This window comes from Mixophyes fleayi, chromosome 6, assembly GCF_038048845.1.
Source record: "Mixophyes fleayi isolate aMixFle1 chromosome 6, aMixFle1.hap1, whole genome shotgun sequence".
Taxonomy (NCBI): domain Eukaryota; kingdom Metazoa; phylum Chordata; class Amphibia; order Anura; family Limnodynastidae; genus Mixophyes; species Mixophyes fleayi.
The window spans coordinates 87,243,607-87,387,785 of record NC_134407.1 but is presented as its reverse complement, the minus strand read 5'-3'; the positions used below and the strand labels follow the sequence as shown (position 1 = coordinate 87,387,785).

At 39.2% G+C, this 144,179-nt stretch overlaps 1 protein-coding gene across 2 annotated transcripts; it reads left to right on the top strand.

Moving 5' to 3' along the window:
* Positions 1 to 63,722: 63,722 nt before the first annotated feature.
* Positions 63,723 to 141,921, top strand: OPN4 (opsin 4). 2 transcript variants are annotated; one of them, XM_075217022.1, is made up of 11 exons: positions 63,723 to 63,985; positions 98,697 to 98,839; positions 100,209 to 100,342; positions 107,748 to 107,951; positions 115,074 to 115,245; positions 117,274 to 117,435; positions 120,772 to 120,879; positions 127,904 to 128,093; positions 129,218 to 129,370; positions 129,702 to 129,770; positions 140,270 to 141,921. In XM_075217022.1, exons 1-11 carry the CDS (start codon positions 63,842 to 63,844, stop codon positions 140,570 to 140,572), a joined length of 1,782 nt encoding a protein of 593 aa, XP_075073123.1. In that variant the 5' UTR covers positions 63,723 to 63,841; the 3' UTR covers positions 140,573 to 141,921. The 2 variants fall into 2 exon arrangements, with proteins under 2 accessions (XP_075073123.1, XP_075073125.1); XM_075217024.1 differs by lacking the exon at positions 129,218 to 129,370.
* The last annotated feature ends 2,258 nt before the right edge of the window (positions 141,922 to 144,179 follow it).

Genomic DNA, 144,179 nt, shown 5'->3' with positions numbered 1-144,179 from the left:
CATATATCACACAAGGCTGTAGGATAAGTGACTTTAGATAGGCCGCAGAAATCTGAGGTTAGTATCCATAATAATTTATATCAGGGCTTCATTATATTAGACGAGTATTTCTAATTAACACTCATGTGCTAACATCAGAACTCACTGTTTATACAAATATTATTTACAGGAGTTTATACATATATTAGGATCACTTCTGTATTAGTACATTAGAACACTTATTGATATTTCGTATTGAGATATTGCATTGAAAATTTATTTTGAAATAATAGTTTTGTAGATCTATGATAACTAAAACCATGGTAGCCTGTTATAGATTTTAAAATATGATGCAAGTAAATAGTCTATATTTGTTATGATCATTTTGGTAATAAGGGGAATTATTTCATAGTAGTATCCATATGATACTTATACATCACTTATACGGATACCAGTAGTCGATGATGTGGGTTGATTGGATGACAGGTGTAGTGTTTACCACGAGTAGTGGAACAGGTCTGCAGAGATGAAGGAAATCCAATACACAGCAGAAATGAATAACATTTCACCACGGATTACGGAACAGGTATGCAGAGCTGAGGGAAATCCAATATACAGCAGCGATGAATACACAGCAGAGATGAATAGCAGTTTACCACGGATTGTGGCACAGGTATGCATAGAAGAGAGAAATCCAATATACAGCAGCGATGAATACACAGCAGAGATGAGTAGCAGTTTACCACAGATAGTGGCACAGGTATGCAGAGATGAGAGGAATCCAATATACAACAGTGATAAACTCACAGCAGAGATGAGTAGCACTTTACCACGGATAGTGGCACAGGTATGCAGAGATGAGAGGAATCCAATATACAGCAATGATAAACTCACAGCAGAGATGAGTAGCAGTTTACCACAGATAGTGGCACAGGTATGCAGAGATGAGAGGAATCCAATATACAGCAGTGATAAATTCACAGCAGAGATGAGTAGCAGTTTACCACAAATTATGGCACAGGTATGCAGAGATGAGAGGAATCCAGCAAACAGCAGCAATGGACACAAAGCTGAGATGAATAACCAGGAATCAAGGATAGCTTCTTATCAGATAGAGTGATCTGATGATTTGGCAAAGGTTGCTTGAAACAGACAGGCTTATATAGGCCAGAAGCAGGTGTAAAGCTCCCAGCAATAATAAGGCAGGTAAGAGCAGTCCAAGTAGCACAGTGGCCCCTTTAGTGGGCAGTGGTACTATAGGCAGGACAAATAGTCCAAGTAGAACAGTGACCCCTTTGGTGGGCAGTGGTACTACAGGCAGGACAAATATATGCAAAAGATCCAACAAGGTACCTGCAGACAGGAGCTGCAGAATGCAAGTCGTGACACTATGGATGGGACAAACATGGGGTGAATGGGTTGGACAGTGGAGGAGAAGATAAGCTACTCATAGTCAATAGAGGAAGCCAGGGAGAAGAGGAAGAGAATAGAGGTCATGCACATGTGCACATCTAGAAACTACGCTGCCTGAGCAAATGGCAGCACACTGACTCTCTGAGGCATCAAGCTGCAAACAGCCCAGCTTTGAGATGTCAGCCCAAATCATTCAATTTTGTACCAGACCAGCCTGCTCCCAAGCGGCCCCATGACGTCATGGGGTGGTGGGGCATTGGCCTACAGGGAAAACTTTTGGTAAGGCCTACTGCCAATCTGCCCCAGCAACATACTAGTAATAATTATTATTATTTTAAAATTGATCGTTTTTATAAAAATACTTCTTGGTACAGCTTCATTTATGGCTTAAATTAATCATGATTGTGAGGTGACATAGAGATTGTATATGTTACATGTTGCACTTTTGTATTAATCAAAGCGCACCTATAAATGCACATCCTGAAAAAGTGCAACCAGAAGGTGAAAAAACGTGTCCTATTAAAAACATAGCCCAAGATTAAATTTAAGTCATTTTACAGGAAGAAAGGCTGTGCACCCTCCCACAAAACAGAAATTCAAAAATATTTCAGACAGGATGCTGTAACTGCACCCCTGACTCCATGATGATACCATTGTGGCAAAAAAAATACGCAAAATTAGGTATGTGACATCACAAAACAGCATTTGAGCTGCAGTTTTGCACCTTTGCGCTTTGTCCTTGACCCTTAGCGAGTATATTAATCAATAATATCTATTTCATGTCAGTTCAAACTGCATTAGCCATGGGACATAGCTTAATTATTTAAGTACCTAAAGAGTACAATCCAAACAAGTATTATGTCACGTATTCAGTCATTTGGAATCTTCATTATCTGGCCAACTTATCAGCTTTACTTTTAGTCCTCCATTGAACAGTTTGGATTTGTTTTATCGTCATGTATTGACTCATTTGTTCTTGCAGCTGAAGGTAGTGCAGTTCCCACACTATCACAATTCAAAGGCATTCAGTCTTTCTAATATACCAAGTTTCACAGCCATGTGTTATGGCTTTGAAAATGTCCTAATAGTTTTTTGTGTTTTGGTTTTGTTACAGGTTTTGTCCCAAAAACCTGAAAGGTTTTTGTTTTTGTTTTGGATCTGGATTGAATTAAAAATTGTGAAAAATAGTTAAAATGAAGTCATTTTGAACTATTTTTGCTCCTACATTACTATTTATAGTATTAACATTTATTAACAGTCATTTACAGTCTATTATCTAATGATTATTTCACAACTGTCAAAATTTTCACTAATTTTGGCAAAAGTCTGCAGCGAGCTGCCTGGCTAAAATTAGAAACAGAGTAGCGATAAAAATACATTGCAGTTTACTAAAAGATACAATCACTATATCTGCTTTCATTTTCTTTTAATACAATTCCATATCTCACATAATAAGTTGACTTTCGGTCCTATGTTTGGACCTTTGTCAATGCAGCCACATAGAACAACAGGATAGAACAAATATTACAAAAAACATGTAGTTACCTGACTTCTTATGTAATTACAGATTGTCTTCAGTTGCAGCTCATGATTCATCCAAAGGTGATGCATATAATTTCAAAATATGTGAGGCAATGGCTCCCTTACAATCTCTTTGAGGTCCACCAAACAATACGCATTCCAACCTGGAATGCATAGACCGGAAGTGCAACAACTGGAAGTACACAGACAGGGCTTCACTATAACAACTCAAAACATAGTGATTCCACGGTAAGTCACTGGGACACCAGCCGAGCAGGTGTGTGTTTCCCATGAGTCTCTAAGACATGTGCCAAGGTGGTGCAATAACGCATCTCCACTATCAAATGCACACTCTGGCGTTATGCATTCCAGCTTGGACCACATTAACCAGACGTGCAATGAAGTGCAATGATGCACTTCTTATATAACAAGCATTTTGGTTCTATATTTTTTGGAAATTACATTTTGCCTCGTTTTCAGATCCGATGTTGGCTTAAAGAATGGAGTCGTGTTTTATATCTACTCAGAACCCCGAATCTCGAATCTGTCGGACATACCATCAGTAAGCTTTGCACTGTACTTGTACATTCTTTTACAGGCTGTGACTACAAGTTCTACAAAGGAGAAAAAAAGGAAGGCGGAGCTGCAGCAAGACAGGGGAAGAATCTGGAATGATCCCTCTACCGCATGCATTCTTGGCAAATTAAGGGCCTTTAGTAAGGAAAAGCAGCCGCTAATGCCATTCTCAGAGGATGTTAGCTATAGAGTGCAAGCTACGAAAAGTTATGCTTTTCGGTTGTTGATAAATTTGACAGGAGCGCCTTACTCATAGAGGACTATAGGAATGGTGGAATTGGGTGGCACTGTACTTATCTGCTATTTCTCCTGCATTAGACCTCTATTAAATGCCCCCGTACTTAACTGTGTGATATTCATGCAGAAACATCCTTTGAAACACAATTTCCCATAAATAGAAGGTTGATAAACAAGCATGTAAGAGTCCCTCATAGGAAGGATTGTTGCAAAGCAATTATTGAGGTATTCCAAGTAATTTTTTCACAATGTGACAGATTAGATAAAAATTAAAAGAAAATCTAGCAGATTGTTGGCAATCTAACAAGAGCACTACTAACTGACAGATGACAGATAGATATTCTCGAACATCAGGGTAACACCAAAGGATCTAGAGACACCTCTTACCACAATCAATGCCAATGTGCAAGAAACAACTGTCAGAAAGAACCCTTTTGTTGCCATAGTTCTGTGCCAAATTTGCACTTCGCAAGGCCACTACCACTCAACATGTTGGCTTAATTGGGAATCACTTGTTTTTTATACTACTCTAATAAATTGTAATTTAGTTTATTTAGGGAACAGATGGGCCTTTGTTGTTATGCTTGGTTGAGTAAATATCTTGTTCATTTATGGTCAATAGCAAAAAAACACTTTCTATGAATTTCTTTCTTTCAGGTTCTATTCCTAAAAATGGATTTAACCCACAATAGTTACCCTTGTATGATTCAAGAACTCATAATCTAGGGTTAAAAGGAAAATAATGCATGACTGAAGCTTGCAAGACATCATCTGGGTATAGATCAATTCTTTTTGAAAACTGTACTTTGACAGATGAGTCAAAGCTGCAGTTATCTGACTACAATCTGCACAAAAATTGCCTTTGAACAGAAGAAACTCTTCCTTTATAGCATGATGGTGGTAACATTTGATCAGGCACTGCTCTGTTTCTTCAGAGTTTAGCCAGCTTCCTATCATCATCAACCATAAATTCCTCAGTGTACCAGACAATATTTTAGTGGAATATATGGCTATCTGTCAAAAATGGATATTTCAACACAACAATGACCCAAAAACACCACAACAAATACACTACAATACAAAGTGGCTAAAAGTGTAATAGAATTTGCAGTGGCCAGGTTAAAGCCCAGATAAAATGCTGTGGGGGTAACTCAACATTAGTAGGTACGACCATCTTTATAGTCAGGGTTAATAAATCATTATTATTCTACAATATTGCATACGCTTTGATATTTGGATTATGGATTAATGCAAAGTGCAAGTTTTCTGTGTGGGCTGAACAGCCGCATCTCATACATTTTAACCTGAATAAAATGTAAAAATGTGACTGTGCGTACATGCAAAAATGCATCTGTACACTTATGTTTCTATGACTATATATTTTGAGTTACACATATCTTATGATAATTTCTTAGGGTATACATACAACTGGCACAAAAATGCGGCCACCATCATCATGACTCCAAAAATTGCATCAAGCCTTTTGGCAACACAAAGATATGCCTCCCAAAAGGAGTATATTGAGATATGTGAACTTCCATAACCCACCTCTCCAAGCGTAAGCGTATGCAAGCATAATATATGGTCAACTGAAAATATGGCATATTCTGTGCATGCACAGTATGACAAATTTTACACAAGTAGCATTGTTGTAAGGAACTTTAACTCAAAATCAGGTCCTATACTGTATGTGTTGCAAATTGGACATGTCATTCAATACCCACATTAATTGGTAGAATCAGCCCGTAAGTCTCCAGCTTAAATTATATTTTCTTGTTTGTTTTTAATACTGTGTAGCAAGTCATCTTATCAAGCCTCCACTCACCTGTAATAAAAGATGTTTTCATTCTTCTTGTTATTGCCTGGTCTCTTGTCATTTCTAATACCAGCTCCTGTTTCTAGCGTTTGCATATTGTCCTCTGCATAGGAAAGCTTGCTGCACTCCTCTCAATTTTGAAACAGTTACTCCACTCCACTCCACTTTATATTTTTGTTTTGCATACACATTCTACAGTAAAAGTATAAGATAAACTTGTACTCCCATTGTTTTAGGGGTAGCTTGTGATCTACAGAGTCAAATGTCTTTTTGTACTCAATTAAGCAGGTACAAATATATATATATATTTTTTAATTCTTTGATTTTTTTTAATTACCTGGTAAGGTAGTGGTTTGAACTCTGCCTCAACTGAACATTTGTCAATTTTTGGTGCCTTTATTGCTGTAGTCTACTTCATACTTGTCTACTTTCAGGCAGTGCAGTCCGGGAGAGGGGCATGACTAGGACGGGAGGGGGCGATTTACCATGAATCGCGTTATTTTGGCCAGGGAATTGTGAGATGCAGGAGAATTGCCTGCTCTCCCGGGAGTCCGGGAGACCGACCCAGATTTCGTGAGTCTCCCGGACATTCCGGGAGAGTCTGCAAGTATGGTCTACTTTTATGTCACTTTATAGTTTTGTAACATAGTTGATGAGGTTGAAAAAAGACACAAGTTTTGACAACTGTTAGTAGGGAACTCTGCGCTCTGTCTCCTGTAATCCCAGGTAGTCTAGTGGGACAGGAAGTGGGCTATGATGCCACCGTCCACATGGCGCTTATGTGCAAGCGCAAACTTGAAGTGACGTTCCTTCCGTGTTCTATATTAAATAAGAAGCAATAGAAGTAGCTTTGTAAAAGTTACTGAATGGAAGTGCAGTGTCCCAAAAGCTTACAATCTGCATATGTATAAATAATACTGCTAAGTACCTGACCTGCATAGGACTGTTGTACTACCTCATTTCTGCTGCAGCCATTAACCCTGTGAGTACCTGCATTACTGTTACAAGTGTTTAGATAAATCAACAACTTAATTAAGTTTAAAATGTGTATGGACTGACGTCAATATCCAACACTGCTGATACTTTACAGACACCACAGGTTCTGGCAATAAAAACAATACAATCAATGTATATGTATCAAGGCAATTTAACATAAGTAAATATTAAAAGTGTGTGTTTTGCCAGTAGATTTTTAAAAGATTGTTAAAGCAACATAGTAAACAATGCTCTTCCAGGTTTGCTTTCAAAATGATTAGCTCCTATTTTCCACTCAGTAAGTCCAGGGTATTGTGCAGAAGTTTTGCTGTAAACATGCAAAAGTTGATGCAACTTCTTTACCTGCCAATATACCTGTATATACATACGAAGAGACCACGTATGAAGCAGCATACAATAGAAAGGAGTGAACATATAACAGTAGATGGAAAATACAACACCAGAGTTGAGTAAAATTACATAAATCGAGTTTTAAGGCAGAACAGGCTGTTTTGTAGAGGCGCGAAGTTTAGCTGATACGATCTTTGAGTTCCACTTTTGCTTTGCAATTCCATGGAATGCCATTCTGCACTGTATTTGTAAATTAGCATTTTGCAGAATTTTTATTCTATGAGGGAAATTCAATTACCTGAGATAAGACTCCACAGGACGTTAGGGTGCTAAAACTTCTCAGATTTTTGCCTGCACCTCATAGATGTGCGAGCACAAATTAGTGCTTTTTATCTTACCATAGTAGCCGGAAATGTGCACATATCACGCAAGGCTTCTATGAAACTTTGCAGGTAGTTGACTGTATAGAGCTGGGACAATGACAAGCAATTCATCCTGCTGCATGGTGTAGTTACTGTAGGACTGGGAACACTTAAGGCCAATCTCCTACCAGTAAAATGTGGAACATTTTGTGGCCTAATGCGGAATGAGACAAATATTTCATGGAACAGTATGGAAGATTTTGATCATCATATAAATAAATGATGATGATGATCTCACTAATAGACAATACTTGGTATTCAGAAAGAAAATATAATGCCACAACTAAGTGCTTTCAAATATGAGATACTCAAACATAAGATATTTTTGTGCACGTAGACACCATCTGACCGAGTGACACTCATCTTGCAACATATAGATATTTTTTCCTCTTGTGCGTAAAATTAGATTTTTGTTTAACTCATGCATGAAGTTCAATACCTTCCAAGAAAATGACATAGTCAGACAAGGGGAATGAATGTAAATATATGTCTCATGGTGATGCAATAATTGGTGCGTTAAAGCTTAAGCATAACTGACAGATGCTTTTCTAATATAATGACAAGACTCACATTTTAAGCTAAAGGAGACTGAACAATGAAGATGACAGAGATGAAGCGATGGGTATACTGTAGAAGAGCAGAATATATGCACATTGGGGCATTGCCTGTGAAGATCAAGGCAGGAATAATTTTGTAAACATTTTCTATTGGAATGCTGGGAAGTATGAATTGTAGATATAAAAGAACACTTTATACATAATTACCTATAAAACCCAACTAAATTTAAATTCAATTTTGTTTTTCAAAAAGGTGAAAGGTAATCAGCCCTATATGAATCTGGACCTTAAAAATTCCCCTGAATAGACTAATGAGAATGATGCAAGAGTGTTGTGCCAGCTGTAAGTGGCAAAACCAAGTTCTGATCAACAACGGCACAAAGACTTGTTAAAACAAAGACAACAGTTTGCATGTCTACGCAGTGCTGAGGTGGAGGTTTGTACTGTGTACTATACTATATTGAACCATATTTTTGGGTTGGGTTACCTGCTTTGCAGTATTGAGTTCAAAAAAGTTTCAGGAATACAAGACATATAAAGAAATGCAACATTTAAGTGATTGGCTAATGAAAATCTCATGATCTTGTTGGTTTACAGTAAAGCATTTATGTGGATAAAAAACGGGGGAAACTATAGCACCAGAATGACCTTTATTCAAAATAGGTCTTGCCAGATCAACTCCCTTAATTTTGTTGTATCAGTAACATATTTTTTTTTTTTTTTTTTTTAAACATTTCTATTAATGGGAGGTGCTACCGTAATACAGTGGACTTACATAGAAGAAAAAGAAGAAAAGATTACATGAATTGGTGCACTAATCTGGATCATTTGTATATAATATACAAATATACAAATAGCTGCCAACGTCTCTATCAAGTACTAGCCTGCACAAACTCTGATCCATTTATTTATTCACAATACCTTTGTACCAGATTGTTCGAACTAGATACTTTGTTATTACACATTCAACATACAACACTGATGTTCATATCCTGTTACTTTATCACTGATTAGAAAATGCAGTCAGCGCTCTTATGCAGCTATTGATTAGCAAGATATATATAATACAGAAGTGGAAGTTGCTCAATCAATATATAGGTTCATAGCAGATGCTTGAAAGGGTGGGGTTATCCTAAAAGGAACAAACAGAGAGAAAAATTCCCCAACACACTACTATAACCAGCAAGGGAGCTGCCATTTCTACTTGTACATAAAAATGCAAAAATCTCAGTTATACACATTTGTAAATGTATGGAAAGCCACCCGCCACTCCACGTCACTTTTGCTAATAGGGTGGTCCTAACTCTAAACAGTGAGAGTTCCATATATTTGGGCAATACATATGTGTTTTTAAATTGAGAGCTAACTTACCAAGAGGTACCCCAGAAGCCTCCAAATGGCAATACAGCACCAGCACTCCCCATCAGCTGCTGATACCAACATGCCTCTCAAACAAACAATACAGAAGTGGGTGGTCCTAACTCTAAACAGTGGCAATGAACGCTATAATTACTATAATATAGACTGACAGCGCAGTTTATCGCTAGAGTGATGGAAATTTATACTAGCTCAGTGTTTGTTAATCTGCCGATTTAAAATTATATAATTAAACCATTTTATAAACCTTATGGAAGTAACTTGATTTCAACTAGAAACTAGACAGTAAAGGATCAGAGATCTGCTATTCTAATTCTGCTCGCGATGCAGTATCATCATCATCAGCAGCCTGAACACATTGTCTACGCTGACAGTTAATCTTTTAACAGATAGCAGGATTTGGAATGATAATAGATTAGGATCATAGCTAAAATATCTTGAAGCGATCCCAATGAAACAAACTATCAGCATATTTGAATTATCAACATTGACAGCTAATTCATATTATTGTGCTGCCAATATGAGAAGATAGACAACTGTTTTATGCAGTATTGGTTTGCAAAATGTAGCTATTTATTATAATATTTCTAGATTGTTCATATTGGATATATTATCATCACATTTAGCCATACTGATAACCTCTATACTGCGTCATTGTGTCATTGATTGTATCATTAATGGTATCCTAGGCAGGGTAAAAGTTTTGAGGCCCTCATCTCTAAACACCTCAATACTCTCCTGCACACTATGGATTTGATTTAGAGTTAGACATAAGTTCATTTGTTAGTCACAAGAACGGACTGCATATCAGGATACAGCTCTTATGAGGCATATCTGTTATGGATTCTGAAGGGCTGCTGTGAAGATATGTGATGATGATAATGTTGATTAGCATGTATCTGAAAAGTGCATAAATAAATAATTAAAAATATGTCCACTACTTAAAACAATTAGCCAGTTGGGAAGAATACACGGAAGAGTACTCATCTGACCAGCGGCTTTGGAACTGTAAGTATTCAGTGCCCCTGGTATCTGGGTTTCTTCCAGGGGCATTTGAATTGGCACTGCCACGAGCCAATCCAGACTTGCCGCATTATTGCCTCACTCCCTTACAGTGGTTATATATTTGGTCTCTCAGTGTAGAGAAGTCAGTCTGAACAGCCACAGTGTGAAGTGTGAAGCTAAAAAAATTCTGGAGGGAACAGGGGACACTATTCTAGACTTAGAGTAGTGTACCTCACTTAGCTGGTTAGTGTAAGAAGTTGTGCACATAGCTAGTTACAAAGGCTGTTTTTAGGACTGGCATGCCTGTTTTGTTACCATGTCAAACTACTACTTAGAGATAAGCATTGTGGGAGAGGTTGTCTCATTCTTCTCTCCTGCAGAAATTTCTTGGTGAAGTGGACAGAAGAGTTTTGTGATGAGTTCCTTTACACCCTTCCTAGTACCAATTGATTGTTCACTACTGTCTCTTTACCCCTTAGGAGTGAAATATCATGCTCTGTTGCTAAGTGTTTTCAGATGGATCCCTCACAAGATAAATAGTCTTTTTCCTCCCAGGGCTGGCTTACATCAAGAACGGGGAGGCCCCCTTACACCAGCACCAGTGCTATAACCTGGGAGTGAGATCCCTCTGCATAAACCAGCCCTATAACAGGGTCTCCATGCCATAATGTGAATACCCAGTCTAGTCAATTTGCCATGGTATTGGGCCCACAAAAATGGAACCCACCCCTATCAGAAGGTGCCTCCAAATCTTATTCTTCAATTACATTAGAGTCATAGGACCTGAGTCAATAAGGAGAGCAAAGCATAGAAAAGAAGTAATTTTGCACCTGGGCAAAACTATGTTGCATTTGAGGGGGGCGATAAATTAAATTTGGGGAGAGATTTGTAGTTGGAGAAGGACATATCCTAGATCAACTTTAAATTTCAGTGTAAAGCTATGAAGTATTTGTGTGCTAGATGAAAAAACAGCCAGTATTTAACCTATGTGAAAAAAAATAAACTCGTTTGCACCCCTTGCATTGTAACATGTTTGTCCCGGAGAACATTTGCTCCTTTTTTTGGTGTACTTTCCTTAATGACTCAGGCCCATAATGTGAATCATCCTCAGTCTGGTCAATTTGCCATGATATTGGGCCCATTAAAAATGTGCAACCCACCCCTTTCAGAAGGGCCTCCAAATCTTCGTCTTCATTTACATTAGAGTACGTTCCTATATGTTGGTTACTACAATTGATTGATATCAAGTAAACTGCATTACAAGAAGCACAATTTATATATTATTAATTAAATATCAACTGATAAGAGAACTGAAAGTCTTTTTCTGTAAGATTCAAAACTCTGTCAATATCTTTAGAATCCTGAACCTTTTTGATTGTATCTAATGTTTACTAATCAGTATCTGTTGGTACACATCTTGAACGTCCATGTAATTTCAGAGGCTTTTATTAAATCAGAGCCTGTTTAATCTGTGTAATCAAATACAAATGAACAATTCCTTCATAAACATATACATTATAGAAACCTATCTGAACTTTTGATATTGGTGCATTTCAGATGTGATGAATTACTTTTCAAAACTGTTTCCAAAATTAGGTTCCTAGTTTATGGTAAACACAACCTGCAATGATATTATCAAAAACTTAATATTAGATTAAATGACTACTGTTTGAAACCCTTGAAATAATGTTTGCAAATTGCTCCAAATTTCGCAAAATGCAGTTTCTATCAATTGTTTTCTTTAATTCACTGATCTTAAATGGTGAATCATGATTCACCTCACCCAGGGTTCAAAATGCACTTGTTTGTGTGCAGTGAAAATGGATGTGCACCCTTCTGCAAAGCAAGGAAGACACCTAAAAATATACAAGTAGATATTTTTGCCCAATATTCCCAACTCTTCCCATTTTCTTGGAAAAACTAGATGCACTAGCGCAAACCAAGGTACTTGACATCTCCAAAGCGGATTTTGCTCTATGCCAAAGCAATTTTGCGGATCATAAATCAAAACCTCAAGTCAACATATCTCAAAACTTGCAGTTTTATACCCACTTGTCACAGAATAGTTCCTTGTTGCAAATAAATATATTATTACACCTATATTGGTACAGTAATATATTTTGGGGGAGTAACTGACAATTCGGCCAGCAGCCTTGAACAAATGCTAAGACATTATACTAGAAGATGTGCAAAAAAGTATTTCAATGGTGAATTTGGATATTTCTGGCCAGTATTGCAGTGGATTACAATCAGGTGTAAGTACCAGAATGAGGTATAAATTAAGCTGTACATTAATGTAAAATTCCAAAATTAATATTAAACATCTTTACATAAATCTAGCCATTTTTCTAAATTAATACTACTCTAATTAATATTAATCTTCCCCCCCACCAAATAAAATAAGAAATATCTTTAAATTAGCATTATAGTTACTCACCCAGCGCTTCACATTACTTTCAACAGCCAAGAAACAGCAGAGGGGTGATATGACACTCAAGAAAGGGTAGGGTAATCTGATAGAGTTCGTGGCTGTGTCATGTTAGGGTTGTGTCCATGTCAATATGGCATTGTCACACTCTCTGGCCTTTTATCACTACAATGAGAAGAACTAGGATGACAAGAGCTTTTATTTGCCCGATAATGGCCAACTTTGCATTTATTACCAGATATATTGCTCAATTTAGTTAAGTGGCGCAGAATGTCCTGAAGAGGCGGTTTGTGACATCTGGTCATGTAGGGTATTTACGCTATAACATCTCTTATGGTTCGGTTTTTGGTTTAATTGAATTCTGTCTACTGTACATTGGCTCATTACGATTTCTGTGGTACTCTACAGTTTCTAATAGGATTATAATTTTCTCTGAACCTATGGTAAATTAACAGTATTTTACATACTTACTTATTATGATTACCCCTTATTACTAATATTAATTATCCCTCCTTTATTTTTTATTCCGTTTTTTATTCAGTTTTTTTTATTCAGTTTTTTATTCAGTTTTTAATTCTGTCTACTGTACAATGGCTCATTACGATTTCTGTGGTACTCTACAGTTTCTAATAGGATTATAATTTTCTCTGAACCTATGGTAAATTAACAGTATTTTACATACTTACTTATTATGATTACCCCCTATTACTAATATTAATTATCCCTCCTTTATTTTTTATTCCGTTTTTTATTCAGTTTTTTTTATTCAGTTTTTTATTCAGTTTTTAATTCTGTCTACTGTACAATGGCTCATTACGATTTCTGTGGTACTCTACAGTTTCTAATAGGATTATAATCTTCTCTGAACCAATGGTAAATTAACAGTATTTTACATACTTACTTATTATGATTACCCCCTATTACTAATGTTAATTATTCCTCCTTTATGTTTTATTCAGTTTTTAATATTGATCTTTGCAATTAATTACATTTTGATCATAAGCAATACTGTTTTATTTAGAAAGCTAATGCTTTGTCAATGAATCCTGCCATATACCTAAAATAATTTTTATTTTTTTATTTTAATAGATGGTACTCTAAATTATAATAATTATAATTTATAGTACCAACTATTAAAATAAAAAAATATAATTATAATTCATATATTATTTTATATGCATTATCATTATTAATAATATATTTTATGTATTACTATATGATGTGCTGGAATTGTGTCTGTATGATCTGTCGAAGTCGTATAATTGGATGAGCGAAAGTATATTAGTTAATATTGTTTTATTGTGCGATTGCACTCAGAATGCCACACTATACATGGCATGGCATGATCGCGCGGTAAAATACGCACGCACACACTCGCACTACAACATTTAGTTATTTATATATTTCATATTTATATTAATTCCATTACACAGTGATTTATGAGCAGATAGTATTTAGTTTATTATTAGTTTATATATTATGATTATATGTACACTTTAGTATTATTTAAGGTCCAGGTTATAGGAAATGTGTCATGTCTGGTATTCATCAGCAGTTGTCCAGTTCTTTCGCCGAAGAGATCGCACATTGCATACTCTAGTTAGTGATGTTAGGGAATAAATACTTAAAGTGATACTGACTGTAATGTGTAAATAGACTAGATTAAACTTTTTTCTGTGCAGGAGAATCATCTGGAATGTTGACCCTCAGCCTTGGAGGGGGTTGTTTGAACTAGCCTATGACCTGTTTACACTGGACCCACCTGAACCTATACAAGCAAGCCACGTCATATGCATTGTTCTTTCTGTAACACTGAGTGTATATATTATAGCTGTGCTGCCATTGGCTTCAGTCTTGTCTGACCACAGTATTCTGGAGTGAAATACTGTCCAATGGTACCAGTGGGAGCGCGGTATGTATGTATCTTTTGGTATTGGCTGAACTGTATTATAATCATGTATTGAACTGTTAAATTTTACATCTGCTAAAATAAATTACTCTGTGCTTTGGAAACACAATAAAATCGTTTATGCAATGCTTATTTGAAAACAATAGAATTACTTTAATAGATCATACTGTGCTGCACTTGCATGTTAACACCTGTGATCCACCTCTCCAAGCACAAGAAGCAAAAAGTGCAAAATATGTGCAAGTTTAAATATGGATGCAAGTTTCGGGGAGTCATGCCATGGTTGAACATCAAACAATAGCATTTTATGCACGTATGTTGTTATTTAAAAAGGAGCATGAAACTTGAACGTAGTTATGACCATATTAAAACTTCGACTTGATTCTGGATGTAAGTACACTCTACCTAAATGGTACTTGTCTTATTTAGACAGATAGAACAGAGTGCAGTATACACACAAGTGTATGTGCAATATAAGATCACATCAAATGCATAATATATATATTTATATATAGAGATATATATATATATATAATGGGCAGCACGGTGTCTTAGTGGTTAGCATTTCTGTCTTACAGCACTGGGGTCATGAGTTCAATTTCCGCCCATTGCCTTATCTGTGTGGAGTTTGTATGTTCTCCTTGTGTTTCCGTGGGTTTCCTCCCACACTCCAAAAACATACTGGTAGGTTAATTGGCTGCTATCAAATTGACCCTAGTCTCTCTCTCTGTCTCTGTGTGTGTGTGTGTATATTAGGGAATTTGGAAAATCATTACCTTCCAAATGAATGACAAGAAAATGAGGGACACGTCTCCTAGCCACTTCCTTAAGCTTGAATGCCAGTCAACAGAAAAAAGGAGGAACGCAACAATAGTGGGAACAATCCAACTAAGCGGCCAGACAGGAGAACAAGAAAGCATAGGAAAAAGAGAAAGCATAGAATCAGAAAGAGAGAAAAACAGGCAGAGAGGGGAGAATGGGTAATACAGATGAAAATAAAATCATATAAAAAATGTCAGGAGCCAATAGCCAATCAGGTTCCCATATCCGAGGAAAACATTAGACAAAATCCCTTTGCGCCCTTGCAGTCAAACCCAATAAGTGACTGAAGCTCTGTTTTATCAGAAACCAGAAGGAGGAGAAAGCGAAAAGGGAAAACCAGGAAATCAGGACACAATAGAAGGCCTCACATACTGTCAGGGCCGCCGAGAGGGGGGGGGGTACATTTTACCCAGGATTGCCAGGGGGCCCGGGCTGGGCCCTTGCTTGTAATTTTTTCATTAAAAATAAAAAATCATACTCACGTGATCGCGGCGCCGCGTCCCTCCTTCCTCTCTGCTCCATTCACACTGACTGTCGGGTGTGACATCATCAAGTCACGCCCGACAGTCAGTGGGTGCGCCAGACAAGACCAAGCCAGAAGAAAGAATAGAAGACAGAAGAGAAGAGAAGAAAAGAAAGAAGCTGACAAAAGGTAAGGAAAGAAACGGAGAGGCAAGGGGAGGAAAACAGAAAGGGACACTGGACAGTGCTATTAAGAAGAGGAAGTAAAAAAAGGTGAGAGAAGCATAGATTAAAATAAAAAGGGGAGAGAAGCATAGATTAAAATAAAAAGGGGAGAGAAGCATAGGTTAAAAAAAAGGGGAGAGAAGCACAGATTAAATAAGGGGAGAGAAGCACAGATTAAATAAAAAAGGGGAGAGAAGCACAGATTAAATAAAAAAGGGGAGAGAAGCACAGATTAAATAAAAAAGGGGAGAGAAGCACAGATTAAATAAAAAAGGGGAGAGAAGCACAGATTAAATAAAAAAGGGGAGAGAAGCATAGATTAAAAAAAAAGGGGAGAGAAGCACAGATTAAATAAAAAAGAGGAGAGAAGCACAGATTAAATAAAAAAGGGGAGAGAAGCACAGATTAAATAAAAAAGGGGAGAGAAGCACAGATTAAATAAAAAAGGGGAGAGAAGCACAGATTAAATATAAAAGGGGAGAGAAGCATAGATTAAAAAAAATAAGGGGAGAGAAGCACAGATTAAAAAAGAAGGGGGAAAGCAGCATGGAGGGCGCAGTGGGAGCATAAGGGGGCACAGTGTAGTTGTGAAGAAGGGGCACAGTAATGTGTGTGTAATGGCACAGGGGGCTTGTTGCAATGTAGAGTGTGTGAGGTAGGTGGTGGCTAATTAATGGGTGCTATTTTGTTTGTAGGGTGATAATGAGGCAATTTAATAGTGGGGACTATTAATTTAAGATGGGGTGGTTTGGGGGCTATTGAATATGGGGGTGAGTTTGGGGAGAATGAGGTCTATTTATTAAATGTGACTACGAGTTATTTAATGGCAGTGATGGTTGCGGGAAATAGGTATTGCTGTTTGCAGGAAGGGAATTGGATTATTTATTAAATGTGAATACTGTTATTTTAATGTTGGGGCTGGAGGAAGGCCTAATTATTAATTGTGGGTGCCATTGATTTAACGCCGGGGCTGGCTGTAATTTTCTAAATGTAGCCATTTTTTTTCCCAAATAGGTCCTTCTATATTCCAGGATCCAGACAAGCCACAACTAAAGAAACCAGCAGCCACAGGTGGAGAAAGTGAGAAGAACAGGTAGGAGAGAGCAGCAGAGTGTGTGAAATGTTGTGATTCTAGTAGGGACAATACCAATTTTTTGTGAGTGTTGTGCCCAATGTTAGGTGCAGGCCAAGACTGAACTCTTTGTGTACACACTGCATTGTTTCTATACTACACTGTGGTGCTAGATGTCCTGAAAGTCAGGAGTGCTTGAACATATATGACGCTCCGGCGAATTGAGAGCCTAGTGATTTTGATGTTAGCCACGCCCCAATGGCGCATTTGCCATGCCCCCAAATGTATGACCACACCCTCGAAAAAATTTGCATGCTCGACTATAAGGGGGTAGAGGGCATGAATTTGTTGTACCGGGGCCCTGAATTTCTCTTGGAAGCCCTGCATACTGTTTATATGCATCAGATCTCCATCTCCCTAACTGTTGAATGCCCTGAACAGAAGCTCCATCAATGGCTGCTGATGTAGCTGCCCCAATCCTAAAGGAATGTGTACCAAAACACTGACTATCCATCGCTAGCTGCCCCATTATTCATTTGAGAATAACAGAGCAACAGGGCAGTTGAAGACATTCCCTTGAGGGGACAGGGTAACCCACTGCCTCTTGCCTAACAGGTCCGTTTTAGACTGCTGTACCTTACCTATGACAAAGGAGTCAGAATAACAACATGTTTGTTAAGCATTCAGAAGGATGGGGCTAAATTAAAAGAGGTAATAAGCTTGCTTACCCTGAAAGCACCAACAAATAACATAACATATGCAGTACTAAACAAAAAAAACAACAACCTCTCAAAACAATCAGATTTAACCGCTGGACTCCCTTAATTGCAGGATACGTGCCCAACCACCAAAAAACAATCTGCTTCCTTATGAACCAAGGAGCCCAAAGCTCCAACGCCATCTCAATAGGAAACAATTTGAGCAGGACCAGGTTAGATGTCCAACCCACAGCAGCCCACTCCACTAGTCAAGGAGCTGCACACCAGTTGTCTTCAAAATAAATGACGCCGCAGTGTCAGTGAACAGGAACTTTAGCCTTTTAATCCACTTAGGGGTCATGACCATCCCTCAGTTGTAATTCTGATTTGAATCAGGCCCTTTATCCCATGCCGGGCAGTCACTCACCGGGCAATCAGGCTGCGCACCCGATGCCCGGCACACTGACCTGGTCCCAGCTGACAGCTCACTCTGTCCCGGCCGCCGCCAAATTCTTTTCAGGTACGCACATGCGCAGAACCGATCAATTCATTCCTTCTGCTCCCTTCCTATTGGCTGATCATTTTGACTCCAAACTTCAAAAGGGACCTCCTCCTCATGTTTGGTGCCTGTTCTTTTAGTTACCTCTTAGGTGCTAGACATGGCTCCATTTCTCCTGCTGTATGTTTCTCTCCTTGTGGATTGCATCTTGCAACAACCAGCAAGCTGACACTTCAGTGGTAACCTGTTGTCCGCAGAGCTGACACTTCTTTGCGTACTTCGCCATCCTTTCAGTGGTAACCTGCTGACCGCAGAGCTGACACTTCATAGTGTATTACGCCACCATTCAAGCAGTAAACTGCCGTCCGCAGAGCTGACACTTCATAGTGTACTTCCCTGCTATTCCAGTGGTAACCTGTTGTCCGCAGAGCTGACACTTCCTTGTGTACTTTGCCATCCTTCCAGTGGTAACCTGCTGACCGCAGAGCTGACACCTCATAGTGTATTACGCCACCATTCCAGCAGTAACCTGCCGTCCGTAGAGCTGATACTTCCTCATGATCCAGTGGTAACCTGCTGACCATAGTTTCATAGCTGCTAGCAAGCTCACCTCGCCTTGTTTTTTCTGCCATTGCTGACCGTCTCTGTTAATTCCCCTATGGGTTTCGCCTGGTACTCTTAGTAGGAGCTGCGACCTGCAGGATAGATGCAGCTAAGACCAAACAACCTTGCTGCTGTCCCTGGTGAAAACCATCTCCCCGTTAGACTCCGTGCCTTATTGATATAAGTGCAAATATAGGTAAGCCGAAGAATCCATTGTTGAACCGTGACGCCCTGTTTGTCTACAGCTATTTGCCTGAAACTGGGAAATCAGTGAGCTCATGGATCTGAGAGTAAAAGTAGTCCTCCAGTTAAGTAATTAAGTAGAACTAAAAAGTGCTCTAGATATAATATCAGGTGTCACCTAGAATTAGAGAAGGGTTTATCAGTTGATTATAGTCTGGCTATGATTGTGGTTCTGATGGCTATGTTTGATTACGATTCTGGTTCTGATTCCTGTCTCTGTCTGACCATTTGTATTCCTGTTGCCTGCCTGGCTGCCAAATACTCAATGCTCCATTCCTGGCTGAAGTGGTGATGTCCCGAGAAAGTCACAGCACCATTACCATTTATATAACCTGCTCTGTTTGCTGACTTCTGGGGGTACATCTGTCTGGTGTTAAGCTTCTCAACATCCATTCCAGCCTGCTCCTGATCTTCAGTTGTGCAGCTTCTCTCAACCCAATTGCAGTGGTTAAAATTTGCATAGACTTTTGTACTGTTTCAAGTGCTATTTTGGCTGACTGTTCTTAAGGACCCTTCGTCTAAGAAAACTTTGGGTTCTCTAGACTTTGTTTTACTGCCGATAAGCACACTGTAAGATTCCACTGTACCATGCATGCAGATTTGGTTTTATTTTCTGATATTAGGATGTTCTGTATTCTGTATTTCAGTCTGTTGCTAGCAGAACCATAAGCATATGATACTGAACCTGATAGTCTACATCTGGTATCCTGCATATAATACGCTACATATACTGTTTGTTGCTGATCAACTGTGTTCTAAAATAAAGAATGTCATTTTAAGTTACATACCTTGTAATTTTTGCTGCTAACCTAACAAGTTGTTGTCTTCAATGTTTTTGTATATTACTTGGTATTTGTTTTGAACAGTCAAATGGCATATAGCAAAGGAAGGTTTAACATTGACCCAATATAATGGGAGAATTACTATCAGAAGATTTCAGTAAAGTTAGAATACTGATGACAATAGTAACAATTACTAACGGTAACTGGGCAGAATTAATCTTTATAGATAATCCTAATGTGCAAGGGAAATAGCTTAGCTATTAAATTAGTTACATAATATTCCTTTACTGAATGTGTATCTACAATAAAACTCTAAGAATCACAAATCCCACATTTGCATTCATTTTCTGGCAGCTTATGAATAGGACTATGTTTTCTATATGATGCCAACAGCCTAAATATGCCAACAAATTTAGTTTGTGCGATGATTTATTAGGTTTTTAAATAGCAATAAAAAAACATACATCTCTCATTCACGGTACAGTGGGTGGCAACAAAGTCATTAAACATTCAATGTATTGACTTTGGTGAATTAAATATAGCCATATGTCGAGCATAATAATGGTTATGTACAGCAACAATTCTGTAAGCAGTTCACTGGTAGATTTGCATTGATTTCATTTGAGCTATAGAAAGCCATATATAGCGTTTAGTACAGTCCTAAAAATCAATTTTTTATGAGAAGGTCATTATAAGGCAGACAGAATTATACAACCAACTCCGCAGACATCACTTTAATACTTTTGTATTACTTTTTTCTACATCTGTCTAGTATTCAGCATAATACTTGGGCAACATAGCAATACAGGGCCAAAACATTTGGAAAGAGTAGAACAACGTTCTATGCCAAACTTATGCTTTTGTATAAGGTATATATTTACTATAACACTGTCAAAATCACAGTAAAAATGTTTAAGAGCTTTTATATAGTTTACACATGGCTGATTATTTTATAAAGAAAATAAAACTAGCAAGAGCTGGCAGTGCCTAAGCTAGTTTTACTCCAAAGGGTATATTTACTAAACTGCGGGTTTTAAGAAGTGCAGATGCCACCTATAGCAACCAATCAGATTCTAGCTGTCATTTTGTAGAATGTACTAAATAAATGATAACTAGAATCTGATTGGTTACTATAGGCAACATCTCCACTTTTTCAAACCCACAATTTAGTAAATATACCACCAAGACTTCAGTTCTTCATACTAGCGATAAATCTGGGTTAAATAACTTTTTCTTGAACTCTACATTTTCACTGTGGTCTCTGTGCCTGGTAATGATGCAGTTGCTAGCAATTACTTTCATGCCAGCCAGTTATCTCTGACTGCTGGAACGATCTATAGCTGCCAAAATTTTAATACAATTTCCAAAAAGCACTGTCATACAGCAGGTGTATCTGAAATTACTTGTCCTGGAATATTGGTAATCATAACACACTGTCAAATAACATGATATAATCTTTGGCCATAATTATAACATAATTATATTACATTGTTCTTAAAATATCAAGTTGATCTCAACTTAAAAGATACCAAAAGTTCTACTTTGCAGCTGGTAAGTGTTAAATATCAGGAAAACTGTGACCTGTCTCAGAAAATCAGGGACAGTTAGCTACGACATAACTGCTGTTTTTAATTTTCTTTAATCAGATCAGCGATTACATTTGGTGGCTCCCAACATACTGCAAATAAACTAAAGTAATTTCAAAACATAAAAAAAATATATATATAATATATATATATATATATATATATATATATATATATATATATACACACACACACACACACACACATATATATATATATATATATATATATATATATATATATATATATATATATATATATATATATATATATATATGTATATGTATGTCACGATCTGCATCCTGCAGCTCCTGTCTGCCAGGAACTATGTTGGACCTTTGTATATTGATGTATCCCTCCTGTAGTACCATGTTCCACCAAAGGCGCCACTGTGGTACTCAGACTACTCTCTCATCTGTCAGAGCTGTCTCGTTATTCCTGGAAGCCTAAACACCTGCCTCTGGCCTATAAAGGCCTGCCTGTCCCAGCAACCTTTTGCCAGATGATCTGTTGCAGTTCCTGTGTTGCTGTGCCTGTCTCCATGTCTTATCCTGATTGACCTTCTGGTCTACTCTCCTGTTCAGATGTCCTGTTTCCTGGCTCCTGTTTGCTGCCTGTTCTCTGAGTCTCCAGCACATCTATACGCAGATTATCTCAGCCACTGTGTCTACTTCACTATCCTGTGGTAACGCTCTGCATATTATTGCTGCCGGTTCTCTGAGTCTCCAGCACATCAATCTGCAGATCATCTCAAGCCACTGTGTCCACTCCAATATCCTGTGGTAATTCTCTGCAGATTATTGCTACCTGTTCTCTGAGTTTCAAGCACATCTATCTGCATACTGTCACACCTAGTGCATCATCTCCACTACTTTGATGCAATGATCTGCAAGATCATTGCATCCTGTGTCCGTTATCTTCAGTGTCTTGCTCCGCAGATTGTCACACCTAGTGCATCATCTCCACTACTTCGTGGTAAAGTCCTGCAAACCATCGCCTTCTGCATATGTTATTTACTGAGTTCTTTTGCCATTTCTGCCATACCCTAGCATACAGAAACCTTTGTAACCGGTGTTTAATAAAAATCACTACATTTACTGCGCTCTTTCCATGGTTTTATATTGGGAATCCTGACACATATATATATATATATATATGTATATGTTCCTTTGTATGTTGTCAAATGTCCTCCATAGCTCTCAAGGTAAAGCTGGCAAATCTTACATAGTTGTGTGTTTAGTATCGAAAAAGTAAGCTATTAGACCACATAGGAAATTGGTGACAAAGCTACAGAGCAACAGTTATTGAAAACATCCTTTTTTTGGTTGACTGCTGGAAGGAAGCCTCGCGACAACACAACATAACGACAAAGCAACATATCTTATTTGCTAAATAGAATTTTTGGTTTATTTCCCAAATAATTTGCAAATATATAAAAACTGCTACACATTACAAATCAGACCCATGCAACGCCATGTGACTCTGTTTGTGCATATAAAATTCATTGATCTGTTTGCTTGTTCATCTGTCCGTTATGCATTTGGACACTCCTGCACCGATTGGGATGAAACCGATACAAGGGGGTCCAGTTGGATCCTGGCCTGGTTTTAGGGGGTTTATGTTCCCGGTCGGACCTCCCATTGGTGTATGCTGGGCAGAACTTTGACCCGGGAGCCGATTCTGAGCCTGCATTCGGGCACCCCTGCACCAATTGGAAAGAAACCAATGTGAGGTGGTCCAGTTGGATCCTGGCCAGGATTTAGGGGCATTGGATCTCACGTTGGTGGACAACGGGCAGAACTTTGACCCGGTGAACCTGTTCTTGGCTTTCCACTAGATGGATTTTGATGAAAACTTTAACAGAGAGGTGGCAATTGGTCTGGGATCCCTAATGGAGTGGTTGGGATCTAGGTTAGACCACCTGTTGGTGTACGCTGGGCAGAACTTTGACACAGGGATCCTGTTCTGGGCCTTTCACTGGATAAATTTGGATGAAATCTTAGCTGCTAATTATTTTTAGAATGTTGATAGTTACATCTAACTCATTGATAACTTCATAACTTGAAGATTTCAACCCAAGCAATGCCGGGTACTTAAGCTAGTAAAAAATAAAAATAAATAATAAATAATAAAAAAAAAGTGTCCAGTTTAGGAGAATCAAGAGAAACTGCACCAGTTCTGAAGTGTTGGAAACACAGGGGGTCCAAGTAAGACAGATATTTATAGAAAGAGGATATAATGAAAAGCTGGTACAATGGGCACTAGAAAACATAAAAAACATAGATAGACAAATATTTGTCTACTATATAGAAAAAGATACAGAGAAAATTCTAGAGATCGTATTCATCACCCGCTTCAATAGTAACAGGAAGGTTCTAGAAGAAATTTTCCATAAACACTAAAAAGACAGTTGTTGTCAGCGCTTATCTTTAACACCGCATATCTGTGTGTATCTAGCAATATGAAAACATGAGGTATTACTTCATATTTTGATCAAAACTTTTGAGCCTGCATCCCAGCGTCAATGGCACCTCATTATATGCAGGTCCTACACTGACCTATACGCTTCAAACACCATTAAAAGCAGTTAAAATCAGATGCACTCCCAGATATAGGTATAGTTGACTGCAAGCCAACTTCAAAACTTTTACAGTGTTGGGTGTGTTTACAAAATGATGTCATCACAGAGGTAACATGGCTGGTTCACAATGAATCAACATTCACTTCACTGATCTACTTTTTTAGAAGAGATATTTGCACAATATATAGTTCCTAGCCTTTTGACAGTATTTTACCAGCAATTCCTCAAAATAATAGTATGTATTATAACAATAATATACAATAATATTGCAAATCAGGTTGCTCACAATAAATATTATTATATCTACAACTTTAACAGTCCACTCTCTGGTAGTACCCAAAACTACCATAATTTTAAAAAGTGTATTAATAATAATAATAATAATAATAATAATTCTTCCCTTGTTTTGACCATGTACCGTGTTTCCCCGATAATAAGACACGGTCTTATTTTTTTGGGGGGTCCAAAAAACAGCATAGGGCTTATTTTCGGGGTAGGTCTTATTTTAATTAACATTGACAGCAATTTCAATAAACAGGTAATGCCCCTCAGTCCTGCTTGTATCCCCATCATGCCCCTCAGTCCTGCTTTTGTCCCCATCATGCCCCTCAGTCCTGCTTGTATCCCCATCATGCCCCTCAGTCCTGCTTTTGTCCCCATCATGCCCCTCGGTCCTGCTTTTGTCCCCATCATGCCCCTCAGTCCTGCTTGTATCCCCATCATGCCCCATCGGTCCTGCTTTTGTCCCCATCATGCCCCTTGTTCCTGCTTTTGTCCCCATCATGCCCCTCGGTCCTGCTTTTATCCCCATCATGCCCCTTAGTCCTGCTTTACTTACCGTTTTTTTTTTGTCTTCACTTTCCTCTTTTTCTGTACTCTTCTCCGCGGCGCTGCTGTAAATGACGCTGGCATGCACACCAGCGTCATCCACAGAAAACGAGGAGAGGGTGCTCGCTCACTGTGAGAGAGTGAGACGCTGCAGTTGTGATTGAATGCCACTGTTAAATCTTTAACAGCGGCATCCATTTCATGCGGGGGGGGGGGGGGGTGGGTGTGTAGCTGGGGGCATTTTATTGTAGCGCAGGGACCGGGCAAAATGGGGATTTAGCTAGGTCTTATTTTCAGGGTAGGGCTTATTTTGAACCGTTCTGCAGAAGTAAGGGTAGGTCTTATTATCGGGGTAGGTCTTATTATCAGGAAAACAGGGTAGTACTTAACCCAATTTGTCCTAACCTAAGTATGACCCTTTCCCTGTACCAAATGTTGCTACTAGTATGTATTTTACCATTGAGTATTTCATCAATATTCAATTTCCTTTTTCTATATTTTACTACTTATTTTAACTTTTTAACATATATCACTAACAGATCAGTTGGAACCACTAATAAAAGTTTTCCCAATGCAGACATATTTTCTCTTTGATCAATTCTTATTTTGTTTATCTGTTCAACTAGTGAGATATGCATAATATATCATCCCAAATCTAATCTCTAATCTAATGAATTTCTTTTAAATTTATGGATTGAACAAAGAAATGTGCTGGACTTCACTTGTTATGTTTTTAAAACCTTAACAGCGTTTTCAGAATCACTTTTCAAAGCCTCCTTCTGTAGTTAGTAATAGACGATGCTGGAACTTATAGAAATCAATGAGGAGAAAAACAAACACGTGTACGACTCATTCTTCTTCGCTCATTTGCTTTTCTTGCGCCAATCAATCTTTCACTTCCTGGAACACATTCTCAATCTGTGGAAGCATTTTTCCCTCTTCTGCTTTGTCTTTTGATGGCTTAGTGTTCCTATTACAAATGGTAGAGTGGATCCAAGTGTCTCTTTTCACAACCTTCAGTAGTGTGGTAGCAGTCTTCAATACCTGGTAATATCCTTTCCATTGCTTTATTACACAACCAGAACAGAATATTTTTTTATTTTTATTTGTAGCAGTCAATGTTTCATGTTTCACAAGTCTGGTGAGAGGATCTTCAAACTCCCTTTTTTTTTTCAGTTGTTTGCTTATGGTAATCAAATATTTGACAGTCACTTCATTGTTACAGTTCAAATGTCATTACATATGGCTGTTTCCCCAAACAAACATATTTAAAAAAAAAATGAAAAGTTAGATAAAGATCTGAAAGTGATTCTGATGCTGTGCAAAACCAAAGATAGCCCTCTGGCCACACCAAGCTTGTCTCGGTCATTACTTTGCTTAATTCTTACAGCAGTACCTAATACATATATATATATATATATATATATATATATATATATATATATATATATATATATAGTAAATAGTTCATCTTAATTTCCCTATTCTTCATTAAATTAAGGTGCATGCTATTTTTGATAAAACAATATAATCAATAAACTTTTCTTAAGGTATAAAACATCAAACTAATTTTTTGTTAACCCTTCTAAACAATCTTACTTCTATCCCTCCTCTGATTTACACTGTTCACATTATATCTCTCTCTAGTACTATATTATATAATGATCAGTATAAATCCAGATGTAATCTTTCATAATGATAACCTTCTAAACTGAATTATAATAGAACATCCTAAGATATGACAACCTACTTAACATTTCTTTAAATCTATTATACAGTTAAACATTTTCCTTATCAGATCTATATAATTAATAATGTTCTTTATATATATATATATATATATATATATATATATATATACACACACCACTAGACTATAATAATCTACTGTACTATACACATACGTTTTCACAAATCCCACCCCCTACATAGATGATGAGAAATTCTAAAAGACAGTAATCTGTGCGTGCAACATGACAAGTGACAAAGGTGCAATCAGATATCTACTCAATAATTTCTAATGAAAAAATGGATTGTCTAGAATGTGTCCGTGTGCATTTTGTTGCCTATTGTTGACTCAAAGATATACATATAACACAATTTTGAAATTAGTTGTGGTAATACAGATACATTTTTACAATTCACTGTGATTTTTGACTATAGGAGAAGAAACAAAGGGCTAGATTTACTAAACTGCGGGTTTGAAAAAGTGGGGATGTTGCCTATAGCAACCAATCAGATTCTAGCTTTCATTTATTTAGTACCTTCTACAAAATAACAGATGGAATCTGATTGGTTGCTATAGGCAACATCCCCACTTTTTCAAACCCGCAGCATAGTAAATCTAGCCCAAAATGTCTTCAAACTCATTCCACTATGCAGAGATAAAACAAAAACGTCTGCCTTATTTTGCTTCTGACACCAGGCTAACCTCTGGATAGTGAAACACATATTTGAACAACTATTAATTAAGCTATGTCTTATCCCTGTCAAAAACGTCTAATAGAATATTTTCTTTAATTGTTGTGAAACAAGGATTTCTGTGTCTGACCTGTGAAAACAAATTTATATATAATAGAGAGAAAATATGAGAATTCATAATACACATTATTTCATTACACATTACACTATTATCATTTTCCCAGGACATACATAATATATATATGAATTTTTCATTTAGAATATTTGATAATGACAGTTCCCCTACAATCTGTTCTATAAATAGTATAATATTAAGCAATTTCCAATAACTTGTAAATTATCTTTAAACACTAAACGCTGGCGCAACTATATTTTGTTTTCAATTTCATCATGTTGCCATATTTCTAAACATTAATTTTCCTCTAAGTTTCAACTCACATGAGTTGATTCTACATATTAGCATTTTTTGTAATATTCACTATTATAATTACTGTTATCACCTCATTACTTTTAGCCATGTTTTGTGTACTTAACCCAGATGTCCCAACTTCCTGATGGTCAACCATAATTTTGGGGCTGAGCCGTGCACTGCTCCTCCCCTCTGCCCTGGTCGGCCACTTTGGCTGTGGAGCACAAGGGTAATGTGGACACATACTGCCAAAAATGTAAACACGCAATATGTTTAAGTCTCAATTTTTCGTGAACTTAACATAAAAATTTGATCTATAACTGTATTCAATATATATCAGGTTCAAAGCTATTAATGCAAGGAAATTTCTCACATACTCAGCAGCTTGTTTGTTTTTTCATTTCTCACAATACACATTTGCTCTAAGACCATACTTCCTGTTCATAATGTATATTGCAGACACCTCAGGTCCTACCGTATACTTATGTTCTACTGTTGCCCCATATCGTGCCTGCCTGGATCCCATGATCTGTGGTCCTTCAGACTCTTGGGTAGGTTAAAAAATGCCAATTATTAACCAATACAGGTCTCACACGACGTCCACAGGGTCGTTAACGTTACTAAAGCGATGTTTCCTCACTCTTCCCACTAGGAATGCTTTCTCCTAATGAGGAACCACTTCCCGACCTGAAAACTTTTTTCCGTTAAGGTATCCCTTCCCGCTTAGAAAATATTTTTCTTTCAATGCGAGGTATCCAACCTCCCACAAGGTATCTAACCTGCCAGCATGGAAACTTGTTCCTGCGAGGTACCCAAACTAAACGCTAGGCCAGAGGGTACTATTAACCACCTGCGTAGCGTACCAATATAAGCGCGAAACACGAGGCAGTATTATTAACTGTCCGTGTAGCGTGCCTATACAAAGAAATCTCTTTGGTTCACTCCCCACATACACACTTTCATAAACACACTTTGTTAGTAATATTTAATATTGTTAGCAATCTTTTTTCCCTGATACGTTTAACAAATTACTTTACTATATTATAACAAACCAATGCTGTGTATAGCAATCGCATTAGAACTATGTAAAACAATATTACCTCTGTCCCTTTAGGTACATTCCAGCATGTCTGATAGACTCTCAAAGCAGGAATTCAGTTTATCAACACAAGATTTACAAAAGTATAGAACGCTATGTTCCTACCTTATACACACCTTCCACTCTCTGTGGATAAATCGAATTCCCTAGGTCCCCAAAAGGGGGTTAAAATAAATTTCACTCAACCATATAGACCAAACCTCAGTTGAGCTGTTAGAGTACCCCTATTGAGGTCATATGGATAGTTCACAATGAATCAACATTCACTCTATTGGATCTACTTTCCTAGAAGAGATAATTGCACAATATATAGTTCCTAGCCTTTTCACAGTATTTTACAAGCAATTCCTCAAAATAATAATATGTATTATAACAATAATATATAATAATATTGCAAATGAGGTTATTATTATTATTATATATGCAATTTTACCAATATATATATATATATATATATATATATATATATATAAATATATCTATATATGTGTGTGTATATATATATATATATATATATATATATATATATATGTATATATATATATATATATATTATATACACGCACACATATATGTATGTATTAAGGATGAGCGGGCTCGGATTTTCTAAATCCGAACAGCCCCGAACAGTGCGGATTCGAGCACATGCCAAAACTCAAAATGAGTCATTTCGTGATAATTCCGTCGTCGGATCTCGCGAGACTCAGATTCTTTATTTTCCCCGCTTGCCGCCGCCATCTTCACTCGGGCATTGATCAGGGAAGAGGGAGGGTGTTTAGTGGTGTCCTCTGTCCTGGTCATTCCTGTGGTTCTGTCCTGGTCAGTCCAGTGGTGGTGTCCTGTGCTCTGTCCTGCTGAGTCCAGTGGTGCTGTCCTGTACTCTGTCCTGCTCAGTCCAGTGGTGGTGTCCTGTGCTTTGTCCTGCTCAGTCCAGTGGTGCTGTCCTGTGCTCTGTCCTGCTCAGTCCAGTGGTGGTGCTGCCATTATTCCAGTGGTGCTGTCCTGTGTCCAGTACAGTGGTACTGCTATAGAAGTTCACTGATCCTGCAGTATAAATCCATTGGTACTGCAATATAATAACTACGTTCACTGTTCCTGCAGTATAAGTCTATTGGTACTGCAATATAATAACTACGTTCACTGATCCTGCAGTATAAGTCCATTGGTACTGCAATATAATAACTACGTTCACTGATCCTGCAGTATAAGTCCATTGGTACTGCAATATAATAACTACGTTCACTGATCCTGCAGTATAAGTCCATTGGTACTGCAATATAACTCCAGTCCAGTGGTACTCTCCTGTGCCGCATATAATTTTTAAAGGCTTTGCCGAGTGTGTGTGGTTTAGGGGTACGCTCTCTTGTGCTACATATAATGGAGAACAAAAATTTGGAGGATAAAGTAGGGAAAGATCAAGAACCACTTCCTAATGCTGAAGCTGCTGCCACTAGTCATGACATAGACAATGAAATGCCATCAACGTCGTCTGCCAAGGCCAATGCCCAATTTTATAGTAGAGGGCATGTAAAATCCAAAAAGCCAAAGGTCACTAAAATGATAAAAAAAAAGAAATTAAAATCATCTGAGAAGAAACGTAAACTTGCCAATATGCCATTTACGACACGGAGTGGCAAGGAACGGCTTAGGCCCTGGCCCGTGTTCATGACTAGTGGTTCAGCTTCACCCAAGGATCTAAGCCCTTCTCCTCCCCCCCCTCTAAAAAATTTAAGAGAGTTAAGCTGTCATCAACAACACTTAAACAACTTTGCCTTCTAAAGAGATGGCATCACAAATCCCTAAGGCGAGTCCAAGGGTGTTGGTGGTTGCGAAGCCTGACCTTCCCATCACTGTACGGGAAGAGGTGGCTCCTTCCACCATTTGCAGCACACCCTCTGCATATGCTGGAAGGATCACCCACAGTGCAGTTACAGATTTAGATAATGAAGGTGTCACTGTTGTACACCGAGAGGAGGATATTGATGTAGCTGGCGCTGAGGAGTAACTTGACGAGGAGGATGCTGATGTGGTTATCTTATATGAGGCACCAGGGGGGGAAACAGTTGTTGTCCATGGGACGAAAAAGCCCATTGTCATGCCTGGGCAGAAGACCAAAAAATCCACCTCTTCGGTCTGGAATTATTTCTAATCCAATCCGGACAACAATTGTATTGCCATATGTAGCTTATGTAAAGCTGCAATAAGCAGGGGTAAGAATCTTGGCCTCCTAGGAACATCCTCCCTTCTATGTCACCTGAAGACCCTTCATAATTCAGTGTTTAGTTCAGAAACTGTGGCTAGGACCGTCAGCAGTCCAGGAACACCTAAATCCCTTGGTCCCGTTGTATCCACACCAGCAACACCCTCCTCGTCAATTTCCTTCTCAATCTGGATCGGAGATAGTCCTGCAGGCCATATCTCCGGCATGACTGAGTCCTCTTCAATCCGTGATTCTTCCGGAGGATCCTATAGCACTACGCCTACTACTGCCGCTGCTGCTCAGAGTCGGTCATCTTCCCAGAGGGGAAGTCGTAAGACCGCTACGTCTTTCACAAAGCAATTGACCGTACATGCCATGACAACGAAGTACGACAGCAGTCATCCTATGGCAAAGCGGATAACTGCGACCTTGACAGCTATATTGGTGTTAGACGTGCATCCAGTGTCCGCCATCAGTGGAGTGGGATTTAGATGGTTGATGGAGGTATTGTGTCCCCGCTACCAAATCCCGTCTAGATTCCACTTCACTAGGCAGCGAATACCCGGGATGTACAGAGAAGTACAAAAAAGTGTACTCAGTGCTCTGAAAAATGAGGTTGTACCCACTGTCCACTTAACCACAGACATATGGACAAGTGGTTCAGGGCAAACTAAGGACTATATGACTGTGACAGCCCACTGGATAGATGCATCGCCTTCCGCAGCAACAGCAGCAGCAGCATCAGTAACAGCATCTCCGAAATGCCTGCTCATTCCAAGGCAGGCAACGTTGTGTATCACCGGTTTCAGTAAGAGGCACAACGCTGACAACCTCTTAGAGAAACTGAGAGAAATAATCTTGCAGTGGCTTACCCCACTTACACTCTCCTGGGGATTTGTGGTGTCGGACAATGCCAGTAACATTGTGCGGGCATTACATATGGGCAATTTCCAGCACGTGCCATGTTTTGCCCACACAATAAATTTGGTGGTGCAACATTATCTGAAAAGTGACAGGGGTGTGCAGGATATGCTTGCGGTGGGCTGCAAAATTGCGGGACACTTTCGTCATTCTGCCACTGCCTACCGAAGACTGGAGCAGCATCAAAAACGCCTGAACCTGCCCTGCCATCACCTCAAACAAGAGGTTGTGACACGCTGGAACTCCACCCTCTATATGCTGCAGAGGATGGAGGAGCAGCAAAAGGCCATTCAAGCCTACAAAGCCACCTACGACATAGGCAAAGGAGTGGGGATGCGCCTGAGTCAAGCGCAGTGGAAACTGATTTCCGTGTTGTGCAAGGTTCTCCAGCCGTTTGAACTTGCCACACGAGAAGTCAGTTCCGACACTGCCAGCTTGAGTCAGGTCATTCCCCTGATCAGGCTGTTGCAGAAGCAGCTGGAGAAAGTGAGGGAGGAGCTGGTAAACCATTGCGATTCCACAAAGCATGTAGCTCTTGTGGATGAAGCCCTTTGTACGCTTTGCCAGGATCCGAGGGTGGTCACTCTTTTAAAGTCAAAGGAATACATTCTGGCCACCGTGCTCGATCCTCGGTTTAAAGCGTATGTTGTGTCTCTGTTTCCAGTGGACACAAGTCTACAGCGGTGCAAAGACCTTCTGGTCAGGAGATTGTCATCTGAAGAGGACCGTGACATGGCAACAGCACCTTCTTCATTTTCTTCCACACCTGTGGCTGCGAGGAAACAGCTGAGATTTCATAAACGACCCGCTGGCGGGGATGCAGAGAACATCTGGTCCGGACTGAAGGATCTGCCAACCATTGCAGACATGTCTACTGTCGCTGCATTGGATGCTGTCACCATTGAAAAATGGTGGAGGATTACTTTGCTGACACCATCCAAGTAGACATGTCAGACAGTCCTTCGTTTACTGGCAGGAAAAAAAGACAGCTTGGAAGCCCCTGTACAAACTGGCTCTATTTTACCTGAGTTGTCCCCCCTCCAGAGTGTACTCCGAAAGAGTTTTTAGTGCAGCGGGGAACCTGGTCAGTGAGCGGCGAAGGAGGTTGCTTCCGCAAAATGTTAAGAAGATGATGTTCATAAAAATGAATTATCAATTCTTCAATCAAGACCAGCAATGGCATCCAGAGACTACAGAGGGACCGGTGATTGTGGAGTCCAGCGGGGACGAATTGATAATGTGTGAGGATGAGGAAGTACACACTGAAGTGGGCGAGGAGTCAGAGGATGAGGATGAGGATGACATCTTGCCGCAGTAGAGCCAGTTTACTTTGTACAGGGAGAGATGAATAGCTTTTTTCGTGTGGGGGCCCAAACAAACCGATCATTTCAGCCACAGTAGTTTGGTAGGCCCTGTCACGGAAATGATTGGTTTGTTAAAGTGTGCATGTCCTTTTTCTGCAACATAAGGGTGGGTGGGAGGGCCCAAGGACAATTCCATCTTGTACCTCTTTTTTTTCTTTGCCAGCTCGTTTTGTGGGGGCCCAAACGAACCAATCATTTCATCCACAGTTTTGTAGGCCCTGTCGCTGAAATGATTGGTTTGTTAAAGTGCGCATGTCCTATTTCACCAACATAAGGGTGGGTGGGAGGGCCCAAGGACAATTCCATCTTGCACCTCTTTTTTTGGCATTATGTTCCACTCCTAGATGGGCCACGTGTTTGTGCCGCCCACTTGTGTCGCTTAGCTTAGTCATCCAGCTACCTCGGTGCAACCTTTTGGCCTAAAAACAATATTGTGAGGTGTGAGGTGTTCAGAATAGACTGGAAATGAGTGAAAATTAACGTTATTGAGGTTAATAATAGCGTAGGAGTGAAAACAAACAAAAAAACCCTGGATTTTAGTAGTTTTTATGCTTTTTTTAAAAAAAAATCAGAACCCAAAACCAAAAACCTTGAGGGGGTGTTTTGGCAAAACCCATTAGAACCCAAAACCTTAAGGTAATCAGAACCCAAAACCCAAAACACCAAAAGTGGCCGGTGCACATCCCTCGTATGTATATATATATATATATAAGAGATGGGCGGGTCCGAACCCACCCGAACTTTGGGTATCCGATTACCGAGCTGAGTAGCTCGGTACTCTCCCGCCCGTTCCGAATCCAAATCGAGGCCGAACGTCATAGTGACGTCGTCGGATCTCGGGGCTCGGTTCTCGCGATATTTTAACATTATAAATACACGCCTCCACAGCAATCAATCGCCATTTGACAAAGGGAGAGAGCAGGGTGTAGTCACAGGCTGATTAGAGCAGGGACAGAGAATCCAATATTCTTCTTGCAATTGCTAGAGAAGAGAGGAGGATAGAGGCTTATTATTTTTTGTTAATATTTGGCACTCCCCAGTGCTTTTGGGGTGTCCCCCATAATTGTGCATAAATATTTCTGGCTGTCAAAAGTCATATCTGTCAGCAGTATCTACCAACTAATTGTTAGCACTCCTCAGTGCTTTTGGGGTGTCCCCCATAATTGTGCATAAATATTTCTGGCTGTCAAAAGTCTAATCTGTCAGTGCTTTGCAAGCAGAATGGATTCAAAGCAGTCCACATATGATCAGAATGAGCAACCAGGTTCTGTCACCAGTCCTGTATTGAAGCGAAAAAGAAGTGTAACTGAGCAAAAGTTAAGTGCCGATAAAAAAAAATGCCAACATGCCATTCTACACTCGCAGTGGCAAAGAGAGAATGAGGCCTTCACCTTTGGCTATTAGTGGCAGATCCAAAAATGTTACCGAGCCTAAAAGTGGTGCACAACTACTGTTACGCGTCAAAGCCGAGCTGCAAGATAACAGTAAGGCATTAGATGATAATGTTTGCTCTGAATCAGAAATGGTACCAATCACTGTGGAGAGTCCATCCAACAGTGGTATGTCTAATCGTGAGCATTCTGTTAGTGTACCCATAGATAGCCACCAAACTACCGTGGTCCATTTAATTTTACTTTTTTAGTTCCACAGTCTGTGCAGGCTGCTTTTTTTTATATTCAACTACAAGTGGAGGGTGTAATATACACCCAAAGACGATGGCTACATTGCCAATAATCAAAGATGGAGGAGGTAGACAACCAGGTTTGTCTGTATAATTTGCAGACAAGTGTTCGAATTAAGGACGGCCTACCAGGGATTAAACAGTTTTTTTCATAATTTATTAGCTTTAGAATTACCTCACTTATCTAAGAAACTGGTGGAGCACTAAATTAGGTTATTTTAGACCAAATTTTTTTTATTTTTTTTCAAAAATAGCAAAATAAAACCAAACAAAGCCAAAACCAAAACCAAAATACGCAAGAGCGGTTTTGCAAAACCAAAACCAAAACACGAAGGTAATCCAGATCCAAAACCGAATACAAAACCAAAACACAGGGGTCAGTGACCATCTCTAGTAATAACAGATTACATGATTTGCTAAACATGTATTCTGGACTACATGCAAAACTATAGGGCATGCTGTACAATGTCTTGTAGTTGCTTTCTTTTCAGGCAAAAAACACTTGTGCCTTTCAACAGTACCATACCTGTAGAAGGGAGGGTTCTGTTACGATTCCTAGTAAACTCAGCAAGCAGCCACGGAAGTATAATATAAATGTCTTTATTCCAGCAAAATATATAAGCAAGGATTCAGTTCCAGGAACATGCAGGTTTTCATAAACAGGTATAACTCCCAACATAAACATGAACAGGTGTGGCAGGAAGGTACACAGAAATAACAGGTTCCACAGAATGCTAATATAGTTTGAATGCAGGGATAAGAAGGGTGAGTTACCCAAATCCAGGATGCAAAAGTCTTGTCGAGGAAGCAAACAGAGTCCAGGCAAAGTAAATGTCACAAGCAAACTTGCATAGTCCGGTAATCAGGCCAAGGTCTAAGGTAACGAGAGGTCAAGCAGTATCCAGTATTCAGGCAAGGCTCGGGGTCACGAGCAGACAAGCATAAACGGTAAACGGGCTAAGGTCACAACGGGAGATCAAATATCAGCAGAATCAAACTGGAACAGTGGGAACACAAACAGCAGCCAGGTATACAAGGATGAACTGCCCAGAGCACAGCTTGAGGCAGGTATTTAAAGCAGTGCGACAGGTGCAGTTCTAATTAGGCATAATGCAATGTGATTAACTCCTTCAGGCATGTAGAAAAGTTCAGGAACAGAACAGCAGCACCTCTGGTGGTATAAGGTACTGCTGCTAGATACAAATAACAGGCAGAGTTGTAACAGGTTCATGGACATTTGCCGGGGTAGGATAGGGATTAGGCATGATGACGCAAATTGCCTTACCCTCATTATAAGAATAAGAGACAGGATCCAGGAGGGTGGAGAACTCCACAAAATTTGGAAGTTTCCTGGATGTCCTGGGAGATTAGACCAGTATGACACTAGTGAAAGAAAAATGATCAGCAAAATCCCTGATTCCAGTGTTAACTCTAAAAGAAGCAAAATAATAAGAGGGAGACATTTGAAAAAGCAGGTACCATACACATGGGCTCAGGTATTAATAACTGTCAGGGCTACCAATACATGAGCCCCTATTAAACATTGAAAGGACCAATAAACCGGACATTAAATTTTCCGGTAACAACAGTCCTGGATCACAGAAAGTGATACAGGACTCTATGTAGTAATGTACATATAGTTCCTGAGCCATCACAGGACTTCATATTTGAAGCAGAGAGGCGCCAGTTGAAAAAATTATTTATTACATACAGTGCTGCTCTGCTTCCAAATTGGACAAAAACTGACTTCCATGAACCCTGATGTGGTAGAGTATTTTAAAGCACAGAAAATAGGAGGTAGCTACTTATTTACTGATAAAACTGATTTGCAAAGAGGAACTATGAGGTCTATGTACTAAGGCAACTATGGGAAAAAGGTTTGCTTTAGTACATAGACCCCTTAATGTTTGGTACCCTTTATCACCAAAATCCTGGGTCAGACACGGGATAATGAACACTGTTTCAACCAGTGTTGGAACCATTCACTCTGCACTTTGGTCCCAGGTATATCCCGGGTCACGCCTTTTACACTGGACCCGTATCTGCCCTGCATATTCAAGTTGAGCCCCTCCAATGAGCTGCTTTTAACTGAGCCCTGGTCGAATAACCCAGGAACACCTTTCAGACAGCAGCGTATCCGGCTCCAACCTGGCAATTACCCTGGTCGCGACCATTCACACAGATACACAACCTGGGTTATTCCCGGCTCCATGCCTTTGTGTGAAATGGGTATCAGTCACTTCAAGTCACCTTAATGTAACAACAATTTTCAGATTAAAAGCTGCTGACAACAGGTGAAAACATCTGTGGTGAGTATCAGGGCATTTATTATTTTTAATAAAAATATATGGTGTAAATGAGGGTGTTTACTGTCTTATTGTGGGTTTATTATTTTTATTAAATGTATGTGGTTGTAATGAGGGAGTGGTGGTTTATTTAATATTTTGTATTGTGGAACTACAGGTCCCAGCCAGCTGTGGGTGTGAGGGCATGTTAGTACTTGTGGCTCCCCAAGTGCCAACATGACCTGGCTGCCTTGGGTATGCTGGTGCTTGTAGTTATACAAGTCAGCATGCCCAGACTATTTATGGCACCCTGGCTGGCTGGGATTTTAGTTCTACAAAGCAAAATGGCGTCCGGTTATTTTGTTATACTATAATCGCAGTTTATTACCCTACACCCACCGCCCAGGGGTGTAGGAAGAGCCCTAGTGCTTTCAGCACTTTCCCAATTTTCCCAATTGCTTTCCTAATTTTCACGGAACCAGCAGTAGTCTGGCAGCTCTAGGGTTAATAGTGAATAGAGGGGAGACCCCACGCTTTATTTTTGTTAACTTTCATCTATTTTTTACAGATTTGACAGTTGCCGGGACCTGATGGGTTTATAGAACACGCTGCCAGCAACACAGGAGAGTTAGCTAAACACGGGAGTGTTTTACATCGCAGCAAACTGCCAGAGATGACCAATGATTTTGAAGATCAGGGTAAAAATCGCAGCTTGATACATTTACCCCCTGATATCAGATAAGGTGTAAGCAATGTCATACTAAAGACGCCCTGATCACTACACACAGTTATAATCAATTTCTTTTCACAAATATAGCATCCCTTTCCATTATATTGGTATAGTGTTATTCTGAGTGTTTTTTATTTTGCAAAAATCATCCACATGACGCTATCGTGCTTTTGTCATTTCACCATCACACTGTGCCCACTGCCTCTTCATGGTTGCACTGCTCCCCTTCATAAACATACCGTGCCCTCCTTTATCATTACACTGTGCACCTTCAGAATCACCCTGTGCCCTCCTTTATCATTACACTGCTTCATCTTTATTACTGTGCCCTCTGTTCTTTACTTACCTTTCTATGATCTTCTCTTCTGCTGTCTTCTACTTTTCTACTTCTGTCTTCTTTTCTTAGGTGCTATTCCCTGTGTGATTCCTCACTGACAGTGTTAGGATGTGATGACATCACACTCAACACTGTCAGTGAGAATGGACCAGAAAGGAGAACGCCAAGCACCGCAGACAGTTTTTATTTTTTTGCTAGGCCAGTGTACAGTGGGGAGGCAGGCGGGAGAAGCACCTCTCCATCATGGCACCCCTCGCCTTGCTTACCCCCCTTATCGCATTCCACCGGGCCCTAGGCAGGTGCCTTGGTTACCTAGCAGGAAATCTGGCCCTGGACAGAATGGTGGAGGGAAGATCTTAGGCAACGTACAGTAAGGGTGTGCCGAGGGCGTATGCAGATGCAGCCAATTCAAGTATGTATGCGTGCCACTAGATAGCAAAGATAATGTGTATGCAAGTAAGATTGACTATATAAATACATCGTATGTACAGTAAGAACATTTTGATTTATGTATATAATGTAAATAAAAAATATAAAATGTATATGTATCTACTACTTTCTCCAGGAACTGCAGTTATTAAGTTAGTTTGTTAAATTTTATATGTTTTTGATATAGTTGTTGTTATTATACTCTAAGATGGCTTTCGGAGACAGAAAGAAATCCTACATACCTATCAACATTGAAAACTTCCAAATCAGAACATGACAAGAAGGGGGAGGGGGTGACTGTATCCCACTAGGGAGCATGTCCATATAACAAAAGGGAGGCCAATACCTCCAGGGAAGTTGCCTTGTTCTTCATTTTTAATGTATGTGTTTTATTAAGAGGACATTAGACGGCACTAAATGCATACTTGCGAACTTTTCCCTGTTGGCTTCAGAGAGATCCCGGGGGAGGTGGGTGTGCAGGGGCGGGGCTTAATGAATCGCATCTTTGTGCCCTGCCCCCTAAACGATTCTCACAGTGTTGGCCAATTACAGCAGGGGTTGGTGCTAAGATGACACGATATTTGCATCATTAAGGCCCCCCCCCCACTTATCTATTTCGGGGATGAGAGCCAGGAGATTGCCCTGCTCTCCCGGGAGGTCCCCCAGAAATAAGGGAGTCTCCCGGACATTCCGGGAGAGTAGGCAGCTATGCGTTAAGGAAAAGCAGCTAATGAATCTCTAGAGACTGAAGTGTCTTTTACATTTCTGTCTCCATTACCTGTCAGTCTTTGATTAAATCTTGATTTGCATGAAAATGGCCACCTCCATAGGCATCAATACATGGACAATGGACAATTTCTGAACTGTGTCATCATGCCACAGATGGCGAAGCCAACCACGTCTTGTACTGGCTCAGCATCAGGGAGAATCCCAGACTCTACAGGGAGGAGATCACCCCTAATTCAGGGAATCTCCCTGACATTCAAGGAGAGTTGGCAAGTATGACTAAATGTCCTCATACATGTATATAATGATTTGAGAAGTAAACTGTCATATGTTCTAAGGATAACTGGTTTAATCCAGTTGTCTAACTAAAGCTGGGTACACACTACAGAAATTTCGACCAACTTTTTATGCTGAGCGATTTTACATGCGATCGATAATCCGATCGCTCGGTCCATGGACTGCATACACACTAGCCTTGTTTAGGACGATAAAGGGAAGAGCGGACGTCCCTTTAGCAACTTTTTACAGCCATGTTGTCGTGAGCAATGATTTAAATTTCGTACACACTGCAGCGACATTTGCGGGGAAATGTACGAGATACCGAAGACATTAACATAAAGGGGCGGACTCTGCACTATAGTTAACTCCAAAAACAGCTTAAAAACAGAAGGCTACACTGTCCCATCATTCATTCCCATTTGTAAACATACAATGGCTACAAAACAAGAACAAGCAGCTGCACTTCTCATGCTTACTGTGGCAAGAAGAATGCTGGTACGGAACGTAAGAGAAAGAAGGAGAAAGAATAGATCTTGTTGGAGCAAAGAGTGGTTCAAGAGGAGAGACACGTTCTGCCATATGCCCCTGCTACAGGAGATACGGGACAACAACCCCGATGATTTCAAGAATTTTCTTCGCATGAATGATTCAACTTTTCAGGAACTGCTGCAACGTATAACCCTCTCATCCAGAGGGAGAACACACATTTAAGGAGACCCATACCACCAGAGCAAAGACTGGTGGCAACCCTACGTTTTTTGGCAACAGGGAGAACACTGGCAGATCTGAAATACAGCACGGCTATTTCACCTCAAGCTCTTGGCATGATAATACCTGACACCTGTGATGCTAACATTGAAGTTCTCAGGGACCAGTATATGAAGGTTTGTGAAAAGCAACAGTATTTATTGTAAAAATATCATTTTACATATTAACATATTTAACGTTGTAAAAATACATTTAGCTTGGAATGTGCAAATCATAAATTGTTAGGACCAGTGCAACAGTTTATAAATGTTGGTAGTGCAAAATTTCGCTTGTGTCCATACCAGGTTTGTCCCCAACATAATGTGGCATCCTTACTGATGGTAATGGCGTGGATGTCATACAAGGTTGAGACATGCCGCTTTGTCCACCCAAGGTCTGAAATGTGTATGCTTGTTGGTGTCTATGGTTAGTTGAGGAAAATCATGTGTCCGGCCACAAATCTTCAGTGGAAGCCCTACACATAACGTCGCACAGCAGCCGCTCCATTTCAGTTTGTATGCGCTTGCTACTACTTCTCATTTTGCTAGCTAATGTTGATGCGAGTAACTCAAATGTGTCCTGTTCCTTTCTTGGTGTTAGCAGACTGTTAGCGCAATCAAGCATCTTTTCTGCTAGTGCATCACTTTCTGCTGTTTCATGTATTCTGCGTCTCTTTCGCTTCTGATTTGTTTTTGCTGGTGTATCACCTTGGGTCGCATCCAGGGCCGGATTTACCACTAGGCAACCTAGGCAATTGCCTAGGGCCCAGTGGTCCCCAGAGGGCCCTCCCAGGGCCGGCGGTGAGACCACCCTTCAAAAATGGGCCACTACTTATGGGCCAGTGCTATATGCTTGCCCTCCCGGGCTAAAGTCTTCCAGCCAGCCCCTGAATAGGGGTATATGTTATGCTAAAAAAGTATAGTGCAATGGATTTTTTCAGGGAGGGGGCCCCAAACCAGTACCTTGCCTAGGGCCCCATGAGGTCTAAATCCGGCTCTCGTCGCATCTTGCCTGTCTGCAGTTAGCTGGCTTTCACGTGCAGTGGGATAAATTGTTGTAACATCCGGGTCTTCAACTTCCAGCAGGAGCCCATCAGACCGTAGTGCAGGCTGAAAAAGAGCAAACGAATAAGGGGATGCAATTGCATGCATGTTCAAATGTAAACTATGTACACATCTTTATGTTTCGGTTCCCATCGAGCGAAGCAGACTGGAAAGTGATAGTGGAAGACTTTGATAGACTATGGAATTTCCTGAATTGCGGTGGTGCTATTGATGGCAAACATGTCCGAATCATGCCACCATTAAACAGTGGATCTTTCTACTACAACTACAAAGGGTTTTTCAGCATTATTTTAATGGCCATCGTGGATGTGAACTAGGAATTCCTATTTGTGGACATTGGGAAACATGGAAGAGTCTCAGATGGTGGTGCATTGGAGCATACTGCCTTCCATAGCAAACTAAAAAACAATGCCCTAAACCCTACCATTGCGGAGCAGCACTAAATATGGATTAAACTTTGTGTTTGTGGCAGATGACTCCTTTGCATTGCATGGGAATGTATTAAAACCGTACCCGCAAAGAAATATGACCCATGAAAGGCGTATATTTAATTATAGACTGTCACGTGCTCGGCGTGTCGTTGAAAATGCCTTTGGGATTCTATGCAACAGGTTCAGAGCTTTTCAGACGACAATCAACCTGCGTTTGGACAAAATCGACATAGTTGTGATGGCCTGTTGTGTTCTGCATAACTTTCTGCGGTGTAAAAGCAATAGTGCCCGTACCACTCAGGTCAATGTGGAAAGTAATGGCGAGGACATGGAGGTGGTGGGCTTAACACCATTAGAGTGTGGCCACTCTAAAAATGGTTGTTCAGTGGCAAAATTAAATTGTGAGGCCTACCTTTCGTATTTCAACGGTGATGGTGCCGTGCCATGGCAAAATGATTGTATATGACTATTTCTAAACATGTTATGCATTGTAATTGTGTTGTTGATTGTTTGAATATTAATAAATCTGTTACATTACAACATCATAATGTACTGTACTTACTGTGCCGCTTGCAGGTATATCATATGCTTGCTCTACCTCTGGGGATGAACTGCTATCTGTGGGCATGCTGCTAATGGACGTATGGGGTGTTTCTTGGTCCTTCACAAAGTGTAACATATCAAAGTACCATAGCTTTGGCACATACACGTCTTCAGCTGCAGCTCCTGTTTTTATGGATGCTTCAACTTTATTTAATTCTTTTTTATACACAGTCCTAAGGTTCTGGATCTTGCTTTTTGCCCATTCAACAGTTGCTCCAGGGTGATATGGCAGACATGCTTTTACAAGCTCTTGCATCGCAATGTTTCGCATCATTCTGTTATAATAATCCTTAGATTTGGCTTTCCACAAACATGGGTGAGCCCTGTAGGTCTCAATATAATCCTTCATTAGGTCAGCATTTCTTTCATATGTCATTATGATTATCTGTTTGGGTATAATAAAAAGAAACATAAGTCCCATCCGTGCTGTAAATTTCACCAATGCAAGTACACATGTATGTATCAATCAGAAAGAACTTACCGTATATGTGAACGAATGAACAGCTCCGAAGAATCGTAAAATCCCTTCGTATTTAATGGTCATGAACGGGTTACAGTTATAGAAAAAAAACACTGATACACGAGGTTATTATACACGAATAATTTTCACCCACAATGCTCCATTCTCTAAACAAACGCCCATGTCAGAGTGTATAAAAATTATAGAGAAGCCTGTCTGGCGCTGAGGAATGTGAGAATATGGAGAATAAAGAGAAGGTGTTAGTGGGGGTGGAAGCAATGGAGACAGAGACGCAAGCACAAATGGTGCCGGAAGGGCCAACAAATGTAGGAAAAGTTACAGAGGGGGATGGAGATGCTCAAGAAGATTATACTGCAGGTAAAAGAGCAAAGTCAATGAGCCCTAGAGAGATGGAGATGATGGTAAAAGTACTGGACCAGTACGACTACGACTGTCAAAAGCGAAAGTACAGAAAAGTGAATAATAGAAAGGAATTGATAATGCAAAAACTACTGCGATTACTGAAGGAAAAACTTTAAAAAAAAAGAAATAAATTCTAAGTCCAGAAGAGGTGGTCAGACCTTAAAAATAAAGAAGCTAGGAGACTGGAGCGAATCCGTAAAAACATAAAAAAAAGTGAGTAGCACGTGTAGTCGTGTAATGTACCTGTTTGAAGGACTTTATGTATTTCATTCTACTGTCACATGAACCAATGCAAACATATAATTATTGTTTTGTCAGAAGCAAGAATTAACGGTGACAAGGCCACTGTAGATACCACTGATGTAATTACACCTGTGATAAAACGAGAAAAAATAAATGTGCCCAAGGGACCACAACACAAAGTGATCTCGAGCAGTGTGCAAGGTGAGCACATGTCAGGTGTTAAAACTTGTATTAACTTTAGTACATAGATAGAAGCGAAATGGTAAATCCTTTGTATTTTCTTGCCTCATAGATACCATCGTCATATCAGACGAAAGTTCGGAAGAGGGAAAAAATGTCGCCGAGCTCTACGATCATTTGAAAAAAATGAAAGACAATATTGCGAACATCAAGAGAAAAATCAAAATCCTTGATAACACTTTCGATGATATGTATATGCTGTTTGCAACTGTTTTGCCACAAACCAGTACCACCATTTCACTGTAATACTATTTTTTTTTCACTTTTCATATTGTACTAGAGAAGTTGTACATTGCTATTGTTTTTACTAGCAATAAAAGTTTAGCAAAAACACTTTGTGGTTTATTTAGAGTATTTCAGACATATTGGGGCATATTCATTATGTAATAAAGGTTATTATGGCGTTATAACTTTTTTATAGTTTTGAAACTTTATAAAGGTTAAATGAGAAATGATTGCCAACATACATCCAAAGGGTAATAACCCACGTGCTTTCTACATGTGTAACGGTCTACAGCCAGACAGGTGCAATACACATCTATACAAAACACAGTGATGTGCGGATTTCACACCACGTGGGACTGTGATTGACATAAACATTTACATACACACACCCCCCAGGTCGAGGAAGTATCGGAGGATTGTCGTGGATCTGTCGGAAGTCTATACACACTACATAGCGGAAACGAGATTGGAACGAAAATATTAAACGGTACGACCAACCAAATGAGGCGACAATCGTCCATTTGGGCAGACTTTTGACCATTGTGTAACTGTACACACTGTCCCGACTTTTGAACGAGCGGTCGTATGTCGGCTGTTTCAGCCGATTATTGGACGAAAACAGTGTAGTGTGTACCCAGCTTAAGAGACAAAAGAATTCCAACCCCAGAAGAATCTAACAGAGTGCAAACAAGCAGTAATCTATACCCACAGGACAAGCCCTGATGAGACCCTGAACAAATGAAATGCATAGATTTAAGAATGATTGACTTGTTATTATTTTACACCACTCCTTAAAATGCACAGTGTGGAAGTTCTTAGTGTTTACCATAATACCTTAATAAACCAATAAAGACACGGACACCAGATTAACGTTGGAATAAAATATATTTATTAAATGGCTAATATTAATCTAAAGGGGCTGAAAGGCGGACGAGAGCAGGGCAGTCAGCAAACACAAAACCAATAATGGTGGAAAGGTCAGACCATTGTACCACCAACCCAGGACAATACCTTATCTATTGGCTGGTGCGAAATATCTGTCCAACGGCAAGACTACACCCTCCTTATAACCACCAGTAAAATATTCAACATACTGGCCCAGAGTCCCATTCACTGGACCCAACACACGTAATGACAACACAATCCAAAATGGGGTGTAGTGACCTATGACGAGATAACCCAAGCACCATATGCAAACTTACCGACTGCACTGCTCTCCCACCAGAAAACCATAGTAAACACCCAATAACTGTCGGGTGGGCGGGAGGAAATCCGGAAGCAGAGAGGGGAAAATGGAGGAGAACATTCACATATATCAAACTAAACCACTCCCCTCCTCTGCCTGATTGGTTACAAATTGAAGAAGCCCATAGGCTAAACACCTAATCACTCACCCATGTGATTTTAACTTCGTTTAGGCTGATGGCCACACTTCCCTTCTCTTTACTCAAACACAAAGGTTCTTTTTAAAGGAAACTTTAATTGCACGCAGGATTAAAGCAAGATATAACATGTTATATGTGCATGCAAGAATTTTTATAAATAAAGTCTTTATATCTTTTTAATCGTGACCAGGTAGGTGGGGCCTGGTACTATCTCTTGGGGTAGATTGTGTTTATAGCAGCTGAGAGAATTCACATAAGTCCAAAAGGTTTGTGCAACTGGCCTCAGCTACTTTTTATTAAGAAAACTCCAAAATAAACACTGGTCACTCCTGACTGTCAAACTAAGACAAAACAAAAAGAAGTTTCAGCACAGTAACTTACAGGCAGATATCAGGCTTTCCCTCACAGGATTTGTGGTCAAAGGAACTTAAGCTGGGAAGCATTTATTAGTGTATGAATGTGTGAATGGTGAAATAATAAGTGCTATAATAATAATAATAATAAGTAATTGAAGAGTTTTGTCTTTGCGAGACGTGGTGCCTGTTGGACTTTCTGAAGTGATATGTTATGGAACTGCGGTCCTCAATTCAGGATTTGCAGACTGCAGTTCCAAAATATATAACTAAAAAAGAAATAAATAAATAAATTATATATAATAAAAATATAGAAAGTACTATTCTCATTTTGAATAAAGGGAAACAATGTCCAGAGATTTTAATAGCAAGGCGTTCCAAGATGGAACTGCTAATATGTGTTTGTGGAATTGCGGTACCACAATATTTGTTCTGTGCAATTTGTGCAAACGGAACCCAATAGCCAGGTAGTTCTGTAGTAAACAGGATTATTTTGAGATATATATATATATATATATATATATATATATATATATATATATATATATATCTCTCAAGTATCCAACAAGTAAAATCCAAAGTCTCAATGTAAATTAAGGCCTGGTAAAATATCAAGTAATTGCAATCCAAATCACAAGAGGGAGCAAGGTTCTGTGGAAGTGTCTCGCTCAGATACAAACACAATACTCTAGCAAAGGCTTCAAAACAGGAAGTGTCTTTTCTAGGCCCAAACAGGAAATAAGATCCAAGATGGAATCTGCATGAGACAATCCTAGCCATCTTGAATGAGGGCAATTCTAAGGTCAAGTACATAACAAGCAAGTTCATAACACAAACACACGGCCGTTTATAGCACATCTAGGAAACAGCAGTGGCAGAAAAGAAAAGTTGTGCAAGATGGAATTGTCCTTGGGACCTCCCACCCACCCATATGTTAAAAAGGTTTGACAAACATAAACAGGAAGGGTAGCAGGTACAGTTTAACAAACCAAACACTTCAGGGACAACGAGTGCCACTTTTGTGTCTGAAGTGCTTGGTTGTTTGGGCCTCCACAAAGCAAGCTAACAATGGAATTAAGGCTGCTAAGCTAACAGTGCTGTCTATGAACTGCAGCATGAGGCTGGTTAGAGCAATGGCACAAAAACACACCAGTTTATATCACATCTAGAAAACATTGCCAGTGCCACACAGCAGTGTCAGAAAAGAAAAGTGGTGCAAGATGGAATTGTCCTTGGGCCCACCCACCCACCCTTATATTGGATCTTAAAAAGAGCATGCACAGTTTAACAAACCAAGCACTTCAGCCACAAGTTTGTGGCTGTAGTGCTTGGTTTGTTTGGGCCCCCATAAAGCAAGCTAACAATGGGCTTAAGGCAGCTATGCTAACAGTGCTGTCTATGAACTCTACAGTAACAAGATGTTACAGTACAGTTCTGGGCACCACTCTATAAAAAAGATAATTTGGAACTAGAAAGGGTTCAGAGAAGGACGACAAAATTGATAAAGGGTATGGAGTCATTAAGTTATGAGGAAAGGTTAGCCAGTTTAGGCATGTTTACTTTAGAAAAGAGGCGTCTAAGGGGAGATATAATTACTATGTACAAATACATTAGGGGTCAATACGGAGAGCTTTCATGAGAACTTTTTACCCCAAGGACCATACACAGGACACGTGGTCATCCCCTAAGGTTAGAGGAGAGGAAATTTCACAACCAGCAAAGGAAGGGGTTCTTTACAGTAAGGGCAGTCAAGATATGGAATTCATTGCCAGGGAAGGTTGTGATGGCAGATTCAATAGATATGTTTAAGAAAGGGTTAGACAAATTTTTAGCGGAAAGGTTTATCCAGGGATACGACCGTTAATTTAAAATAAAGGATAGTAGTGGATATAGGGTAAAAATTGGATTGCAATATTGAGTCTGGGGGGATTTTCAAAATTGAAACAGATGGGCGGTTGCCTACTCTGGATTAATTTCAAATATAAGTGCAGGATCGCAGGAGATCCAAAATAGGTTGAACTTGATGGACTGGTGTCTTTTTTCAACCTCATCAACTATGTTACTATGTTACTATGTTGTTGTCATCCACTTCAGCCTCATTCTCACCCTCATCAGTGTGTACATCATCCTCACACAATACTAATTAATTCCCGCTGGAATCCACCATTACAGAAGTTTCTGTAACAAAAATGTAAAAAACAAAAATGTAAAAAAAAAACCTTTTACCTTTTTAAAGAAAAAACACCCCTTTAATAAAGGTGAAAGTTTACTGTAGAAGAACATAAAATTGAAAACATGCCATTATATCCAAAATATTAATAAGCATTCCAGCACCAGCTAGCTTACTTCTCTCAGCTAGATCCCACCTCCTGCAATCTACACTCTCATCCTCCTCACCCTCATCCTCATCAGTGTGTACATCATCCTCACACAATACTAATTAATTCCCACTGAAATCCACCATTACAGAAGTCTCTGTACTTTGATATAATTGCCGGTAGAGGCCTTCCTCGTGGAATTTGTAGTTTAATTTGATGAACATAATCTTTTCCTCATTTTTAGGAAGTAGCCACCTACGTCAATCTCTAACAAGGTAACACGGCTGTGCTGAAAACTCTTTCTTAGCGAACACTGGAGGGTGGGCAGCTAAGGTATTGCAAAGCGAGTTTGTACATGGATCTCCAAATTGCCTTTTTTCCTCCCAGTATGTAAAGGGAATGTCTGACATGTTGATTTCTATGCTGTCGTTAAAATAATCCTTCACCATTCTTTGTATGTTGATAGTAGGATCAGGTGGAGTTACGGCAGAGATGTCACGATTTTTGGGCAATTCTTTTAGACCAGACCAGGGGGTAAATGTATCAAAGTCCGTTTTTTTCATCTCGCAGGAGATCGGCGTCTTTGCATGTAAAATTTAAAGGGGCGATGGTTTGTAAAGGCAAACTTGCCTATACAAGCAATCGCCCCTTTAAATTTTACATGCAAAGATGCCGATCTCCCGCGAGATGAAAAAAACGGACTTTGATACATTTACCCCCAGATGTCAAAATGTTCTGATGACTCATCTGCATCATCCCTGGGTCTCTTGGATACGCTTAGTTTTTTCCTAGCAGCAGTAGCCTGAGAACCTGAAGGAGGGGACACTGTTGTGTCATGTACCACTTGAGCTGTCAACTTGCTCACCAAGAGCTCATTGTATCTCTTGTGATCTGGGACAGTTGAAAATAAAGAGAAGACATAGCTCTTATACCTAGGATCAAGCACAATCGCCAAAATGTAGTGATCTGCAGGGGTGAACGCAGGGTTTAGAAGGGGAGGTTTCCGCCCCCCCTGAAAAAAAATGTGCAGCAGCTCCATTTCAGCGAGTCTGAATTCTACAGTAACCGCGGCGCTTTCAAGCAGCACCCGTGGCAGTGCTGTATTATACTACAATACAGCACTGACGCGGGCGCTTCTTTGACAGCGTCACGGCTGCTGTACAGTACCGTTGGTTCTCGGAGGGGAGGGGTTTCTGGAGAACCAGAAACCCCCCCTGCGTGCGCCACTGATCTGATTTCAAGATGTTGATAACTCTTTGATCCTGGAAAAGTGAATAAAGTACTTAATCTACAAGTCTGACATATTTAGCATTATTGCCTTGTTTCATCTCCTCCTTCAATTTCTCAAGCTGCTTTTCCAAAAGTTATCTTAAGGGAATCACTTTGCTCAAGCTAGCAGTGTCTAAGCTCACTTCACAGGCGACTACTTTGAATGTTTTCAGCACCTTGAGCAACACGGAGAGTATTTTCCACTGCACTGGATTAAAATACATTCCCCCTCCTTTCCCAATGTCATGGCTTGTGGATTAAGCGTGCATGACTTTTCGCTGCTCCTCCATCCTCACAAGCACATAAAGTGTTGAATTCCACCTTGTTACCACCTCTTGCGTAAGTTGGTGATAAGGCAAAATAAATTGTTCTTGCAGCTGCTGCAATTTTGGCATTCTGCTATTGCAGACTGCTGAATCACTACTGAGGATATTGATGAGGAAGGTGTTGTCGGTGGGGCTTTACAAACGGTACAAATGGCTAGACAACTGTTGTCAGAATTAGGTAAAAATAATTCCACACTGCATAATGTTCAGTAAAGATGCTAGTACAAAAATTTGTGTGTAGAAATGGTGATTGAAAGTGACAGAGGTACACATTTCACTGGGCAAATTTTTAAGACAATATGTAAATTATTAGGAATTGAGAGTAAATAACATTCCATATATAGACCAGAACCAAGTGGTAAGGATTAAAAATGAAATGGCATAATCAAGAACAAACTGAGTAAAGTAATGAAGGACACAGGAATGACTTGGCCAGAGTCTATACCTCTGGTAATGCACAATATCCCAACTACTCCCAGGCCCCCATTTAATCTTTCACCATATGAGATTTTTGTTTGTAAGACAACCATATGTAATGATAAGTCCACAAGATACTTGTACACAAGAAATAACAGGGAAGTACCTGATACAAAGGAGTAAACAGTAACAGAAACAACAAAAGACATTGAAATTAATTGCAACACAGATGCCAACTGAAAATTGTCATAAGATAGCCAGGAGAATATATTATGGTCAGAATTTTTTTATGTTATGGTTGTTTGACAGATGGATGGGAACAACCTTACCAAGTACTGCTAACAATGATTATAGCAATGAAAGTTGCTGAAAGAGATACTTGGATCCATGCAACACACTGCAAGAAGCTTTTGAACAATGGCTACTGTCCCAATTATGCTTATAACAATCTACCCCTGACTGACAATGCTTATCAAGGTAGAACATTTTGGTAATTTAATTACAGAGTATTTTCTTTTATGAATGGTTATTTAGAAATTAAAACAGTAATAAAGCAACTAGGTGCTAAGAATAAAAAATGGTAAAATACATGGCACTCAGCTGGATAGTAATGTGTAATAAGTGACTGTGCTATGATGCTAGCAGGGTATGAGGCATCAGCAGCAGCAGATATATATGAAACATTATATTTACAAATGAAGTTAACACCAAGGTTCTGGCCAGAACCATATAATATAATGTATAGATACAGTATAGGCAAGAAATCGAATTTACTGAAATAATAGAGAAAATTCAGAGGTACATGGTAAAAATGGAAAAAGATCAAAATGAATAAACAAAAATAACAGAAATAGTCCAGACGAAAACTTTTGAGGGAAATCAGAAGGGGAGAAACCAAGGGGGAAGGGAGAAGAAAAAGAAGGGAGTTGGTGGATAACAGTGGTTAATATTTTGAATTTAGGAGAGACCCTCCTTAAGTTCATAAGTGATAAATAAAGAGAACAGAATGTCGAAGAGATAATGAGCTGTACAGTGATAGTACCAATAGTTTTTATGGTAAAGTAGTCCTTCTGTAGCGTAGGTAAATAACAGGCTAATAATGCAGGGAAAGGTGAGGATTCCAGATTGGGGAGTGTGTTGCTTTAATTAGTCAAACTCACACTTAGGTGTGCTCAGCATCCTCAAAGGGAACTCAATAATCTCCTCTCACAGTGTCTTCCTCCACACAGATCGTCCTTTTACCTCCTCTATGTGCAGCAGGTCAGTTCGAGATTGTTGGAGGGTCTGCGCCTGCTTGGTGAAACCGCGATCAATGCCAGCTTCATATTGTAGAAGTTGAAAGTATGCTCCGTGCCGGCAAGCAGGCAGGCAGCGGTTCATTTCACAAAGTAGGGTTGTGTCTATGATGTATTGGAGGCGTGGTAATTAAGTGAGTGTACCCAACGCATTTCATCTGCAATAATGAGTGGGCTTCCTCACGGATGAAATGGTTACCAGACTGACAGTCAGCTGTGCCTTATTGTCAGGGTTCCCAAGGAAAGACCACGGAGAGAGGATAAGCAAATGAAGTGATTTATTAGAAAACACAGATAACACTGGTTCAAAATGCAAGACTGGTAAGGCAGTAATGAACTACAGTTCATAACAATGTAATAAGCAACAATAGTCAGTGATGCAGCCACAGATATTGGAACAGATAACAGTAGTCAATGATGCGGGTTGATTGGATGACAGGTGTAGCGTTTACCAAGAGTAGTGGAACAGGTCTGCAGAGATGAAGTAAATCCAATACACAGCAGTTACGAACACACAGCAGAAATGAATAACAGTTCACCACGGATTATGGAACAGGTATGCAGAGCTGAGGGAAATCCAATATACAGCAGCGATGAATGCACAGCAAAGATTAGGGAATCCAACATACAGTAGTGATAAACACACAACAGAAATGAGAAGCAGTTTACCACGGATTGTGGCACAGGTATGCAGAGATGAGAGAAATCCAATGAACAGCAGTGATGAACACACAGCAGAGATGAATAACCAGGAATCAAGGGTAGCTTCTCATCAGATAGAGTGACCTGATGATCTGGCAAATGTTGCTTGAAACAGACAGGCTTATATAGGCCAGAAGCAGGTGTAAAGCTCCCAGCAATAATGAGGCAGGTAAGAGCAGTCCAAGTAGCACAGTGGCCCCTTTAGTGGGCAGTGATACTACAGGCAGGACAAATAGTCCAAGTAGCACAGTGACCCCTTTGGTGGGCAGTGGTACTACAGGCAGGACAAATATATGCAAAAGATCCAACAAGGTACCTGTAGACAGGGGCTGCAGAATGCAACTCGTGACACTTATAAAATAACAGCTAAATTATTCAGCCAATCAAAGTTATTGTGTTGATGATTAAAACATGGTTGAGTGCCTCCCTTAATTAGCCTTGCAGAGAAAAGACACACAGGCGTTAATGCATAAGCAACATACAGCTATTATATACATAGGAAGGGCAAGGAAGACAGCCCTCATACATGCATTTGATGTGTTACAGAACGATGAGGTATTCCTAGATGAGGTATTTCTAGTGTTGTGGTCGTCCCTAAAGGTATCCAATTCATAACACTTTCTCCTGATTCTCATAAATTGTCCTCTTGAATTTAGAAAGACAGTGTGACAGGAGGGCCAGATGTCGGACCAGTGATATTGAAGCGGGTGGTGAAGAGAGGAGGTCCAAAAGCGTAGTCCCCGATGGAAATGGGTAATGTACACAGGAAGGCAAGAATATTATTTTGTTTCAAAAGTGAACAATAACGTAGACCACAAGTCCAGGCAAGTCGACACATAGAATAGCAGTATAATATAAGCAGGGTTCCTGAAAGGATAATGTGGTAAGCAACATCAAAGATTCAAGCCGAGTCAGTTCATAGATAAGCAAAATGAAGTAAGCAAGTTTCCAAGAGTTAAGGCGAGAAGCAGTATCCACAAGTCAAGCCAGGTCGATACATAGATTACCAATATAATTCAAATTAGGTTCTAAAAGTTAAGCAGTAGCAAGTTCCCTAGTCAAAAGCCAGGTAAATACACATAGTAACAATATGATACAAGTAAGGTTTCAAGGGTTAAGCAGTAACAAATCCAGTAGTCAAAAGCTAAGTCATTAAACAGCGTAATTTTAGCAAGAAATATAAGCACAGTTATAGGTCAGCAGCTGTCAGCAAGGGATCCAGGGAAATGCGCATGCGCAGGATGCTAAGACCTGTTGCTAGGCAACCCAGGATGAAGACCATAGGTGGTCCATCGGAGTGCTGAGCCAGCGCTGCTAAGATCCTGATGGGTACAGACAGGCAAGCCTGGAGAAGTGGCTTGCACTGACAAGTAAGGTGCTGCATGCCCGGATTGGACATGGACAGACCGCCATCAGGGGCACCACGGGCCGTGACAAATTGCATATTTATATAATTTTATTTGCAAGTATTCTTGTATTACTATGATTAATTTATGTTATTAATGGAATTACATATATTTTTATGGAAATTTTAACAATTTGATTCATTACAATAAAAATTATATTTAAGTTTGTTATTCACAAATGTGAAATGTGAACAATATCTGCAAGGAGAAGGAGGACAGTGTTCTTTTATTCCTCACAGCAAGGTCATGGCCCAGGATGCTTCTGTTATCCTGTTCTGCTTGTTCCTATTACACACAGCCTCTCTTTTTTATAATATCTTAGCTAGAGGGTTTGCACAGGTCATCTTTAGTTTACATTTTTTATAGCAAAAACAGGAATGTATTAAAAACCAAATACATAGCATTTTAGCAACTTTAAATGTTTTTCCTATAAATGTCCTTTTTTTCAACCATTAAAGCTTTTTTTTAGTATGGAAAAAATCTTTTAAATATACTACGATGAGGTGCCATTTGATAATAGTATATTTTGTCTATAAATCAATCATAAACACAATATTTTGGGTCAGGAGGCACAAATCCTTTTTTATACTCTCACAATTAATGCTGTTCATCGGGTACACAAACAATGTACTTAGGTCACAAAATCAATTTCCTAGCACAAAATAAACTTTGCTACACAAAGAAATGCTGTAGCACAAAACAATTTTGTTGTAGAAATCTGTTAAAATGGAAAATATTATTTTTTTAATACAAAATCAACTTACACACAGATGTTAGAAGAAAAGTTGCTAAAAAATTTCACAGTCTAATCACACTCCTTTATTTACTATTCCAGGACCTCACTTAGTCGCACATGCTAAATATTATAGGCAGTGGTTCAAAGGTATACACCACAAATGGTAATAAAGTGGAGTGGTGACTTAATGTCATCTTAGACTGTCATCAAGTCACGCCTTCTTCTCCCAGATATAAAAAGTAGGCAAGTGTGCGCTCAACTACAAATGCAGCCTCTGGGAAATTTCATCAATATTCCCATAATTCCCAGTTGCATTATTTATTTTGTGCCTGCAAAAGTATTAATGGTTGGGACGGCGGGACAGAGCTCTCTTCTGTATAAAAGTAAAAAATGTGTAGAAATTCATGCTACCAGTAATCTTAAGTGATGTTTTATTAGACTGCTAGTCATATATAGAAAAAAATAATGTAAGATGAAGCAAGGATCTTACTGCTTTCCATACTTCCCGAAATTCAGTGACTTCTACTGTTTACACAGAGTCTTTGGGGGATTTATCTAACTGGGAAGGACCTTGCCTAGGACATTGTCGCTGAGCCTCATCATGTGAGACACCCACAGCAGTTTGTTCAAAATTGTGTATTTTTTTTACTTTTTCTAGTTATTTTTATAGAATACATTATCATGCAACACAATAGGCTTGGCTGTAATATATATTCAAGCCTATGTTAGAGCTTTTAAAAACATGATTTAACACTAGAGCTGTGGGAACGGTAATCTGTGTCTTATTAGACCCAATCCACCTCGCTCATGCAGCAACACCCAATGATTTCCAACCTCCATGAGATCACTGTCCCCATTTGTCTAAGAAGCAATCAAATGGATAGAAGGTTCTTTGTTATATTTGAACATTGTGCTCAGAACATCAAAAGAGCAGATGCCAGCAGTGGCATGGAAAAACCATGGCAATAAAACCCTATACTCACAGAGTTAACGTTTAAGATAATTTTACAAAAGTATAATAAATATGTGAATTAGAAAAAGAAAGCTCCATTTTGGACTTCACCATGCACAATACTGTAATGCTGCAATTCCTAAAGCAGTTATTCACGCTCACAGTCTGTTGGTTTTTACATGGCCATGATCACCTGTTACTGGATGCATCTATTTTTCTAGCTTCCTTCTTTCCTTGGTATACATTTTTATTGCCCCTTTAGTTCTTTAGCCCTGGGTTATGACACAGCTCTACCATTCTCTCTGCATTGGAAGAATATCAAAGAGAGAAGACGCGTTTCTGTCCTAATCCAGGTCAACAAAATAAAGAAAAACTATGTCTAATGATGCAAGAAACGCGGCTAAAAAGCACAAGGTAAACAAGACATTTTTACAAAGGTGCAATACAATCTAGGAAGGGTTTACTTTCTCCTCTTAAAATTTCGGGAATATTATACAATTATTATTATTATTGTATGCAGAGCTACCCACAGGGGGGAACAGGAAGACACTTATTTGAGGGCCTGTGATTTCAAGCAGCCCGTAGCTACTATGTACGACCCCACCAGGCTGCCTTGATATCCATTCACTCAAGCAGAACATGTCCTTATAAGAAGACTGAAGACAGAGAGTAGAAGTCTCCCATTAGATCTTTCAAATGAGATCCACAAAATGAAGCTGCAAACTGTTTTTTCTGAACTCTGCATGGTTTTTAAATTATTTTACATTCTGCACGTATTGCTACTGGAGAATGGAGGTTCAGCAAACTCACAAATTAAAAACCACTTCAGGTCACAAGAAAAAAATTCTCAAACGTAACAGAAGCATTTGTCTCCACCTATAACTGAACATTCAGGATGACTGCTTCTGAATCTTCTTCTGCATCTGGTCTTTGATCATACTTCATCTGAGCTGTTTTTCTTAGTTTAGTTTATTATTTTCTGTTTAAAATAATGAAATAATAGGCAGCATGGTGGCACAGTAGTTAGCTTTGTTGTCTCACAGCACTGGGGTCATGGGTTCAATTCCTGCCATCTGTGTCAAGTTTGTATGTTCTCCCTATGTTTGCATGGGTTTCCACCAGGTACTCCAGTTTCCTCGCACACAGTCCAAATACATACTGGTAAGTTATTGGTTTCTAACAAAAATTGTGTTGTAGAGACTTTTTAGACTGAAAACCCTAATGGGCAGTGATTGATGTGATCTACTCTTTAGAATAGCAGCTGAGCACACCCAAGATGGCTACCTGTCACTCACCGGACTGTTAGGGCCTCTAGGTTGGGACATGGGTCTCTCTCGCTCCTGCCGGCGCCTCTCCTGAGCCGCGGCCATCCGCCATCTTGACTAAGATTGCGCATGTGCAGAAACCCTGAACTGTTAATACCTCGCCTCTAGTCTCATTGGTTAATTAATCATCTCTCAGTACTTAAGGCACCTGTTGCCCTATTACCTTTGCCTGTTCTTGGTTCTCATTCCTTGAGACTCTGAAGTGTTTCCTGTTTCTGCTCGTGTTATCTGTTTGCTCCTGGACAAGTCTCCTCTCCACATCGGTAGTAGAACTTACCCGCTGCAGACTACTCTCGCTACCTCTGTTACCTGCCTGCTTCTGGACAAGTCTTCTCTCCACATCGGTAGTAGAACTTACCCGCTGCAGACTACTTTCGCTACCTCCGTTACCTGCCTGCTTCTGGACAAGTCTCCTCTCCACATCGGTAGTAGAAATTACCCGCTGCAGACTACTCTCGCTACCTCCGTTCCACGCCTGCACCTGGACAAGTCTTCCCTTCACATCAGTAGTACAACTTGCCTATTGCAGACCACTCACGTTACTCCGTTCCACGCCTGCACCTGGACAAGTCTTCCCTTCACATCAGTGGTACAACTTGCCTATTGCAGACCACTCACGTTACTCTGTTCCACGCCTGCACCTGGACAAGTCTTCTCTACACATCAGTGGTAAAACTTGCCTATTGCAGACCACTCACGTTACTCCATTCCATGCCTGCGTCTGGACAAGTCTTCCCTTCACATAAGTGGTACAACTTGCCAATTGCAGACCACTCACGCTATTCTGTTACACACCTGCACTGGACAAGTCTTCTCTACATATCCGTGGTGAAACTTACCAGCTGTAGACCATTCATGTTTCCTTGTGATATAGCTACTACTCTGTATGGTACCTATTAGCTGGACTAAAGTCTACAAGTGCCTCTGTATTGTAGCTGCAAGTCGCTGACTTTTCTACTATATTGTTGATTGGTCTTTGCCTAACGTTATCCAGTTATCAAGTACTGGCCTGCTATATGCTACCTGCGTGCCAAGGCACTTGGACTCTTTTCTCATTTTATCCTGTTTACTAAACTGCTGAACCATCACAGTTCCACAGTGCCAAGACTCAGCATTTATACTATTGACATTCATTTCCTCTATTCTACTGTATGGTTCCACTGATTCACCTCACTACCCAGAGGTCCGCACTTCTGGTAAGTGTAGCTACACCTGGTGATATCTGGGTAAAACTCCTAGTGCCCGTGACACTACCTCACCCTCTGCAACAATGTAAAGTGCTTTGTGTCCTATTGTGAGAAAAGTGCTATATAAGTAAATTATTATTGTTTTAAACATATTTCTCTTTTATTAATTAGACACAGATATAATATTTTTCAAACTCATCTCTCAAGGAGAGGTGGGTCCGGGATCAAAAATTGTCAATGGGCCCATAATTCTTATGGACAGCTCCAGCTGTATTTAAAATATAAGATGCTACTATTGAGCAGTTCAAACTACAGAACATGACAGAAAGCATTGGGATTTCACTGAGCTATGTATTATCTTGTCTTTTCTAGTCTAAGCTTATTCTTATTGCCATCCGTTTACCCTGTGAGCTTGCAGTAAAGTGAAATTCAGCAGTCTGGAATAGAATGGAATGGCATGGCACAGCAAAGCTGGTGCTAATGAGGTAAGAAGACACATGATTTCCAGATTTTTTGGACGACCTTTGAGGATTACTCCTGCATTTGATCATTCTGCCAATCATATCACAGGCATCCTCAAAGCAAGAGAACATCATAGGTGCTTCAGTGACTTTAAAGAGCAATCAGTTGAACTGGAAATGAACCAGTGGTAATTTCACAAAGTTAAAGTGGAAATGTGAGCAGGTGCCGTAAGACTGGTAGAGTGATCGTTTTCACACAGGATTTATTGGAGGTGTTTGTGTGGAAGAAAATTGCAAAAAAATGCAGATTTTCCACATAGAGAAGCTGAGCTGCATAGCAGTGTTTGCACACAAAAAAAGTGAAAGCAGTTACTTCATCATAGTGTACAGCGAAGCTGTAATGTCTGAATTTAGAGTAGCAATTCTATACAATGTTTCCCCTATTAAATGAAGACTTTCAAAATCTATTGTACCAGATAAACCAATAAACACACTCCACCAAACCATTTTTAAAACAGACACCTACTGATTTATACACAATTATGAACTGGAGGTGCAGCTCAAGTATACTCAAAGTGCGGTCATGATGTAAGAAAAAAAAAAAAAAAAGGTTTATTTGCATATGTCTATAAAACTGCACATGGATTACTGTGGGGAAAACTATAAGTGTTTATTGAAGGTGTTTCAGATTTTATGTTGTACAAGCAAAGACCAGAAACATATAAACCTTCATGTGAGGCTGAATCCAGTATGTGTCATAAAATATTAAATAAATTCATTGCAATCTGCATTCTGTGCACAGATAAGTTGGTTGGAACCATGAATGAGGGTCAGATGACCAGCATATCGGAAGAAATATGTTCGGGAAAGTGACATTTCTTGCAAATGTAAGACTGCCAACATATTATTGAGTGCAACATATGACAATATGAATAGAATATAAAAATATTAAATAGTAAATTAAATTCACATCATCATGAAACACAAAACTGCAGTGCACATGGCTTTGCTTAAAAGATATTCAATAACATACAAATAAGATTCCATAGCAAACACACAGAGGATGGGTTTTGGACAACCCGCCTGTTTGTCAAAAAATGCACCAGAAACGAGAGATGATTGCAGGTAATGGAATATTACAGACAAATTGGGACCCTCTGGATATAGTTTCCAGAGGAGCACAGATGATTACCATTTTGCATAGTAATATATCATATGTAATTCCATCCAAAACTAAAATCTTAGCATTTCGGTAGAATTATAATTAAAACAGAATTTGAACCCAAATTAAATAAGAAGTGAGCTGAAAAAAACAATTGTTGTTTTGCACAAAGAATGCTCAAGGTTTGCAATACCACACCATACTACCTAGAGTTTCTACAATGTCTTGAATGAAAATAATAAACAATATCACAAGGACAACATGTTTACAAGTGTGCAGTATAGCTTCAATGTCTTATGTTTTAACCCGATATTGCATTTTGTAACCATATTTATTAGCCTATAGATTGTTAGTAATTTACTTGTCTCTGCAGAGCTCTTGTTAAATCCAGTGACTAATGCACTGTGCTTGTGTAAAGGTCACTGCACAGTCTGGACAATAATGGCAATAACATGTACACACAATTGTTTTGTATGAATCTCAAAATAAATAGGAAAGACCTGTAGATCATGAACAGCAATACAGAGTCATTAATTTATTCTCTACTGCAGCGACGTATTAAAAAGTAGTTCAAAGTTCTTGTATAAATGGTTTTTCTAGTTCTTTATATGTGAACTGTTGCAATGTTGTATATAATTAAGCAATGCCTTAAAGAGTAACATATTGTAGAACTATATTTAAAGTTGTGATTGATAAGTATGCTGTAAAGTTCCTGCTAATATTAAATCAGTAAACACTAGTAGAACCGTTTTTTGGGTTGCAATTGTAAATTTAAAAAATCTGCTGCATTTCTATTAATTTTAGTTAATTTGTATCTCTTTCTATTTGTGGTTTTATTTATGTAACACCCCATGCTCTAGCACTCTGAAATGGTTGGTGAAATGCTGTTTCTCTCTTCATTGCCTTCACCCGAGTCTTCTACACAGTATGGTGGGATACCGACTGTGACTGAATTCACCAGGGTTGTTTGGGGAAGCTCCTTATATACAACCACACTAACCCTCTAAATAACAATGCACCACACACTATGGTTACAAACAATCAACTAGGTGTTTATTTTGGGGAAAGTAAATGGGTAAGGCAGATTTAAATATGGGGAGATTCTGGACAGGATAAGTGGGACAATTGGTAAGATAATAATCAAAGGCAACAGTACAGTGAATAGTAATTACAAACAAATAAGACGGCCAGCAAACATGCATTCACTTTAGTGCCCATACTCTCCCACAATGCACTCACAGAGTGTGAAAAATATAAATCAACAATGATTTAACACAATAATCACAGTCCTGTCCATATTAAATAGTTTGTGAGATTAACTAGTTAACCCTGGTGCACATGTAGAAATGTTGGTAATGTGCATTAAATCTCTGATACTTGATATGTCTCTATATCTTTGAGAGATTACACAGTCCCTGTTATATGTACAGAATTATATAAGGAGGTCTAACTGGAGGAATTAGAGGTATAGAGTTATTTTCTTAATGCAGCAATGGTGTCACAGTGTTTGGAGTATTATTACTTATCTCTCTCCCTCTGGATGAAGATATGGTCTCAGCCACTGCTGGATTGTAGATTACCTGCAAATCTAGTTTTACTAGCTGTTCCTCTCTGCTAATATGCAATCCTCTAATAGCAGGAGTCTAACTCTTCCCACATAAACTTGTTTTGCTGTGTAATCTCCCTCAGGCTGCTTGAAAGCTGATTTTTTTCAGGGATCCAGCTACAAGAACTTTCTGTGCAAAGCCACACCCATCTTTTGATAGTTCTGATGTCCCTCTCTTTTTTTGTACACTTTACCTTTCCTGCAAACTCTCCTATCCGACCTCTCTCTTTCCGCTGCTGCGGTCTCTCACACCTCGGACTGGCCACACCTCTTCCTGTCAGCGTCAGCTCTGATTCAATGGTAGGACTGATCTCTGCTTCATGCTGCATTTATATAGCAACATGAGCTTCTGGCTGTTCAGCATAATACCGCCTGGTTACATTTATAACATTTTCTTCACAATGTCATTATTCAATTAGGACTAATTTATCTATAAATATACTCAATTATATGGTAATAGGAGCTGCATAACTCATAGCCAGGGCAAAGCTTCCTTCTGCCACAAGCTAGGGTATGACCAATATTTTAGGTCCACTCTCAAAATTCATCTCTATTCACTGAAATAGAGATAGTCATAATATACTCCAGAAGTAGATATTGAAAATGATGACTGCCTAATTTCCTTTGGTCCTATATATAGCGTGAGGGTATGAAAATGCCTATAGCGTTTTGAAAAAAAGTTTCTGGATGTACCTTTAGTAACATTGCTCACATCCATTCATTTGCTTAAATATTGGGCATATGTTGTCTGTAACCTTAGGACAGTATGACAGTTGAGTAAAGTTAGCCATTAAGTTAAAAAAGTCAACAAAATCAATTATTCATTAACTGTAGATCTATATTCTATATCCATTATAGAAGAAACTGGAAATAAATCCTTCTACTAAGCCAGAAAAATTGGCTTAAATATTGGAGAAAATATTTCCCTGCTTTTACATAATCATACGAATGGAGAGGTCACTACCCTGCACAATTAAAGAATACTAATTTCCTGAAATACTCTGTGCTGTTATGAGCAATCCAATGATCTCATCGGTTACTGGTTGTTCCTGCCCATCAACATGTCCTCAAAACAGAGTAAATGGTAATAGATAGTACATTAAGATCTATTATGTATAGATGCTCAGTTCCTAGTAAAAGGCACCAAAAAAAGGAAAGGAGAAAATAAGTACTTGATGTGTGCATTTAGAAGGCTGAAGGGGAATTTTGGGGACATAAGATGTGATATGCAAGAAAAATGTTGGTTCCAGCCACCATGGAATAGTATTTCTCTAGATTTTTGTATTGGTGCATATAGGACTTTATAATACTATTACACATTTCAATGCAGAATATTTAACAATATTCTGCTTTATAGTTTCAACTTAACTCACTGTGTGTTAAAATTGTTTCAGATATATGCTTATTTAGTACATGGTTTTCCAACTGGACACCCAAGGGCAGAGTTTGGCCCCCACAAGTCTTTTTCTTGCCTCTCACCTTCACTGGTAAATGTTATAGACTCCTGGGTATGTCATAAATGTTGTATTAGGAACATACAGTATATCTGGTTCACGTAAATACTTTTACGTCCTTGGTTTAATTTCTTCTTATTATTGTTGTATTCTTGGAGTTGAAATTTCCATATGATTGTGTTCATTAACTTTACTTATTTCACCACATAGAGGAAGAAAGCATCTTGTATAGAAGTATTTTTTTCAGTTTATTTTACTTAAATATTCAAACATATTAAGAATGTGCTGTGTATGTAAAATATTGTTTCAGAGCATATTTGCATGTACTGTATAAATAATGTTGGGAGCTGCCATATTACTTAGCTTGTAAGAGCATATCCATGGATAGAAGCAGCAGTGACACATACTCTGTATGTGAGTTCTTTGGAATATAAAAATCTTTTGTATTTGTTAGTACTGGCCATTTATTTTCTCATAAAAGAGGAACACGCTGCTCTCCTTTCAGAGCCGTCTTTCAAAGTACTATTACAAAGCAGTGCAAGCTGTTCAAAAATGAAAACACTCAACAGCAATGCAAATATGTTAGTTGAGTAAACTTATATAGAGGGATTATTTGCCCTTATAGGAATTCCTCCTTTTATCCTTGAAAAAATTGAACTTTTCACAAAATTTGACTTTGCTTAGCATTTTCCTTCTGGTTATTTTGGAACTTTACACTCTATTATTGCTATACTTAAACCACCACCCTGTTGGGTCTGATCATTTGGCCTAAATATTCAGGATCAGTGATAGATTTGTTATCTAACTATGGATTATGGAAAAAATTCTCCAAAGAATATAACGAAAACATATTCCTGACTCATAATCAGGTCAACCTATATTTCTGCCTTCCAACCATATTATGATTATACATGTATTGCTGCTTTTAATTTGCTGAGATCAGGAAGAGTGCAGACTTGTAGTGTCTGTGAGTGGTGTAATATAATTGAAGTATGAATGAGAGCAGGCATTCATTGAGCATGTGCGGACAGTACATGCTCTTATATTTAAAGGGAGGCTGTATCTCTGCCTCTTAGCAGCACATGAAAGCAGCTATCTGCAGCTGCATAGATAAATACATCACAACTCAGCTTCAGAGAAACAGAATTACTATCAGAATTCCTAAACTCCATCAATCCAGCAGACAACTATCTTAAACCAAGCATGAACCATCTGTCTGTTAGGAAGGGCATCACTTGCCCTCCTCAAGATGCCAATTGCACCAGGATACTAGAGTCTCTGAACACCTGGAATGATTCTGAAGTCAGTTCTTACAAACTCGTGGAACTGCCACCAACAATGACCACGGTAAGTTTTGTCACATTTTATTCTGGTAATAGACATGAAGTCACTCTGATATAATAATTTAATTATTATTATACAATTACTCAAATGCCAATGCACAATCCACACCTTTCTAGCTTGGGTTTAACATAAAATTCCAACATTAATTATAGTCCTAATTTAACTTCAACTGTTACCTATATTACAGTACGCATTAATTATTATTTTTCAAATGTCATGCTCTTTAGCTAGAAATCATGTATTGGTATACGAAACAATACAAGACAGAATTGCATAACTGAACTAACAAGTATTCCATACATTATTCATACATTCTTTTGTAATACCTAAATACAGAGCTTAATTTGTACATACAAAAGAAGTGCAACTGAAATAAAAAAAAGTACTGTAGTTCAAAAACATGATTTATGCTGGGTGTACCTCAAGAATTATCTTTAAGCATTAATGACTATGGGGCTAAAATAAGTGTTGTCATTGCATTCCTATGTGGTCCAGTACAGAGTCCTACCTAAATAACAACAAAAACAGTTTTGTATGGGAAAAAATTTGTTGCAGCACATGCAAATTAATACTTGATAAACTGGTGCTTTGTATAAGCTATTCATATTTTAGTATAGCCTAATACAGTTCTTCATTGTGAAAATGTATCTTGTAGCTATGAATGTGTTTTGCTTTCAAGTAAAATGTGTACATTGCGGATTGAAACTTGTGAATACCAGTCCAAGTGTTAAGTGGTCAGAACTGCAAATCCAGGGGGAGGGAGAATCTGGGTTAATGAAAAACTAAAACATCCACTGTACTGGGCATTCATATTACTATCTATTTCCTTCATGTAGGAATCCCTAAATATTGGTGAGTCCTGTCGCTTTACTAATGTAGCAATAGTAGCACAACATGTAAGTCATACAATACTTCATAGTCATCTGTTTCCTAGTGGATCATTTGCAGGTAACAACACCTGGAGGAGATGACAGATTGTTGAAAGTTATATTATTTTTTTTTACTGTAAACACCATAGTAATTTTGTCATGTTTAAAGGTAATGTAAGGTTAAAATAGATAGTTGGAAAATATGAAGTATAATAGATAAAAGTTATAGTGGTATAGACCTTTTCGTTGTGTCATACACATTTCTGAGATGTTTATTAAATATTGCTGATTATACTTTAAGCTCACCAATGTTGGTATGGCATAGAAGACAAAGCACTGTTTTTAAACAGTTAATTTGCCACCTGAATTACAACACTCCATTTAGTAGATTTATTGATATTCCCAGTATAAAGATGAGTGGATCCTTTTCAACGGATAATGCAGCTTATTCCAACATAACAATAAAAACAATCCAAAAACTGTCTACCTGTATGTTTATTCTATACCACCCGTAAAACCATCTTAATAATATCTGAAGTTCTGAACGGGACCTAGGAAGGATGTTTGGTAGCACTGATGTTATGCTTTTATTATATACTGTTGGTATGTTTTGTTTTAAATCTCACAGATCTTGTTCATAAGTTAGTTTGTTAATAAAATAATTAATAAAAACATCCTATTGCGATATTTGTTTGGATAAAAGGCTGTTTGTAAGAAAACATTTTCAGTCACAGTTGGTATGAAAATATTAAAATAGTTTTAACCATAATGACTGTGATATTCCCAATTTTTGTAATGTCAACTACACCTACAAAGCTATTACACTCCAATAGGTTTATTAAGGACAGACAAATCAGTGCAGTGTACACACTGAGCACTGAAGACAGCAGGGTGAGAAGAATAGTGCAACAGTGCAGCTGTGAAATAATAACAGCTGACTCTGAGACTTATGATTCACTACTGAGAGTCTGAGAGAGCATAGAGATGGGTTTCTCTTCTCCTATAACAAGGAAGAATGAGAGTAAAATTGGATTTGGTCATGAGATAGCGGCTGTTGATATATGATTGGCTGTAGTTGGTCTCATGCTGTCATGACAAGTTTTTTTATCCCAGAATTTTATACAATTCAAAGGCCAATTAACAGTATAGGTTGTACGAATTTCAGATTTCGATAGAGCAAATTGACCCCTTCTATTTATATATATAATTTTTTTTATAAAAGTCTGAATGAAAGTTTGAACCCACTTCTTTTATTTGTGTTCATTGTTACATATTAAATAAGACTTGGTCAAGTAGTTCCAAAAAATACTAAATTCCAATGCACCCTGTAATGCTTTACAAGTAACACACTAACTTTCTTACACAAGTATAGTTGAGCACAAATCCAATAACAAACATACAGATTCCACCTTGGCTTAAAAAGCGACAAATACAACTATATATGCATAATAATAACTCAATAAAATACCATTATACCAATTGTTAACCTAAAGTCCATTTATGTATCAAATTATATCAATTATTCCTCTTATGGAGGCACAGTGACTCTTTCGGACACAACTCACACTGTTTTCTTTGTTTTCCAAAGTTGTGGGTCCGATGTATAAAACTAGGGATGAGCGGGCTCGGATATCTGAAATCCGAGCCCACCCGAACCTTGCCGATCCGAGCCGGATCCGAGACAGATCTGGACATTTCCACCAATTGCAAAACTGAAAGCGAGGCTCCGAGTCATAATCCCGTTGTCGGATCTCGCGATACTCGGATTCTATAAATTCCCCGCTGGCCGCCGCCATCTTCACTCAGGCATTGATCAGGGTAGAGGGAGGTTGTGTTAGGTGGTCCTCTGCCCTGCTATATCCTGTGCTGTGCTGTGCTGTGCTCAGTCCACTGGTGCTGTGTCCTGTGCTCTGTCCTTCTGAGTTCAGTGGTGCTGCTGGGTCCTGTGCTGTGTCCTGTTCAGTCCAGTGGTGCTGTGTCCTGTGCTCTGTCCTTCTGAGTTCAGTGGTGCTGCTGGGTCCTGTGCTGTGTCCTGTTCAGTCCAGTGGTGCTGTGTCCTGTGCTCTGTCCTTCTGAGTTCAGTGGTGCTGCTGGGTCCTGTGCTGTGTCCTGTTCAGTCCAGTGGTGCTGTGTCCTGTGCTCTGTCCTTCTAAGGGCATTGTTATTTTCCCATTATTTCCAAGTTATAAAAAATTTAAAAAAAAGTTATAAAAAAAAATAAAAAAAAATTATAAAAAAAAGAAATTAAAAAAAAATATCCAAAAACAATCCTGCAATATAAGTCCATTGGTACTGCAATATTACAAAGTTCACTGATTCTGCAGTATAAGTCCACCAGTGGTACTACAATATTACAAAGTTCACTGATTCTGCAGTATAAGTCCAGTGGTACTCTCCTGTGCCGCATATAATTTTTAAAGGCTTTGCCGAGTGTGTGTGGCTTAGGGGTACGCTCTCTTGTGCTACATATAATGGAAAACAAAAATTTGGAGGATAAAGCTGCGAGGAAAAAGCTCAGTTTTCCTAAAAGACCCGCTGGCGGGGATGCTGATAACATCTAGTCCGGACTGAAGGACCTGCCAATCATTGCAGACATGTCTACTGTTGCTGCATTGGATGCTGTCACAATAGAAAAAATGGTGGAGGATTATTTTGCTGACACCATCCAAATAGACATGTCAGACAGTCCATATTGTTACTGGCAGGGAAAAAAGGCAGTTTGGAAGCCCCTGTACAAACTGGCTCTATTTTACCTGAGTTGTCCCCCCTTCAGTGTGTACTCGGAAAGAGTTTTTAGTGCAGCGGGGAACCTGGTCAGTGAGCGGCGAAGGAGGTTGCTTCCTCACAACGTTGAAAAAATGATGTTTATAAAAATGAATAATCAATTCCTCAATGAAGTACAGCACTGCCCTCCAGATAATACAGAGGGACCTGTGGTTGTGGAGTCCAGCGGGGACGAATTGATAATGTGTGAGGAGGAGGAAGTACACACTGTAGGGGGAGAGGAATCAGAGGTTGAGGATGAGGACGACATCTTTCCTCAGTAGAGCCTGTTTAGTTTGTACAGGGAGAGATGAATTGTTATTTTGGTGTGGGGGCCCAAACAAACCAATCATTTCAGCCACAGTTGTTTGGTAGGCCCTGTCGCTGAAATGATTGGTTTGTTAAAGTGTGCATGTCCTATTTCAACAACATAAGGGTGGGTGGGAGGGCCCAAGGATAATTCCATCTTGCAACTCTTTTTTTGGCATTATGTGACCATTCAACAGTCGTTTGCCATGTTCAAAAAGTAAAACAAAATGTCAACAAATTCAAAAAATTAAACCAAAAGTAAAATGCCCTGTCATAATTTAAAACAAGAGGTATTGACGTGCTAGAATTAGTGTAGTGTTTATATGTTATAAACACTACACTTGGAAGTTGGAGGATGTATTGTGGCCCCGGTACCAAATTTAGTACCGGGGCCACTCCACTATGCAGTCCAGATAGAGGTGTATCAGATATTAAACAACGTTGACTGTTGCTGCAAAATTTTTAAATAATATTGTGGGGAACACTACACTATGCAGTCCATAAACATTTTTGGTAGAATTCAGACCCGTGGAGGGTTTTTTAATTATATTGTGGCCCCGGTAAAAAGTTGTGTACCGGGGCCACCCCACTACGCAGTCAAGAAACTTTTTTTTTGGAATTCAGACCCGTGGAGGGTTTTTTAATTATATTGTAGGAACTACTCCTCTACGCAGTCCAGGTACAATTTTTGGTGTAATTAAGACCAGTTGATGGTTTTCTTATTATATTGTGGTGACCACTCCTCTACGCAGTCCAGGTACAATTTTTGGTGTAATTAAGACCATTTGAGGGTTTTCTTATTATATTGTGGGGACCACTCCTCTACGCAGTCCAGATACAATTTTTGGTGTAATTAAGACCAGTTGATGCCGGTTTTCTTATTATATTGTGGGGACCACTCCTCTGCGCAGTCCAGGTACAATTTTTGGTGTAATTAAGACCAGTTGATGGTTTTCTTATTATATTGTGGGGACCACTCCTCTACGCAGTCCAGGTACAATTTTTGGTGTAATTAAGACCAGTTGATGGTTTTCTTATTATATTGTGGGGACCACTCCACTACGCAGTCCAGAAAGATACCTCGTTGCAACGTTTTGGACTAATAACAATATTGTTAGATGTTCAGAATACACTGTAAATTAGTGGAAATGATTGTTATTGAATGTTATTGAGGTTAATAATAGTGTAGGAGTGAAAATAAGCCCAAAAACTTGATTTTTGAACTTTTTATGCTTTTTTCAAACAAAATCCGAATCCAAAACCTTAAATCCGAACCAAAACCTTTCGGCAGGTGTTTTGCTTGACAAATCCGAACCCAAAACCTCAAGCAAATCCGAATCCAAAACACAAAACACGAGACACCAAAAGTCGCCGGTGCAAATCCCTATATAAAACTATATATAAAACTATATATATATATATATATATATACTATATATATGATATATAAACCTAATTGTACAGTATTTGTGGAGTTGTGGTGTGGGTAATAAGATCAACACTTATTGGTAGTACTCCATCCTAGGAACAAGCAAGCAGAGCCCATTATTGTTGAGATTAGAAATGCTGGCCCTCTTCTCAGTTTTTGATACCCCAGGACCCCAATGTGAGCTAAAATAATTGATTAAACAGTACACCACTATTGCAGTGTAGACCAACTGTCTTCATCTCTAACTTGTGTTTGGATCTTATTAGAGGCATAGTTGTGGCCACCCATCATAGTAAGGCTTGGTTTCTATGCTACAGCTCTATAGAATTAGACATTTTTTTCATCCAACAATCTTAGACATAGAACTTTCCAAGTGCTGGGAACATTCATTTACAGGCACATAAAACAAACAAAAATGGCACCAACAATTACCATAAATATCTAAAACAGTTTTTTTCACTTTTTTTGTAGTGTCCATAATGTAGTCATAGTTCAGAGTAAATCAATTACAAATTAATTCAAAGCTCAAAGTAATATCTGTGCGTTTTGTGCCAAGCTCATATTAGTGTCCTAATGATATTAACTTAACCTAGAAGAGAGTATTAAGGTGGTTTAATACACAAGCATGCTTTTAGTAAAAATAGACAGCTTTAAATCCCAGTATTTTTTCACAACAATTAATTATGGGAATTTCTATTATCATGATCAACAAATACAATTTTAACTTAAAGGAAAATACACCCTAAGCAGAACTATGGATTTTCTTTTAATTTTTTTTTTTTTAATGTCCAACATCATAAATTTATGTATCTGCATACATGAATTTATTGACATAAATTGAAGCTGCATATCACCCATAGACACACAAAGACAAATGCCACCTAGTGCCCAAATTTGCATCAATATAAACTTAGAGAATGCTGTCAAGCGATAATGTTAAAGAAATAAACTTTATCAAGGCTGTGTATTTCTGAGATAAATGACACTCTTGAAATAAAGTGTTTGTAATTATGTAAATCTGTATAGCATGCTCCCTGTTGCCTCATTTGCATACTGCTGCCAGCTTTGAAGAGTGACTTTGAAAAACAATGATTTTCCATCTCTTATGACTCTATGCCAGTGTTTGCCAAATCCAGTCCTCAGGGAGCCCTAACAGTGTATGTTTTCCATATCTCCTTTCTAGTGGCATATTCTTTACTGACTGACACATTGTAAAATATCCAGAGGTGGTACTAGTTATTTCACTGGTGATCTGGAAAACATGTCCTGTTAGGTTGAGGACTGTATTTGGAAAACACTGACTCAATGATTCAAAAGAATCGAGCACTATATGGCCATAGAAGACTTAATAACCTCGGTTGCTGTCAGATATTCAGACTTTAAGGCCACTTGGTTTTACTGGCTAAGAAACACTTTAATCAGGTGTCCAGAGAATTCTTCACTCATCCATCTCTCATGATTCCTCAAGATCTCCACTGTTAGGCTCCCTGAGGAATGGATTTGGGAAACACTGGTCTATGCATATCACTCTGTGCAGCTTCAAATATGAGACTGAGGAACAGTGTTAGTCTCCTAAATGAGAAATAATCTATTAGTGGATCTACCCACAGGTGCAAGGCTATTTCTGTAATAGCAAGTTTGAAATACTTTAACTGAAATCCAGTGCTTTGCTTTTATGGCAGTTTACCATGCATCAATGCCATTTTTTGCAACATAATTTATATGTTTGAGTAAATGTGCCTTTGTGTGTGTGTGTATATATATATATATATATATATATATATATATAAAATGGAAACAGAAGGACAAGGCGCACGATAGTGTAGTATTTAAGCAACACAGTGATTCAATACTGTGTATATATAAGTGTGTACCAAACTAGTGAAGGTGTATAGGTACACTCAAACACCAGAGAGAATAGTTAATTGAACCAGGAAGAGTATATACACCCAAAAGAGTGTGTATTCAAAAGTTGACAAGTGGTACATACCATTCCCCCACTCATATGTAGCTTCACACCAGATATATAATCTTGTAGAGCTTATCAATATAAATTCACTTGAGCTGTATCAAACAGGTTTCCTCCAAATCTGAGTGGGATCAGAGAAAATATATCTCAGAAGTGGTAAACAGTACACACCATCCCCACTTGTGCATAACTGCGTACCAGATATACAATCTTTAAGGCTTATCTGTATGGATAATCTGTATCCGGGACAGGTTTCTTCAGTCCTTCAGTCTCCAGACATATACCAGTTTTTGCTATTCCTTCCTGCTTATTCTTGCAGCTCTATCTGGCTTCTGCACGCACAGTAGGGGTTCTCCCAGGTATAGGGGTTTACATCTAGCAAGGGCTAGCCAGTCATATTTTCTTTCACAGGACAAGTAATATACATACAAGAAAATAAGAAACTATGGATAGATATGTGCTTGCTGTGTGGTATATAATAAATAAACAAAACTGTATATCAGCAACAACAGATGTTTTAGCTGTTAGTGGCATTAGCATACATCGCCTTATGAAAATTCTTCTCTCCCATGTTACGCAACCTACATCTACTCTCCCCATTTTGCAGGGTTTCACTAAGAAAACCTTGTAGGGGAAACACTGTTTCTACTAGCTAAGCTGAGGTCGCCTCTGGCTGAAGTCATTTGTGCAAGCTAGTCCTGGAGACCCTCCAAACTGACCCCTTCCAGACAGTATAATTTGTTCTGCCCCCGAACTTCCCACTTAAGCTACTATTACAGTCACCTGGGCTGGGGTAATTCATCGACAATTGAAAAACACCCTTATCATCAATTAATGAACCCAGGTAACTGCAGTAGTAGCCTAAGTGGTAAGTTCTGGAGCAGAGCAATTTGTACCAGATGGAAGAAGTCAGGTTAGAGGGTCTAGCCCTGCAGTGGTATAAAAACAGCCAAATTCTATGTGTGTATGTGTATGTTAAAAATTCTATACTTGTATAAGTTAATGCTCATAAAAAGGGAATATTATAATACAAGTTTATAATGCCATTATAAGTATTGCATATTACACACTAGCTTGGCAGCTTATAGGAGGTTGATCTAAGGAGTAATATAAGATCATGATCATATATTCATTTATAAATCGATAGGGGAGTGGCAGCCATTGCACACAATGAAATGTACAAACACTTGCATAGTGGACTCAAGCAGAAGATGATCTTAAGCAGTTGTATAGAAAAAAAAGTTGTTATCATCTGCTACCATTGGGATCTGACAATTGTGTTAAAAAAATCCATTGCTTAATCAAGGTTATAAAATCAGCAATAAGCATACTTGCATATAAATTTGATTTTCGTGACCCAGAAAGACCCCTCTGTATGTCCTGGCTCCTCCGTTTGTTGGTTCATGAAATATTCTTCCCTATTGGCCTAATGTTTTGTTTGTTTGTTTTAACATCACCTCAAACTAAAACTGATTTTTTTTCTGCATACTGCAGCCAGCAAATGTGGCCATGCTGTTGGCATAGAAAACGGAACAAATGACACCATTTGCTATTTTATGTTATATACCGTGTTTCAGGAAAATGTATAACAAACATGCACACATACACACATTGAGGTGGTGGAGGTGGCGGTGGGGATTAAGCTTTTTGGGGTGCCATTTTGTATATCTTAACACTCTACTTTAGATAGCTTCAGCTTCTTTAATTAGTCTTACTTTCTATATTTGTGTATATGTGGCCAATAACATAATTCTTCTTGCGTTGGTCCTCATAGCAAAATATAGGGGTTAGTGACGCTGGCATTGCTAGTTTATCCACTATGGACTCTGTTATGTGCGTATTGTCGCTAACCAATAACGATTGTCGAACCTCGATTTGTGTTTCCAAAGCACAAAGATTTATTCGCAATAAGTAGGATAAATATGCTCAAGCGATGTAATAGTAAATACAGCTGTTACTTATCGCAGGCGCTCTGGATTCAGTGCAGTCATTCAATCCTGAAGTCTGGGGACAAGATGTCTGCACTCTGGATCACAAGCTGCTGCTTATATACACAATCAAATACAGTAATACAATGAAGATGGTATAGCTTGCATCTATTGGTCCAGGTCTCAGGAATGTCCAAGGGGTTGTCAATCATTGGCTGGTTCATCCTAAAGAATCCAAAGGAGGGGGTCATCTCTGCAGGGGGTATGCTCTGCTCTTCCCGCCAAGATTCCTTAGTCTTAAGAAGTTCATAATTCCCTATCATTCATAACTTGTGTATGCACTCTGCGATTCCCTCGCAGAGTGAACCAAACAGTAGGATATGTAACAAGGTTCATTATGATACCACTCATGATGTTATTCCTTCAACCCGTTCCGTGTATTTCACTAATATGCATGTAACTCTGGTATAACATATAAATACTACTATATTTCGACATAACTGACTATGTGTTGCAACTACCATTAATGTGTACTATTTTATAAGAATGCGTGTTTGTGCGAATGTATGGTAAAAGACCAATTACTGTTGCTGCCACATGTAGTGGATGCGTACGCCCTTTCACGCCGTAGCGTGCCCTTGTACGTAGATGCGTACCGTACGCATCTTTTCAGACAAAGACAACCAAGTTTGCTAGACTTTAATTGAAATTACTTTATCCAATTTGCTGACTTCGACAGCTCCACCCTTTGATAGTGTAATAAACTATCACCCAATCACCGTTTCAAGTTCAGGATTATACAATACTTCTTCACAGACCATGATCTCGGTATCTGGTACCACCCTTTCAGTCTCTTTCTCAGTGTTACTCCTATGAGACCGTTTTCCACACTTCAACACAGTAGGAACACATTTGATAACTAAACCAATTGCTAAGATGACACCCAGTATAAGGAGAAGGAGCTTACCTACACTAGCAACCATTTCCTGTACCCAATCCCCCAGACCGGAGAACCATTTCGCAGGGTTCAACCACGAGAACCAACCCGCCACCTTTTCCCCGACCTCATATAACGAAGAATTATGGCTCTTTCGAAATTCCCATTTCAGCTGTAAAATTTTATCTATCTTCCGGTCTATAACCTCTTTAGGGTCATCCATATTATTAGTAATGTACGTGCAACATTTGACACCGAACTGGGTGGCCAGTGTCACACAGTACCCACCAGTAATCGAGGTGAGATAATTTAGTACCAGTCTATGTTGCACCAACTCCTTCTTGTACGCTTGTAGCTCCCTTCCAGTATACCTGAAAGTGTCATCATACATCTCGGTGATATTATCTATTAATTTGGCTAGGTCTTGGATATATTTAAAGTTTAATGTTCCCCGAGCGGTCCTGGTGAGATCTAGAGCAACCATAACTTGGAAACCAGCAGTTTCACTAATCAATTTTGTAGCTATGGGTTCCTCACCAGGAATCATATTTCTCTTGCCACGGTGTTCATACTGTGTGTGTATGTATGGTGGTGATGTAGTCTTGTGAATATCAACCATTTCTTCATGAGTAATAGTCATGATTTCAGGAACAAGTTTAGCTAAGAAACACAAGCCCTTGGAACTCGGAGTCACCCAGGAATAAGCTTTCCTCCCACAAACAAAATACACATCATCAGGGAGAACATAAGGAGCAGTATGCCCATGAATTATATCACACAGAGTTTTGATAAAACTACCCATGCCCAGTGTCTCCATTTGTTCTAGACACGTGTCGGCATTAATGACATTTTTACATTTATCTGTAGAGACTTTTCCAATGGATATCTTCTTATGTTTAGTTATACGCCCTAATTTGTGACCTCCATCAACATTCCTGCCTAGTAGTGACCTTGTGAGTCTCCCTCTAAAATGAGTGTGGCGAGCCATTGTCTGATCTGATAGGTCAGCCTCCCAATTCTCCAGGCGCTTTGCATGAGATATGTTTAGGCACAGCAAAGATCTGCCTATGGAGTATTGTCGAAGCGTCAGACTAGGGGACCTAGTGTTATTGTACCTCCTGTCTATGGGCCTCCCACCCCTCAATTCGAGTACTTCAGATATGTTTAGAGGGAATGGCACTAGTCCTATATTATGCTGCCCTTGAGGCACGTGAGAGCACACCCAACACTCGGTTTGGTTTAGCACTTTACCCACCAGGGAGTGATAATCCTCCAAAGGATGCCCGCCTATATTCAGAGTACTGGGGGACTGGCATCGTTGGATGCATCTCTCTTCAACTAGGGAGTCACAGAACTTGCAGATACAATACTCATCAGACAATAGCCCCTCACACTGCCTCCGAGTTCCTGAGCTAGCAGACCTTTTCATAACCCCTGGACCAAGTTTGATAATGGGCTGCTCTGAGTATCCTATTAACTTTTCTTCGGCCTCCATTTCATCCGTATCACTCCCAGAACTCTCCTCCGTCCTCCATCCTCCTTCACAAAAATAGAATGTCCTAGAAAGAGTAAAAACAAGGAAAATCCTGGAACAAAAGAAAAACAAAAACCGCCACTCCATCGCTGGAAAGATAATTCTGAGGCAACGTCTCTGGTTCAGGTGTCTCGACTGCAGGCTTTAGGTCTCCCGGAACAGGCTCACAAGTGACAGCTCTGTGTCGTCGGTCTTAGTTTTATCTTGCACTTTCTCCGGATTATGGACTCTCCTGCAGTGGGTGGAATGGACCCAAGTGTCTCTCTCTGCAACCTTCAGTGATGTTGTACTGGTCAGCAGCACTTGGTACGGGCCTTCCCAACGGTCTGTTAAACAACCTGAACGTAAGAAATTGAGGATCATAACATAGTCTCCAGGTTCAACATCATGACAGTTTGTCTCTGGCATACCAGGTGACAGCATTTTTAGTTTTTGTTGTTGTTTTTTTAGCTGTCTACTCATTCTTATAAGATATTGTACAGTCACTTCATTATTACACTTCAAGTCGTCTTGTGTTCTCACGATCAAATGAGGTTGTCGTCCGAACAGTATCTCAAAGGGGGACAGATTAAGAGGAGGTCTAGGAGTTGTTCGAATGCTATGGAGGAACAACGGCAAAGCCTCAGGCCATGCCAACCCAGTTTCAGCCATTATCTTACCCAGCTTGTTCTTTATAGTACCGTTTACTCTCTCCACCTTACCACTGGCTTGTGGTCGGTAAGGGGTGTGAAGTCTGCTACTGATTCCCATGAGTTTACACATGTTTTGGAAGATATCACCAGTAAAATGGGTACCCCTATCACTTTCAATGATTCTAGGGATACCGAACATACACACAAAGTCTTGTACAATTTTCTTTGCAGTGAACACAGCAGTATTAGTGGCTGCCGGATATGCTTCTACCCAACCGGAAAACACATCAATACACACTAACACATACTTTAAATTCCTGCATGGTGGTAATTGGATATAGTCAATTTGTATTACCTGGAAAGGTCCGTCTGTAGGAGGGATGTGGGATGGCTCAGTTGGAATAGTTTTCCCAACATTTTTCCTCAAACAAGTAAGACATGACATTGCTTTCTTACCAGCCTGAGAGGAAAATCCGGGAGCACACCAGTATGCTCTCACCAGTTTGCACATACCTTCTTTACCCAGGTGAGTCAGGCCGTGTGCTGCTTCAGCCAGGCTTGGATAGTATCTTCGTCGAGCTACAGGCTTACCTTGTCCATCCCTCCAGAGTCCTCTTGACCACATCCCTTCGCCTTCCAGACCGCCTTTTCCTGCAGGGAACACAAATCTTGCATTTCAATTAATTTCTGCATGTCTAATGTCTGAAAAACCATCATAGTCTCGGTAGATACAGTCATAGGTTGCCCTGCTGCCCATTTAGCAGCTTCGTCTGCCCTGTTCTTGCTGCCCAATGACACTGGGTCTTCTTCAAAGGTATGGGCTTTGCACTTTATGACGGCTACTGTTCTGGGTAACTGTATCGCTGTCAGAAGTCCTTTTATGTGTTGTGAGTGTGCCACTGGTGTACCTGCTGCTGTCGTAAAGTTTCTAAGACGCCAAAGGGCCCCAAAATCGTGCACTACCCCGAAGGCGTACCTAGAGTCAGTATATATATTGGCTGATTTACCCTCTGCCAATTCACACGCTCTCCTTAGTGCTACTAGTTCCGCCACCTGGGCTGAGTGAGGTGGACCAAGGGGTTCAGTTCTACCACATCCTGATCGTCTACAACAGCGTAACCAGTACATAGCTCTCCTGTCTCTGTCTGTCTATGGCAACTTCCGTCTGTATAAAACGTAAAATCTACATTTTCTAAGGGGGTGTCACGTATGTCGGGCCTTGCAGTAAAGGTCTGATTCAGGTGTTCCATACAGTCATGCTTGTCAGTATTCTTGCCTAACTCATCATCAACCAGGGTCTCCTCACCTCCCACCCTTTGTGTCTCTAGAGACACATACGGAAGGTATGTAGCTGGATTTAAGGTGCTACATCGTTTGATGGTGATGTTTGAGGGTGCCATCAGGGCTAGTTCCCACTTTGTGAATCTAGCTGAAGAAACATGTCTGGTTTGGGCTGAATTTAACAGAGCTGATACAGCATGGGGTGTATAGATAGTTGAATTATGTCCTAATTCTACGTCCTCGCTCTTACTCACCAGAAGAGCCGTTGCTGCTACACTTCTGAGACATGTTGGGAGTGATCTTGCCACATTGTCTAATTGTGCACTGTAGTATGCTACCGGTCTGTTAGCGTCACCATGTTTCTGTGCGAGGACCCCTGCTGCACAACCATCAGCTTCTGTACAAAAAAGCTCAAAAGGCTTTTCATAATCAGGTATTCCCAATGCAGGTGCTCTAGTCAGACTATCTTTAAGATTAAAGAACGCTTGCTCTGACTCTTCTGTGTGTACAAAACATTCTGGTTTTGAGGAAGAGACTAGCTCCTGCAATGGTAATGCCAGAATAGAAAAACCTGGGATCCAGGATCTACAGTATCCACACATCCCTAAGAAAGTACGAATCTGCTTCTGGCTCTGCGGCAGAGTCATGTGTTGTATGGCCTCAATTCTGTCGGTTGTCAGGTGTCTTAGCCCCTTAGTGAGGCAGTGTCCTAAGTATTTGACCTTAGTCTGACATGGCTGTAATTTATCCTTTGCCACCTTGTGCCCTGTTTGTGAAAGATGAAGCAACAACAATTTAGTATCATGTAAACATGACATAAAAGAATCAGAGCACAACAACAAATTGTCCACATATTGAATTAGAACAGACCCATTGTGGGGTTAAAAGGATTGCAAACAGTCATGTAAGGCTTGGGAGAAAATACTGGGGCTGTCAATGAACCCCTGGGGTAGTCTGGTCCATGTGTATTGCACTCCCCTGTAGGAGAATGCAAAAAGGTATTGGCAGTCTGGGTGAAGAGGGACTGAGAAGAAAGCAGAACATAGATCAATGACAGTAAAAGGACTGGCAGACGGTGGAATCTGCATGAGGATGACAGCTGGATTCGGCACTACGTGGAATTGGCTCTCAACAACTTTATTAATTCCCCTTAAGTCCTGGACTAATCTATAGCCCCTCCCCCTCTTCTTCTTCACAGGGAAAATGGGACTATTTGCTGTACTGGCTGTACGAATTAAAATCCCTTGTTGTAACAGCCTCTCAATAACAGAATATACCCCTAGTTCCACCTCCGGTTTTAATGGATACTGTGGGATTTTTGGAGCTATCCTACCACTTTTTAGATTGACCATGACAGGGGCTACGTTTGCCATCAGTCAAGTGTCCTGTCCATCTCTGGTCCATAGGGAACCTGGTATTTCCAGCAACATCCCCTTTACTTGAGATGGACTTTGTTCTACAACAGGAGAGTGTAACATTAACCTTTGAGGGGTGTCCAATATATCCTGTACCTCATGTGCGACCTTCTCTGGTATATCTAAGAACACACCATCAGAAGTACAGTATATGACACATCCCATTTTACATAACAAGTCTCTCCCTAGCAAGTTAGTAGGAGCCGCTGCAGCCAAGAGAAACGAATGCTTAGTATGCAGAGGCCCAATAGTAACTTCAGCGGGTTTAGTTAGAGGATAATGTAACACTTTTCCCGTTACCCCCAAAGCTGGAATGGTTTTACTGGTCACCTGTAGATTGAAAGGAGAGGTTATCACAGATCAGGCCGCCCCTATATCTACAAGAAAAGTTTGTTTCCTACCAGCTATGTCAACTATCCTTTTTGGTTCTTCACTCTGGCTCTCAGTTAACCTCCCTGGCTGTAGACTACAGGTATGACCTGACCCCTAGCGCTGACTATTGATTTCCCGCGCAGCATTTGTTGCTGTAATATGCGCGGGTAGGTGTGAGTCTTTTAGTCTATGTGAATCCCTCCTTGGAGGATATCTATCTGACCCTCCCCTCTGTGTATTGAGTCTTTCCTTTTTACAATCTCTCATGTAATGTCCTTCCTCGTTACAGTTGAAACACCTGATCACTTTAGGTTTCTTGTTATATGGGTTGTATGCTGGTGGTCGTGTATGCACCCCTTCTAGAGCCTGTATACTTACCGTCATTAACCTATCACTTTTCTCTTCCCTTTTTCTAAAAAGGTTTTTGTCATGCTCCACAGCAGACTCCCTAAGAGAGTCTACCGTGACACCTCTCCAATTAGGTAATGTGGTTTGTACTCTCGTCTTTAAATTTTCTCTAAGGCCATCCATCAGTACTCCTACAGCTACCTCTCTGTGATGTGGGTCCTCACTTATGTTGGATATCCCAGTAAACCGTTTTATCGCTGCTATAGCTCTAGTGAAGTAATCTGCTGCTGTTTCACTATCCTTTTGTTTAATGGTGAAAATCTTACTCCAATTTACTACTACTGGAAAATAGATGGCTAAGTGTTTGACAATTTGTTCTATATTCTTTTGGTTAATCTCAGCAGTCAAGATGTCATCTTCCTCCAACAAACAATCTTTATTGAATTTTTGTATGTTAGTATTGAGAGGAAGACACGCCCTCAACACTACACGCCAATCCTTATTGGTTGGTTCGTGGGCATTTCCTAAGTCTTTAACAAATTTCTGACACTTAGCCAACTCTTTTCTAGGATCTGGGAATTCAGTCATAATGGAATGTAATTCTGATCAAGTCCAGGTACAATGCATTGTAACATTTCCTCAAGGAACTACACCATCCTTATCCGGTTTCCCAACGCACCCTCTGGTACACTGACTTCAGGGGACACTACATGATTTGCTGGTTCTAGATTTAGAATGCTTTCACTCCTAGTGATTACGCTACTCTCACCTATCTCAGCCATTTTCTCATACTTGCGCTGAGCCTCTAGTACACTAACGGCATGGGCAATGGCAGAAATCACAGTGGGTTCATCTTCATTTTCAGATACACTTGATTTAAACTGGCTTAAAACAGGATACAACTTAGCAATTTTTCTATTTTCAGTTTTAACAACGGCTGTACTTACCCCTCCCGCCACATAAGGTGGCGGGGGCTCGCTTGCGCTGAGTTCGCCACGCTTCTCAACGGTTACATCCGCCTTGCGCGTGCTTTTCGCCATGCCTACTTCCAGTTTGCATTCGCTGCTCTGCCACGTGTTACCTTCCATTTGCCACAATTTTAAACAATCATTATGTTTATTCCTCACTTTCGATGAGGTAATCAACCATACTTTATCTTTTACAGTATTTAGTACCTCTGCATTAAAACTTCCTATTGTTGGGAAAGGCCTATCACAAGCTTTGGTCATCTTGACCCACGTGTCACAATATACAATTGCGTATGCACCATACTTCTTACACATGAGAAACCTAGCTGAACCAATAGGGCCTTCCTTAGGCAGTACACTGACCATCTCTAACGTATGCTTAGCATCCATGTTGAACAATATACCTTCTACCCGGAACACAGACACAACGCAATGCTCTGTTCCTTCCGGCTAACAATTCCAACTCTGTTGCTATAATCACAGCTAGAGATCTCTAATGCTCGGTGAATGTATTTCCTTTAGCCGCGTTCACTGGCTTTTCTCGCACCAGGCGAGGATCCCTAATACAGAAATATCACTGTGGGCCCCAAGGGCTATCAGCTCCTCGATACCCTGGCTCAACCACAAAAATCTGTTGAGTTTATTATAACGGGGAGAACAAAGTCGATACAATCAACCAGCCTTTCCAATATAATTCCTCCTAGCTGCTTCACCAATTTGCACTAACAGTGCGGTTAGATCGCACTGCCTACCAATACTAATTATTAGCAAACCTTGCGATCTATTGGTAGCGCTTTGCGAAAACCCGGTTTTCGCATTCGGTATACCTGCCCTGTATACCGTCCTTCAGTTGGGCAATCCGCCTCTTCAGACAGCAACTGAGCACAATGAATAATGAACAGTGTATCTACGTTACAACATCACACACTATACACCTTTTCTCCGCAGAAAATCAAAAGTTCCCAACAACAGTAATAATATCTCAGAGGCTTTCACAAGTAATTATACTATGCATGTATAATAACTATCAAAACGATTGTTTAACCACGTGGCAAATCTCCCGGAAGTTCGCGTATGCACAGCAGGAAATACACATACGCTAAGCAATGCAATACAGTTAAAACGCATAATGACAGAAAAAAGAAACAGTTTTCTCTTTTGTCCCTAGGTTCTAGTTAGCGTGCCCTAGATAATGCAAAACGGACATTCGGTTTCGCAACACAGAGTAAAATTCAGGTTTTGAACGCCATGCGTTCTTACCCGTTTATGACGCGTCTCCACCCTTTGTTGAGGAACCGAAATCCGCTGGTCTTGCGTATCGTCGGCAACGAAACCTCCAAAGCTCATGAGCCCCCAAATTGTTATGTGCGTATTGTCGCTAACCAATAACGATTGACGAACCTCGATTTGTGTTTCCAAAGCACAAAGATTTATTCGCAATAAGTAGGATAAATATGCTCAAGCGAAGTAATAGTAAATACAGCCGTTACTTATCGCAGGCGCTCTGGATCCAGTGCAGTCATTCAATCCTGAAGTCTGGGGACAAGATGTCTGCACTCTGGATCACAAGCTGCTGCTTATATACACAATAAAATACAGTAATACAATGAAGATGGTATAGCTTGCATCTATTGGTCCAGGTCTCAGGAATGTCCAAGGGGTTGTCAATCATTGGCTGGTTCATCCTAAGGAATCCAAAGGAGGGGGTCATCTCTGCAGGGGGTATGCTCTGCTCTTCCCGCCAAGATTCCTTAGTCTTAAGTAGTTCATAATTCCCTATCATTCATAACTTGTGTATGCACTCTGCGATTCCCTCGCAGAGTGAACCAAACAGTAGGATATGTAACAAGGTTCATTATGATACCACTCATGATGTTATTCCTTCAACCCGTTCCGTGTATTTCACTAATATGCATGTTACTCTGATATAACATATAAATACTACTATATTTCGACATAACTGACTATGTGTTGCAACTACCATTAATGTGTACTATTTTATAAGAATGCGTGTTTGTGCGAATGTATGGTAAAAGACCAATTACTGTTGCTGCCACGTGTAGTGGATGCGTACGCCCTTTCACGCCGTAGCGTGCTCTTGTACGTAGATGCGTACCGTACGCATCTTTTCAGACAAAGACGACCAAGTTTGCTAGACTTTAATTGAAATGGCTTTATCCAATTTGCTGACTTCGACAACTCCCTGAGCCATCAACCCCATAATAGCTGCTTGGGTTGCTCCAGCAGCATTTCCACCACTGTCCAATGATTTCAAAAGGTAACTTAAAGACTAATGCAGAGTGGAACATGCACCTGTTTAAACCTGTAGTACATCTGTAAATAACAATACAGTAAAATATACATACACACATCGTGTATGCCAATAACAACTGACAGAGCGGCTTCATTGATTGATATTTTATCAATGAGCTCAGTTGATACAATGCAATTCATTTCGGTTAGTGTTAAGACTGTGGCATTTCAACACTACTAAACAATACAGAGCTGCTTTCCCGCGATCTGACCAATCAGAACGAAGCCACCCTGTATTGATAAGAGACTGACAGGCCTGTCAGTTATGTGGTGGCGCCACTGGCAGCATGTTCTCATCATTCCATGTGGGTTTTTTTCTGGATTGACTGGAATACAGACAATTTCCCCCAGTATTTAGATGAGCAATAAAGTGGAGAATGATTTTTGGGGTGAGGTTTTTTTTAATTTTATTTTTAATAATGATTTTTCACTTTGTTAGTCTGGATATTTTGCAGTAGTTTTTACAGTTGGGCTACAGGTTACAGTGGGCCAAGGGCAAGCTGATGCTTGTAGTTCTACAAGTGCCAACATGATCTAGTAGGCATGGATATGCAGGGACTTTGTAGATTTACAAGCACCAGTATACCCCAAGCAATTTAGGCATGCTGAAACTAGTAGTGCACCTGCAAAAAATACTTTTATCTATTATATTATTCTTTATTTTCCCAACACGAATCTGCAAGGGGTGTTGGAAGGAGCCATTGTTGTTTTCTTCAGGGGGATGGGGGAGGGGGGAGGCACGTTTTATTTGTGGGCACGATTCCCCTAAGCTAGTCTTTCTCAATCTGCATTCCCCAGACACCCAAGTTTTCACCAAGGGATGAAAATTTGTAATGGCTGAAAAAAAATATTTTTGGTCCTAACTTTTTATGTATAACTTAAAATTCATGTGGTATCTCACAAAGGACATAAATACAAATTAATGCTGGTATTTTATTTCATTTTTAACCTGGCTTTGGAGGGGCATGTGATATATATTTCAATGTTATTCACTTCACTTGTCAGTGGTTTTAATGTTGTGGCTGATTGGTGTATACACCAATCATACACCTCTAATGTTTCTCATGCATACACCTCTCATGTTTCGGGAAGGTACAGACTCAAGGAGTTTGCAGTAGAAGGCTGCAGGCAGGGTTAATTTTTTGCACAGTAAACTTGCTAGGCTGGACACACACAGGTTGTCTAATGAGGTAATTAGATCAAAGGTAGGGGATTTATGTATATAAACTTGTATTGTGCATATGCACAGTGCAAACAATGCCATATAGTGGCTGGTGTCTAGACAGAAGGACTGAGTCAAGTCAGAATTAGTTTGCATAGGGGTAAATGTATTAAGCTGAGAGTTTTCCGGCGGCTTTGAAAAGTGGAGATGTTGCCTATAGCAACCAATCAGATTCTAGCTATCATTTTGTAGAATGTACTAAATGATAGCTAGAATCTGATTGTTTTTTCAAACCCGCCGGAAAACTCTCAGCTTGATACATTTACCCCCTGGTGCCATTCTGACAGAAAGTGTGCTGTTTATCTGTGATGTGAACAACAAAAGTATATATATATATATATATATATATATATACAAGTTAACCCATGCATGATACTCATGCATTCTAGTCAAATCAAGCTACTTAAGGTGTTAAAAAGGTTCTTGTCATGCATTTGGGCCTAGCCCAGGCCTCCTCAGGGGAAGAGCGTTACTTCCCGACGCAAGCGCCCTTTTTTAACGTCATTTTGTTCACATGTCACCACCTCATCATTTTTCTCCATCACCTCATCCTTCATCTTCATCGCCACATCCTTCATCAAGCTACTTAAGGTGTTAAAAACTCCCCACTGTCACCCCTGGCAACCACCAACCACTCCCAAATGTCACTTCTCCTTCAAGAAATATATAGGTCAGTGTATAACTCTGCCCAGCAGGTGGCGCTGCAGCTTGTTTTGTTTTTTTTCACACACGCCACTAGGCATTTATATAGTAGATATATATATATATATATATATATATATATATATATATATATATATGTTTCTTTGCCACATTACAAATTATTTACATTAAATTCAAATAATCAATTCCCTACATGTGAGCCATAGAAAATAAATAAAGTCCAAAGACAAATAGAAGCCCCTTTCTTCAAAACATCGACACCCAAAATGGAGTAATCTGGGATCAAAAAACATAGGAAGAAAGGGTGCTCATGGTGTAGTAATTAATGTACAATCAATGAAACTACTGAAAGCAAGCAGCGTACATTTTTCAAATAAAGATAAATCTTATCTATTAAATGCTTGATAGATCAACTACAGGCAAGATCCTCAGCTCTTACTTATAATCACATCCAGAAGACAACCGCCCATGTGGGAAATCTTTTAAAACAGCCAATTGTTATTTTGAACAAGATTAAAACATAGAAAAGGTAGCATAAAAATAGCGCTTATCTGAGTCCACGGTTATGTTAATACCAAGGAGGAACACTTCAAGCTCTCCGGCTCAGCAGGTGTAACTGTTCCACAAATATCACACTGGCGATAAAAAATTACTCTAAAAGTCTACATGTTTCATTCTCTCAAACTTCATCAGGATATCCCCTGTTTTGTAACATGCTTTTCTTTCAAAAGTGTCTCGGCGTGATAGGAAGCATGCTAATCAGCAACCATCAAAAAAGGAAGCTCGTTGTTAGTAACACTTCACCTCTGGGGGGTTTATGGGGCACTGTCTGTGCGGGTGTGCCACATTTTCAGGATCTGCCTCCGGCTGTACTGCAGCATCTTTAATGAGGATGCTGCTTGCCTCCGGCAGTTCCTGTCTGCTAAGACTTATGCTTGGACTTTGCCTTTATATGAACCTGGCCTGCAGTACCTCTATACCACCAAAGGTGCTGCTGTCTGACCATTGTACATTCCACCTTACTAGCAGGAGTTAATCTCACTCCTTAATCAGCACCCACACCTTATTCTTTGTCTTTATAAGACTGCCTTTCTCAGTAGTCTGTGGCAGTTCATTGTTGTCTTGCCTGTTGCTGCTAATTCTCCAGAGTATTCTGTGTATTGTTCCATTCTGACCTTTTGGTATTAACTCCTGCTTGCTACTTGGCTTCGTTGTTTATCTTCTGACCCAGACCCAGGCTCCATTCTTGACTACACTCCAGCTCATTTCCTGGAACCTTCGAGGCTCTTCTGGCTTTAACTCTTTGACTTGTTCGACCCTTCTCTATTCTGACACCCACAGATTGATCCAGTACCTTGTGTCTCCTCGCAAAACCTCAACTTCTATCTACCGTGGTTCATCCAGTACCTCTTGCCTCCTAAATAACAAGTAATCCTACCATCTATGGTTCATCCAGCACCTTGTGCCTCCTGAGTCTACCAGGTAGCCTGATACTGTGGTACATCCAGTGTTCTGCAGCCTTCTCTACTTCTCCAGCCCTTGAGCTAGGTTTGGTATCTGACTACTCTGTACATGCCTCTGTGAACTGTTTTACTGTGTGTGACTTCCTAAATCATTCAAGATATTGCCAGTCCTGCTGTTGGCAGCACGGTGGCTTAGTGGATAGCACTTCTGCCTCACAGCACTGGGGTCATGAGTTCGGTCCCGACCATGGCCTTATCTTTGTGGAGTTTGTATGTTCTTCCCGCGTTTGCATGGGTTTCCTCCGGTGCTCAGGTTTCCTCCCACATTCCAAAAACATACTAGTTGGTTAATTGGCTGCTATCAAATTGACCCTAATCTGTGTGTGTGTGTGTGTGTATGTTAGGGAATTTAGACTGTAAGCTCCAATGGGTCTATGTGAATCCCATTGGATTCAATTGTGAGTGAGCTCTCTGTATAGCGCTGCGGAATTAGTAGCGCTATATAAAAAGCTGATGATGATGATGATGATGTATCTGCTGTCTTGAACTGTGTTGCTGTTTATCATTTACCTCACCAGTCTCTGCCTGTGAATCTAAGCCTAATAAAGACACTTTACTTTTACATTATCAATCTTGCTGGAGTTCATGCTAGGAGGAATCCTGACACACAGCTACTGAGCCAAAGGAGGGGGTGTGGGGTTCCATGGCCTAGAAGCATCAGGGGCGTTCAGTCACCCCACTTTGGTGCTAGTAGTCGCTGTTAGTTGATTTATCTATGCTTTCTTTGCCACCAATAAATTTGATTTAATTCAATAACTGTGTAATCTTTCTCCACCAAGCCAGCCTCCTTTATTGTTATTTCTTAGTTAGGGAATGGTGAACAGTTGTCAGGAAGCATTATGCAAAGGAAACTTTGGATTAACTGCTAGGCAGCTTATTCCTTTTTGGGTACCCCCGCACAAGGTTAATTTCCATGCTTGGCTTAGGATCAACCACTCATGCAGTTACATTAATAATAATGGAATAATAGAACAAATACAAAAATATTTTTGTGAGTGCTACTATTATTATTATCCTTTACTTTTATAACACCAACATATTACTCAGTGCAGTTTTAATAATGAACATTAGTGCATATGCCAGTGAAGCTTACACAATTATATGCGGGTATATTTGCTAAACTGCGGGCTTGAAAAAGTGGAGATGTTGCCTATAGCAACCAATCAGATTCTAGCTGTCATTTTTTTAGTACATTCTACAAAATGACAGCTAAAATCTGATTGCTTCCTATAGGCAACATCTCCACTTTTCAAATCCGCAGTTTAGTAAATATATACGCCATAGACTCCTATATAAAAACAGCATGGGCTTTCTGTTGGCTCTCTGCAGTAAAATAAGACACAGCTTTGCTCAATATGTTGTTTATAGTAAAATCAGCAATTTATTTTGGTATATTAGATCAATGCATATGGTGAAACCTTGCTTAAATCCATTGACTAATTGGATCCTCATGAGCAATCAGTTAAAATTCTTAACTTGTCCCTATTTTAACTCTATTTTTTTACATCCCTTTAGTTTACTGTAATTGGCATTGTGTATATACACTATATATTTATAAAAAATGTCACATAAATGATATCAATTAACTTCCATGCACTAACACACTTTAATCTACAGTAAAGTACAATTTAATCCACAGAACAGTACATGTGTACTTATTATGCAATATTTGTCAGCTGTATGTCCTCAGGAATGGAATTAAAAAAATCACATTTCGTTTAACAAAGCTACATTTCTATTTATCTACAGTGAAAGCTAAAGACATTCTAAATAAGTCTAAAAACACATTTTCTTTTAGAACTATAACCACTTTGTACTGAAATGTCCCTTAAACATTAGTTTGTTTTCCCAAAAATACAGAAGCTCAGTGTAAATGGTAGTTTAAATGATAAAAGTAAATTAATTGCATAGCTTTGAGCAATAATAAAACTATTTCAAATACAGATATATCAAGCATCAAATTGTTTTTTTTGATCACTGGCTCATCCAGTATGGTTTCTCCAAACATAATATTAACAATAAACACCAAAGGATTTATAAATTGTACTTGCAATACCATAGCTGACCAAGTGGCTATATATATATATATATATATATATATATATATATATATATATATATATATGTATATATAGACAGAGAAGGGGGTATATTTACTAAACTGTGGGTTTGAAAAAGTGGAGATGATGCTATAGTAACCATTCAGATTCTAGCTTTCATTTATTTCATTTATCTAGCTGTCATTACTACAAAATGACAGCTAGATTCTGATTGGTTGCTATAGGCAATATCTCCAGTATTTCAAACCCGCAGTTTAGTAAATATAACCCAAAGAGTTAAGAAGGCCCTGCGAAACAAATTTATAACCTATGGGTAGAATTATTTTTACTATTATCCTCAAATTATAAAATATCACACAGTTCTTTCCATTGCCGGGATATAATACATATAAATCACACACAATGACATGACACAGAAAAGAAAGATGAACCTGCCTAAATGAACTTACAATCTAAGAGGTTTTGGAAACAATTGATAAATATGGCTGCGGTAAACCTGTTATAGCTATTGGTGGGATAGTGACTGTGGATACTATAATGGCGAGTGATAGTGCTGCTTAGCCATCAGTACATCTATGAACCACATGGGCTTGTCTCCACCTTGTAGTTATCCACCAGCTCACTGTATCTGCCTGTTCTGTGTTTTTCTTGGCATCATACATGCTCTGTACACAGAGCAAGAACATTTGTTTCCCATGCCCAAGGAGACTATGGAGAACACCGCAGGAGGAGCTCAGCAACCTATCAGTTATCTATTCATTAAAGCAACCATTTCGCTCCACAAACCTATATACCCCTGCAAAAATCTAGATACATTTGTGCAAATTGATGTTCGCAGCAGATTCAAACCTGTATTTGTGATGTGGAACCACTCTTTTTCATAAATGACCTCCACTGTCTAAGTATAATATCTTAGATCACAAGCTGCATGTATTTTTATAAGGGGTATGGGTATGTTTATTTGTGCATGGACCACCAAATTGGTATAGATGCCACTCCATGGGTCCTTTTCATTCATTCATTCATTCATTCATTACCCAGACAACACTGCCCTCATAGGTCTTTTCAGAGAAAAGACTGTTAATGTCTCAGAGGGTTGCAATGCGATTTTTTTTTACCTACCCTTCTCTAATAGAAGCACCAGCCATGAGCTGACTAGCCTGGTTGTCATTGCAACAGGGGACCTCGTGCTGCTAGCTTCAGGTTATAATGCTAATCAGCCCAGGCTGGTTATTGCCTATGCTGGCATTTAAATTTGTAGGGAACCTTTAGTGTCTGCTCGCACCCCCAACATCCCCGCCCCAACAAAACAAAATATTGATCAAAATTTTTTAGCAGTACTTGCCCTGCCTCAGTAAGAGTACATGGTATTCGTCACAATCCCAGAAGTGTGCAATCAGGCCAAACGTTGGTATGCCATTAGAGCTAGTTTTCATAAGCATCTTGTCTGCAAATACTCATCACAAACTTTTAAGGCTCTAATACCCTGTTTGTGGTGCAGGAGATGTTGTCTATACAGGTTTCCGGTGCCTGTGGAGGTTGTCAGTGTTGTCCGGAGAGAGTCATGCTGTGACATAGAAGCTGGCATGTACATGTGCTCTTCTCTGGGAAATTATATAGTTGCGTCATGTGCACACCTCAGTTCCATATTAACCCATTATTCTGGCATTGTCCGATTATTATGTAAATATACCATACTCTAGCATTTCCTGTTGTTCTTTGGACAGATTTTTGGTGGAACCCTTGGCATTAAATCTGACCATAAAAAAACAAACAAAAAAACAAACAGGTTCCTTGTAAAGCTGTAGATGTTCCATCAAGGTCACAAAAGGGTTCTCTCAACCACTGGATATTGTCCAAACGTTTTGACCCGGGGATTCCGGGTGAACTACGAGAAGTTTGGGAGTTATTGAGATTAGGCATGGAGTAGAAGATTACTACTGATTCTCCTTGGACTAACTACTAAAGGATGAATATTTTCTTCTCACTTTATACTACACTGATTTAACAGACCTGGAAGCACACATTATACTAACAACCCTTTTGATCAGTGTTCCCTTAAGCTTGATAAAGACCAGTGGGGTCGAGACACGTTGCTTGGACAATAGCCAGTGGTTAAGAGAACCCTTCTGTGACCTTGATGGAACATCTACAGCTTAACCAGAATTCCTGGGATCCTGATGGTTGACTATACATCTATTCCATATTTGTTATTTACCAAGGGAAATCTGGTAGGGGCACTTGCGTAACCCTGGAAAGGAACTATTATTTTTTATATGCATGGTTTTATGTATTTTATGTGAGTAGCTTTCTATATTAAATATTTGAAATTTGCACTAGGAGTTATTTTCCTTTCTTCTTCTTTTTATGATATATCAGCTTACCTCCATGGGTATAAGTGCATTGGAGGAAAATAAATGGGGCATACTTCAAGGCATCTTACATGACAAGTTAAAGACAAAAGTCTAGTAAATACAAGCACAAGAGGAAGTTATTCAGTAAGAACATAACAGCATTTGAAGTGTGGAGAATACCGTCTTCCAAACTGGAACTTTCACTTTACAACAATCATAACAACACATATGTTGGTGAACAAATTGATTGTTTCTATTTACCATACTATATTTTGCATTTTTGTCTATTTTATATATCATTTGGAAAATCTAAGAACACAGTGGAGGAATTAATGGAAGCAAAAATTGTTTGTTCATATATTGAGTGGTGACTGTTATAAATTGGTTTGTTTTAGGTGTAGAATTAAGTGTGCAACTTCATATTTATATGTTTTTTTTTGTGTTACAGGATTTTTAGTGGGTGACACTATTTATATTTGTAAGGCGGCATTTGTAATGCGCTTTGGAAGTTATACTTTGGAAGTTATATTTCTTATTAAACCTGACCATGGCTAGTGATCACTTCCTGGATTCACTGTGTATGCTGAATTTGTGGCATTTATTTGATTACATATACCAACTACCTCCCAGCTATTAACTATTGCTCTCAGGTCATTGTGTACAGAACTAGTGCTCACTTCTCTGACCACAGGCATTGAGTATTATTTGGCTACCAGCCCTTGGGTTCAATTGTTGACTGTACTGCAAGCAATTTGCAGATACCATTACATTCTTCCTATTGAAACAGGAATAATGCTAACTATAAATAATTAAAGAAGGGAATCTTGACCTATTTTAATTAGTGGTTAAGCAGCTCTTGAGGCACTGCAAATCACAGCATGCCACACTTCCACAGGTTCATCATTTTGATGTATACAGAACTGTTTAAGTTGGTCACACACAAGCAGATCTCGGAGCTTGGAGCAATACTTCAATGACAGAAACAATTTTCAATTTAGACACACGATTGGCTTCCAAGTTGGACAAGGTTCAGAATAAATTTGGTATGTAAAAGTGCAGTAGGAAGATCACTGTACGAGCATGCCAACAATGGCAATTGACTTGGCTGTGTGTATGTCAGCTTTAGGCAAAGAAAAGTATTTTGAGTGACTTAGCTACAGTATTTTGCTTCATTTTATTCAGATGTATTTTTTCCCCACTGGCAACTACAGTGCAACAAATAAACAGGAAAGTCTGATAGTGACCTATAATGAAGAAGCAGTTGATGATTGCTGCATTTTCGATTCCAGCATGGAGTGTATAAGATATATACCAAGTTGAATGTACTAACCAACTACTGTGTTAGTTGGTTGCTAAAGTTATTTAATTATTTATATTTTTCATTTATAATTGGCCAACGGGCAGCACGGTGGCTAAGCGGTTAGCACTTCTGCCTTACAGCACTGGGGTCATGCGTTCAATTCATGACCATGGCCTTATCTGTGAGGAATTTGTATGTTTTCCCCGTGTTTGCGTGGGTTTTCTCCGGGTGCTCAGATTTCCTCCCACACTCCAAAAACATATTGGTAAGTTAATTGACTGCTAACAAAAATTGACCCTAGTCTATGTGTCTGTCTGTGTGTGTGTGTATGTGCGTTAGGGAATTTAGACTCTAAGCCCCAATGGGGCAGGGACTGATGTGAGTGAGTTCTCTGTACAGCTCTGCAGAATTAGTGGCGCTATATCAATAAATGGTAATAATAATAATAATAATAATAATAATAACATTTCCTGCAGCATTATAGTGTCTTTGGCCATCTCTAGATTATAACGGGTTTAGCACAACTGTCCATACTGTAAATGCTATATATTGTATAGTGCAACATTTGTAATGTCTCAACAGCTAGGTTAAGATCAAGTTCACCAATAATAACTTCACTTATCAGTGAGAAACTTTCACTCCTATTTTTCTATTGTTCTTCAACATACCAATGTTTATTTTCTACTCCTATAGCTACTTCATATGTTTACAACCAGATATAGCAAACTCTTTCTTCTTGACATATATTACCTCATAGTTCTGTGAAATGCTGTATTGCCTACGTTTGCTGAAGACAACAGAGACCATATTGAACAGGAAAAAGGGCCATTCCATAGTGCAAATACAGCTCTGGACACACGTGTTTAGAGTTGGTGGAATAGACTTTTAATGAAAGACATGAGGCATACCCCCTCTGAAAATCCTCAGACCCAGTGAGACAGGCACTTTTTACACCCAGCTTATAACTGTTCCAGAAAACCTACTTTAATTTGCTCATTATGCCTGTTAAAGGCAGTGTAAAAAGCAGTGTTCCTGTAATATGGCAGTTAAAACATACCTCCTAACATGTCTGTCCCCAGCAGTGGGATAGGGGGGCATGGCCACACCCCCATTGTGCTGTGGCCACATCTCAAGTCACAACATGGATGTGGCCTTGTCCCCCAGAAGGCTGCCTAGAGCTGTAAAGTTCTAAGCTGCCCATTAAATACATCCCTTATATCATCATTCCCACCTGCAGGACAAACATGTCTCCAAGTGGGACATAGCCCTAAAATCAGGACTGTCCCACTGAAATCAGGACAGTTGGGAGGTATGTAATATGGTCTGCCTGCTGACAGTCCAAGAGTAACATGAGCCAACTACCTGTCACTTTGCCTTCATAGCGTTCAACCTAAATGATTAGCTGTTCCTGTGGCTCATATAGAATTGGATGTATGTCTATTTCTTTTTGCAAACAATAAGCATTTCCATTCTGCTCATGTGTACCAAAAACAATCTGCATACATCTTTTTCCATAATTTAAAGCACCTTACACTTACTAATCCTTATGTCTGGAAAGGTGGAATGGGGGAGTGTAGGGGCTGGCAAGCTTAGGCTGTGTACAGTAAGGGCCTATTGATGTAATTGTCACTTGTGTAGATCCAGATGCAGACACAGATATGCCTGTTCTATGACAGTATGACATTTTTGCGTTTCTCCTGACTGCTCATATACTCTGCAGACAGTTGCAATAAGGAGCAAAAAGTAAAGCCTCATTCTCCATTTCCCAGCTTGCGCTACACTGAAGAATGGAAATACAGAAAACACTCCTAATCACTGTAACAACTTAATAAAAATCAAACATTGGTTTACGCTATGAGAATTACAAACAGGATTAAATGCATACTAACTAGGTCTGTGGATTTCAGTTGAATGAAACTTAGATTGGACGAACCTGATCATTAATACACTGCAAATTCCTGCAGCCAGTTAATTTATTCAATGTGGCAAATTATGCACCCTCAAGCTGGCTCCTACAATGCAATAGTTAAAATATACAGTCATGGCCAAAAGATTTGAGAATGACACAAGTATAGGTTTTCACAAAGTTTGCTGCTTCAGTGTTTTTAGGCCTTTTTGTCAGATGTTGCTATGGTATACTGATGTAAAATTAAAAGCATAAGTGTCAAAGGCTGTTATTGACAATTACATTAAGCTTATGCAAAAAGTCAATATTTGCAGTGTTGACCCTTCTTTTTGAAGACCTCTGCAATTCGCCCTGGCATGCTGTCAATAAACTTCTGGGCCACATGCTGACTGATGGCTGCCCATTCTTACCTAATCAATGCTTAGAGTTTGTCAGAATTTGTGGGTTTTTGTTTGTCCACCCGCCTCTTGAGGATTGACCACAAGTTCTCAATGGCATTAAGGTCTGGGGAGTTTCCTGGCCATGGACCAAAAATGTTGATGTTTTGATCCCCGAGCCCCTTAGTTATCACTTTTGCCTTATAGTAAGGTGCTCCATCATGCTGGAAAAGGCATTGTCCATTAACAAACTGTTCCTGGATGGTTGGGAAAAGTTGCTCTTGGAGGATGTTTTGTTACCATTCTTTATTCATGGCTGTGTTCTTAGGCTAAATTGTGAGTGAGCCCACTCCCTTGGCTGAGAAGCAACCCCAAACATGAATGGTCTCAGGATGCTTTACTGACATTCTGGAGTATATGCAAACTGCCATCATAAAAACTGAGGCAGCAGACTTTGTAAAAAAACAATACTTGTGTCATTCTCAAAACTTTTGGCCATGACTGTATAATGGATATATATTATCTGTGTTGAGCTACCCCAATAGGGAACTGGTTGTGACTTCTGTTTTGTTAACTGCAAAGTGTTCTCATTATTCAATAAATATTGGACAGAATGCTCATTCATTATCGTGATTTGCTGGAAAATAAGCCTTGGGCCAAACGGAGCACCACCAAGTCATGCTGAAAACTAAACAATGGTGTGTTTAATAAGTGTACAGAATTCAGGGATGGTAATACTTGGTACACAATGCACATAGATTAAACAATTTCCCTAATTAACAAATGTGATAAGTGTATGATTATAGTTGTTTTAACTGTAATCCCCTTGCTGGGTGGTAAAGGTAGATTTATCTATGGCAACTATCTCTGTGTTTTCCTGGGGTTCACCACCTGGTTCTAGATTGGTCTCTCTTATTTTTAGGTCTTTGTGGGTGATTGTGCAAATAAAAGCCCCTACACATGCAGGATTATTAAAAACATAATGTGGCAGATGCTACAAGGGTGGAGGTGTATATATAATGGGAACAAGCGCTCAAATTCAGAGATAAAGAACACACACCCTATCACGAGCATCACATAGAGAGACTCTCTCCCAAGGGCCCAATGTTAATCCTGTATTTAAATCCTATAGCGCTCAGTGGCAGAACATATAACTCCACACATACAAACTGCATATCAGTTAACATATAACCAGTGAAAACGTGCACTGGGTGGACCTTAATTACACCCATGCACTTACTAACATGCAGCAAGTACCCCTTTGCTGTATGTTATTAAGTGCATGGGTGTAATTAAGGTCCACCCAGTGCATGTTTTCACCGGTTATATGTTAACTTATATGCAGTTTGTATGTGTGGAGTTATATGTTCTGGCACTGAGTGCTATAGGATTTAAATAAAGGGTGGAGGTGTGCAAGAACAAAGTGAAGCAATAACGGACATAAAACCATCTCTCACTTTCATGGCATAAACAAGGAAGCTTTGTTACATCACTAAAATTTCACTGCAGCACAGTTCTTGGTTTTGTTGCATAATAAAGTATTTCTGCTGTACAATAGGATGCTGGTTGTTTTTCAGGATTTAAACACAGGGCTTCTGCCTCCGTGGACTGCTGCTCTGCTGACTGAGCTAATCTGGCTGCTGGACAGTTCCTTGTCTTTATTCAGTGTTCTAGATCAGTTCCAGTGATCTCCTGATCTTCCAGCATGCCTTAGCTCCACCCATTGACTTCCTATAAAAGCCTGGCCAGTTCCTGTCTCCAGTGCCTGATTATTGTGCTCTGTGCCTGTGATCTAGCTCCTGCTCCTGTTGCTCTTCCTGTCTACCTGCATATACTACACGTGTACCGACCTCAGCTTGCCCTCCACTACGCTTCTGCGTCAACCTTTAGACTGCTACGCCTCTCTGTGTACCGAACCCGGCTTGTTTGACCTTTCTTCCATCTCATCTCCTGTAAGCCAGCCTTCCTCCCTGCCACTGGGCTCCTATCCAGTCTCCGGACCGTGACATTGTTACACTTGAATCCTCTTGTTGAGGATTGCTTAACAGTCCGTTATTGTTTATAAACTGTAATGTGATCTCACTGGTTGATAATGTTTAGGCTTAGATGTTCTCCTCTGTAACCTAGTTTGAGATTAAGAAATAGTAACCCTAGCACCAAAAGAGTATTGTTTGTAAGATATGGTAACGTTATGTAATCACAATACTGCAGAACTTGATAATAATGAGGATGACAATGGTGTTATCGGTGAAGATGGGTATCTACCAAATGGCGCAGCAAATTATGTAACAGAGATGAAGTGTCTAGGCGGTCTGAGCTCCTACCTTTACTTACTTTGCCTGACATGGCAAAGGTTGTAGACAACTTGACATATGTTGTCTGGGGTGGAGGAGAAATATATCAAGACGCAAGAGGTGGATCTGTATTTTGGCCAAGCATGACATTGCATTTATGTAGGATATGTGGTGGTAGTGGTGGTTGTCTTACTTCAAAATAATCTATATATTCCTCATCAACTTGGTAGAGCACAGAACATCATTATCGTTAAAGTAGCATTCTCAAATTCTAAATCATTATGCATCTTCACATTTCCAATTGACAGACAGGTTGGGGAAGGGCAGTGGCAAGCTCCTCTACAGTGTCAGAACATAAACGTCAAAAATACAACTCATGGACAACCTTAGACTCTACTCAAACTCACATGAAAACCCAATTGGCTCTTCTGCCTCAGTGTTATTTTTTCAGATTTTTTTTTTATGTGCCTTTTTTGGATGTGACTGACCTATATTTGGAGGTAGAAGGAGATGCATGAGAAGTTTAGAATGTGCATGATCTTGTATTTGTGTAGGGATGTTGGCTATTTTGTTTTCTTTCTGTCATTGTGTGAGGTATTTGGGCTTTGTTAATGAAATTTACTTCTATGTTTCTTATATGACTTTTTTTTAATGCTCAAAACGCTAGTGCCAGTTCTAGTACTGTGATGCTTCTGTTCAATAAACTGATCCATAGCAATAGCAGTAAAGCTGTGCAAATGGCAATACCCTACAAGAGGTAGGGAAAGGGTGACTAGAGAATTGTTACTTTGCAAATTTCAAGTGAGTAGAAGTCAAATGGTGACACATTTATTTTATTTATTAACCTTTATTTATAGAGCGCCTACATATTGCACAGTGCTTTATAGAAAATGTTTAATCATTCACGTCAGTCCTTGCTCAAGTAGAGCTTACAATTTACATTACCTACCACATGAACATACACACTATTTTGCAAGTCAATTAACTTACCAGTATATTTTTGGAGTGTGGTAGAAAACCTACATAAACATTGGGAGAACATGCAAATTCCAGAGAGTGTCCTGGTTTGATTTGAACCCATGGCCTCCGTGCTGTGAGGCAGCAATTTTAACAACTGGATACCATTTTTGGGGCTGAGTTGGGGCAAGCAAATTGCCACAAAAAAAGGAATCCAAATTTCACCAGGGATGGAGATGGTCTAATGGACCCTTTCTCCAAATACTTGCTAATATAGGTTTCGATAGCCTGAGGTTCAGGGTTGGACAGTGCAAAAATATTGCTCTTAGGAAATTTAACCTTGACATGAGTTCAATAGCACAATCAACGTCTTGAAGGGAAAGCAATTTATGCAGATTTCTTGTACAAAACTTATTGTGACAAAACAATTTTTATACAGGTGAGAGAGACAACCGAATAGGCTCAGACAAATATTCTTTCTATTACAATATTCACTCCATCTTAATATCTCCTTCTCTTTTCAATTTATCTCAGGACTTGTATTCAACCATGGAAATCCAAGCACAACAGGAAATAAGGGACTATTTATTGACAATCTTGCTTTGACATAAGGCCAGACATTTGAGTCGGGTATAAAACTTTAAGGGTTGGACGGTAATCTATTATCTGGAGGATCTATTAGTTCTTATTCTCCCATGGTTATGTTAAATGTTGGTCCATTGCATAAGGAAATTATTTATTTCTTCCCAATTTAATTTGTGATTGTGAGCTCTCTCATGAGTAGGGCCCTTCCTACCTTTTGTTTTAACCTTTTGTTCTGCATTTTTTTGTATACCATGTATACCCCTGTTTTATGTATGTCCTACTTTATCAACTGTGATGTACTGTGAAGCACTGTGGCACCTTATAAATCTACAATAATAATAATAATAATAATAATAATAATAATAATAATAATAATAAAATACATTAAAAAAAAAATCTTTTCCAGGAGCCACCTCGGGATGATATTTACCATGTGTACCCTACATCTGATGTTCCTGATCATGTGCACTATACAATTGGAGCTGTGATCCTGGCAGTGGGAATAACAGGAGCGCTCGGTAACTTTCTGGTCATCTACGCTTTCTGCAGGTATTTCCATATGCATGTAGACCTGTTTACACATGTCCTGTACACTACATTTGTCAGATCAATTGAAGGAATCCACATAAGAACAATTATTGTAATAGTGATTTGTTGAATGTTAAATTTAGATTAACAGGCTTAGCCAGTAGATAACACTGTTAATATCCTTATCTTCATAAAGCATAACACTCAATGCTATCAGTGGGGCACCAGTCCTGTTAAAAGCAAAGGGTATACTATGGGATATTTTCATAGGCAAATATCTCCTACCTGGTAAATCAAGAAATTATCTGGTGGTATATTGGCAAAAGGCTCAAATTGAACTCCTTCCTCAAAGAAATGTCAATTTACAGTTTTCATAAAACAGAGAAAAATATATGGCAGTCCTTCTCTCTGGCAATATTCAGAGACACTACATATACTAGAACTGGAATTGCTTTCACTTAGAATTTTCATTCTTTAGATAACACCAAAGGAATTAAACCAGGGAGAAAGCTGAAACTGGTACCTGAATCTATATACACATTCAGAGCCAGGACAAAGGTATATGTTTTAAGTCCTTCTCCTTCAGCCTCCTTAATGCCCCACATAATTATAATACAATAATAGTACATTATAATACCAGCACTATAGGCTGTATTTATAAAAGGGTGAAGAGCTCTATTGCTCTGTACATAAATGGGGTTACCAGTAGAGATAACAGCACCACAATACTTATTCTTTTAAGGATGACATTAACAGAACAATAGCATTTAAAATACTAAAATACCTTTATCTTAAAAAGTAGCATTTTTTAAGGCAGTTATGTCTTGAAGTTTGTTTTCTTTTACAAAAAAGGAAATAATGTTTATAAGTACATTAAAAAAATCAACAACATTATATATAAAGTTATGTTTAGGCATATTTTCTGTAAAAACTGTATTTTATTTTTTTTATCAACTGAAACTGGCAGTTAAGGAGCTGTGAACAGAATATCACTGGTCAATAAGACTAGCTCATGCCGTTTAGTCAAGCTCTGTAAAATTCAGTTACTTTGAATTGTGCTGTTTAAGTTCTTGTGGTGAAAGTTTTATGGATGATTCCTGTTTACTACCCTTCTCTCTACTCAATCTTACCTATGAGGAATCACCATTGCTCAACAAAGCTCAAATCCAGAAAATTAATTAAGGAAGTCAGCATTTATTTCTTTCTGTGGACTGAAGAAATTATGCAGTTAGGCAGTAGGTGAACTCAAGCTGGATAATTAAAAGCTGATGAATAGTGGACGCTAATCTGGACTAAATTCAATTAATGTTACATCACTGGACAGCTGGTTCATACTGGTGATCACAGCTTTGAAAGGATTAATAATTTGTTTCTGCCTTTCTCTTTATAGAAGTAGGAGTCTTCGATCTCCGGCCAACATGTTCATTATCAACCTAGCTATCAGTGATTTCTTCATGTCTATAACTCAGGCCCCTGTTTTCTTTGCAGCAAGTCTGCATAAGAGATGGATTTTTGGAGAGAAAGGTAATTAAAATGTTACCATGGACTGAATATATAGCAATTCTGAAACTACATTACTGTCATCCTAGTCTAAAGTCTTCATAGTATTTCACTTGACTGTACACAGGGTAGCCTTGTAAGAGTTAAATATATAATTTAGTGTCTTTTGTATGCCAGCAACCATCACAAAGGCAAGCACTATATGTCCCTGCACTCTGATCAGCAATATAAATATATTCAGATTTCATGCGTTTGCATGAACATTTCACAGTATCTCCACATTAAAGAATAACTACACACAAAATTAAGGGCCTCATTTATTAGCGGACACAAAGTCCATTTCAGGCGCCATGTGAACATTTCAACTGACGCGCATGCGCAGTAAGCATCAGTTCCGTCTGCTTTTCAGAAGCAGTGTACACTTGCGACAGCTTGCGTCTCAGTACGAGGGATGGAACACTGAGATATGTAGGCGTGACCATGAATAATTGAGATACTATAGGCATCTACCTGCAAAAACAAACCTAGACGGATCAAGACGCAGATGGAACACACGTCAAAAAAGACTGAAAAAGTGCGGCAGGAATTATGTGGCGCTAGCAGTTCCTGCTAGCTGCAGGAACTGGTCACAGCTCAGTAGGGTATTACGAGTGGGATGCAACTGGGGTTGCTTGCCACTCGTAATACCCTACCAAGCTGCGGCACACTCCCACTTCTGCTCTTGCATGTATGTCTTAGACGCACATTGCGTCCGACTGTAAATGAGGCTCTGAGAGTTTACTTTTGTGTGGATTGAAAAGCTTTCAAATACAAATGGGTCTAATGGTCCAAAGTCGTACTCCAGTCTCCTCTTACTGCTTGAAATAAGTCTAGCTCTTTCCAATGCCCTTCCCTGTGAAACTTTTCGGTTAGGTGAACAGAAATTTAATGGGGGAGGGACTTTAACACTCATTTTGGCATGTTTCAAAGAGGTCGATAGGTTTACTGTTTATGTACTTAGTGTGCACACAGGAAGCCTATTAGGCAAGTGTAATAATTCCCACAACAAGCCCCTCACTCCAAGTTTGTACACAGCCAGTAATTTACACTCTCCCTCTGTGTGTATATATATATATATATAATATATATATATATACCGTATATACTCCTGTATAAGCCGATATTTTTAGCACATTTTTTTCTGCTGCAAAAGCCCCACCTCGGCTTCTACTTGAGTCAATGAGTTTTCCCAGTTTTCTGCGGTCCTTGGCTTATATTCGGGTCGGTTTATACTCGAGCATATACTCTTGTATAAGCCGAGTTTTTCAGCACATTTTTTTTCTGCTGAAAAAGCCCCCCCTTGGTTTATACTCGAGTCAATAAGTTTTCACCGTTTTCTGCGGTCATCGGCTTATATTCGGGTCGGCTTATACTCGAGTATATACGGTATATGTATATGGATGTCTATAGATATAGATATAGTTATACTGTATATATAGATATATATACTGTGCAAAAGGGAGTTGGCTGCAACTTCTAAAAGAGGAGTTATGCATTTATGCATTTAGCTGGCTGCAAGAAGAGTTACACATTTGTACACTAGCACATTTAAGTTACAGAAATACAGGTGGAGGACATGTGTGATAAAATAATAGAAAAAAGTGTGATTTACCTTACTTATTTTGAAGTGGTTTAAAAGCATATCTTTCCACAGCTAACAGCCGGCTGACAGGGTATATCTGCAAACAATCATAGCACCTGCAGATTACTCTTTTTTAAAGGCACGGTGGGAAAGTTATCTGTCCATCAAGTTAGGGCTGTGGGAAGAGGATAAACTATTTAAACCTGTCTTTTTCTTTTGTGGACCTTGTCTAGTTGGGGTTTTACTTGCCTACGACCGATAATGTACCCAAAATATTTGGTTCTCTCATAGCTATGGCACACTATTCTGGAGCTGTTAATCCCACAGATTTCAAAGAAGCTAAGACTGCCTCAACTTTGGCCAGATGTGATTTCCAGTCTAGGATATAAATCACTATGTCATCTAAATAAGCAGCTGCATAAGTTGTATAGGATCTTAGCAATTTATTCACAGCCCTTTGGAAGGTGGCAGGTGCCCCATGCAACCCAAAGAGTAGGACTTTATTTTGGAAGAGACCATCAAGTCCTTGACTTGGTGAGGAAGTAAGGGGAACTTGCCAATACTCCTTGGTTAAGTCAAGAGTAGCCAGATAGTTACTACTAGCTAGATTGTCTACCAGTTTGTCCATGGGGCATCAGGTAGGCATCGAACTTCGATATGCTGTTTAGCCGCTTAAAGTCATTGCAGGACCTAATACTCCCATTGGGTTTCAGGAGAAGCACAATGGGGCTGTTCCACTCCGTAGTGGATTCCTCAATCACGTCCAGCTGGACCATCCTTTCAATTTCCTTTCTTATGTCAGCCAGTCTGGCTTCAGGAATATGGTACGGCTTCTACTTTATGGCAACTCCTGGCTGGGTGACAATGTCGTGTTCGATTAAAGTAGTGCACTCAGAAATGGGAGAGAAGACATCCCTGTTCCGATGTGTCATTTCCTCAGTCTTATGTTTCTGCCTAATAGGTAGAGCTGTCTCTATGGGCACTTTAGACTTTTCAATGACAGTACTCACTACCTGAAGAGAAATGTCCTTATCATTCCAAGGTTTAAAAATATTGACATGATATATTTGTTCCTCTACTCTCCAATTGGCGGACCTTGTAACTGACAGGACCGACCGCTTCTAGGACTTCAAATAGACCTTGCCAGTGGGTGAAAAGTTTGCTTTCCTGGGTTGGGACCAGGACTAGGACCTTGTCCCCAGACTCGAATGATCAGCTAAAGCACTTTTATCATCATACTTCTCTTCTGCCATTCCTGAACCTCTATTACATGTTTTACAATGAGCCCTATCTTTCCCAGACTCTTATACATTTGGGACGTAAAATGTACCAGATTAGGCTCCTTGGGACCTTGCTGCTCCCACCCTTTCTTTAACATATCCAAAATACCCCTGGGCTGTCTCCTGAACAATAACCCAAAGGGGTAAACAATGATGAGACATGAGGTACCTCACGGGTAGCAAACATCAAATATGGGATAAAAGTGTCCCAATCTTTTTTCCTGTGCCACAGGTTTTCTTTGCATTTGCTTTAATGTGTGGTTAACTTTCTCCACCAAGCCATCTGTTTATGGATGCTACACGGAGGTGTGAAGAAGCGTCACCCCTAACAACTGGCACATGTCCTTCATCAGCATGGACATGAATGGGGTGCCCTGGTCCTTGAGAATTTCCTTGGGAATTCACAAATATGTGAATATCAATGCAAGTTCCTTAGCTATGGTGCTGGACTTTATGTTCTATAGGGGAGCTGCCTCTGGATATCGAGTCACATAGTCAAGCACCACTAGTATACTATTGGTGCCCATGAGTGCTTTACTGTTCACCTCAGTCACACTTTTAAATAAATATTCTAAATTTGCATGATTAAGCTGGTCACAAGCAAAGTCCTGCAAAGGAAATTGGTATTGCAGACCAGTCCGTATCCTCACCGACAGACGGGGAGGGCACATCCACAACGTCTCTAGCCAACGCTGCTTTGGACTCACGGGGATAGTTTTGTGGAACTTCTACCCTGACCCCCAGGATAGCATTCCCACCACACAAGGAAAATTTTGAGGAACTCCTACCCTGACCCCCAGGATAGCATTCCCCCACACGGGAAAAATTTTGTGAAACTCCTACCCTGACCCCTAGGATAACATTCCGGTCCCAAATATCGAGGTCCAGTTTTAACTGGCAGAAGTGTTCTCTCATATTCCTCAGTTGTCCAATATACGTATGCACAGGATCTTCACATTTGTCAATCGAGTAGTTATGGTTTCAGGCAAGACAGAGCTGGAAAACAACATAAGTTCACTCCCAGAGTCAACCAATCCCAAGAGAAGATTTTGGTTGATAAGCAAATTCACCGGGAACAAACAAGAATTTCCTGATGTGGGACTCATAGTATAACAGCCTGAATAAGCAGTACCAATATACGCCACAGAACAGTGCATGGGTTCCGGTAGTTTATGACATTGATCTCTGAAGTGGCCTGGCTCACCACATTTGAAGAACTTCAGATTAGACACCTTTTGTAGCCCTCTGACAGCAGTTTTAACATTGGGCCCTGTAGCTCAATTGTCAAACCTGGCTTTTGAAGTGGCAATGACTTTGGCACGAACACAGGTGCTTTGGTCATTTGTTGTAAAGCACAAAACCTCTCTACCACTGTGGTAGCATATTCGTAGGTTTGTGGGTCTGATAACAGCACCCATCTTTGAAGGCCATGGCCCAGCCATCAGATGTAGTCAATCACTACAACTTCAATAATCTGAGTAGGCAAATTCTCCTCTGGCTACAGCCACTTTTTAAAAGTTTTGGAAAGCGCAGCCAATTGTTCTCTGAATAGACTGTCTTTGTCATAGCGCCACTCGTGATAGCTCTGAACTCACCTGGCCCCAAAACTCCAATGCAAACCAATATCTCAAACTTTAAGCAAAGATAATCAGAGGCCTGGTTCTCATCCAGAGCAATAAGAGCTTGCTGAGCTTCAGCAGTTAGATATGTCACTATCCTCTCAGCCCAAACATCAGTAGGGTTTTTTGCAGCTCTCTCATAGAATACGCATCTATGTCTTCACTTGGTGACATTTTCTGCAGAGCTGGACCAGGTGGTACATTTCTGTCATGCCTCACCAAGCCTTGCTGTTCTTTTAATAGCCTCATATTTTCCTCCTATGCCTCTGCAACTTGTAGCACCTGAGCTTGCTGCTCTTGCTGTGCACGGCCACATTCACAAGGGCTCTCAGAACTTCCTCCATGTTAATGTCTACGTTGGTTGGGTAGCAGAAACTTGTTTCTCTGAGCATCTGCAATTCTGACACCACTTGTGACATGGGCACACTTCAGATGATGCATACACGAACACCTTCTTGCTTTTACTTTGTTTTATATTGTCAGGATAGCAATGTAATTAATAACATAAAGTTTTCACACACTTTTCTTGTGACCCTAACATTAAAGTAACAGAGACCAGCTCTCTAGACACCGGCCACTGACTTGCATTGGTCACCCTATACAAAATACAAAAATGACAGATTTAGATTGTTTACCCTCCTTTCACATCCCTAACTTGATGGACTGATGACACTCCAAACTTGCCTTTAAAAAAGAATCCTCTCCAGGTGCTCTGTTCGTTTGCAGACACACCCTGTCAGCTGGCTGCTAGCTGAGAAAGAGATGCTTTTAAACTACTTCAAAATATATACATTAAATCAGACTCTTTACTATTATTTTGACACACATATGTAATCCACCTGTATCTCTTTAACTTAGGTGCACAAGTGTACAAATGTGTAACTCTGTTTGCAGGCGTTCTCTGCAGATTGCCAGCTAAATACCTGACTCCTCTTTGTAGCCTGTGGCAAACCACTCCTTCTGTCACAATAGACATCATATATAGAGTGGTCGTAGTGGGAATTTAGAAGTGCTAGTATGGAAAATTGAAGAGAATGGCCGGGGTCCTGAAAACTGTCTTGTTTTATGGATTTTGATAGTGTGCAATTAAATTTAGATTTTGTTTTTAACACTATATAGCTTAATATAAAACTTATTAAATTATATAAGGCTATCTGACCTGTGTCCCCCACTTCCCCAGTTCACCCCACTTCTCCTCCCTGTCTCTTGTGTTGCTTCAACTTACTTTAGCAGTCTCCCCTCTTCCTTATGTCTTCTATGTGTCCAGTTTCTTTTCCCTTTTCTGTTTCCTTTTTCTGTTCACACTCCCCATGTACCCATATTTTTATCCCAGGTAAACCCTTCTCACTTTCCCCTTCTGCTCTCCTTTACCTCTGCGCTTGTCTATCTATACCTGGTCCTGCTTCTATTTTTCCCTCTCACTAGTGATGTGAGGAGAAGTGTCTGTATAGGTATCACCTGCTCCCTGATGACATTTTTATCTGAAACAAAAACAAGATGTATAAATGCAAACATATACCCCTCACCAATAGTGAGCCCTGTTCAACACAGGACACATCACTACCTCCTTTCTTCATCACGAGGTCTGGTACAATCTCCAGGCCTAATACTAAATTCCAGGACTGTGTTATGTGCCTTTCGGTATTACCAGTTCATGTGTATTTTCATTTGCACACTGTTCTCACATCCAACACCTGTCATACTGTCTTGCACCCACACACATATTGGTTGCTTCTTTGTTCTAAAAAACGGAGCATGTGGATGTATGCTATGTGTGTTTGGTGGAAGTGACATCACTGCCATCCACTTGCCATTCAGGAAGTGCTGGCTGACAGGAAATACCTGGCAGCCATCTTCAGTTCTCAGTATATACCACATAGTAAAGACATGTTTTCACAGCTCTGCAGCCTCTTCTTCTTGATATGAACTCAGACAGTGCTACAAATACCTACAGGAGAAGCCATACATGTTTGACATAAATGCATGATTTTTATGGGATTTTATGGAAAGCATTGCAACATGCTGCTTAGTACATGTATTTACATTTTGTGCCTACGTAGTTCAATTTTGCTCTCCCCCTCCCAAAATCTCCCATAATCTCAGAGTTTAATATCCCCAACCTCAACTATAACTTCCTGTATAAAATAAAAAAATGCATACTATCAATAAAAGACACATTTTTAATAATGGCAGACATCTAAATCTGAACACACCTGCTCCCCTACCCACATACTCCCAGAAAATGTACCACTACATATAAAATAAGAAGCAAAAGTAAAGAAAAACACCTATGACAGTAAGGCTGCTCCACCAGGGATGGAGTATTTTTAAGAACCAATTCCCTTTCATCACATAGTCAAATGCAATGCTTTGTTTAGCCAAGGCAAAGAGAATAATTTGTCATGGAATATTCGCTTCAGAGCCCCAACCCGCCCATATATATTTACTGAGAATTGCCCTGAAAAATATTAATCTGAATTTGGATTTTTTTTTAAATCATTTATAAGACTGATACAAGCGGGTTAGCTTGATTTTCTGTCTGCTGCTTCCTCATCCCTAGTTCTGGCACAAGGCATATCAAAGCCTATTTTTATTGGAAAATTTGACATCATTTTACAATATAACACTAATAAAGGTGTCACTAGTGTATATTTTTGTTAAAAAGTGTTTTCAATATTGTGTATTCTCATATATTGATTTCTTGTTTTAACATGCATAATTAATTTGAAACTGTAATTATAGATAGCTCAATAACAACTTGCACTGTATGTAGTAATAATGTGTTTTCTATAGTTCAGTGTTTTACAATAGTCGAACAGTTTTGGATTTGCTAGCAGAATATGATACAAAGAATGCGTCTCTGACATAGAACATAAATTAACTCGATTTCGACGTTTTTGTTATACTAGGTTGTGAGCTATATGCTTTCTGCGGTGCCCTTTTTGGAATCACATCCATGATTACATTGATGGTGATTGCTGTGGACAGGTATTTCGTAATCACCCGGCCGCTCGCCTCCATTGGAAGGATGTCCAAGAAGAGGGCAGTGTTAATCCTTTTAGGTGTTTGGCTGTATGCTTTGGCGTGGAGCCTTCCTCCCTTCTTTGGTTGGAGTAAGTTTGGATGAATGATTTGACAGATAATGTGAACTAGGCATCACAGTGGCATCTCAAATCAAATAGGATTTGCACGTCAAGCTAAAGATAGAGATTATTGGCCTGTAATTAACTTTCAGATATTTAAACAACAAGGATTAGGCTTCTTAAAAATAGAAATCTTACATAGCTTTTTTGTTTCAAATTGTCTTAGTGCAGAAGAAAATAGAGAAGTAGATTAAAAAGAACATGTCAAAACACAAATAAATTACATAACCTGAGACAGACGTGAACATTCACTGGTATGATAGCCAAGGAAGCATTTGTTTCTGTCTTCTAAAAGTATATGTACACATTTAATTCTGATGCCTTTTTGATGAGAGAAATCAGGTACTTCTAAAAAATTATGGCATGGGACTAAATAAATTGTGCATACATATGTCTAAAACAATGAAGCATTTTATCACTGACAGCCCCATTACAGCATTAAGAATAATTTGTGATCACCAATGCTATCACGATGATAAAAAATGACTTATAATAAAATATTGGCAAAGCAGCTGAGCAATAGTCAGACTTGGGCTTTTAGTTCCATTTAAAAAAAGAAAAAAAGATAAAGTTTAATAAAACAGTTTTTAATTCTTTTCGACTATTATCGCCTTCCAGAGAGAGTGATTATAGAACAGATATCTTGGCGGTACAAGGCTAAAGGTTATCATCGGTCATAATAATGTTATTGCTGGAAAATAATTTGAAAGTAAGCCTTATCACATGCAAAAGGGTTTTATCCTTTCATAAATATGCCTCAAGCATGCTGAGTAGCCCAAGTAGCTAGCAAGGAGCAAAATAAATGGATCGAACGTAATTGCAGGGTAATAGATATGAGGAAGACAACAAATTAAACTTAGAGAGGTGCTAGGTCCAAAATACAGTGGTTATTATGTAAGGGATGAGACTTACCAGAATTTTACATGAGACCGACTTGCCTTAATGAGAGAGTCAAATATATTAAAATAGAAAGGAATTGGGGAAGGCAGAATAAATTACCTAAGATATACAAATAGAGCTAATATCTATTATCTAGAATGCTTGGGACGTTTCACTATAACTAAAATATACTAAATTACACTGAAAATTAGCTGTGTCTATGTATGTGTTTAAATGTACTGACTTTTGATATAGGTGACATTTGGTTCTCAGTGATAATGAAATGCCCAGTGGAAAAATACATTTTGGATCAGTGGTCGAAGTGGAAATTTAGAAGTGCTGGTATGGAACATTTACTGTGAAATGAACGGCTGGGGGTCTGGGTGCTGCCTAGGCCCCCTGAAAGTTTAGGGATTCTGATAGAGTGAAATTTAATTTTAGATGAATTTTAACACTATATAGTATCATTTAAAACATATTAAATGATGCAACACTATCCACCCTGTGTCCCCCACCTCTCCTGTGTCCAATTATTTTTCCTCTGTGTCCCTCCACTTCTCCCTCCTGTCTTCTTTGTTTACTTACATTATATATTCCATGTTACCCTTTATCTTTCCCTTATCTGTTACCTTTCTCTGTTCCTATGTACCCCTATCTTGATTGCAGGTAGCCCCCTCTCTCCATCCCTACCTGCTATCCCTTATGCCTCACATCCTGCTTGTCTCACTCTTACCTTACTCCTTGATCCTCTCTATCTATCCCTGTTCCTGCTCCTATTATTCCCTTTCACTAGTGAATTCACACCTTTGCCCCTTTATCATCACACTGCAGCCTCCTTCATCACACTATGCCCAATCTTTCATCACACTGTGCCCCCTCATTCATCACACTGTGCCTCCTTATCCATCACACTGTATCCAGAGCTGGATTAAGGCTTTGGGGGGCCCGGGACACTCAAGACAGGGGGGCCCCTAAAATCTAAAATTAAGAGCATAGTGTCTTCATTGGGTATAAGGCTGTAAGCATTGACACATCCTGCATTACGACACCTATAGCCCGCAGTACGACATTTACAGCTCTCCCAGAGGGCTCGTCTAGCTTGTCTGCACAAGAAAAGTCATTACCTCCACAAACTAAAATACTTCACATTAAAACAATCATCAAAACCCCCACATTAAAATAGGCATTGACACCACACATTAAAAATACAACTATACCGCACACTAAAACTAGCAATGATACAGCACACTAAAATTAACATAAAAAAATAAACATTGATAACATAACACCAATTTTGACATTATATATATATATATATATATATATATACTACAATTTTAATCAATATTTATTCAAAATTGCTAATGGGTGTGTTGATGCACCCTCCTACAGACAAAAAAACCTGCATTGTTTTGTACACCATTGAACGGTCACCAAAAATTAGGATTGTCCCACTAGAATCACAACATTTCACAGACTCTGCTGCTTTCTCCTACCTGTTCTTCTCACTTTCACCACCTGAGCTGCAGGTTTCTTTAGTTGCGGCTTGTCTGGATCCTGGAATGTTGGAGGACCTATTTGGGAAAAAAAAGGGTACATTTAGAAAATTACAGCCAGCCCCGGCGTTAAATCAATACCACCCACGATTAATAATTAGGCCTTCCTCCAGCCCCAACATTAAAATATTAGTATTCATATTTAATAAATAAACCTATTTCCCTCCCTACAAACAGGTCCAGCAATAAATTAATAGTATTTGCATTTCAGAAATATACCTATTTCCCGAACCTGTCACTGCCATTAAATAATTCATAGGCACATTTAATAGAGACCTCATTCTCCCCAAAGCACCCCATCTTAAATTAATAGTCCCCACTATTGTGCCTCTCTCCCACACCTTTTCATTATACTGTGCCTCTCTCCCGCACTTTTCCCTCATACTGTGCCTGTCTCCCCATTTTTCCTCAATCTGTGCCTCTTCCCCCTTTTTTCTCATGCTGTGCCTCTCTCCCCCCCTTATTCCTTACTGTGCCTCTCCCCTTATTCCTTATTGTACCTCTCCCCCCTTATTCCTTACTGTGCCTCTCCCCTTTTTCCTTACTGTGCCTCTCTCCCCTTTTTCCTTACTGTGCCTCTCTCCCCCTTTTCCTTACTGTGCCTCTCTCCCCTTTTTCCTTACTGTGCCTCTCTCCCCTTTTTCCTTACTGTGCCTCTCTCCCCTTTTTCCTTACTGTGCCTCTCTCCCCTTTTTCCTTACTGTGCCTCTCTCCCCTTTTTCCTTACTGTGCCTCTCTCCTTATTCCTTACTGTGCCTCTCTCCTTATTCCTTACTGTGCCTCTCCCCCCTTATTCCTTACTGTGCCTCTCTCCCCTTATTCCTTACTGTGCCTTTCTCATCTCCTTTTTCCTCATAGTTTGGCTTTCTGCTTAATTCCCTTTTTTCACTTACCTTTCTATTAGCTTTTCTTTTCTTCTCCTCTCTTCAGTCTTCTGTCTTCTTGCTTCCTCTCCACGCTGCTCCTCACTGAATGACAGGCGTGACTTGATGACATCACGCCTGTCATTCAGTGTTAACAGAGCAGAGAGGAAGGAGGGACGCCGGCGTGGCCGCGATCAGGTGAGTAAATCTCTATTTTTATATTTTTTTGCTCCCCTGCTCCCCCCCACCAATGAGGAGGAGCAGCCCAGAACCCGCTCGCAAACCCCCCGACCCCCCCTCCCGCGCCGCAGCACCACCGCACCACATATAACAAAAAAAATTATGGGCAGAGCTGTCAGACAGCAACTGACAGCAGGAGCAGGTTAGATCACACTGGCGACGGGGGGGGGGAAGCCGCGGAGAGAGGGGGGTCCGGAGCGGTTGCTGTCAGTTAGAAACTGACAGCAGGAGAGTTTGTGCAGCGGCGGGGGGCCCTTAGAGAGAGGGGGGCCCGGGGCACGTGCCACCTGTGCCCCCCCTTAATCTGGCTATGACTGTATCCCCATATCACACTGTGCTCACTCCATATTGAACTGTGCCCTCATTCATGACACTGTGGCCCTTCCATGTATCACATTGTCTCTGCTCCATATTTCAACCTTTGCCCCCTCCATATATCAACATGTCCCCCTCCATATATCACCCTGTGTCCCCTCCATATATCACACTGTCCCTCTCCGTTCTACACTTACTTATCTATGACCTTCTTTCCTCTGTCTTCTCTTCCTCTTTTTCTTTTCTTCTATGTTCTGGCTCCTCTCTGCACCCTGCTCCATTTTTGCTGACTGTCAGGCTTGACGTCATCATGTCCCGACTGTCAGTTAGAATTAAGCAGAGAGGAGCAGGGAGCCGATGCAGAACATGTGGACATGCAGGGAAGGCATGCGGAGTGCTTCTCAGGCACCTTGCCTACCCGGCTTACTGCCGGCCCTGGTTGTGAAGTGGGACAGAGAAGTGCTGGTATTTCATACCGACACATACTGCCCACTTCAAGCACTGTTTCAGAACACCTGAATTAAAGAGGTTACACAAGTCCAAAGCATACAAAAAGATGCCATGCACTAAATGAAAAGAAAAATGGGCTAAAAAATACTGGTAATGTGGAAGAAATGGAGGGAAAATAAAGAGAAATCTGTTAGTTACCAGGATGCACATCATTTGCTAGTAAAGGAGGAAATTAGATCAAGCATTGAAAAAGAGCTTTTTACACATATGATGATTGAGACCTTTGGCTATTTTTGCATATTTTCATTTCCCACTTTTGCTAAATAATATTACTTTAGATATTATGCTTGAATCAGTTGATGATCAGTGAATTACTGCTGGCATCATATGGAAAATGACAGATATTGCCAGACATAATCAAGTTCAAGCAGTCTTTGCCTAAACCTAACTCCTTGCCCGCTAATATTCACTAAGACTACCTCTGCTTGTATATTTGTAATTTTGAAGAGGGTGTAGCCAATCAGATTATCAGTATGTTCACAGCAGCACAAACTATTCAAACATTGAGTATGCTGATCTTGTGAAAGGCAGTGACCTGTCCATTAGTGTGATTATGTAAGTGACAGAGTTCTGCCTGTTAAAGGGATAATGACTATGATGTGGAGAGGATAATGGAAGGCACATGGTCCCTAACAGCACACATTAGTGATGTGAAACGTACCTTTATATGAAACAACGTCAATTTAGCCAACTTGTTTACTAGGGAAACACAATTATGCTTTTTATGGATCGTAAATGGTCCATTTTTATGAATATATATATAATACAAGTTAACCCGTGCATGATACTCATGCATTTTTTTGTCAAATAATGTCAGTATACCAAATTTCAGGTCATTCGGATGAGCCCTTTCTGAGAAAATAGTTTTTTCCACTGACACACACACACTAACACACGCCGCTACACATGCAGGGGCGGATCTAGAAAATGTTTGCTCCCCGGGGGGATGTTAGGGCGGGGCGATTTAGGCCTCGCCCCCTTTCCGACTTCTGAGGCTGCGGGGGGCTGCACAGTATGTGCAGGTCCGCTCGGCAGTGATAGGCAGGGGCAGTGTGCTGCCCGGCTGCTCTGATTGTGTTTAAAACACAATCAGAGAAGCCGGGCAGCACACTGTCACTGCCAAACGGACCTGCACATACTGTGCAGCTGTCGGCAGAAAACCCCTGCTAGGGGGGGGCGATTGCCCCGATCGCACCCCCCTGGATCCGCCACTGTACACATGTGTGTTCATGAGGTAAAATTACCTCACGAAAATGAGTTTGACCCCTCAACTCGTCAATAATGTCAGTATACCAAATTTCAGCCCTTTTTGAGGTTTTTTTTCCACACACACTAAGAATTTAGTAGGTCAGTTAACCCGTGCATCATACTCATGCATTCTAGTCAAATCAAGCTACTTAAGGTGTTAAAAACTCCCCACTGTCACCCCCGGCAACCACGAACCACTCCCAACTGTCACTTCTCCTTCAAGAAATATATAGGTCAGTGTATAATTCTGCCCAGCAGGTGGCGCTGCAGCTTGTTTTTTTTTTTTCACACACACACAGACAGACTAACACACGCCACTAGACATTTATATTATAGATATATATATATATATATATATATATATATATATATATACACACATACTGGTGAGACGATCTACACCTATGATTAATAGACAAGCTACAAGAAAGCAGGCTATATTTTGCCCATCTTACAATTGAGTTGTGCAAACTCTACACTATATACCTGTGATGGTTATGTAGTACATCTAGTGACTGAATGTTATTTTCTGTTGAATTCATGTATGAAAATCTATATTGTATGTCACCTTGTAATGTAATCTCAGCATGTTCTTTGCTAGATGACATGAGTTTGAACATGCAAGTGTCATTAGTCTGTTGAAAATAGCCAGACCAGGGAGATATATGATCTTGGAGGAGTTTGAAGCCCCAAAGTTGTAAACCATCTAGCCACTCAAGCAAAGCAGAGGTGAGAATTAAAGGTCATGTGAACCTTCCCGATCTCAGGACATCCTTAGCTCACTTTAAAAGCCTTGTGACATTCGGGAGATCAATCTGTCCTTATTGACAGCTAAACTCCAAAGGTGGGGGTTGAAAGTGTATGTGGAAAAAAGTTTAAAACCTTCTGACTTAGACAATAACGTGTGCATTCTCATGAGGGGGCCTATCAAGACTGAAATATTCAATTTTCCTCAAATGTGTTCCCCCACACATCAGGCCTTAACTAGTAAGTAGTGACTCTGATTTGATTTCCAATTTTATTTTCTAAAACTTATTTGTGCAAATGTATTGTTATTAATTTTTTTAACTAATCCTTTGAACAATTTTCCAGATTAAATAAATTTAATCTAGTGTGTTCTCCCTGATTTCTTGTGAATTTATAAAGCCAAGGGAGGCTCATGCTACATGTGTATATGATTTAAGTGTGAAACATTAATAAGTGGTTCTGATGAACGTAAGGACACCATAATTAATGCTTTCTGGTGGCAGAAAAGGTGTATTCGTTGCTAAGTGACTAAGGTGTCGCCAGTTCAGATTGCTGTATCTGGGACAGGCTGGGCATTCGTGACAATACCTTTTCAGCAATATGTAACCACTCTAATACTGCTGTGTTGATTATATTACCTTATTTGGAAGTTAAGTTTGGCTGCACAATTTCATATCAATAAAGTATTCCAGCATAACAGAGAAAATTTTTATTGTTTCTTACTTCTTTTAAAGGTGCTTATGTTCCTGAGGGCCTCATGACTTCCTGCACATGGGACTATATGACCTTCACGCCTTCGGTTAGAGCCTACACAATGCTCCTCTTTTGCTTTGTCTTTTTTATCCCCCTTTTTATCATTATTTATTGCTACATCTTCATTTTCAAGGCCATCAAGAATACTAACAGGTAATTTGTTTAGTAATATCATTTAGTAATGTCAATAATTGATGACAACATTACACATATCATAGGTACTTCTCACTGATCACATGTGTAGCTTGTATGGTTCACAATTGTTTTTTTTTATTTTTGCAAACTAGGACACCAATGGGACATGTTTAGTCCATAAACGGTGTTTCTCATACTTTTTTGGATGCCACGCTGCGAAATGTAACAAACAGTAACAGAGTATGAACCTATACCCTAAAATTCTGTTGATCATATAAGGAAATTAAGTTATAGATTTGCAGTGGTGAAAAACAACAAAACTAAGTAATTTGATATAGTATTTTCCATTGAATAACCAATACCAAGCAGAAAAAAACAGTATATCATCATCATGAAAAGAGAAAACAAGTTATTAGAGAAATTAGTTAAAACACTGATCACTCAACAATTCTGTGAAAAGAATTGTTTGTGGTAGAAGTGGTTGTGCCTTGAAGCGCCTTAACGCAGAGCTAAGGCCTAACATATAAAATAAATTATATGAGAAGGGCAGTAGGATTTAATTTAAACACAAATACATCATTGGAAACCATAAGAAGCTAGTTATTTTTGTTTTTTTATTAGAGTTTCTCGTCAATTTGTCCAGATGTCAACCCTCCCTTATCACTGTCTGTTAACTATCTGCTTAGTTGTTTCACTCTAACACAATTGTTTCTCTCTTTTACATTGTGCTGAATAATTCAAATCCCATTAATCAGGCACTGTGCTAAAAATAAAATTGCAATGGAATTCTGGGAACAATGATGACCACATGACCGGCAATAATTATTTTCGTGCAACCTGGTATTTCCCCACATTGTATCAAATCCAATCCAGTTGAATGCTGATAATGTATGATGAGCTCTCATTTTGTACTATATTTGTTCAATTTGGTAAAAACAATAAAATCAGACAGTATGTGGACCACATAACAGTCTCTGCTATAAAATGTTCTCTCACCTCCCTGCACTAGTAGATAGGACAGACTCACAGTAGTAACTTATTTTAGTGGACTCTACATTACAACCGGAACCTGAAAGAAATGTACACTCCGCATGCCTTCCAATCACCTTTCCTTTGTGAACACCTTCCAATCTCATTCTGTCCCCAAGCTTTTGTCTCTCCTTACTATCCCCAACCTGTATAAACATTTGTACATGAGCAGTTGTGCCAAAATTGCATAGGTGGCAAGTAACTGGGAAAAACATCAGGAAGTGAAGCATGACCACTTTAAAATGACGATGTGACATACTAATGTTTTATATGATTGGCCTGGGCTCTGTCTCTCTCTTTCCAGTACTGTGTTAATTCAAGGGATGGGCTCACACAACTCTAGTATCTTAAGTCACAAGAGTAGCGCATACTTGAAATAATGCCTTGTGCCCAGCATATGCTACATGCATGGCTTGTGAGTGCAATTAAATGTCACACTACCGCCTTCCAAATGTATAATTTCATAAACATTTCATAGAAGTTTAATTCCAATATAACATGCTAATATATCCATGAAAGCGACAGTGTTCAAGCAGTTGTTAATTTAATTACATGGCCTGAGCTTGAAACTTTTGAGAAAGCTGTGACTCTGTGCCAATGACATTCCAAAGGTATGCAGGGGAACAAGTCAATGCAAATAATTAAAAAACAATACAGAGATTGTTGAAGTATGACACATGCCGACACAATGACACAATGCTATGACTTCTGTGATATAACCTATTATCATGTCTCACAACCACCTGGAAGGAGAGAAGACACTTAAAGAATCAAAGTGCCAGCCACTAAATGACAGTGCTGCAAATCCTGTTCTATACCACCAATCCTAGGCCACAAAAACTACAGCTGAGCCCCCATTGCTGAGTTTGTACAAACTGGTACTAAATAGAAAGCCTATCCCAACAGACATAATTTGTATGCAGGACGAATTGAAACCTTTTAGGGTACCATACATTTTCTTTTTATTCAAATCAGATTTAATGCTGTTGTGTTTTAAAAATACTTTACCTATAACAGGGCTGTTCAGAAAATAGGATCAGATGACAACAAGGAATCTCATAAGCAATATCAGAACATGAAGAAAGAGTGGAAAATGGCAAAAATCGCTCTTATCGTCATCCTTCTCTATGTGATTTCATGGTCTCCCTATTCAACTGTAGCACTGGTGGCCTTTGCTGGGTAATTTTCACGCACACACATATATACATACATATATATATATATATATATATATATATATATATATATATAATATTACATTTATGTTAGCATGAAATGTAAAATAACTAGACAGTTTAATGTCAATAGATGTTTGAACTAACTTAAATGTTTGTTTTTTCTTACAAGGAAAAGTAAGAATTGTAAATGTTAATATCGGAGCTTAATTATAATATTTAAAAATATTGTTACACTATATGCACTAAGGTTGTTAAGGTTGTGTAAAATGGTAAACATGTATTTTAAATAGAATTATTAATTTTACTGATATTCTTAATTAATCCAGTTAAATTTAGTAGCAAATACCATATGGTATGGACATTAAATTCTCGGCATTAGAAAAAGCTAAAACATTTTAAGCAGGTTTACAGTGGTACATTATAGTAAATGCAAACCATTTTACATGTTTCCTTTACCATTGATGACCAGGAGCAAATTGTCATGAGCCGCGGCGATCCGCGGCTCGCTTTCTCCTCCAGCGTCCCGGCTGCTGTGGCAACAGCCGGGACGTAATTTCCGGTTCCCCTCGCCGTTGCAAAGAAGACGGTCGGGATGCTTTCTGATAGAGCGCCACGTCCCGGGAACGCTGACAGACGGACGTGCGCGCAGAGTAAAAGAAACAACCTGTGGGCTAATTAATTACTCTTGAATTAATTAGGCAGGTCCTGGGGATAGTTTCAGGGTTAAGCCCTGATTGGCTCCCTTCAGTATTTAAGGCAGGGAAGGCTTAGCCTCCCTGCTGGTTATAGCGTTCTGTTACCAGTTGTTGACCTGCTCCTTTGTTGTGTTTGGTGAAAATCTTTGGATTGACTTCTGTGTATGACCTCTGCCTGTTTCCTGGATCCTGATACCTGCTAGTTGTGTTAAGGTAATTTCCAGAATAAATAAATATTGTCCAGTCCAAATTGTAGATTTTGCAATAAAAAAGAGATTTACTTCATTTTTAGATCTTAAGCTACATAGTTACCATACAGGAGACAGACCAAGAGCCTTAGCAGAATGCCTGCACTCAATTGACTGCAGGTCAATTTAAAAACTTTCACAATGGTGGGTGTGTTTACAAAATGATGTCATCACAGAGGTCAATGGCTTACAATGAATCCCGGATCTATTTTCTCAGAAGAGATATTTGCACAAGATATAGTTCCTAGCCTTTTCACAGTATTATACCAGAAATTCCTCAATATAATAATATGTATTATAACAATAATATATAATAATATTGCAAATCAGGTTGCTGACACTAAATGTTATTATTATTATATATACAACTTCAACAGTTGCTCTGACCTTCTGCCTGTTACCTGGACTTTGAACCATCGCTTGTTGCCCTGACCTTCTTCCTGTTACCTGGACATTGAACCATCGCTTGTTGCCCTGACCTTCTGCCTGTTACACGGATTTGCATCGTTGCCTGTGGCCCTGACCCTACTTGTAAATACGAAATATTCTGCGCTTGAACCTAAATAATGAAGATATCCTGATGTATGGGAATTGAGACTTTATCGATAATAGAAACTTGATAGATTAACAACAATGGTGTAAAGAAACAATAATAGCGAAAATCACATGTCATAGAAATAGCAAAACTTTCTTGGGCGAATAATACATGTGGATTGAATAAAACCTAAGCGATAACAAGTATAAAAAGTATAAAAACAATTTTAAAAAAACAATTCTAGAACAGAATTCTGTGATCATTAAACTGTGCAGATTTGCAGTAATGGCAAAAGGTAATACGATCCAACAGAGGGATCAGGAGCAGTCCTTATAGTAAAAATAGTCCAGTGTGCTTGATAATATCCCAATAAGGGTAAAGTCCAGATATATTGTAGTTGGATACTTGCGTTTGGAGATATTCCCGGCTGATCGCAAGGATATCCGGTTCCAACCAAGTGTTGTACAGATGATAAACGGAGATTCCTAGCTGTTATTGCGGAATATCTAATGTGAAAGGTCAGTAAAGTTGTAATAGTCTGTTGTGCCGAGTCGGGTAGTGTCATGCAGGCCGATAGTGGAGCGCACGATTCCTGGATGTCCAAACCGGATGTGCACAACCGGATATGGCAGATGATTGACCAACGCGTTTCGTCACCTAGGTGACTTTCTCAAGGCAGTGATTGACATATGCAGTGGGGCGGATCCTTTATACGATGTTCATGAATGATTGACAGAATGAGCCAAAAGTGTAAATAGTTGTTAATCTGTTGCGGGTCTTCAATGTCTAGCAGGATATGACTTATCCCTCTGTTAGATGATACAGTATAGGTACATCATACATATATTTACATAGTGGTTGGCATTACTTGGATTACAGCGTGACCCAGAGGTTGAGTGTAAATGATTGATCATTATATATTGAACACATCGTTATTGTTATGACATTACTAGCGGTGAAAAAAAGCATATCAAATGTAGATGGCAAGTAATGTAATAAGCGTCATTATCAGATGCATTTTGGTGCATTAACATGCACTTATGTATATATGTTCAAGGAGATACATATATAAATATATATAATAGAGGCCATATGTGCTGTGAGAAAGGATTACCGACATGAATATAACATATACATATATATATATATACTATATATACTATATATATACCCTACTTGTATCTGATGTTTCCGCCTGTGCTCTGTTAGGCCAGTCAGACATTACCATGTTCAAGATCACAGACCTCAGGCCTGTCCCTACTTCGTGTATTGCCTCCTACTCCTGAGTGCTGCTGTGTGACCATAAACTTATACTATACTGAGTATAAGACCTGGGGGCATCCGAGTACCTGTGAGCATAACCAGTCGCTGCGGGAAAGGCGGCTGCTATAGTTGAAGACCTCTTCCGCTAGTTCTACAAGTTTATGACGCACTGGTGGCCATAACACAAATATTTTCTTTAACAGCCTTTCTTGTCTTGCATACTTGTACGGTGCTGTAGTTTTTTGTGGTGCCCTTTAAATAAACATTATAATAATAAATGCCTGTAATTTGAAACCACCATTTTAAAACCAGTTTACACAAAAATGTTATTTAAAACGCAGACAAGTAATCAATTTGGTTTATAACATCACTTTACACCATAAGGGCTTGTTTACACAGGCACTGACATACAACAATAGTTAAAGCAAGTTTAGCAGGCTTTAAGAATGTTCGTTAACCAGTTAACATTAATGTCCCATGTATATGAAACCTAACACATTATATTGTACGTGTCCCTAATGAATACTTCTCAGTAAGTTAACATATGTGTGACCACTAAATAATGATCTTCTCTGATTTGTACATGTTTTCCACAGGTATGCAAGTTTCCTAACGCCGTACATGAACTCTGTACCTGCTGTAATTGCAAAGGCGTCTGCCATTCACAATCCTATTATTTACGCCATAACTCATCCTAAATACCGGTATGTTTTATAATATTTAGCAAATATATTGTATTATATGCACTATATGGAGGATCTTTGACTGTTCTAGGGGTTTAACTACCAGAGATGTGTGGGATATGATGGCTGCATGGCCTAACACTTGAGAGAGACCCAATCCTCACTATATTTTCTCCCAAATGTCCTGACTTAAGTGGGACAGTTCTGATATGATGGGACAATCCCGCCGTGCCACTGGTCAGGCAAACTTGGAAGATGTAGCTTGCTAATGGGTCCAGTGCACACATCCTCAAAGCGTGATTTTAGGGGATGGAATGTAAGTTGGGGGCACCCAGATTTTATGAAGTACTGGACAGGCCCCTGTAAGATGTGGTACACCTCAACAGAACTCACACAATATATTTAATTTCAAATTTCTAAAGGTTGGGAGGCATGTTTTCTCTATTAATCCCACAATATTGTAGTTTTATGACCATTCTCAGACAACTAAGTCTGACAAATATGCAGAAACAGAAAAGAGCAAAAACTATTTCACACCACTGCATGTAATGAAACTTATGTATCATGCATCTAGAATGAAAAAAAAAGAATAAAACATATGTCCTATAATCATACGTATACAATAGTCTAAACTCTCAAGTTGGGTTTGCCTGAGCTTGCTATTGAGTTTTATACAGCAGTTTTAATGAAAATATGTTACTGGTGGTAATTTTCAATTGGGTTCCAGCTGCATTATGCATTGAAGCATATTACGTTTTTTTAAAGTAGCTCTTAACATAAAATATACATTGGTAACAATTTCTCAAAACACATTGTTTAAACCAGTGGGAACTGTAAACTTGTCTCACTAGCCCCTAATCCTAATATAAGACAAGTCCTTCTCAAACTTATTATCTCTGTATGTGTATGTTTATCTCATATATAAGTGGTTAGCACTTCTGCCTCACAGCGCTGTGGTAATGAGTTCAATTCCCAACCATGGCCTTATCTGTGTGGAGTTTGCATGTTCTCCCTGTGTTTGCGTTGGTTTCCTCCAACACTCCAAAAAACATACTGGTAGGTTAATTGGCTGCTATCAAAAATGACCCTAGTCTCTCTCTCTCTGTATGTGTGTGTATGTTAGGGAAGTTAGATTGTAAGCTCCAATGGGGCAGGGACTGATGTGAGTGAGTTCTCTGTACGGCGCTGCGGAATCAGTGGCGCTATATAAATAAATGGTGATGATGATGGTGATGATGATATACCTGATCATGTCTCTGTCCCTTTTGTACAGTGCTATGGAATTTGTTATGACATTATAAATTAAATATAAAGTAATATAACAGAGCTATTAGTAACATTCACAAATATATGTATAGAACAGCTTATGGGAATTAACAAAAAAACTGATCATGGAGGGAGGAGTTTTTCCAATGCACACCAAATTTCCTGTCAGTAAGTCTATAGATGGTAATTGCAGACAGTCTTTGTCTCAAATGGCTACTTATAGAGATCAATAGCTTGCTCTCAGCTGCCAAGCAAATGTAAATAGAATATAAAACATCTTAACGTCTGTCAAGGTGTGGGAATTTTTACATATAATTTTTAAATGTTATTAGTAGATATTTTATATAAGGCAACTTGTTTTGCAGGTCTACTGAAATTTAGTAGAGTTACAGTAGCTAACATGTCTAACTCAGTTTATTGATTCTCAAACATAAATTCACTCTTATCAGTCACCTCACCCCTATTAACTGTATAATCTTACTGATGCAGTGCTAGAACGTACCTTGTCGCAGCACCTCCTGCCAGCGGTTGATATAGGCCTCTAGAGAAAGCTTGTGTGCTAGCTTGCAGTAGGGGAAGTGGGTAGAGCTCACATGTAGTTTAGTGGAGAGGGAGGACCTCAGAATCTTTGCTCGTTGCTCCAGTGAGATGAGAAAGGTTCCGTTGCCTTGTAATACAGGGTATGTTGCTGTGTTATCTCCCTGCATATTACAAAGGAAAACCTATGTGTCAGCAGGAGGTGCTATTAAATGTAGTCTCTCTGAATAGTTCTGATTCATGCACTGTTCTGCTTTTTACTCATAGATTTTATAGATGAGCATGCTTTGTGTATCTGTGTAGAAATAGATGCAGTTGTCAAATTTAAAAATGAAAAGAATAATTTCAGGAAAAAAATTAAAATTCAGTTTGGGGTGGAATATAAAGTACCAAGTAATCTCAAAAAGGTTATTCAGGGTATCCATAATGTCCCTTGATATTTTTTACTAACCTGCCACTGCATCTCATGCTATTGTTATTGGCAGCTTGTTGCCGGCGAACAGCATGGTGTCTGTTTGAAAAAAAATAAAAATACACCACTAAAGCCGATTGCTTCCTGTAGGTGACGTAAGCCAGTCACCTAGAACTCCTAGGGTTAGGGGGCACCTAAAACACTGAGGACCTGATTTTGAGTTAGAAGCAAAGCAATGGAGCAAATTTGCATCTTAGCAAAAGCATGTCGCGTTGGAGGAGGAGGTAAATTTAAAATGTGGGTACTGGTTTATATATCAACTAAAATTTCAGTGTAAAATTAAAGGTATCAAATATTTGTGTCCTACATGAAAAACAGCCAGTATCTTCCTTGCGTGCAAAAAAATAAGTCATTTTGTACCCCTTGCATTGTAACACGGATTGTCCAGGTGCAAAGTTGCTAATTTTCATTTTTTCATTGCTTTGTTCGTTACTCAAAATCAGGCCCTGAATGAGTGACATAATGAAACATATTCGGTATTTTTTATTGTCCCTGTGGCACCTCCACAATTGGCACGGGATATTGGCATGTAGCAGCTGGTAGCAGCTTCTTGTCTGGTACGCGTGGCAATTCAAAGGTCTTTTTAGTGGAGGGAGATGGGGGGCAGTCTAAATAATATGCTTGTTATGCTTTTATTTTGAAGTAAATGGTATCTCCAGGTCTGGGGGATTCATTCCTCCAGTTTTAGGCAATGTGGAAATGCACATCAGACATTCTTATTCTCTGCACATTGTTCTGAAAATCTCTCTTGACTTTCCACCCAGAAGACAATTGCTCATACCTAACAGAACAAGTTATGAAACTTCAGCTATCATGCTCTTATAATTTAAATCTATTTTTTTACGTAGGATTAAAGATCTTATCATGTTATCTAAAAATAAGATATTTTTGGAACTAAAAACAAGTTGAATGCTAAATGAAAGTTATTGTAGCAGATTAGCAGTAATAGGTGCACATGGGAAGTAATGTGCAATGTCCTAAGCAGACCTTTTTGGCTCCAAATTATAATGCATAATATACACATGCTTTAACCATGAAAGACTTTAGAAAATATATATAAATAGTTGTAAAAGGGTAGCTGTCAAACCTGTACATACATAATATTTAGATTTAAACATACAATTTACATTAAATTTATATTTAATTTGTGTGGATAAAAATTTGCATGAAAGTTTATACAGTTTTGTTTTTGCTTCTGCTGCTAATTTGAACAGCTGCTTCTCTCTCTCATTCTGAATCTTTTCAATTTTCACTCTCCCATGCCTCGCAACTGTGCAGATTTAGGTGGGACAGTCCGGTTTTGAGGACTCTGACCTCACCACTGCCATATTTGAAATTCGGGAGTCTTGACCGGGTCACTGCTGGTCTGCTAAGAATGGGTGTATGGAGGGGAGGGAGGTAACGGGCAGCCTAGTTCCCCAAAAGTGTGACATGACCATGCCCCCAGACCCAATTTACATAATTGAGAAGGTAGCTCTAACACACATAATTGGTATTTTGCATTATCATTAATTCACTAATTGTGTTGCCTTTAGGTAAGATAGCCAAATTCAGGGTATATGAGGAAATAAAGCAATAAATATAAAGTAGGTTCTAGCTACTGTCCAAACCTCTTGTAGAAACACAGTAGACTTTAAATCTATAACGTTTTCAGGATCTAAACAGTGTAGTGCATTTTATGGGTAGCTTGGCTAGTGTAGTTTAGTTTAGTATAGTTTATTATTTTTAACCCCTAGGACAAAAATGTGTTGTTTTTTTTGTTTTGTTTTTTACTGACCGGCCACCTTTTCCAATATATCCTTAGGCACAAATTGACAAGCACAATATTCTGCTCTAATGTATAACTAGCTTAACTTTTGTTCACAATATTTTTTTTATACAGTCACTAATTTATAAAAAAAAAAGTAAAAAAAAAAAAAAGGCAAGAAACAAGTGCAGATATGACAACTATGACAAAAAGTATAGAATAAACTACAGGCAATTTACGTAAAACACTTATGAACAATAAGTAATAACAACTGACAACATACCTTGTAAATTGGCAGTAAAACATTATTAATAAGAAACAGATTGACTCTGAGTTCTAATGTATAGAACACAGTTATTATGAGTACTAATTTATATAACATACAATTTCATGCAAAGTTGAGAAATAAAAAAACACTGTTTTGGCAGTTTCCTTGTCCACCATAGACTATAGTTTAAAGTAGTTTTTGTAGCATGAGACACAGGGAGACAAAGTAACTTGTCCCAGAGCACAAGGAGCTTAAACTAGGATATTAATTGGTGTCTCCATTAAGTCTGAAGATCATTAGGCACACATTTATCGTTAAAATCCATGCATTCAAACTGTATTTAACTTGATATAAAGAGTATAACTTTAGTAATCACAGGAGAGAAACTATTTGTTAACCTAGTTTACCAATTAAATTGCTTTATTTATTCATTTGATATTATATTATATCTATTTTTTGTTATCATCAACATCATCATCATTTATTTATATATGTCATTGTAAAGTTTGTACCAAAAATTTGATATAGCTGTTTTTTTAAATGTTTCACTCAATGGGGCGTATTCAATTGTTAGCGTTAACGCTAACAAATGAGCGCTTCCCCACTACATCTGATCTGCCTGAGACTATTCCTTAGATCACCCCACTGTGGGTAATATAAAATGTGAGGCATTATATTTTCCACTACTATTATTTACTAGCGAGAAATATACAAAACAATTATATAAAATGGCACAATTTTCTGTATTGCCTTTCCAAATTATTTTAAGACTAGCATAGGCATGTCCACAATAATTTGATACCCAATTCTTTTTAATGGGCACAGTATATCAAAAGTATAAATACTATGTACATTAGACCTAATTGTGCATAAAAAAAAGAGCCAAATGACCAGCACATATTATATATCCACATGCTCAACCATATATCTATACTGCCACCATGTAGTCCCGTAATGCCACCAACTTTTTTTAAGCTGGTGAAAGTGAAACAATAAATGCAATTATTTTTTGTTTTTAGGCAGCAGCACATATGTTAGTAAAGTAAGTAATATAAGTAAATAAATCCAAGATAAACAATTGCATCCACCATATAGTACAGAACACTTTGTATATAGTCAGGGGAGAACAAAAAATTTCATGGGTGGGCAAAAGGCTAAGGACTACTATAGGGTTTGGAGCCCATTTCTCTCGCTTTGGTATTTCGTTTTGCGACAGTTGTAACAGTGACTGTAGATTCAAAAAGACTCCCAATAATATGTTAATTTTTGTCACTGTTTGAGGGCATAGGCAAGCCGAGGAGGGGTTTCCTAGTTTCCTAAACCCCCCCCCCCCCCAAGCTTGAGGCACTGTATAATTGAGGTAGCTGAACCCTGCCCCCTGTTTCACACGTCTCTGCTTGAAAAGGGAGAGTTGCGTGCACCTAACAGTAATGCACGCAGCATTGCCCATGTATATTATGGGAATAGGTAGAGTTGGAGAGCAGCCAAGCACTGTCTAATATTATAGCTACGAACCCATGCGTGCTTGCCACGCCCATTGGTGGCATGGTGTGGAAACCTTCCTCTACAAATCCTGCGTTTGCCCCTGCAAGGGTTGACCAACCCCAGTTTCATTGTTTATTTTACTATAACAATGTATTGCTACATTATTAAATAAATATTATTATTGATCTTAACTACCAATTTGTACAATAGCTGTTAGAGAGATAGATAAAAACAATTGTTCATCTTAAAAAGTTTCATTTTTCATAGTCATTAACCTAGTTTATGTTCAGATTTCGTTGACCCCATAATCTCATTTAACTGGGAGTATTTTAAATCTATAGTCATTGCCTCACTTGTTATAGTATGTGCTATAAATTTAAGTTGCTATTTCTCATGTTTGTTACTGGACACACCACACGAAATTCAGAGTAAAAGTAAAGTGAATAGTTGTTCATCATCAATACAGGTTATTTATTAAATGTTTATGAACGAAACACTTAGAGATTTTTAAATAAACAAGTCAATCAATCTGTATTAAATCTATATCCATTTTCATTTCATTCATCCCCATTCCCTTCTGTGTAGAAGTTCAAAACACAGTCCTTGCCCACCCAGCAGAAATCATAGTGGGGGGGGGACAACTGCCCCCTCTGCCCCCCCCACCCGGTTCCTACTCCCCTGTATATAGTCAATGTTAAGGAGAACCATGGACTTACTTGAAGGACTAGTTTAATTGGCTGCTATCAAAATTGACCCTAGTCTCTCTCTCTGTCTCTCTGTCTGTCTGTCTGTCGCTGTGTGTGTATGTTAGGGAATTTAGACTGCAAGCTCCAATGGGGCAGGAACTGATGTGAGCGAGTTCTCTGTACAGCGCTGCGGAATCAGTTGCGCTATATAAATAAATGGTGATGATGATGATGAAGGACTAAAAATAAAAGGGAATACCTTTGTACAGTTTACTGACACTATTGAGAATTAGACGAGTTTGCTTAAGAAACTGGGTTCATCGCTTATCCTGGATCCATTCAAGATCCCCATCACATTCTTCTGCCTTCAATTACCACTTGAACAAAAAATACATTCTATCAGTGGTTATGATACTTGATACAAAGGCAAATATAATAATTCAAACAATTATTTTTCTTTTTTCAATGTATTTCGTTTCTCCACTCTATTTTTGCACAACTTACATTACACAAAATATGCGCAGCTCTTTTAGTATCAGAGGTTTTCAGGATTTGACTAGTAATAATTAATTGTTGTATCTTAGGATGGCAATTGCAAAGTACATACCTTGTCTGGGATCTATACTCAGAGTTACCCGCAAAGACTCCAAGTCCTTCAGCAGCTATGCAACGTCTCGGCGCTCCACTGTTACTAGTCATTGCAGTCAATCTTCTGACTTGAGTGGGCACCCCAGATTGAAAGGCCGTCTACCTTCTGTATCAGACAGCGAATCGGTAAGAAAAACAAGATATGTGCTGGCATAGTACAGTACATGTATAAATTATGTATTTTAGGTATCTTTTTGCAAAGACAAGAAACTCCATTTGCAATTGAACTCAGCCTTTCTTTAGATACAAAATATTTCAGTACTGAATCCAAATAACTGTATCATTGCCATTTGAACTTATATATGTGTGGCCAAACTGATTATTGATTTGGATGTTCAGTCTTTGAACTAGCAGATCACAATGGGCGATGCTGGGTATATATAATCTGACCCAATTAGTATAGAGCTGCTGTTCAGACACAGGCTGAAAAAAAAGTAGAAACAAGGTTGTATTTGGGTGAAGAGAGTTTTCTCTTTCAGACCCTAGAAAATCGTTATATTCCAGAAACTAGAGGCTAAAGAAGCTGTAAAATTAGTGTGGGGCATTTCTTAGAAAGATTCTAGTGAAATGATCCAATATTAATTGCAAAATATGGATTCAAAAGATGAAAAAAGCACTTATTGAAAAAAAAAAAGAAAAACTGACCATGTTGTGATAAATACTAATAGATAAAGCATGCTATATAAGTTTAATTGTTACTTATATCAGCATAAAATTATAAGCTTATGATCCAATTTGCAACAAATATATTACATTTGCTGCTGCCACTCAGTACACTTTGTCCTACAACCTGCCCCCCCCCCAAAAAAAATAAATAAACAACTTTCAAATCAGATATGCATTCCACCACAGAATATCTTTTCAAAATGTGTGAAGTGAGGTGATGAATACATATGAAGAGAGTATCACATGACCAATTAACAGATTATTTGTTTAGAAGTGTCCCCTTCCAATGCCACAAAGACACTGCTTAAGCTGTAATAACTTCAGTGCAGACCAGTTGGTGTTAGTTATCTAATAAAGCATTGAAGAACCAACCCAAACCTAGTCTCTCTGCATGTGTGACCATTTAAGTAACTTTCTCCATGTGAACTCAACAGTTGTTTCCTGTCTTTCACAAATTACACCTTATAGGATAACCTCATGGGTTGCTGAAAGAATGCAGTCAAATATTTGCCATCATGTACGCTCCATCTTTCACCCTTCCAATCTTCCCATTTATTCAATAAATAAAATACATTACATTACAGGGCTGGACTGATACTGAAGCTGATATCAGTAGTGGGAACTCCAGGCCAGCCAGTAGGCAGGTTTCCTATGAAATGGGCAAAGACACCACTGAGACAAATGACATAAAATCCAAAGCTAAGCTGAAAAGTCATGATTCGGGAATTTTTGAGAAGGTAACTCAGCATTTTTGCAACTCTGTGTACAGTTCATTTAAAAGGTACATTTTGGTCCTCAGCAATGACCCTTTCCATTATTTGTCTTGCAGCCCATTAAATTCCTTTTTATTTATTACATTTTATGGTGTGTGGTTTATTATATGATTTTATTGTTAACTATGGCATTTTAAACCTAATGTATGTGTGCTAGTCCCATTTTTTTCCTTTTATAGTTGTGTTGCCTCACTTGATGTAAATGCTGTGTTGCCTTTATCATTATCTTTTTATCAGTAGTTATAGTTTTAACATTAATAGTAATCCATTCATATGTAATTTTCATGTGTTTTAGACCTCAATGGATGCAGATGAGATTTCATTGATAGAAATTGGCACATCGGATCGTAGTTCTCCCCTTGCTGTAAGTATGCTGAAAATGTTTTAGTACACAGACTGTAAGATTTCAGCTTTTTATATGGAAGCATTCTTTATCTGAGATAGAGTGAGAGTGCAACAAAGCACTGCTCTTCCACTTATTTCAGGACAATGAACTGCATTCCAATACATCCCTGTCCTCCTCTACTGTCAGTCTCAGTTATAATAGTGGCTAGTCCATATTCACATTAAGGACCTTCTAATGTCATCGTGACATCACTATTTCATATGAGGTTCAGCGGCAGATTGAGAAGATGACAAGCAGGTAAAGTGTGGGGCATGTGGGGCACAGACTAGAGAGGTGGGTGGGTTGTGAGCCAGACTGGAGAAATAGGGGATGAGGACCACAGGCTGGAGAGGTAGATAGGTAGTGGGACACAGACTGGAGAGGTGGGTGGATTGTGGTACAGAGACTGATGAACAGGGAACAGGTGGGGCACAGATGTGTAAAGAGGCTGGTGAGGAGAGGGGCATGTGAAGCAAGGGCAGGTGAGAATGAGGCATGTGGGTGCAGGGAGGTGAGGATGTTGTATCAAGACTGCTTATAAATTTTTTTACAACAGTAAAGGCTATTTGTTATCTTTAAATGTTTATAATCGTTGCCGGATAATTATTGTAACTTATTTAGAATATTAAAAAACGCATTTTGTTGACTATACAGTTAGTGTGTTCTTTTTTATACTGTTTTTCAATGGGAATGGAGTTGACAGTGGGGTATGATAGTGAGCAACATGTCATCATGCTCCACCCACAGTTTGTGCATTCCAAAAACAGGGATCCTGCACATTTTTTACTTAGAACTCAAGCAAATATATTTATGCAGAAACCAAGTCATAATCCAGCATAAACTTTTGGTGTTTGTAACCAATGTGATTGAAAAAAACTTATGGCGGTTTGTGGATATCAATGCTAAAAAGCCCTTAATGTATGAGGCATTGTTTAATGGCTATATGCAGGATGTGAGTAGAGTCATTGACTTCTGAATGGTATTTGCCAGAGTAGATGGATGGCAGCAAGAACAGTTTACAAGTAATTCAAAAAACTGATTAGACACAGAACAGAACATGTGTATATGTATAGATAAGGGTCATTTAGGACACTAATAAAATGTGTTGGTGCAGCAATTAAGAATAATTGTATTTATTTTAAAGCACAAAGCATACATAGGTTTATATCTCAGCACAATTTAATGATCCTTCAGCAAAACAAATTTACATGATTATTTCAGACTTTCTGTTCAAATATAAATTTTGTTCTCAAATGTGTATGGTTTGCAAAAGTTATGATCAGCCCATATTTGAACCTCCCCTTCGCAAACGTTCACTTTTTCTTTTAGAGTGCTGCTAATGTTCCTGTAGATTAAGCTGACTGATTAATCTACAGGAACATTGGGTTTTTACTAGTACTTCCAGCTGGGCAATTTCTGGAAATTAGAGAACTACAAGCACCAGTATAACCTATCAGCTAGGGAATGATGGAACAGTTAATAGTATTTTATTGTTTTACACTAATGACAATCTTTTCAGTGTCGCTGGAGGTCAGTACCTGCTCAACCAATCACAAGTGCCCAGCTTGTAAATATTGCTTGTGAGTGGCTGAGATTTTCTTATTCATTTGAAAGGCAATGCATTTCAATAGATTTTCCGCACCCATTAAAAAGGCATTTCCTATTCTAATGAATGAGAAAAACAGCAATTTTGCTCAGCAGAGTAATAACGCTCGAATTCACCTGAATTTAAAATAAATTGGTTCATAGACTGGAAAGTGTGGGGAAGCAATACTGTTTAATTTGATGATGATGGGCAACTTTAACTTCTGAAAATTGCTAGATCACCCATTGATAGATTTTAGTTTAAATAATATTTTGTATAACTTTGTCTTTGGATAACTTTATTTTTTTTATGCTTCAGTCATTCCCCTCAATTGGTATCTGCATGTAACGCTTTATTTTGTCTATTAGCCATTTTAATCCAATTTAGCTTCTGTAGCAACCTTTAGTGAAATGAGTGCTTAGTTAGATTGCACACCTATTTATGTCCCTATCGCCTGACATTTGGGCTTTAACTTTAATTATGGGCTGTCTTTGTGTAAAACTGAGTCGCTAGAACTACTAGTCTTATGAAAGCAATTGCAAGTCAAGTGTCCTACATGTCCACTTTGCCAACAGTGATTAACTTGTGTCCCCTTCATGACTAGTTGGTTGACTAGAGTGAGCAACAGGGACTGAGGTAGCTAACATTTCTTTTCTTAGGTTGGTCCCTTGCCTGAATAATTGTGATTGCCTTCTTATGTCCATGTCTTTAGGTACCAAAACCTATTGCATAATGGCGCTAAAATAGTCCTTTTGAGTGCTCTCAATATCCTTGCTTTGTACCTTCAAAAACTAATAGCTTGTCTGTGGCTTAAAGTGCTCTTTTAATGTCTGATGTAGTGAGATATTCCTTAGTCCAATCACAAATTGGTCCTGCATCAACTTGTCCTCATCTCGCAGATCCCTTGTTTCCTCCTTGCTTTAAACCATTATCTCCAAACTGCTGTAGCATTTCACCTTCCTCATGGACTCATGGACCTTCCTAATGTTTCTAAAGAGCTGTCACAGGAGTGAATATTGCCATATAAACTAACCAGGAACTGAATGACTGGTGGCATACCCCTCCAGTGAATTAAGGGCAAGATCACTCTGGGACTCACCAGGAAGTGAGCTCTTCTGTTGTGTAGAACTCAGTTCGGTAATTCATACCAACAGACTAGGATAAGGTGGAATTAATTTTTGTACTGACACCATGTAGGAACATTTGCGTTGATTTCTGACAAAACTATTATGTAATCTTAGAGAGACAGTTTGTATGTGTGTGTGTGTGTGTGTATATATATATATATATATATATATATATATATAGGTGCAACTGAAGGATGGCGCACTGGTGAGGTTTAGCGGACTAAGGCTAAACAAGGTGGGAACAATTAAATGAGCATGAGGATCGAATATAGGTCTCTGGGTTGGTATCAATCTATGTAATAAATCCAGTTCTTAAATCCAAATGCTAGACAGGATGGATAACCATAACAGACTCTAGTGTATAGAGAATTAACTCCAATGTCACAATGTGCATATGCAGTAAATGTTCAAACGGAGCTGGCTGAACCAATACAACACAGCCCACAAATTTTCCAATTGTATAGCAGCTCTTAGGGTCTCCAAGAGGGAAATCTCAGCTTCGTCTCATGTGTCAGGAACCGGTAAACCAGCGAGTGCTCAAATTGACAAAGTGTGCTGGGGCAGAGCTTGGTGCAACTTTCTGAATACCTTTCAGCAAGGTGCAGATGTTTGATTGCGGTGTTTGTATGGGGACGGCTGCCCGAGACCAAGAAGTACTGCGTACTGCACTCGCTGGTTTACCGGTTCCTGACACATGAGACAAAGCTGAGATTCCCTCTTGGAGACCCTAATACAGATAAGCTGGTTTTATATTACCTTTTGGTATGCTTCCACCTATTACACTGTTATTTGGTGAACTGTATTACTCTGCATACCTATCTCCTTCCCTCAGCTGCTATACAATTGGAAAATTTGTGGGCTGTGTTGTATTGGTTCAGCCAGCTCCGTTTGAACATTTACTGCATATGCATATTGTGATATTGGAGTTAATTCTCTATACACTAGAGTCTGTTATGGTTATCCATCCTGTCTAGCATTTGGATTTAAGAACTGGATTTATTACATAGATTGTTGGATACCAACCCAGAGACCTATATTCGATCCTTACTCTCATTTAATTGTTCCCACCTTGTTTAGCCTTAGTCCGCTAAACCTCACCAGTGCGCCATCCAGACAGCATGGCAGAGAGTGAAAGGGCAAAGGCAGCATGGCAGAGAGTGAGAAGGGGCAATGGCAGCATGGCAGAGAGTGAGAAGGAGCAAAGGCATCATGGCAGAGAGTGAAAAGGGGCTACTGCAGCAGAGTATGAAGGGGGGCTAATGAAGTATGGCAGATTAAGAAGGGGGGGCAATGCAGCATAGCAGAGTGTGAAGGGGGCCACTGCAGCATGGCAGAGTATGAAGGGGGGCTAATGAAGTATGGCTGATTGTGAAGGGGGGGCAAAGCAGCATAGCAGAGTGTGAAGGGGGGCCAAAGCAGGATGGCAGAGTATGAAGGGGGGCCAAAGCAGCATGGCAGAATGTGAAAGGAGTTCAAAGCAGCATGGCACATGGTGTTGAAGGTGTCGCCGAAGAAGGGGGGAAGCAAAAGCAGCATGGCACAGTCTGATAAAGAGGGGGCAGAAGAAGGAGGGAGCAAAAGCAGCATGGAGGGCGCAGTGTGATCATAAGGAGGCACAGCATGGTGATGAAGGGGCACAGTAATGTGTGTGATGGCACAGCGGGCTTGTGGCAATGTAATGTGTGTGGTAGGTGGTGGCTAACTAATGGGTGCTATTTTGTTTGTGGGGTGATGGTGGGCCAATTTAATTTTATAGTGGGGACTATTGTGGTTTGGGCGCTATTAATTGAATGCGGGGCTGACTTTGAGACGCATGAGGTCTATTTATTAAATGTAAATTTGAATTATATAATGGCAGTGACGGTTGCAGGAAATATGTATATTTATTATACAAAAGTGCTATTAATTTTTTGCTGGGGCTGTCTGGAGGGAGGGAAATAGGTTTATTAACTAAATGGGAATACTATTACTTTAATGTTGGGGCTGAAGGAAGGCCTAAGTATTAATTGTGGGTCCTATTGATTTAACGCCGGGGTTGGTTGGAATTTTCTTAATGTACCCATTTTTTTCCAAATAGAGCCCCCAACATTCTAGGATCCAGACAAGCCGCAACTAAAAAAATAGTAGCCATAGGTGGTGAAAGTGACAAGAACAGGTAGGACAGTCTGTCAAATGTTCGGAGTCTAGTGGGACAATCCCGATTTTTGGTGACTGTTTTGCTCAATCTAAGGAGCAGGTCAAGAGTGTGCATTCTTTATATACACACTGCATTCTTTATATACTACACTATGGTGTTAGCTGTCCTTCGTGGGCTGACCACTCCCTCTCTAGTGTCTGGTCTTGCCTCATTGATGACTGGCCACACCCCCTCTGGTGGGCCCCCAGCATTGCAGTCCCCCAGTGGGCTCTTCATGCCCCAGTCCGACACTGGGTGTGTCTGCATTAGCAGCAATCAAACAAAAGCAGGTGTGAAAGCCCCTCTTTAAAGGGAAGGTGGGAGTGTTGCCTGCCCATAAAGCTAGGGCTGTGGGAGGAGTGTCAGGTATAAAACCCTGTTCAGGGTGACTGATGCTAGAGAAGCTGGCCAGGTGTAAGACAGCTAGGGGTATATTTACTAAGCTGTGGGTTTGAAAAAGTGTTGATGTTGCCTATAGCAACCAATCAGATTCTAGCTGTCATTTTGTAGAATGTATTAAATAAATGATAACTAGAATCTGATTGGTTACTATAGGCAACATCTCCACTTTTTCAAACCTGCAGTTTAGTAAATATACCCCCTAGTCTCTGTTTATCTAGTGTTTAGGGTCACAAAAAACTGTGTGGAATGTTTATGGTGTCAAATACTTTACCATCTTGCCATCTTGACATTAAAACTAAGTAGAAAGCAAAAAGCTGTTTGTGTGTGTTTCACTATATATATATATATATATATATATATATATATATATATATATATATAGTGAATATTTGGGATATCTGACTTGATAAGCCTTAAATATCTTCATTCTGGTACGCATATTTATACTCAGGAGTGTCTGGTGTATTCACTACATCTTTTTTGGACTTTAGACCTTTGGTCCATTTCTCTGGTGATAAGGATATTTTTCATTCTGGACCCTCCTTGGTCCTAACATATATTATAATACTACACTATTTTCCTTCTTACTCTCCATTTCCATATATATATATATATATATATATATATATATATATATATGCATGTATGAGAGGGAGAGAGGGAGAGGGAGAGAGAGAGAGGGAGATAGAGAGAGATGTAGATAGATAGATAGATAGATAGATAGATAGATAGATAGATAGATATACATGGCGTTTGATTAAAGATACAGACCTACTTCAGAGGCCTTCTGCCTCTCACAGTACCTCACTCCTAAATGCCTTGTTGTTATCATAGAAATCAACCCTTTTTAGCATCCGGTTAGTGTTCAAAGCACCCTAAAATGTTTGCAAAATTCCTTAGGCCAGAAAAATCTATATTTCTTGTAGGAAACAAAAATGATCAAAGAAATACTTCCCCATACACAATTTTGTGAAGCTCTGTAGGTGGTATCTTATATCCTGTAGATTGATGTTCGGGGAGGTGTTGTGCTAGAGATATGTAGCCTGTTTGTCAATAGTAAGGGGTTGAGGGAGTCAGGTGTCGTCAAAAGCAAATCAGGTAAGCAAGAAGGGGATAAGGGGAAGGTTGTTGCAGAATGAAACAAAGGGAAAGAAAAAGGGGGAACATTAGTGGAAGTTGTGAATGAAAGTATTCAGAGAAGAATGGAGAAGGAGAAACAGTGTGTGGTAGGTAAGTAAGAGAATAGGCAGGGTTGTAGAAGGATGGAAATGGTGGAGAGGTATGAAGCTCATGCTCTCCGGTGTTTTGGCCACCTTTCTTAGCGATATTGTTTTGATTTGGATCCTGTCATTAAATAGCAGTGTGTGCTTAGTCTCTCGGCCAGTGCTAGCATCTATACCCTGCTATTTTGCTGAAACCTTTGTCTACTAATTACCTGTTGCCTATCCTTTGCTTGTTCACTGGATATTCTCTGTCTGCTGCCCGCTGTAGACCCTTGGTTTTGTTTCTGGTTGTCCCTGCATGTAGCCTGCCCATGACCATTTGCATTCTCTGTGGTAAATCTTTTGTATACCGCCTGGTGTACTACTACACAGTCTATCAGATACTTCCAGTCTCTGTACCCCATCGCTACCTTGCACCCCAGATAAACTTTTACTACTCGGATTAAAAGTCCTAGGGGCATCTGAAAATATCTGTGAAAATATCACTCTCTTTGGGAAAGGCAGCTGCTATACATGAAGACCTCTGACATACCTTGTTCAAGAATATATCTGGTGTCCAGTGGGAGCCATTTCACTGGGACTCCATGATGAAACCTCACTCCAGGTTCTCCTGTTTGTAGGTGATCATGGCCGTAGTCTCAGGCTCAGGCATCAGGTATTTCTTACCATTTGGTGTATTAGTGCCATGCAGCAGGTTGATTGAGCAGTGCCATTATCTGGTACCTTAGTACTCCTCAGGCAGCCCTTTGTTTCCAGACTTGGGTCTATATTTACTAAGATTTATACCTCACCAGCGGTTTAGTGGTCCAAACCGCTGCAATTGCTATAGAGTGGTTTGAGGCTGCATTTTAAAATGTCTGGCGATGTGTGGCGGATTGAAAACAGCTAAAGCGCCGGCGGTTTGGTTAAAACTGCCACCCAAAACACAGGACAGGACAGTTTTAATACCTGCTTCTGAATGGATTGATAGCTCAAACATGCTGTTTGAGCTATTTGCCATTCAAAACATAAGAGGAAGCATCATTGGCGCTTAAATTATTGGGGCAATCAATATTTATTAAGGGGCAAAATTATTTTAAAATTAACTTATGGGGCAAATTTAAATTTTCATTATATTTAGGGGACAAATTATTCAATTATTATATTATTTGGGTACTATGTAATGTGAAATTGTGCAACATGAATAATTATATCCACCATTAACAATGAGTTAATATTATATATTCACATTATCCCATAATAAAATTCAATAATAGTGTTCCCTTAAAATAAAGAATAAAAAATTGCCCCATAAGTTAATTGTAAATTCATTTTACCCCTTAGTCAATAAATGATGATAGCCTCAATAATTTAAATGTCAATTGTGTTTTCTCTTATGTTCTGAATGGCAAAATAGCTCACACAGCATTCAGTTTGAGCAATCTCGGCACTCACAACCACCTTTTTTATTTTGGCAGTTTGGATGGCGGTTTTTCAGCAGTTTTGCAAACCCCACCTTAGTAAATCTGGCAGCTTGTATATTCATCATTGTTAAAATTGAGGTGGCGATTTGTAAAGTGGTGATTTCATAAAAAGTCACTGCTGGATGTTTTAATGGCGCTTTGGAGTTTGGTTTTAAACCCGCCGGAAAAATCACTGTAAACTGGCGGTTCCTTTAGTAAATCTAGCCTTTGGTCTTTCCTCTTTCGGTAGTCATACATACAGTTGATGCTTTAGCTGTTGTAGGTAATTGGTTTGACATAACTCATCCCACTCATGTATCTGTTTTGTCCTCCAATCAATCACTGGGTTGTGCTTGCAGAACCAGGTGTAACCCAGAATGATTGGGCTAATATATTTTCATATCTGAGCATTCTTTCTTCCAATAGACTTGGCGGCCACAGAAAAAACCTCCACCCATTTCTCATTCTTGAGCAAAGAAAATCTCCCTGGATGCAGGGGTTCCTCTAAGCATTCGGTTAGCATAGCATAGATCATTCATGACTGGTGAGTTAACTGGAGGAGGTAAGTATACCATCTCTTTCCATTGAAACTGAAATTCCTGAATGCAGGTGTCAAGCTGCATGCAATTGACGATGAGTCTCTCCAGGGAGGTGGGAATGTCCTGGGAAGTGAGCTCATCTTTATTTAAGTCCACTAATCATCTCTGAAAGGAGGCAAGCAGTCACTTGTCATTTCATTGCGTCTTTGATGTGAGTGTCAGCATACTGTCACACCTCTGCTAGTCAAAGCAGTCATTCTGGTGCCAGGTGCTTGATTCCTTCATTGGTCCTGAGGTCCAGGTGCTTGATTCCTCCATCGGTCCTTAGGTCCAGTCTGCAGTCCTCCTCTGCTGCACCTGCTGTTAACAGCGGTCATGCAGCACTTCTGGGTTGCTATACCCACGATCACATAACCACAGGTGCAGGTTAAGAAGATTCAAATCTTACCCTTAGCTTCTGGCTCCCTAAACTGTGCTATATTACCTACCTGGCTGCAATTTGGACCTCCTGATTTTTGATCTCAGATTGGTTGTAACTATACTTTGGATTCTGATTCAGTATTTTGCAGTCCGTTGGTGTACCAGTGCTCAGTTTGTCTAACTCGCCTCATCTCCTACATTTTTGTTTGCTTCTCTATGTATTACATTCAACTTCACACAAGAAGGCACCACGGAGGTCTGTAACCTGCAAGCTCCCGGCAGCAAAGCCTATATCATCTTACGGTGTATGTGTAAACTGAAAAAGTTGATCTTAGCAAAAATCGTATAAATTTATGAATGTATAGTAATTGCACAGGTGGCTGATCTAAAAAGCAATCAGCTGGTCACTCACATTTGTCTGATTGTATATAGGTGTTTATTCTGCTGGTGGTCCGTGCTGTGTCAAGTCTTAATAACTATGTTTCATCCAGGGGTCGTTGTGGATGTTGTAAATTCCACATTTTCTTTTTTAGGGGGAGGATACAGAGAGCAAAGGAAGGGGGTGAAGTACAGTTACAAAATATTTATTAAAAGAAAAGTAAGGTTTGCACTCACATTAATTGAAGAGCAAAACGGGCATCTGCAAGCAGTGTCGGATTGGGGTATGATGGGCCCACCAAGCGGAAGCATTAGTAGGACCTCCTATGACTGAGGCTGTAGCGTCAGAACAGTGTGTGCTGAGCCCTAATTGGAGGAGCTGTGTGCTGTGCCCCGATCCACTACTAAATTTATGTAATGAATTAGTGTAACTGATAAAATTAGGTTATGATTGATTTTGGAATGTCAGGGAGTATTCATTTATCCATTTAGTTAACTTATTTATTTATTTTATTTATATAATGTCTACATATCCCTTTACAGAAAATATTTAATCATTAGCCAGTTAACATACCAGTATGCTGTTGAAGTGTGGGAAGACACCAGATCACCCAGGGTAAACCCACACAAATACAGGGAGAACAGGTTTCCTAAGAATGTCTTAATTTTAGCTGTATGTTTAACAGTGACAGTGAGATAGGGTTTGTCAGATTTAGACAGGCTGATGACAGAGGCAAAGCAGCCGGTAGCTTTTACCTTAGAAGCTGGTGGCTACTGCTTCTCAATGTCTGGATGGACTGGTAGAGCGTAGCTGGGCTATAATGTCACTAACCAAGTCCACACATCCAGACTGAGTCTCTACTTTTATTTAGGATGGAAGACAGACAGTACAGGAGTTTTGACATAGTACTATAATTTGAGACAGTTGGGCCTATTTATTAACCCATGTGAGATACAAGATGCATAATTTTACTTCCTTATTGTTAACTACCTTAACCTTTTCTCCTATTTGCCATAGTCCTTAAACCTGATTATAAACATAATACAGTGATTTAAACAGAGTTAAACTCATGCCTTTGTTGTATTGCAGCAAATAATCACAGTTAGAGTTTGAGTTTTAAAATATTTTTATTGTAACTATTTTCTCTTGTTTGAAAACACTGTTTTTTTTTATTTCATTCTTAAGTCTGGAAAAAGTTTGAACGCCTATGGTCAAAGAAAAGGAGATCCTAATTCTCGTATAGCAGCATCGAGGATACCTAGTATTGTAGTGACCTACAGTAACTACCACAGTGGCCAAGCACCAGTAGACCACAACTCGCCTCTGCCTTTCCACAGAACAAACAGCCAGGATCGGGAGAAGGATTTCAGAAAACAAACAGATAAGATAAAACAGAATTCTCCATTAGCCACCATCATGACTGAGACGATACCAGAAAATAGCATGGAAATATTCATAGACCAATCATCACTAAGAAAAACATCATGAAATGTCCATGAATGTAATGAAAACATTTGATTTGTATGTTGCCTAGTCAATGTGCTATAATTTGTACTGGTTACTGTACACAGATCATGTTTAAAAGGTAACTAGATGTAATGTACTTCTAATGCATAATTATAGTCAGTATAATCATCAAATGTGTTCGCTAATAGGGACTGGAATTGTAGACTGAAATGCCTTGCACGCATCGTCGTTAATTGTAAACATTTAATTCAGGGTTTTAAGCCTTTCGCACCTAACACGTTTTTTTTTACCCCTGCGCTATGCCTTTTTAGCAATATTTGGGCTCATCACATTTCCACTTCAATGTCAGTCATTTTTCTGTTCTGTATCCAAACAAATTATATATTGTTGTTTTCAAAAGGCTTCGCATTTTCAGAAAATATCATTGTTTTTAGAATAGAAGTCATAGCAGATTACAGGAAGGCAGTAGTGGAAAATAAAGCATTTTCATTTAATTACTAAAAAAAAGTTGAGCAAACAGTTGGAAAAAAGGGATTGTCATACGTTTCTGAATAGCTTCAGGTCTTCTGATAAGAATGGCTCCCGATTTGTATATTGTAATCGTGGTAAGCTTTTATCCTCCTGCAATGATAATTATTGCATGATGATCTAAACAATTATAATAATAAAAAAATAATTAAACATGTTCACCCTCATTTGAGTGAGGTGGCTTTCCCCTTACAAACAAGGGTGCATCCAAGTTTTTCTGAGGCATTTCTGACATTGTTTACAGCTCTCCCACATGAAATAATAAGTGTTGACCTGTCATAAAAAAAAAAAAAATAATACTCCGTTTGTAATCAAACAAAATTGCTGCTTAATTTAATTATAAAATAATATTGCTCCCATAAATTAACTAAAATTAAATTTGCACCATAAGTTAATTATAAATATAAATAATACTTGTCCCATAATTCTCAAGTCAATGGTGTCTCCTCTTAAGAATGGGAAGAGAGTTGAAACAGCATGCTGTTTGAGTCTATCTAGCCTATCAGAAGCAGATCTAAAGAAACAATGATTTTTCTAGGGATTTTGACTAAACCGCTGGCACACATCACTGGAGCTTTGATTTGGACACTCCAAATTGCAGGATAATACATACAGCGGTTTGGAGATGTAAATCATTGGCAATTTGCAGCAATCACCGGTTTATACATTTCCACCAGAATGTTTGTTATATACTAATATGTTATCCAATACAATTCATTATACAAACCAAAAAAGGATGTAAATGATTTAGAGGTTAGCATCAAAATTTAAAAAAGTTTGTCTGGAAGCATAATGAGTTTTGAAAAAAATTAATGCAACTAATTAAAAGGAGTGATTGAATACGTATGCATTTTTGCAGTGCATGTTTACAAACCCTGTTCATGAAAAATTAAAAGCAAAAAGTTAATTATTCTGAAACAAAAAGTAACTTTGATGTTAATCAACATAGCAACAAAGTTCCATAATTAATTATTTAAGGCAACATTGGCACAGTGTGTGTGTGTGTGTGTGTGTGTGTGTGTGTGTGTGTGTGTGTGTGTGTGTGTGTGTATGTATGTTTGTGTGTGTGTGTAAGAGATTGACAGGTCTTTATGGTTGGATGGATCTAGCTACATTCTGCGAGATGCAAAATTGGTGCTTTTATTCCAGGCACATCACCATCATAAAGAATGAACATAGGCTGTTACAGAGTGCCTTCTGATTTCCATTGTGATATGCAATTCTACCAGCAAAGTCCTGTTTTCCCTGTCATATGTCTACTTTACTACTTAAATTGTCATTTATGATGCATTATTACAGTAATTGTTACACCACAGCATTCTGTAGAACATACTTCCCCAACATTTACAAAAGGGCCGTCGATGATCTGCACAAACCATGTCCAAATTTGCCTGAATGCGCCCACATTTGAACAAAGCTTCTACTTGGTTTACAGTAGGCAATGCCCCTTGTGAGGAATGGATAGCATCCCAAAAAAATCAGGACTATTTGAATGTAGATAGATATAAACATACATACACACATCTCTGTCAGAGACACAGACATTATTCACTTATCAAGTTCTGTAAAAGCAAGGTCAGGGCATTTTAACAAGTTAAAGTGTCAGTGTATGAGAAACATACACTATATGAACAAAAGTATTTGGACGCTTGACCATTATACCAACAGGGACTGTAATGACATTGTATTCAAATACATATAATTTAATATGGAGTTGGTCCCCTTTTGCAGCAATAACAGTTTCCAATCTTCTTGGAAAGCTTTCCACAAGATGTTGGTGTGTTTCTGTGGGAATTTGTGGCCAATCATTCTGAGCATTTATGTGGTCAGGCACTGATGTTGGACGAGAAGGCCTGGCTCACAAACTCCATTCCAGTTCATCCTAAAGGTGTTCGATGGGGTTGAGGTTAGTCAAGTTCTTCCACACCAAATTCATCAAAACCATGTTTTTGTAGTCCTTGTTTTGTGCACTGGGGCACAGTCATGTTGGAATAGAAAAGGGCCTTCCCCAAACTGTTGCCAGAAAGTTGGAAGCATAGCATTGTCCAAAATGACTTGGTATGCTGAAGCATTAAGATTGCCCTTCACTGGAGATAAGGGACCTAGCACAAACCATGAAAAACAGCCCCATAACATTATTCCTCCTCCATCAAACTTCACAGTTGGCATTATACAATCAGGCAGGTAACGTTTTCCTGGCATCTGCAAAACTCTGACTGTTTGTCAGTCAGACTCTCTCATCTGACTGCCAAACAGAAGCGTCATTCACCACTCCGCAGAGCATGATTCTACTGCTCACCAGTCCAGTGCCGGTGTGCTTTACACCACTCCATTCAAAGCTTGGCATTGGTCTTGGTGATGTGAGGCTTGCATGCAGCTGCTCGACCATGGAAACCCATTCCATTAAGCTTCCTTTGTACAGTTTTTGTGCTTACATTAATGCCAGTAGAAATTTGAAATTCTTCAGCTATGGAATCAGCAGAGGTTTGGCGACTTTCACGCACCATGTGCTTTAGCAGTCGTTGACCCCGCTTTATAATTTTACATGGTCTTCCAATTTGTGGCTGAGTTGCTGCTGTGCCTAAACGCTTCCACTTTCTAATATTACTTACAGTTGACCGTGGAATATCCAGCAGGGATACAATTTCACAAACCTTCTTATTGCAAAGGTGGCATCCTATCAAAGTACCACGCTTGAGGTCACTGAGATTGCATGGCTGGGTGCTTGATTTTTTACACCTCTGGCAATAGATTTGATAGAAACACCTCAATTCAATAATTTACAGGTGTGGCCAAATACTTTCGATATAGTATAGACTGTCCTAAGAAATGATGGGAGAGTAGTCTTTGCAAAGTTCATGGCTCAGATGTTTTTAACTTCTTCATAATCATCATCATTTATTTATATAGCGCCACTAATTCCGCAGCGCTGTACAGAGAACTCATTCACATCAGTCCCTGCCCCATTGGAGCTTACAGTCTAAATTCCCTAACATGCACACACAGACAGAGACAGACAGGCAGGAAGAGACTAGGGTTAATTTTTGAAAGCAGCCAATTAACCTATCAGCATGTTTTTGGAGTGTGGGAGGAAACCGGA

What these genes read in the sequence shown, in the direction of transcription:
- OPN4 (XM_075217022.1), top strand. Translation starts at nt 63,842, where the DNA reads ATGAACCATCTGTCTGTTAGGAAGGGCATCACTTGCCCTCCTCAAGAT. An exon ending in GCCATCAAGAATACTAACAG is followed by an intron (nt 115,246 to 117,273) that starts GTAATTTGTTTA and finishes TACCTATAACAG; the next exon opens with GGCTGTTCAGAAAATAGGAT. An exon ending in ATCGTAGTTCTCCCCTTGCT is followed by an intron (nt 129,771 to 140,269) that starts GTAAGTATGCTG and finishes TTCATTCTTAAG; the next exon opens with TCTGGAAAAAGTTTGAACGC.